The 121,896-nt window shown below is 44.1% G+C and overlaps 2 protein-coding genes and 1 pseudogene across 5 annotated transcripts; all 3 read left to right on the top strand.

Annotated features, from left to right (window-relative positions):
- Window positions 1-3,639: 3,639 nt before the first annotated feature.
- Stox1 (storkhead box 1) lies at window positions 3,640-71,781 on the top strand. Its single transcript, XM_029482191.2, has 4 exons — window positions 3,640-3,940; window positions 63,691-63,843; window positions 65,363-65,562; window positions 71,629-71,781. The coding sequence occupies exons 1-4, from the start codon at window positions 3,640-3,642 to the stop codon at window positions 71,650-71,652; spliced, it is 678 nt and encodes a 225-aa protein (XP_029338051.1). The 3' UTR covers window positions 71,653-71,781.
- Window positions 71,782-72,798: 1,017 nt separating this feature from the next.
- Window positions 72,799-72,923, top strand: LOC115032195 (small nucleolar RNA SNORA70; annotated as a pseudogene).
- Window positions 72,924-79,742: 6,819 nt separating this feature from the next.
- Window positions 79,743-111,462, top strand: Ddx50 (DExD-box helicase 50). 4 transcript variants are annotated; one of them, XM_021174808.3, is made up of 16 exons: window positions 79,872-80,089; window positions 83,447-83,556; window positions 83,891-84,178; window positions 87,768-87,843; window positions 88,180-88,358; window positions 90,232-90,349; window positions 90,464-90,649; window positions 91,098-91,243; window positions 95,447-95,596; window positions 99,600-99,761; window positions 101,189-101,308; window positions 102,263-102,336; window positions 102,559-102,718; window positions 105,910-106,044; window positions 107,854-107,898; window positions 110,956-111,462. In XM_021174808.3, exons 3-16 carry the CDS (start codon window positions 83,999-84,001, stop codon window positions 111,232-111,234), a joined length of 2,010 nt encoding a protein of 669 aa, XP_021030467.1. In that variant the 5' UTR covers window positions 79,872-80,089; window positions 83,447-83,556; window positions 83,891-83,998; the 3' UTR covers window positions 111,235-111,462. The 4 variants fall into 4 exon arrangements, with proteins under 4 accessions (XP_021030466.1, XP_029338505.1, XP_021030467.1 ...); XM_029482643.2 differs by lacking the exon at window positions 79,872-80,089 and adding an exon at window positions 82,983-83,106; XM_021174807.3 differs by lacking the exon at window positions 83,447-83,556 and having other exon boundaries at window positions 79,743-80,089.
- Window positions 111,463-121,896: the final 10,434 nt, after the last annotated feature.

Genomic DNA, 121,896 nt, shown 5'->3' with positions numbered 1-121,896 from the left:
GAGATTGCCCACAGGGTTTGTGGACAGGAGGCAGGCACACTACCATTTGAGCTGGATCTCCCCCCCCCCACACACACTTATCTCTTTTAGATTTGCTTTTATTATTTTAATTATGTGTACGAATGCTTCTCTGTGTGTAGGTTGCATGAGCACAGGTAAATAGCAGGTGTTGGGATCACTTCATCACCGTCTATAATCTCTGTCCTCAGAGACAATCTGCCTAAACTTGTTGAGACTTTGTTTATCTGTGAGAGAGATGGTTGAATAATACTACTCCTATCAGAGGGTTAATTTTACAGATAAAATTACATCACTGGTTTTAAAGAAAAAATAACATGGTTCTAAGCACAAAGGAAACTGAACTAGAATTGGTCACCATCCTGATTACAGGGAAGAAACCTTAGGTGAGGCTGGGGTGTGGAGATTTCAAGCCCAAGAGAATCTTGGGCTGGGCATGGTGGCCTTTATTCTCAGCACTTAGGAGCAGGGACAGAGAGAGGAAGCCAGATCTCTATGAATTCCAAGCTAGCCTGGTCTATGTAGTGGCTTGCAGGCCAACCAAGGCTACATGGTGAAGACCTCTCCACACACACACTGAAAAGAAAATTCTTGTTTTCCAAGAATCAGTCACACAGGAGTGAGACTTGGGTCCAGGGGGCAAATGGCTTGATAGAGTCAGAGGAGAAATTGTTCTATGTGAGACAGCTCAGACTGGGAACTGGCATTTTTTCTCTCTGCAGGATCTATCCATCCACCTCAGAATTCAGATGGGGAACACTTATGTCAACTTCAAATGTTTATTTGAATCGAAGGTTGAGTCATTTACCTACAGAAGCCTGACTCAGTAGTTGTTTGGCTCCATTTCATACCCCCCACGTGACTGAGACATTCTCCCTCCTCCTCCTCTCCCTCTTTCTCTTCTTCCTCCTCCCTCTGTTCCTCCTCCTCCTGTTGCTCCTCCCCCTCCCCCTGCTCCTCCTCTACAAAACACATGCCTTTGTTTTCACTCCTTCCATTGCAAGTGAGAAATGGCAGTGACCTTGACAATAGGCTCTGTGCCTTTGTCCCTTTGAGAAGTCAGAATTTCAATGTACCTATGAGTCTTTCAATGTACCTATGAGTCTTTTCCCAGCGTGAAGGAGAAGGTGGCGAGCCACAGTGCCTTGGCCTAGAGGATGTCAGGGGCAGCACCAGACAAGGTTGCCTGACCCTTGGTCTGGAGCTAAACTCTCTGTTGGCCTGAGTAAAGGTGGGATACTTTTTAACCTAACTAATTATAGTTTTTGTCATTTGGGGAAAAAAAAAACCCAAAGTTTAAAATACCGGATTATGGATGGGCTGGAGAGATGGCTCAGTTGGTAAAAGCAAAAGGGCCCGAGTTTAAATCTTCAAAACCCATATAAATTGAGGCAGGATAGTACATAAGATATAGTATGTGTATAATCTGTAATGTCTGTTATCCCAGTGGTGCTATGGTGAGGCAGGAGGTGGGGGCAGGAGACTTCCTGGAAGCTCTTAGGTCGGTACCATGGTATACACACACACACACACACACACACACACCAATACTTAGGCATGGCCATTCACAGGCAGGCAGGGTGGCACACATGCATGTCACTGATACAATTGTCTCCAAGATGCTTGGGGACAGATAGCCCATTTTTTTCAGATGCTGGCACACTTGGATCTACTTGAGGAGCCATGTTGGAGATGGGTCCCACACAATTCACTTGACTCATAGCCACCCCTTTTATGCACATCCTGAAGTCAAGTGTGGTGTTTTTTGCATGTGAAACCACAGTAGTACTTAAAAAAAAATTCACACCATTGCATACACTAGCAAGCTTTTGCTGAAAGGACCCTGATATAGCTGTCTCTTGTGAGACTAGGCTGGGGCCTAGCAAACACATAAGTGGATGCTCACAGTCAGCTATTGGATGGATCACAGGTCCCCCAATGGAGGAGCTAGAGAAAGTATCCAAGGAGCTAAAGAGATCTGCAACCCTATAGGTGGAACAACATGATGAACTAACCAGTACCACGGAACTCTTGACTCTAGCTGCATATGTATCAAAAGATGTCCTAGTCGGCCATCACTGGAATGCCCATTGGACATGCAAACTTTATATGCCCCAGTACAGTGGAACGCCAGGGCCAAAAAAATGGGAATGGGTGGGTAGGGAAGTAGGGGGGAGGGTATGGGGGACTTTTGGGATAGCATTGGAAATGTTAATTGAGGAAAATACGTAATAAAAAATATTTTTAAAAAATTCAGGTCTTAGAGCCTCTGGGATTTGGGGATTAGAGATATCAATCTACAATAGTTAACAGAGAGTTGTGAAACTGGGGTATTGTTATTTTTTTTTTGATTTTTAATATTTTTATTACATATTTTCCTCAATTACATTTCCAATGCTATCCCAAAAGTCCCCCATAGCGCCCCCCACTTCCCTACCCACCCATTCCCATTCTTTTGGCCCTGGCATTCCCCTATATTGGGGCATATAAAGTTTGCAAGTCCAATGGGCCTCTCTTTCCATTGATGGCCGACTAGGCCATCTTTCCATACATATGCAGCTAGAGACAAGAGCTCCGGGGTTCTGGTTAGTACATCATGTTGTTCCAACAATAGGGTTGCAGATCCCTTTAGCTCCTTGGGTACTTTCTCTAGCTTCTCCATTGGGAGCCCTGTGATACATCCAATAGCTGACTGTGAACATCCACTCCTGTGTTTGCTAGGTGGGGTATTGTTATTAATAACATGTGTGATTGATGCACAGGGGTATGGATTATCTCATTATGGTAGTTATAAAGGTGGTGTAGTTAAAAATAAAAACGGTCGCACAAGCAAAAGGAACATGAGTTTGAGACCAGCCTGGGGGACATATGGCGACTCTGTCTCTCTCTGTGCCCACCCCTGATTATTATATCGACATTATGGATGGTAAGTCTGAAATGACCCTCAGGTCTTGCCGAAGCACCTTGCTCTTTATAGTATTGAGTTCATAGTTAAGTCTAATGTCTGTCCTGCCCGTTTCCTTATTCCAATAGATCTTTATCCTCAGGGACCCAGGGCCTCAATTCCAGCCCAGCCTGTTTGTCCTTATCGCTCTGCGATGCCGGCCATAGTCTGCAGGGCCAGATCTCGTCCTTTCCTTTGGAGTTCTTGGGGCATGATCGAGTGCAACGTCAGAATCCCCAGACCCTAACCAGGGTGGCGCCCCAGGCTTTTGCTACCGCCTCTCTCTCGCTAACCCTGCTTTCCTCAAAATTCTCAAAAGAAGGGGATACACTAGGGGAGGAGACAGACCCTGGAACTTCAGAAAACCATGGATGAGAGGGTCCTCAGAGTCCTCTGCTGTGAGATGAGGAACCTGGCCAGGTCCAAACCCAGAGACGCCAGAGAACTAGCCTGAGAGGTCAGGAGCGGAGCAAAGGCTCAAACCTGGGTCACCTCCCACGCGCGACCTGGGTCCTCCGGGCCCTGCGGGTGGGCGATGCCACCTGCTCTTCTGGTTGCTGTGGGAACCGGGAGTGACAGCGACGCCCTGGAAAGCCCCGCCCCACCCCGCCCCCCTCAGTGGGCTCCCGGGGCAGCCGAGGTGGGCTCAGTGATCGCGAGTCCCGCGAGCCGGCGGTATGGCGCGGCCCGTGCAGCTGGCGCCGGGTTCGCTGGCGTTGGTGCTGAGCCCGCGGGAGGCCGGGCAGGCGGCGGGGGAGCCGGGCGGCCGCGCGCTCTTCCGCGCCTTCCGCCGCGCCAACGCGCGCTGCTTCTGGAACGCACGGCTGGCGCGCGCCGCCTCGCGGCTGGCCTTTCTCGGCTGGCTGCGGCGCGGGGTGCTGCTGGTGCGCGCGCCCCAGCCCTGTGTGCAGGTGCTGCGGGATGCGTGGCGTCGCCGAGCCCTGCGGCCGCCCCGAGGCTTCCGCATCACCGCGGTGGGTGAGTGCGGGGCGGAGGTCGCCAGCGGCCCGGGTCATAGCAACAGGTTCCGGGAGCGCGTGGGTTCCTGGTGGTAGGGGAGGGGGCCCTTTAGGAAAAGTGAGGCTCGGGTCCGAAAGAGAATCCGATTGCTCCTTCCTTCCTTCCTTCCTTCCTTCCTTCCTTCCTTCCTTCCTTCCTTCCTTCCTTCCTTCCTAGCTTCCTTTTCTTTTTCCTTCTTTCTTTTCCTTTCTCCTTTCTTTTCCTTCCCTTTCCTTTTTCCTTCCGTCTTTCCTTCCCTTTTCTTTCTCTATTCCTTTCCCTTCCCCCTTCCTTAACTTTGCCTTCCTTTCCTTTTTCCTTTCCCTTCCTTTTTCCTTTCCTTTTTTTCTTTTCTTTCCCTTCCCTTCCCTTCCAGTCCCTTCCCAGTACCTGGTGTTCCTGTCCTGGGTGGAGGAGTGGTCTTAGGTCACTCAACTTTCAGAAGTTTGAGGTGGTGGTGGGGGGGTCATCCTTAACTGGTGGGGAAAAGAAACAGATGGTGCTGTGGACACATCACACATCATTCACCAAATAGAGAAAGTTCCACCTCCCAATCTTTTCAGACTAACCCATTTGTTTCTCGGTTGAGAAACTGAACCGCTGCACTGGTTACTGACACAGGCCACTAACCTCTGGCAACTGTGTCAGCTCCCAGTAACAGCTGGTTCTGTCCTCATTCTGTTTGTGGGGGCTGTGGGACCATTTGATGGTTTGGTGGTGACAAGCCCGTTGTTTCAAGGAACCTCTCCATCTTAGTCTTAGTCACTGGTTCTCCTCTTCCTACTCCTCCATCCCCAGAGAAGCAGCAGCAAAAAAACATTTGTTTTACACCTAATGCTGTGTGTGGTCTTGTCCAGGAATAGTGACCTCCTCTGGCCTGAACCTGGGAAGGTCTCTAACCTTCATGGCATCTGCAGACCACCCCCCCCCCCCAGCCTGTCCCCACATTTCTTTGATTAAGAAGAGAGATGGAGCCGGGCGTGGTGGTGCACGCCTTTAATCCCAGTACTCGGGAGGCAGAGGCAGGCAGATTTCTGAGTTCGAGGCCAGCCTAGTCTACAAAGTGAGTTCCAGGACAGCCAGGGCTATACAGAGAAACCCTGTCTCAAACAAACAAACAACAACAAAAACAAACAAACAAACAAACACAAGAAGAGAGATGGTTGCTAGACTACATAGATAGGGTCTCATCTGTCAAAAGAATGGTTTCCCGGTTCTGAAACAGGGAGCCAGGTACCCAAAGTTGGAATCTTCTGCAGACAGGCTGTATTTTGAAAAAAGGGGCTTTCAGTTGCGTCCTGGGCTTCTCTGGTTTGAATTAGCGGTTACATTCTCCTGTCTCCTGACTCCTTTCAAAGGGTGAGCGTACTGTGTACTGCAGAGAGGGAATTGGATGCAGTGTGTGTGGGGGGTGGGGGTGGGGGGGTGTCTAGACCCCAGGGCTGAAGTAAGAGAGGCTTTATGTAACATCTGAGGCAGCCATTGTGGCCCAGGGAGCCATGGTGTATGCTGGTTGTAGGCATAGAAAGGGGAGCTGGCTATTAGTCCTTTCTATCATTGCTACACCTGAGCAGTGCCCATTGACACAAAAAGATTCGCCAAAAATCCTCTATGTTTATTTATATCTGGGTGTACGTGCCTTGATACATATTGAGTGGTTGACTGACAGCTCTTGGGAGTTAGTTCTCTCCTTCCACCATGTAGAGCTCAGGGATTGAACTCAGGTTTTATTAACAAGGTTTATTTTAAAAATTTAAATATAATTTAAAGTTTTTTTTTAAAGAATAAATGTTTATGTGGTGTGGGAGGGGCACACATGTGCTCTGACGTGTGTATGAGAGTCCAGGGGACAGCTTAGAGGGGGTCAGGTTTCTCCTTTCTCTATGTGGGTCCTGGGGATTGAACTCAGGAAGCTTGGTAGCAGGCATCTCTATCCACCTAGCTGTCTCACCAGCTCTCTTTATGTGATTTGGGAACCTTTGGAAATGATCCAAAGGCTCAGAAGAAATTGCCTGTTTCTATGTCCATCTTTGATAAAGGATGGATGGCCAAGAAGAAATTGAAAAAGATAGACCCACTGACCACATTCTTCTTTTGTCTCTGTGTAGCGTCTTCCTTCTGTGCTGAGGCGGAGTCTCTCTGCAATGGGGATGTTTCTTTAGCGTGTGTGTGTGTGTTTTTTTTAAGATTTATTATTTTATATGTGTGTGAGCCTGAGTGTGTGCAAACGCATCTTGTGCATGCAGATACCCACCGAGGCCAGAAGAGGCGTCAGATGCCCCGGAACTGGAGTTACAGCTGGTAGTGGGCCACCATGTGGGTGTGAGGATTGAAACCTGGATCCTCTGAAAGAGTAGCTGGTGCTCTTAGTCACTGAGACATACATTTATTTATTTATTTATTTATTTATTTATTTATTTATTTATTTATTTGAGGTAGGGTCTAATGCCGCCCACGCTGGCCTCAGGTTGCCTGTGTAGCCAAGGTTGCCTTGAACAGGTCTTCCTTCATCTACCTCCTATGCCTTGTTTCTGGGAGTTGAACCCAGGGCTTTATGCATGCCAGTCAGTCACCCTGCCAAAGCAGCCACAGTGTCTGCCTGGGGAAGAGCTGTCTGAGCTAGGGAAGGATGCCAGATGCCCATGGGGTGGTTAGGGATGCTTTTGTTTTGATTAGGATCGCTAATTACCATCTAGCTTGATGATGTCAGAGTCACAGGAACAAAGAGTCTGAGTCCGCAGGCAAAGGCTCCTGGACTGCCTTGAGTCTCAGAAGGTGATGACAGTAGGAGATGAAGTCTCAGTCTGTGCTCCCATCTCTGGCAGCAGCGGGCTTCCAGAAGCCAAAAACAGGCTCCTGGGGACCCAAAGGAAGAGCTGCTGGGGCCAGGCACCCGTCTTGACTCTCTTCTTAGAGTAAAAATACTAAAAAGGAACACAGAGGCCAGTTTGGTCTCTGCTGTTGTTTGGATCTTTTGGAAGGCTCGTACATTTTTGCATAAAAGGCATGTGGGCAAAAGAGTGTGGAAAGCCATCCTCAACTCGGCTGTGCTCCCAGGGCCCTTTTTAGGCTATTGGAGCTTGCAGGGATCTCTCAAACCCTGAGGGAAAAACTGGTATGGAGGGAGTTATCCTCTACTACCTGGTGAGAGTTCATCTCCAGCCTGGGCTGGGTAGGACTTTGTCTGGAAAACCAAGTGCCACTGAGGTGGTTCAGCAGGGCATGGCATTTGCTCGGCAAGCCTGGGGACTTGAATTTGATCCCTGAAACCTTTGTAAAGGGGGAGGGGGAGAACAGGTTTTGGGGTGCGCGCCTCTGACCTCCACACATGCCCTGTGGCATGGGCACCCACCTCAACACAGCAATCATTAAACCGGCAATCAAGACAAACAGGAAGACAGAGCACTCATTGTAGTAAGAAGGGATTGGGGTCCAGGGCGCAGCTGAACTGGGGAGAACAGAGGCTGTGTTCCCTCCGAGGCTGGTGCACTTTGCATGGAGATCATTTCTCTCACTCAAAGGAAGCTAAGGTGGGGACAGCAGAGTATTTCCCTGAGAATGGGGCACTGAAACTTCAGCCAGAGGGCCGCAGGTGGCTGCTCTTTCAGTGCCTAGGGTCTCAAGTGCTTTGTTAGGGGCGGGGTCGTTTTTCTTTTAGTAGCAAATTGCATTAACTCACGAAAAGGGGAATCCTAGAAGCTGTTTGGAGACAGCTGGTTTGCTTTCCCAGCCGAGCTACCAGAGGTGGGGGGCAGGGGCATGGCCTTTTGTTTGAACAGCTCCAAACAAAAGGCTATATAGGTAAGCCTGGCAACAGTGGGATGTCGCCAGTCCACATCTGCTCTCACGCTTAGCAGGTCTTGGAAGCTTTGTTCTCTCTCTTCTCTCTCCCCTCTCTGTGATCTCTCACTGAACCTGGAGTTTACCAAGAGCTAGACTGGCTTACCAGTGGACCCCAGGATCCTTGCTCCACCCACACCCAAAGCTGAAGGTCCAGGAATACATCCTCACAGCCCTCACATGCCCATGTGTTCTTGACAGAACCATCTCAGCCCCAGCATCTTCTCACATTGAGTGAAGATGTCCTGAATGGCTATTCTTCTTCTTCTTTTTTTTTTTTCTATTAATTCATGTGTATGGGTTCCTCCCCCGAAATGTGTGCATGTGTATCATGTGCGTTCGAAGTACCTCTGGACATCAAATGACAGCAACAGGTCCCCTGAAACTGAGTTAGGATGGTGGTAAGCTACGCTGGGAATCCAACTCTAGTCCTCTTCAAGAACAACAAGTGCTCTAGGCCACTCTCCAGCCCCTGGTGGCTTTTTAAAAATGTGTGTGTGTGTGTGTGTGTGTGTGTGTATTTTTGAGACAGGATCTCACTATGTAGTCCTGGCTATCCAGGAACTTGCTACCTAGATCCGACGGGCCGACATAAATGCTTCTGGTTCACCTTCTGGAATCTGGGACCGAAGGCGTGTGTCAGCACCCCGTGGCTATTTTTAAGTACAACCTTCGTGAAACTGAGGACATGGCTCACTGAGTAAAGTACTTGTTGCACAAACCCAAGGACCTGAATTTGGATCCCCGTCATCCATATAAAAAGCTAGAAGCGTTGGTGTGGACCTGTGATCCCAGCACTGAGGATAGGGAGAGGTAGGCAGGTCCCTTGGTTTGTTGGTCAGCCAGCAGTGAGAGACCCTGTGTCGATAAATAAATAAATAAATAAATAAATAAATAAATAAATAACCTAGGCCAGGTGGGGTGGCGCACGCCTTTAATCCCAGCACTTGGGAGGCAGAGGCAGGCGGATTTCTGAGTTCGAGGCCAGCCTAGTCTACAGAGTTCCAGGACAGCCAGGGCTATACAGAGAAACCATGTCTCAAAAAACAAAACAACAACAAAAACCCAACGAATTAAACTAATTCTAGCACTCAAAAGGCAGAAACAGAAGGCTCAGGAGGACCAGGAGTTCCAAGACCACTCAGCCACATAGGGAGATGGAAGCCAGTCTGGGCTATGGAAGGCCTTGTTTCAGAATAGAAAGAAAGGGGGGGGGGAGGAAGGAAGGAAAGAGATTGGTTTAATTCCTGTCTTTTCTCTTTTTATTGGAGTTGATTAAACAGCTAACGTTTTGAGTTTGGGAACTGAATTTGCTGGGCAAGCTCTAAGTCACACAGTTAGGTTCTTCCTGCAGTAATAACAAAATGTTCCTGGGGGCGGGGTGGGGTGGGGCCGTGTAGCTTAGGAGGTGAAGTGTTTGTGTCACATGCAGGCAGCTCCGGTTTGATCCTCCTTACTGTGTAAACTGCCTGTGGTAGCACAGGCTCCATTATAACCCCAGCCCTAGGGAGGTCAGGAGGTGGAGACTGGAGGGTCTCTGATGCAGCTAGAGCTGCAGAGTGAGACCATATCAGAGAAATTTTGAAGTAGTTGTGTAAGTCACACATAGTGAGTTCAAGGCCTGGGCTACATGAGACCCTCTCAGAAATCCATAGATAGATAGATAGATAGATAGATAGATAGATAGATAGATAGATAGATAGATAGATAGAAAGATAGATGAATGGATAAATGGAAGGATGGATGGATAGATTGATCGATGGATGGATGATGGATAGATAGATAAGTAGATAAATAGATAATAAAATAAACATGTCGTGGCTGGCGAGGTGGCTCAGCAGTTAAGAGCACTGACTGCTGCTCTTCCAAAGGTCTTGAGTTCAAATCCCAACAACCACGTGGTAGCTCACAACCATCCCTAATGAGATCTGACACCCTCTTCTGGTGGCATCTGAGGACAGCTACAGTGTACTTACATATAATAAATAAACAAATTTTTAAAAATCCCAAACAAAATAAAATAAACATGTTATTCTGTTGGTGAGAAGTGTCTAGCTATGGCTAGAGAGACTGATGTCTGACCACCACTGTGGTAGCTAGCCCTCTTTCTGGATGGATGTCATTGTCAGCTTGGTTATTTTTCTAGCCTGGTGAATGCTTGGGTCTCTCACCTCATCCTCAGCCCTCCTCTGGGGTCAAGACCTTTCCCTCCCTGGGAGGTTGTCAGACTCACGCTGGCCTTTGGGACTTTTTCCTCCTGGGGCATTAAACAAAACCAGCTGCTCTCAGCTCCCAACTCCCCAGCCCTGTCTTAGGCCATGTTGTTTTTTTTTTTTTTTTTTTCCCTAAGTTCATTTACTGGGTGTTTGTTTGCCTGTGTGTTCTGCTTCGTTGTTTATTCTGCTCAGAGGCACCTGCAGGCTTCCCAGTGGGGTGTCACCTGCACGTGGTCATCAGACTACACGGGCTGGATAAAACATCTCATACTGAACAGTGTCCAGCAAAACCCCATGCTAGCGAAGAACACGAGACTCAGTGTTCCCCACCATGGTGACTAGAACAGCCAGCGTTCTCAGAGAGGGAGAAGGAAGCTGCTTGCCAAAGAGCATTTGCAATATTCAGATCATTTGATGATAGCCTTAAAAGAAAAGATTATTATTTCACGTGTATGGGTGCTTTGTCTGCTTGTATGTCTGTGCACCTCCACCTGTGCACCTGCTGTCTGCAGAGGCCAGAAGAAGGCCTTAGATCTTTTGAAACTTTAGTTACAGACCATTGTGAGCCCTTGGGAAGAGCAAGCAGCCAGTGCTCTTAACTGCTGAGCCACCGCTCAAGCCCTGATAATTACTCTTTTTTGAAACTGTTTGCCGGGTGTGGTGGTGCATGCCTTTAATCCCAGCACTTGGGAGGCAGAGGCAGGTGGATTTCTGAGTTCCAGGCCAGTCTGGTCTACAGAGTGAGTTCCAGGACAACCAGGGCTACACAGAGAAACCCTGCCTCAAAACAAAACAAGAAAATGTTTTCATTTGGGGGAGAATGTATGCAAAGGGGGAACTTTTTTGTGTGTCTTTTTTTTTTTTTTTTGGTTTTGGTTTTTTTCCAGACAGGGTTTCTCTTTGTAGCCCTGGCTGTCCTGGAACTCACTCTGTAAACCAGGCTGGCCTCAAACTCAGAAATCTGCCTGCCTCTGCCTCCCAAGTGCTGGGATTAAAGGTGTGTGCCACCACTGCCCAGCTTTTTTGTGTATCTTGAGGCAGGGTCTCATATTGAGTAGGCTGGCCCAGTACTGTGAACTGTATCTGAAGCAACCTTCCCTGATCCTCTTGCCTCTGCCTCCGGAGAGCTGGGGCTATAGATGTTTGCCCATAGGTGGTATAAGATCCTTTGTGTGATCAAAGTCACCCATTCATGGCTCATAGCATTTGCTTAGCAGTTCATTAAGCATCAGGGGAGGCTGGGCATGGTGGCACACTCCTTCAATCCCATTACTGGGGAGGCAGAAGCATGCAGATCTCTGAGAGTTTGAGGTCAACTCCGTTTATATAGCAAGTTCCATGGCAACCAGGGTGTCACGAGCGAGAAGGTAGATACACAACTTGGTATAACGAAAGTTATATTTTATGATGCTGAGGGTCAGCACACCATATTTACACTCCCAAGTTCCTAACTGAGTGAGGTCCTAAGCCTGTTTCCCCAAGGCTGCTGACCTGTGTGATGTATCTTAGCTGGTGGTCAGGTCCAGTCTCTAACAGAAGTCTCTGATTCAAGGGTCAGGATCCTGGGGGAGATTCCAGCTGCAGGGCAGAACAAGATGGTGTCTCTCCAGATGTGCAGAGTAGAGCATTGCTCTTGGTCTCACCTCTTGGGCTGGAGAGCTGGCTCAGCAGTTAAGAGCACTGACTGCTCTCCCAGAGGTCCTGAGTTCAATTCCCAGCAGCCAGGTGGTGGCTCACAACCATCTGTAATGGGATCTGATGCCCTCTTCTGGTGTGTCTGAGACAGTGTACTCATATACATAAAATGAATAGATAATTCTTTTTAAAAAGAGAATTGTTAACAGTTTCATAGCAACTTGTAAATCCAGGCCATACTAGGAAAAGGAGAAAATAACTGTTGGGGTACATACAGGAGTCGCCTCACAAACCACACGTTCACTGATCTCAGTCAGACGGGGATAGTTTATTGAGCATACACTCCAGGGCTGATTGATCAGGACCACGGTTCAGATTCCGGAGCTGAACTATGACTTTGACGTAAGATCTTACAGGGTTTTTAAGCCTGAGATCTACAAACATCTGTGCCAAGTTATTCCACCAATCAGGATTTAGGGCTAGGGAACTCCTTTAGGAACATGTTTGTGTTGTACAGTTATCCTGTTCCTGTTGGCTGGGCTATTCAACTGTGTTGGGGGACTTGCCTTGTTTAACATTCATGCCTTTTTACCCACTTTCATGCCCTTTCTGCCAAATAGGATGTCAATTCCCAGGGAGGTCTTGGGAACGTAAACACCTACTTAAAATGGAAGCCTTATTCTAAATAGATGTAGGTGTCTCTCTTATGTTGGGGTCCATCCCAGGGACAGCTTCTAAAGCCAAATACCATAAAAGCTCATACACAGGTGCAGGAAGTGCTGCTGGGTGGTTGGTTTGGTTTAAGCATGTTGTGGCTAACTATACAAAGCAGTTCTGACTCCTGTTGTGATTGGTGTCCAAGGGCACAGAACATGAAATACACAATCAACTTAGGCTTGAGAAAGTTTCCCGTGGTGACGTCATAAATGTCAACTGTGGGTTGAAATCCTTCATGGAACATGCAATGAAAACTCCATTGCCAGGGTCTGTGGGTTTGGTTTGCAAAGACAGAAGGGGTCAGTTCTGCTATTTTGGAGCTCATTGGACAGAGGGTGGGTGCCACAAGGGTGTTGGCCCCAAGTGAGATGGTGTGTTCCTTTGGGTAGTAGACATCCTCTGTATTAGTCCAACTAGTCCATAGGAAAGAATCAGGGAGTATAACAGCTCCACCCACAAGTCTCCTAGGCAACAGGTGTGTATGAGAAGCTGGGACTGCATTGCATGTATAGACTAAGAATTTTTAAATGCATTTTGCAGAATCTGTGCTCACACCAAGAGGTTTGCCTTGGACCCAGTAGAGTATTGTAGACTGCTGTTTCCATTCCAAATCCTTTAGGGAAGAGCCAGGCAGGCTGGTCTCTACTCTTTGAAAAGTGAATCGTGCTTGGATACATTTTTCTCTTTGTCTTTTCCTCTGAATGAGTTGTAGCAGATAATTTTGAGAGATCTGGCTGGCTACGGCTAGTCTCTTCAAGTTTTCAGCTCTTTGTTAGTGTCTACCAGTGATTGCTTTAATAACTTTAGTCCCAGACAAAGGCCCATAATCAGTTTGTGGGTAGTAGCTAGCCCATCCAGACAAGGTGTCTAATAGCCGGTTTGTTGTACAGTAAGATTTCTGACGTCTGCCATATCTGCCTTGATGTCCGAAAGAACAGAAGAGGCCATGCCAGCTCCAAGTAAGGAGGAGACCAACGTGGCTCCCTCAATCACCAGTGGCAAAGATTTTCTTGCCCCAAATCTATTTCCTGAAGTGTAAGAGAAGACTTATAGTCTCCTAAATTCAGACTCAGGCAGAGGTATAGAGGTGGGAGCTGTGGCTTGAGGTTGAAGGTGAGTGAGATTGTCAGGATCCTCAGTATAATTGTGAGGCTTGCAGGTAGGCTAAGGTCAGGCGCCATCATGGACACTCATGGCGGGTTGACAAATGCTGCTTTGTAGTGGGCTGTGAAAAATTTGTTGTTCCTTGTCCCATTCTCTTCTGTCAGTGATGCATGGTGACAGGCTGCCTTCTTTGATTCCACGGGATTCCCATGTTATGGGACAGACATATATCCCATCCAATTGGAGTGCCTCATGCAGAGTTCCTGCATGCAATGGATTGAGTATGGGATTGTGGGTCACAAAGTCTCCAGTGCCCCATTCCATGAGCTGTTGTAGTGGAAGAATCATGGAGTAGAAATAATAGGGAAGTCCTGGGTGTATGTTTCTAAGGTTCCAGTTTGGAGCGATCCACACATGAAGCTTTCCACCAGTGGAAGTATCTGTGGTCTGCCTTGTGTTTGTGGTTGGTACCTTGGCACAGAGGAATCAGAGGATCTAGGGCAGCCTCTGGTTGCAAATTGTATCATGTCCACTCTGGGGCTGATGTAATCAGTTTGGTAGCCAGTGTGAGTCCAGGCTGGAATGTCGACAGACAGGAAACCAATGTCCCATATTCTGGGAGGAAACAAGTGTGTGATGTTCCTGGTGTCTATATATCCAGAGGAATTGGGAAGCCTATCATTTCATTGTCCTGGAGCGGATGCGTGTTGGTGTTGCAGCTCCAAAAACTCTCCCTCATTTGGCAAGCAGATGTTGTTGTTGTTGTTGTTGTTATTGTTGTTGTTTTAAAGATGGGTTCCAGGGGCTGGAGAGATGGCTCAGAGGTTAAGAGCACTGGCTGCTCTTCCGAAGGTCCTAAGTTCAATTAGTTTAATTCTCAGTGAAGATATGGTGGCTCACAACTATCTGTAGTGAGATCTGGTGCCGTCTTCTGGCCTGCAGGCATACATGCAATATAGAACACTGTATACATAATCCATAATTAAATAAGATAATTAGTAGAATTCATTGTTGCTTTGGTTTCCTAATTTTCCTTAAAGATGTGTCAGGAAATGTAGTTGTCAAGTTGTTAAGTCTTCTGGGGGTGGTGTATGACAGAGGCTGGTAGGTCAGTTAGGGCGGTCCATTGTCTTTCCCACAGTTTAGACTTGGTTTGCTGGTGGTGTGTTAAACCTTGCACAGTGGCAAAGTACATAGTGGTGAATTGCATCGTGGTGAGGTTGGAGCCACTGGCAGACTGCGAGGCAGTCTGAATGGATTTGCTCTTTGTGTGGAGAAGACTGTTATGGCAGTCGAGGCCTTGTGCAACAAGCATTGCAATGGTTATGTTTGTATATGGTGCATGGGTCGTGTTTGTATAAAATTCTGTGATATTTCTCTTTGGTGTAATCTGAGCTCTGGAATGCCATGCAGGCACAGAGCATCCAGGGGTCTGCATGGGTTCTCCTCACTGGTGGATGGAAAGGGTGGTGGCAGCTGGTCAGTCAAGCTCCATGGAAATCTGTAACGTTGTGTCCAGCCATGACAGGTGGAAGTGAATCATTTTCTGCTTTCCATATCACATGGTTATTTCATATGTACTCGTTACCATGGTACGGTAGCTTAGGAAATTTGGCTACACACAAAACAGTCACCTGGCCGGGCGTGGTGGCGCACGCCTTTAATCCCAGCACTCGGGAGGCAGAGGCAGGTGGATTTCTGAGTTTGAGGCCAGCCTGGTCTACAAAGTGAGCTCCAGGACAGCCAGGGCTATACAGAGAAACCCTGTCTCGAAAAACAAAGAAAAACCAAACAAACAAAACAGTCACCTTTGGCCTGTTTAGTTGTGGGAATAGCCCAGAAAGTGTATTTAGGCATTTGATTCTGTATGTGATGGGATATTTCTCTCTTGTATTCCAAGAGAGAAAGTGCTTGCATGGAGTTCTTCTTGACAGTGTCTGGGTCAAATCACGGCTTCACGTGGGTTGGTCATGCTTGTGGCTGATGTCGCCACAGTCAAGAAACCTGGCTCCTCATTCTGGCCCCGATCCGGGTAATCGTATGCATTGTCATATGCCATCCCTGGAGTTTTATTGCACTGGTAGGCAAACATAATCTGATATGGCAGATGGTCATCTGCCACATATATGGGGCAAGGAATGCTGCGAGGGACTTTGTGTCTGCTGCTCTTTCACATTTAAATATGGAGTCTTCCAGGGCTGGCATCTCGCATCTTCATTGTAAGGTGGAAGAATAACCTAGGGATATTTCTCTCCAGTGCAAGTTGTAGATGACGGATGCTTCTGTGATATTTCTCTAGATCTGTGTCAAATGGCATTTCAGTGGGGTTCTTTCCTAAAATTGGTGTTTTCAGCTTCCCCTTGGTCATCGGTGACCATAACTCTCAAAATTGGTGCAAAATGGGCATCAGCCTTTTTCCATTAGCCCTAAATGCTGTTACCAAATAATATTCCCAATAGTTTTGCAGAGGGCTTATTAAACATAGACCAAGTTCCTGGCATATGTGAGGCTTAGGATGACTTGTTCATGGTCAGAATTCTGGTAGGAATCCATTTAAGGTGTTGTAGCGTGAGTCACCAATATCATACTTTACTCTTGCTTTATTTGTTGCTGTAGCTGTTGGTTCTATGGTTGTTTCATTCACTGGTGCTGTTGCTATGGATACATTTGTTAATGAAGGTGATGATGCTCCTGCTGCTGTGGATACGGTTGTCAATGAAGGTGACGATGTCTCCGATTGTGACAAGCTCAGTGGTGTTGGTGACAGTGAATTGAACAATGGTGCTGTCAAGGAGCCTGAGCTTGACTTTCTGGGTCATGTTAAATTTACAGAATTCAACAGAGTCCCAGGAAAAATGCTCAAGCTACTTTGGGCCAGCGGATCAATACCGTGATGTTGTTCCATCTTGTGTTCTTCTTAATTGGCTTGTTAACATTTCTATGAGGCATGGGGTGTAATTTGTTGTGGCCCTGCCTTGTCATTTACTAGTTTCCTCTCTGTCTGCTCAGTTAGCACTGGTACTGGGTAAATTAATTCTAGGACTATTATTACAATCCTTATGAAAGTGCAAACCCAATGTATAGGGCCAGGTCCTAGGCACATTATGTTTCTTTTTTTTTTTAAAGATTTATGTAATTATTTATTTATTACATGTAAGTACACTGTAGCTGTCTTCAGACACTCCAGAAGAGGGCATCAGATCTTGTTACAGATGGTTGTGAGCCACCATATGGTTGCTGGGATTTGAACTCAGGACCTTCGGAAGAGCAGTCAGTGCTTGTCCCGCGCTAATTTTCCCGCCAGCAAGAAACAACGCGGCACACAAACAGGATCCTTCTGTGGCAAGCTTTAATGCGTCTTGAGAGGGAGAGCATCAGCTTCTCAAGGTGGAGACCCCAAGCCCGAAAACCGCCTCCCTTAAATAGGAGATTTCTCTCGCCTCGGACGTGGCGATTCCCTATAGGCCAAATTCTTGTCACCCGAGGTGACGTTGTCAGGCGGGCACCTGGCACCATGAACGGTTAATGCCAGCACATGCGCGGATCACTTGTTCATCTCCAGAGGCAGGCGATGTCGGCGCCATCTTATAATGGCGACGATGTGGGGTGGCGCCCCACATCTCCCCCTTTTCTATACAAAAGCAAGCCAGCCACCCATTCAAGGAGGGCGGAAGTAGAGGCCGAATCCCCAAAGATAATTTAAAAACAAAAGATATGTGCAGGGGTCTTGTCTAGGCTCTAGGTGGGACCCGACATACTCCTGACCGATCTCTCTGTCGTTTTTCTTGAGGAAGGGACACTAGGACAGGCAACCCTTTTCAAGACGGCATGCTTCCCAGAGAGAGCGGGGGTATCTCTCTGTGCGATGCTTAGCTCAACAACCCTCATGGGCTGCTCAAACCGGGCACTCATCCTCGTGCGACGCATAGAGATGCTGAGGGTGCAAGAGCTGCCTGGCCGGCGACCGGCTGCTAACATCTACTGCCGTTTTAGTGCCGCAAGCCAGACTTCCGCTGACCTTCCATGCTCTAAGGCCATGAGTGCCTGAGTTATCATAATTTTTTCTCTCTTGTTTTTACTATAAATTTTGCAAATTAGCCAAAGCATAAAGCCCAGTCCGAGGCAGAAAAATGCTCCAAACATTCCCACCCCCACCCACTCTTTAAAATAAGAAAATGCTGAAGAAATCCAGGAGGCGAGGCCTTTGGTGAGGGACAGGTCTAGGCGGGTGGAGTTGATTTGTAATATCGCTGTTCGGAGTTCCCGCAGGGTCTGGTCAAATTAAACTGTCCAATTCTGTAACAAATGCTGGGATAAAGCTTTAGAAAGATTAGCAGCCCGTGTGAAATTGTCATACTGTACAGAGGTCACACAAAGACCTGGCAATCTTCTTTCGCACCCTAATTGGGCAACTTGCCACAAAACATCTAATTGCTCTTGGACTAAATCTATGCGTTGATTCACTAGCAATAACCTGCCTTGAATCTGGGTATAAGCTAGATGTCCAGCCTCCATGGCCGTGGTCACCGTAGAGGACAATTTATTTATGGTGGCAGCCGACTGCACCGTGCCCGAAAGGGTCAGGGCCGAAGCAGTAACCGATGCTGTTACAGCGGTGGCTGCGATGATGCCCACAATTACGGCAGAAATTCCAAAATCTCTCCTTTCTCTGAATAATGCCATTGAACTTGGGGCCTCCACAGGAACAGGCACAAATCGGGGCAGGCGTGCTACCAGGGCCAAGGGGAACTCAGAAGCATTCCAGCACAGAACATAATAACATGGCTGCATCATACAATCAAGCTTATCGGAATTACTTGGCAAGGAAGCATTACTAACAATCTAAAGAAAAGGGGGCCATACGCATATTGGTGCGGGGGAATAGGATATAATAGGTTTGCGGATTATTGTGCTCTGAATGCCATGCTTATTGGATTTATTTAAGGGGAAGCTCAGACTTCCCTTCTCTACCTTCCCTCCCAGAAGCATGGATACAGGAGACAAGTCTGTGCAACTACCATTAATGCCACACAAGATCCAAAGGTCAAAAGGGCTCCCCGAAGAACCCAAGTTTTCTTCTTCATTGATGCTTACAACATTTCCTGTGTTATCTAATAAGGGTGGGGAAATGGAAAAATAATTTCTAATTTTTCCCACCATACGAGATTGGCATCCTGACCAAGGCAAAGGGGAATGCGAGTCCTCCTTTGCATGGCAGAACGGGGCCAACTTTGGTTGTCTGAGACCTTCAGAATAATTAGCCCGGGGCCAGGTTCCAAATAATTCTGTAAAATTCCCGCCCCAATGTGTAGCATTTGTCCATCCATTAATAATATTTGACATAGATTGAGTATGTAACCCAATATAACTGGGCACCGTCCCATTGATGCTAAAGCATAGGCTACCCAGAAGGTAGTGAGTTCTATTATCCACTACTCGTTCTATTTGAGAATCCCAGGGCAAAAACGGAAGGCCTAATTCTTTATCAGTAGTAAACAAGCGAGGGAAAACTTGGGCGTTATACATCACCGGCATTGGAAGTGGGAAGGTTGACATGATTCCCCATCGAAACTCATGTGTCCTTATCGTTGGCGCTAGGGTTATCCACAGAAAGGTCAGGAGAATGATCATCTTCTTGGTTTATACTTCGTGTTAGCCGCTCCGGGATCCAAAAAGGATTTTGTTCACTCTGTGGAAAGACACAAACAGCTCCCCTGGATCTTATTAGGATAGGATCCGGGCCTTTCCATTGATTTGTTAACACATCCTTCCATTTTACCAATTCTTTTGGTCTCTTTGGTTCCGAGCAGTGGCGCTCTGCAGCGCTCCTTCCTGCATCGTCCAGGTTTAAGAAATTTAGAGTAAAGAGTGCCATGGATAGTGCCACTCTTGGGCCAGGGGGCAACTCTGTTATTGCTCCCCCTTTCTGTTTAAATAAATAGGATTTGAGCGTTCGATGAGCTCTTTCAATGATGCCTTGTCCTTGAGGGTTATAAGGAAGTCCAGTGATATGGGTCACCTGCATTTGTGCACAGAATTGTTTGAATTTATTTGAGGTATAAGCAGGTCCATTGTCTGTCTTAAGACATTTTGGTCTACCCCAGGCACTCCAGGCCTCGAGGCAATGTTGAATTACATGAGATGTCCTTTCTCCTGAAAGTGGAGTTGCAAATAACACACCAGAACAAGTGTCAATAGACACATGAACGTATTGCGTCTTACCAAAAGATGCAATATGAGTGACATCCATCTGCCAAACTTGTAGGGGGGAGAGTCCCCTCGGATTGACACCATAATGAGGTGTGGGCAGAAACTGACAACAGTTTTGGCACTGTGTGACTATCTCGCGGGCTTCTTTCCTTGTTAAAGAGAAGCGCCGGCGAAGTGTTTCAGAGGTAACATGAAACTTACTATGAAAATTTTTGGCGGCCTCTAGTGGTGAGGATAGTGCTGTGGCCACAAGTCGCGTAGCCTGATCTGCCAGCTCATTACCCTCTGTCATGGGGCCAGGGAGTCCAGAATGGGCTCTCATATGTACGATATAAAAGGGATGTTTTCTTTGTAATAGAAGGTTTCTAATCTGTTCAAAGGTTTGTGCTACCCTACTAGAAGGTTTTATTAGGCCCGCAGTTTCTAGCAGGCGAACTGCATTAACCACATACAAGGAATCAGAAATAATATTGAGCGGGCAATCAAATTGCTGTAAAACTTCTAATACTATCAAACACTCAACAATTTGAGGGGAAACCTCCGAATATTGTCTGATATGGGTAATGTTATTAACTACATAGGCCCCTTGCCCGGTTTTGGAGCCACCTGTATAAATTACAAGACCATTTTTAAGTGGGGAATGACTTGTTACTTTGGGAAAAACTAATGGATGGGTCAGGGCAAAGTGTAACAATGGGTGCTTTGGATAATGATTATCAAATTTTCCACTAAATGTGACACATAGAATGGACCAATCATTAGAAGCAGCAGCTAACACCTGTATTTGATTAGGGGTATAGGGAATGACAATGATATTAGGTTCAAGGCCGAAGTATTTGATTGTCATTTTTAATCCCTTTAATGCTAATTGTGCTACTGCGGCCGGATACCAATCGATAATCTTTGCAGGGGAGGCTTGTGGATGAACCCAGCATAGGGGCCCCTCTTGCCAAATGACAGCAGTTGGTAAGCCTCGAGTGTCCAAGATACATAACAAAACCGGCTTGGAATAATCTATTCTAACAAGCTGCGCTTGACTTATTGCTTTTTCTACTTTATTAAGTGCCTCCACTGCCAAAGGATTCAATTTTCTAGGAGAGGTGATATGAGAATCCCCTTCCAAGATATCAAACAGGGGTTTCAATTCTGTTGAAGGGATTTTTAAAAAAGGTCTAAGCCAATTGATATCTCCCAACAATTTTTGAAAGTCATTTAAAGTATGTAAATTATCCATCCTGATTTCTATTTTTTGTGGCTTAATAATGTTGGGCTGTATAAAAGAACCTAGAAACTGTCCAGAGTCTGCCAATTGCACCTTTTCAGTGGCTATATGTAGCCCCCATTGCTCTAATGTTTTCTGTAACACAGGAAAAACCTGTTGCAGTACAGATGGATTCTTATGGCAAAGCAGGACGTCATCCATGTAATGGATAGACACTATTTGTGGAAATTGTCTCTTTATCGGGGCGAGTGCTTGGTCTACATACAGTTGGCAGATAGTAGGGCTATTGGCCATCCCTTGGGGCAAGACTCTCCATTGATACCTCTTATCTGGCTCTGTATGATTGATAGAGGGGACACTAAAGGCAAAGCGAGGTCTATCCGCAGGGTGTAACGGTATGGAAAAAAAGCAATCTCTGATGTCTATAATGAGGATGTTCCAGCCCTTAGGAAGGGCGGACAGCATAGGTAATCCTCTCTGTACAGGCCCTAACAGGGACATCTGTCCATTTATAGCTCTTAAATCATGTAACAGACGCCATTTGCCAGACTTTTTCTTCATTACAAATATGGGGGTGTTCCAGGGGGAAGTAGAGGGTTCAATATGGCCGAGTTTTAGTTGTTCTGCAATAATTTGTGTTACAACGCTCAATTTCTCGGAGGTTAGCGGCCACTGAGGAACCCACACAGGATCCTCCGTTTTCCATGGTATAGGTCGTACTGCCTCAGTGGCGCCTAGGAAAAACCCAGGCCTGCTCTGTCCTTATTGGCCTTGTGTGAGATTGGGCGCGGTTCGCCTTGTTCATGGCGTCCCAAACCCTGGCCTTCTTGATAACCCATTTTCTCCATCATTTCTCTAAGACATAATGAATAATCATTGGTCAGAGTCAGTCCTAAATCTGTCATGACATCTCTCCCCCAGAGATTTACAGGTAGGGGTAGAACGTAGGGGGAAAAGCATCCTTTTAAACCCTCTGGTGACGTCCAGACCAGCCGGTTGGTACTAATGTCTGGACTGGATTGATACCCCAGGCCTTGTAAAGAATGAGAAGATTTTGTCACTGGCCAAGCTTTAGGCCACCAATGTGTGGAAATAATACTCTTATCAGCTCCGGTGTCAAGAATGCCCTCAAAATTTTTACCATTTATGTTAAGGATTAATTTCGGGCGCGAATCAAGTGACAATGTCAAATAGGCCGAATCCATTTCTGAAGATCCCATAAGTTTTTTATCTTGATTGGGTAATTCTCCCAGCAGCGGGAGGAGGAGGAGCTGAGCAATCCTGTCCCCTTTTTTAATAGAAAATACACCATGAGGGCTGGAGCATAGAATCTGCATATTTGGGATGTGTTGATTATCTGTTATGCCTGGATGGACTATTAGTCCGCATGCGGTAAGGGCACCACGGCCAATGATAAGTCCCACCGCGTTGTCCGGTATGGGAGGCCCTAAGGGCATGGCAGGGACAGGTTGAACCCCCATCTGAGGTGTTAATAAGATTGAGGTGGTGGCGCACAAGTCCATTCTTGTGCCTTGGCTTGATCTGCCTCCTCGCTCAGGGAACTGGTCCCAGCGAATTGGGTCCCGTATTTTTGAGGGCCCCGGGGCCGGGGGCCCGCAGGCCCGTTTTTTGGCTCCTGTCTAACAGGGATAGCAGGCGGGAGGAGGTTGCCTTTAATGTCTCTAGTTGATCTGCATTGACTGACTGGATGGTAACCCTTTCCACATCGGGAACATAGGGTAAGAGTTCTCTGGTTTTGCTTAGGTGCCCGGCAATCTTTTGCGAGATGCCCTGATTTCCCACAGTTGAAGCAGGTGCGACTGCTGCCCCCCGTAGGGGGAGGTCGCCTTTGTGCCTGTAAAATGGCTGCGGCGAGCCCAGAGTTACTCAACGGTCCACCAATCTCTCTACATATTCTAAGCCATTCTGACAATCCCTTGTTTTTCCTCGGCGCTATTGCACTTCTGCACTCCTGAGTGGCTTGTTCAAAGATTAATTGCTCTATAAAGGGACCGGCACAATCAGGATCCCCGAAAATCTTTCCTGCTACCTCCATCATCCTGGCCACATAGTCTGAGAATGGTTCCTGAGGTCCCTGTATAATCTTGGTGAGCTGATTACTAGTTTCTCCTTTACGGTTGAGTGATTTCCATGCTCGTATAGCAGTACTGGATATTTGGGCATAAGCTCCCCAATGATAATTGACCTGATCTGCTGCATAAGGACCCTGTCCTGTAAGGAGTTCAAAGGTCCAGTCTCTTTGCTCTGGGGTCAGGGCTGCGGCATTAGTCCTAGCCTGGGCCTGTGCCGCCTCATGCCATAGGGCCTTCCATTCCATGTATTGTCCCATGCTTGGTAGCACAGCTTTCGCCACTGTTTGCCAGTCACTGGGCGTCAGGGCGGCTAATGCCAGTCGATCTAACTGCATTAGAGTAAAACTGGCATTTGCTCCAAACTTTCTAACTGATTCTGCAAGCTCCTTTATTTGGTTATAATCAACAGGAGCATATACTCTCCCACCATCTTGCTCATAGACAGGGTAAGCGAGCCTGAGCTTGCGATGCACCTTTTCAGGTAACAATGAGAAAGCTTTAGGGCGTATCTCATAAGGTGGTGGGGCAGAGGGAACTGTCTGTACGGGATTCCTGGGTAAAGCATTAGGTTTTGTTGAAATGGCAGGTTTAGAGGTCCGTTTATTTAACGGCCTCTCATCAGGATAATACCTCTCTCTCTCATATCTGGTTGCTTCCTCATCAAGTTCTTCCTCTTCCTCTGTATCTAGTCTCCCACTCTCTGCTCCGGATGACTCTTCAGAGCTTTGAATATTGAGTGCTTCAAGCTCTTGGGTTGGGTACAACCCAGGCTTAGATATAGGTTGAAAAATCGGTACTCCCTCGGAGTCCGATTCCTCATGTGGGGAGGCAGGTATACTGCTTGTTCCCCTCTCTCCCGCCCTCTTAGGCTTCCTGGGAGGTCCTTTTTCACTTTTATTCTTTGGGATCCTCTTCCTAGTTTGTGCACGTGCACCCATCCTCTCACTACGCTCAGATTCTGACATGCCATCCTGAACGGTCTCCAACGCTATTTGTCCCTTTTTTCTGACTTCCTCACATGTTTCATCCTCAAGGCAGTTTTTGATCATCTTCCAAACTGCTTTGGTGCCCATACGTAAGTCGGGGCACAAATCAAGATCCTTCCCCAATTTTTTCCATGAGGCCAAGGTCAAGGAGCCAGAAACGGCATACCAAGGGGCAACTCTATCTACCTCCTCAACAAAGTGCTTAAGAACCTTGTCCCCTAGCTTTAGGTCTCTTTTCTTAAGGAGATTTTCAAGTGATGTTTGGATTGACTGTGACGACCCCATAACGGGTCAAAAGTAACCGCAGCTTATCTACGTCCGCCTTAAGTCACTTTTAGAATCAAAAAGATGTCTTGGCGCGGCCCACGGCTTATCTATGTCCGACTTACGGCAACAGCGAGAAACCGAAAGTACGGCTCGGCTCGCCTTTCTGCTCTTTTATTTACCAGAGACTAATTTGGCGCCGCGATGGAGTGCAACGCCGCTTATCTACAACGGACTGATATGCTGTTGGAAACTTGTTAACACCACCGCCTATGTTCACAGATATAACTGGCCAGGAGGAAGAGTAGAAGAGCTAAAATAACGATGATAATGGCCTCTGGAAATCCAAACCACAATCCGGACAAACCCAATGCCTGGGAAAGAGTTAAAGAAAAGAGTTCATGTTCAGGCATACCTTTCCGATGCGTAGTCTAGCCACAGTTCTGAACCCTCCCCGTTGCCGAGGGGTCTCCGAAGGTGCTGACGATGGTCTGGTCACAATTCCCGGGTTTTTCGGCACCAAATGTCCCGCGCTAATTTTCCCGCCAGCAAGAAACAACGCGGCACACAAACAGGATCCTTCTGTGGCAAGCTTTAATGCGTCTTGAGAGGGAGAGCATCAGCTTCTCAAGGCGGAGACCCCAAGCCCGAAAACCGCCTCCCTTAAATAGGAGATTTCTCTCGCCTCGGACGTGGCGATTCCCTATAGGCCAAATTCTTGTCACCCGAGGTGACGTTGTCAGGCGGGCACCTGGCACCATGAACGGTTAATGCCAGCACATGCGCGGATCACTTGTTCATCTCCAGAGGCAGGCGGTGTCGGCGCCATCTTATAATGGCGACGATGTGGGGTGGCGCCCCACAAGTGCTCTTAACCACTGAGCCATCTCTCCAGCCCCACGTTTCTTATAGATCAGCTGATTTTCTAAGGTTTAGATACTTCTTGTCTGTGGTCCAGATTGTATTCTGGGTGCCACGATTTCTGTCTCCTTTAAGTCTTGAGCATTTCTGTCCCTGTAAACACATTTAGAGGGACTTCTTCTGAATGGCCCAGAAATATCTTGTGGTTGATCTAGCTCTAAGTCTGATTTAATAGCTTCTTTTAAAGGAGAAGCTCTATTTAATTGTGGTCTGGTATTTAACTCATAGTGTGTGATTTCAATAGCCTTTTCCAAGAGGCTACCTTTCAGTTGTAATAGCTTAATTTTAAGCAGTGCATTCCATCTCTACATATTGCCAGTGTCTTGGGGTTTCCATTGCTATGAAGAGACTCCATGACCAAGGCAACTCTTACAAAGGCAGACATTTAATTGGGACTGACTTACAGGTTTAGAGATTTAGTCCATTATCGTCATAGTAGGAAGCATGACAGCATGCAGGCAGTCATGGTGTTGGAGGAGCTGAGAGTTCTACATCTTGATTCGAAGGCAATCAGCAGAGCCTAGCATCCTCAGGCAGCTAGGAGGAAGCTCTCTGCTGCAATGGGTGGAGCCTGAGCATAGGAGGAGGCCTCTTAAGCACACCCCTCAGTGACATACTTCCTCCAACAAGGCCACGCCTCCTAATACTACCGATCCATATGGGCCAAGCATATTCAAACCACCACACCAGCAGTAGTTGTATTATAGCTTGGGACCACCTCTGGACTTTAGATCCTGCAAACTATGTTTCTTCATTTGACTCAGTAATTATTGGGTAGCCATATCTGGCTATCCAATTCCAGAGTGTGTATATTGTTGCCAGCTGTTCTGGTCCATGGCTTTCTTTAGCTAATCCAAGCATCTATAAGGCTGCAGACATGTAGACCCCTGTGAGTATTCAGTGGTCCAATAAAATCTATCTGTAGTTTATAATCAAATTGCTTAGGAGACCTTGTTAACAGCTGGTACTCCATGTCTGAATCTAGTCTTAAGTGCTGGACAAAGGTCGTAATCTCTAATGGCCTGATTCCAGGCCTGCCAGGATACTTTGAGGTTCCTTTTACCAAGCCATTGGAGCAAAGCATGTGTGCCTGTATGTCCCAGTGTTCGTGTAGTCCTAGCTTTCATTCCTTACTAATTATGCTAACATTCTCAGGCTCCTTAGTTTTCCAGCTTTAATTTTCCTTAAATTTCCTTGTTAATAATTATTCACAGGGTTGCCCTGACTTAATTTGGTTTTCCATTTCCTCTTGTATTTTAGTGTTACAGGTAAACTTTCAAGTGTAGCAACTGTGTGATCAATTATCCTTGCTAATTTATTCAGAATTAGCAAGTTTTAATATTCTAGTCTTGATTGCACATGATGCCAATTTGTTCGGCATTTCATTATTTTTGGATGTTTTTGTCTGTCTTGCCTGTGTGGATGTCTACATGGGCCACATACATTTTGATATCTTTGCTCAGTTTTACCATTTCCATCCGTGCTTCCCCTGACCAAATATTGCCATTTACCTGCCAGTTAGTGGTTTTCCAATTTGATGACCATGTAGCTATTCTGTTGCACAGGCACCATGAATCAAAGACTTCCCTTTTGTCTTCCTTAGCTGTTGTGCAGATTAGGCAGTTCCTTCCTTGGTGACAGCCATTCTGTCCCCCAGTCTACAGGCTGCAGCTCTCCATTTAGTTTTGGTTCCATCAGTGGCTGATGAGCCATCAGTGGACCGAGCATTAGCCAAATGTACCCTTCCGTTGGTCCCCACAGTCCAGTAGGTGCCTCTTTTTGGGGGACGGGGAGCGATTTAGGGATGGGGATTACAGGCAACTGAGCTATTTCCCCAGTTTGGGAAGGCACAGAGGAATTCACAGGTACCATGGGATGCCAGTAGCACAGGTACCACAGTAGCATAGGCTACTGCATCCTGGTCACAGAGGAATTCAGAGAGGTACCATTTCCACTGCAATACCTTTCCGTCCATGGCTAAGCCTGTGAAGGACTCTGCCTTCGAGCAGATCCAGTCCATCATTGGACTTGGTGCCCTTGTGACCATAGGGTGGCTGGCAATGACTGAGTGTAGGGTTCTGCATGTCTCATAAAATGTGCAGATCTGTTTCTCAAAGAGAGAATATTTATTCTCCGCATATAGGAAAAGCTTGCCGTAGAATCCTGTAGGGAAAAGTTTGTGGTCCTTTTGCCTTATGAAGAGTTCTGGTTCCGTATTGGTCAGGGTTGCATGCTCAGAGGTGACCTTACAGGCTGTCACTAAAGCTTCTGTGTTCTTGTCGCTATTGGAAATCAGCTGCCAACCCAATAACCTTATAGAGGGGTTTCATATGATCTGCCAGTGCTCTTAACCACTGAGCCATTTCTCCAGCCCCATATATTATGTTTTTAATGTGAAGTATTTGGGCCTCATTTTTTTTTTTTTTTTTTAGAAATTTATTGAAGTATAATTTACATGCACTTCTGGGTTTACAGCTCTGAGTTTTCTTTTCAAATTTTAAAATTACATTTATTGTGTATGCATGAGGAGCAGGAATGTGCCACACAGGTGTGCGGATGTCAGAGGGCACCTTGGGGGAGCTGGTTCTCTCCATCCACGGCTGGCACCTTAGCTACCTGCTGAGCCATCTCATTGGCCCCATCTGAGGTAACTAAGCAGCCGACCTAGAATTACTAGGAGTTGTGAGATCTGCATTGTGGGAGCTGAGAACCCAACCTGGATCTTCAGCAAGAACAAGTGCTGTAACCACTGAGCCATCTCACCAGACCCCAGTTCTGAGTTTTGAATAAACAAGACATGTAACTACCACTATAATTAAAGTGCAGAACCTGGCTTTGTAGTGACACTTCACAACCAGTCATCACCACGCCAGCCCCACCCTTAAAGCTCCGTCTTTTCAGTAACATCCTACAGCCTTCGTGTATGGCTTCCTTCGCTTAAGATGATGTTTCTGAGCCTTGTCATCGTGTTTACTGGTATTTATGTGATGGTCAATCTCCAGCGTCCGCTGTATTCCTAGCAGGACAGAAGTAGAGTCGAGGTTCAAGAGTTCAAGACCATCCTTGGCTACACAGAGTGTTTAAGGGCAGCCTGGACTATCTGTAAAGAAATACAAGCAAAAACAAACATAGTTGGTAGCATGCTTGCCTGTTCTCCATGCTTCAGGTTCCATTCCCAACACCGCATAAACCAGGGGTGGTGGCTGGCACACGCCTGTAACCCCTGAAGCGGTGGAGATCGGAGGATTAGAAATTCAAGGACAGCCTCAAATACATAAGAGTTCAAGGGCAGCCAGGTCTCCATGAGATCCCACCCATCCCCAAGAAAAGACAGCTGGAACTCAATGAGAAAGTGACAAGCCGAAGTCAATTGAGACTTAAAACTTGGGCAGGGAATTCTGCTTAGAATGAAACAGGGCCAGGCCCACTGTAAGCAGATACCCGACGTACTAAGCTATACATCAGCCTTTGTCCTGTGTTTTTTAAAAAGTTTACACTTTGTTTTATCAACTGAAACAGAGTCTTGCCCGGCATTGCGCCACACACCTTAAAGCCTGGTACTTGGGAGACTCATCTCTACGTGAGTTCTAGGACAGCCAGGGCTACACAGCAAGAAGAGATGCTGTCTCTACATGGTAGGATGTGGGAGAGGTGTGTCCTGCTGTGTAGCTCCGTGTGGCCTCAGGCTTGAGATTCTTCTCTCTGCCTCCTGTGTGCTGGAGAGTGTTTCCTTGGACTTGACAGTTTACCAGTTATTCATGTATATGTGCATTTTGGCTGAATGTGTGTACACTGTGCATGCAGTACCAGTGGAGGCCGGGGGGGGGGGCACTGGGGTTCCTGGAACCGGACTTGCTGATGGTTGTGAGGCACTCTGTCCCTGCTGGGGATTGAACCTGGGTCTTCTGAAAGAGCATCCGATGCTCTTAACCTCTGTTTATTTCTTGAGACAACGTCTTACCATTAAGCAAGCCCTGGGTGACTTGCAGAGCCAAGTCCTACAGGTTGTCCTCTAACCTCCGTAGTCACTCACTGGTACAGCACTCCCATACATGTAGAAATAAAATTAATTTAAAAACATTAAAAATTCAACTTATGGGAGCCGGGCGTGGTGGCGCACGCCTTTAATCCCAGCACTCGGGAGGCAGAGGCAGGCGGATTTCTGAGTTCGAGGCCAGCCTGGTCTACAAAGTGAGTTCCAGGACAGCCAGGGCTACACAGAGAAACCCTGTCTCGGAAAACCAAAAAAAAAAAAAAATTCAACTTATGGGGGTGTGTGTGAGATGGCTCAGCAGTTAAGAGCAATGTCAGTTCCCAGCACCCACATGGTGGCTCACAACCTCCTATTCCTCTTGGAATCAGATGCCCTGTTCTGACTTCTGTGGGTATCAGGCATGCACTGGTGCATAAACATACATGCAGGCAAAACACTCATACATATGAAAAATAAAAATCTGTTATGAAACACTAAAAAGGTCTGTTAGTGGTCATCCCTCAGCAAGATCTAACATGCACATAAACTGTATTGTGCAGTGCTAAATGATAGTTTTAATTCCCCTTCAATAGAGTTCTTAGTGCTCTAACACCTCTTTGTTAGCCTGGAGCTTAGCTCTGTCTGCCACCCAGTCAGCTGGAATGTGAACACTTGGGGTTGATATCAACACTGAACCACCCGGGGTCGGGGGGAATGTTTAAGAGATTGATAACAGCTAAGCCAGGCCAGCAAATATTCTTCAAACAAGCAAGCTCCTTGGTTCATTTGTCCTCTTGAGTATTTATTCTACAGTAAACCCATACCAACCCAAATGGCTGTCGTCCTGACTTCCAGACAGGGCATGAGTCACCCTGCACCAGCTGGAGCCGCACAGTAGCTCAAGAGAAGTCCCAAGGGCTGTTGAAGTTTCAGACACAGAGACAGGTACTTTCTTCTCAGGCTTTCTTTGGAAACCATAGGCTCTTTTTTTTTTTTCCCCTTTTCATGTTTTTTTTTAATTTTTAATATTTTTATTACATATTTTCCTCAATTACATTTCCAATGTTATCCCAAAAGTCCCCCATAGCACACCCCACTTCCCTACCCACCCATTCCCATTCTTTTGGCCCTGGCATTCCCCTATATTGGGGCATATAAAGTTTGCAAGTCCAATGGGCCTCTCTTTCCATTGATGGCCGACTAGACCATCTTTCGATACATATGCAGCTAGAGACAAGAGCTCCGGGGTTCTGGTTAGTACATCATGTTGTTCCAACAATAGGGTTGCAGATCCCTTTAGCTCCTTGGCTCTTAAGCCAACCCAAAACCCGCTGGGCGATGGTGGCCCATTCCTTTAATCCTAGCATACAGGCGTCAGAGGCCATCAGATCTGTGAGTTTGAGGGCAGCCTGGTCTACAAAGTGAGTTCCAGGACAACCAGGGCTACACAGAGAAACCCCATTTTGGTGTAAAAAACAAAAGAAAAACAAACAAACAAACAAACAAACAACAACACCCCCATTCAAAACCTAGAGACAAACGCCAAACAATGTTAAAGATATACTTCAGACCAAAGGAACAATCATCAAACAGCTCGAGACCCAAGGCAAAGATTATGACCTCTCTTGTCACCAGTGAGATGTGTCTTATGGCTGGCTGAACCCATGAGTAGGGAGGAGGGACATGTCAGGGTGTGTGGGTTGGCAGCTGCTGGATGTGCCCATGCCTCCTCTATGACACGGACTCCTCTAGTACAGTTCTCCCCTAGGATCACGGTTCCTCGGCGGCAGCTACATCATTTGGAGCCTGGGAGCTCTCCCCTGGCCACCCTTGCCAGGGTTAGAGCCAGAGCAGGGAAATTTTCCTGCTCTCCGTTGTATAGAAAAACCTGGGAAGAGAAATTGGTGGGAGACAGGATTATCCAAATCTGTGTTTGAGGAAAATGAGGTAGACGATGTCAAAACTGCCATTTTATTTTGAAGATGATGGATTTTCAGGGCCCCCAAAGCCTGCAATTCTATGTTAAGATATGGTCATAGTATTTCAACAGGATAGAGGAAGAGGTTACAAAACTTCTCAAGGCTGGATCCTAGAATTTATATAGTGTAAATTCCTGCCACATTCTTCATCATATTTTGTAATTTTTTGAGATTGTTTTATTTTTTTCACATTTTCACCTTAGCATTTACTTCTATCCCATATTCTTGGAACTGTCTTCATCAAAGCTCAGGAGGAGATGGCAATGATGGCAGAGATGCAGGCTCCACCTCCAACAGCAGCTGCTGGAGCTGCCTGGGAAGACTCACACAGCAAGAAATAGGGGAGATGCTGTTAGAGTGGGCTGCCGCCTGCAGCCAGCCAGATCTCTTAGAATGGGGCTGGGTGCAGCCCAAGACTCTCACAGAGGTGTAGGCAGTGCCTGCACCTCCTCCAGGCACTTGTCGTGGGCCTCCTAATATCCTTCATGGGGCTTCACCATGGTCACACAAGTGGGACCCTTGGAGCCTGTGGCTGCACCCACGTCTGTCTTAGAGGGAATATAGACATAGGGCAAGTTCTGGTCCTCACACAGAATTGGAAGATGGCAGTACACTTCAATCCACAGTGTATCTCCTGCCAAAACCATGATCCCTTTCAGGCCCTTGTTGACAAATTTCTGAACCCCCTTCCCTCCACGACGAATCTGCTTCTGCTTCTGCTTCACAGCCTTCTTGACAGACTTGTAGAGCTTGCGTGTCAGGCGGCGGGAAGCCAGGGGCTGTGCGATGGGGTTGACCAGCAGCTCCTGGGGGCAGCCCTCCTCCTAATAATTTAGTTTTGTTTTATGTGCATGATTGTTTTGCCTGAGTGTATGTACGTGTGACGATGACGTGTTCCGATTCCCTGAAACGAGTTACAGTTGTGAGCTGTCATGTGAGTACTGGGGATTGAACCCAGGTCCCTTTGGAAGGATAGCTAGTGCTCTTAACCGTGGAGCCATCTCTCCAGCCCCAATATGATCTTTTCAAGCCCCATCCATTTACCTGCAAAGTTTTTGGTTGACGTCTTCTTTACCGCTGAACAGTATTCTGCCGTGTGCTATGTGCCCGTGATCCATCCTTCAGTCGTAGGACATTTCTGTTGTTTCCGTTCCCTAGCTCTTGTGAAAAGAACATCACCGACCATGGCTGTGTTCACACATGGGCATATATCAGGGAGCAGCAGAGCTGGGTCATACATAGATTTATTTTTAGCTCTTTGAGGACCTCCACACTGATTTCCATAGTGGATGCACCAGTTTGGAATCCATCAATGGTGAATGAGTGTTATTTTTTCCCACATCCCCTCTAGCATTATCCTCGGATGTTCCAATGATCTTTGCCTTTCTGACACGGGTAGGATGGAATCCCAAAGTTGCTTTGATTTCTCTTTCCCTAATTGCTCGGGGTGATGAGATGGTTTTAAAGACATTTCTTAGTTTGTTGTTGTTGTTTCTTTTTCTTTTGAGATTTGGGTCCCAGGCCCCCTTTTTTTTGAATGGGTCATAATTGTTTTTTGACTTTTATTTTTGAATTCTGTATATATTCTGGATACTGACCCTCTGTCAGAGTACAGCTGTACGATTCTCACATTCTGTGAGCTTCCTCTTCACCCAGTTGCTTGTTTCTTTGGCTGTGTAGAAGCTGTTTAGTTTCATGACGTTCCACCTGTCAGTTGCTGGCCTCAGTTATTGGGTGGGTGGAGTCCTGCGCAGGCTGTCCTCTCCTTCTCCTGCAGCCGCGTGGTGCCGGGTACCACCTATGCTCTCATCTAGCAGCTTTGGTGTTTACTGACTAGGCCTTTGGTCCATTTGGACTTAGTTTCTGGACAAGGTCATATTTGGTCAGATATTGGGATAGTGACAGCTACTCGCTTCCTGATCTCATTTGATCAGAGTCCTTTAGTCTGTCCCTCTCTCTAAGATGGCACCTATCTTTAAAACTACCTTGTGTTTCTCGTAGGTTGGCAGATGGATTCTGTTTCTTTTCTTTTTTAAAGACTTATTGATTTATTTTATGTATATGAGTACACCAGACACACCAGAAGAGGGCATCAGATCCCTTTACAGATGGTTGTGAGCCTCCATGTGGTTGCTAGGATTTGAACTCAGGACCTCTGGAAGAACAGTCACTGCTCTTAACCCCTGAGCCATCTCTCCAGCCCGGATTCTGTTTCTTGACTCAGGTACTCCATGTCTTTTGATTCAAGACCTGAGGATGTTGACGTGGAAAGCTAGTGTTGAAATGTGTATGCCATGGTCACTGTGCTCTTGAGTTGTGCTGTTACTGTGTCGTCAGTGGTGTTTGGTGTTTTGATAATGGCTTTTTGCATTTATTTGCAGTCTCTCTGGTATGTTTATCTCTTTAGCCCCAAATAATGCTGTCTGTATTTTGCTTAGGTTTGACTGTTGGATATAGTCTTTCTGGTCTCTTTAATGATGACTCTGCAGGCAGGACAAACTGCAGGACAAAGCTTTTGTGGCTGGGTTGGTGTCCCAATCCCTCTACGTGAGCCCTTGCCTGGTTACAGAAGATGGCCAGTTCAGGCTCCCTGTCCCCATTATTAGGAGACTTTATTAGGGTCAATAGTAGATTCTATGGAGTTCCATTGTTCTAGGTTTCTGCCTTGCCCCTGAAATGCTCCCCAGTTCAAGTTGTTCCAGTATTCCCTGCCCCCACATCCCTCCTGTTCCCAACCACACCTGCCCCCATCCCACCCTGGAAATCTAGTTCTCCTTCCCAGGGAGACCCTTGTGCGCCCCGCCCCTCAGCCCTCCTGTTTCTCAGCCTCTCTGGGCCTGTGGACTGTAGCATGATTGTCTTTTACTTTACAGCTGATATCCACTTAGTGAGTACATAACATAGGTGTCTTTCTGGGTCTGGATTGTCTCATTCAAGGTGATTTTTTTCACATCGATTCCTGCAAATTTCATGATGTCATTGTTTTTAACAGCTGAGTAGTACTCCATTGTATAATTGTACCACATTTTCTGTATTCATTCTTTGGTAGAGGGACATATAGGTTGTTTTCAGTTTCTGGCTATTATGCTGCTGTGAACATAGTTGAGCAAGTGTCCTTGTGGTAGAACGGACCATCCTTTAAGTATATGCACATGAGTGGTATAGCTGGGTCTTGAGGTAGATCAATTTTCAATTTTCCGAGAAACCACCATATTGACTTCCAAAGTGATTGTACAAGTTTGCATTCCCACCAGCAATGGAGAAGTGTTCCCCTTGCTCAGCATCCTCATTAGCACAGGCTGTTTTGATCTTAGCCATTCTGACAGGTAGAAGATGGAATCTCAAAGTCCTCTGGATTTGTATTTTCCTGATGGCTAAGGATGTTGAATATTTCTTTAAGTGCTTCTCAATCATTAGAAAGTCCTCTGTTGAGAATTTTCTCTTTAGACCTGTACCCCAAGTTTTAAATTGGATTATTTAGCTTGTTGTCTAGTTTCCTGAGTTCTTCATATATTTTGGATATTGGCCTTCTGTCAGATGTGGAATTGCTGAAAATCTTTTCTAATTCCGTGGGATGCCATTTTGTTCTATTGTGGTGTCTTTTGCCTTACAGGTCATTTCAGGTTCATGAGGTCCCATTTATCATTTTTTTTATTTAAGTACCGGAACGGATGGTGCTCTGTTCAGGAAGTTGTCTCCTGTGCCAATGTATCCAAGCTATTCTCCACTTTATCTTCTATCAGGTTCAGTGTATCTGGTTCTTATATTGAGGTCTTTGATCTATTTGAACTTGAATTTTGTGCAGGGTGATAGATAAGGATCTATTTGTATTCTTCTACATACAGACATCCAGTTAGAACAGCACCCTTTGTTGAAGATGCTATCTTTTTTTTCTGGTGTATGTTTCTCACTTCTTCATCAAAAGCCAGGTGTCCATAGGTGTGTGGATTTATGTCTGGGTGTTCCATTCAGTTCCACTAATCAACATGTCTGTTATGCCAAGACCACGTGGTTATATTGCTATTGCTCTATATACAGCTTGAGAACAGGGACGATGACATCTCTGCAAGTTCTGTTTTTCTATGTAAAGTTGAGAATTGCTCTTTCTATCTCTAACGAATTGAGTTGGAATTTTGATGGGTATTGCATTGAATCTGTAGATGGCTTTAGGTAAGATGCCCATTTTCACTATGTTAATCCTACCCATCCATGAGCCTGGGAAATCTTTCCATCTTCTGATATCTTCTTCAATTTCCTCCTTCAAAGACTTTTCCCATACAGGTCTCTTTTATCGTATGTCTTTCACTTGCTTAACCCACGATATTTTCTGCTATTTGGGGCTATTTTGAAGGGTGTTGTTTCTGATTTCTTTCTCAGCCCAGTTGTCGTTTGTATAAAGGAGGAAGGCTGGTTGAGTTAATTTTGTATCCAGCCTCTTGGTTGAAGGTGTTTATCAGCTGTAGGAGTTCCCCTGGTAGAACTTTATACATCTTGCTTATGTATACTATCATATCATCCGCAATACTTTCGACTTCTTCCTTCCCAATTTGTACCTCTTTTAGTATTTTTACTACTTTAGATAGAACATCAAGTACTGCATTGGACGGTTATGAGAGTGGCAGACTTCTCTTGTCCCTGATTTTTAGTGGCTTTGCTTTGCCTTTCTTACCATTTATTGTGGTGTTGGCTATGGGCTTGCTGAACACTGCCTTTCTTATGTTTAGGTATGGGCCTTGTATCCCTGATCTCTCCAAGACTTTTATCATGTTGAATTTTGTCAGACTTTTTCAGCATCTAACGAGATGATTGTGTGGGGTTTTTTTTCTTTCTTTGTTTATATGATGAATTACATTGACAGATTTTTTTTAATGTCCTTATTTATTTATTATATGTAAGTACACTGTGGCTGTACACAGAGGGCACCACTGCGAATGGTTGTGAGCCACCACGTGGATGCTGGGATTTGAACTTGGGACCTTCGGAAGAGCAGTCAGTGCTCTTAACTGCTGAGCCATCTCTCCAGCCCCAGACAGATCTTTTTTCTATGTTGAACCATCCCTGTGTCTCTGGGGTGATAATGGTGGATTATCTTTTTCATGTGTTCTTGGATTCGATTCATGGATATAAGTTTTTAAAGGCTATTAATGTTGTGGAAATTTTTCCTTTCTCCATCAATCATGGCAGATAATTTTGCTGGGTATATTATTATAGGTTGGTTGTCATAATCTTTTAGGTGTTGGAATGCATTGCTCCAGGGTCTTCTGACTTTCACAGTTTCCATTGAGAAATCCACTGTTACTCTGAGGGTTTTCCTTTTTTCTCTTTGTTATGTATTCTTGGTGTTTTACTGTGATATGCCAAGGGAAGTTTCTTTTCTGGTCCTATCTGCTTGATGTTCCGTGTACTTTTTTGTTTTGCTTTGCTTTTTTGTTTGTTTTGTTTTGTTGTTCTTTTTTTTTTTTTTTTTTTTTTTTTTTTTTTTTTTTTTTGAGACAGGGTTTCTCTGCATAGCCCTGGCTGTCCTGGAACTCACTTTGAAGACCAGGCTGGCCTCGAACTCAGAAATCTACCTGCCTCTGGCTCCCAAGTGCTGGGATTAAAGGCGTGCACCACCACTGCCCGGCTTTGCTTTGTTTTTTGAGACAGGATCTCTTTACATAACACTGGCTGTCCTGAAACTCACTATGTAGACCAGGCTAGCCTCAGATTCACAGAGATCCACCTGCCTCTGCCTCCTGAGTGTTGGTATTATAGGCATGCACCACCACCCTCAGCTTTCACATGCCTCTTACATCTGTATGGATGTGTCTGTCTTTAGTTTGGTGAGTCCTCTTCTCTAAACTTGACCATGTGGTCAGTGCCATTGCCTTTGGATTCTTCTCCCTCCTCTATCCCTAGCATTTGTTTGCCTTTCTCATTGTGTCTTACATTTTCTGTGTAGTCCTTTCCTGTTCACTTGTTTAGTTTGTTCTTTTCTCATGTCCCTTGCTATTTTGGTCTAGAGAATCTGTTTTATCTTTGAGACTTAATATTCTGCCTTCTGCTTGATTCACTACTTGTAAGACTTTCCTATGTGTTTTCTAGTTGGGCTCTTGGGTTTTTCAATTCCATCTTCATTTCAGCCCAAGTCCCCTTCAGCGTCTATCTCTGTCCTGAGGAAGATTTTCAGGTCCTGGCTGGGCTTTGATGTTCTCACCTAGCCTTGGTGTCACTCCTCACTCTTTAAGGTCTTTTCCCTTGATTTCATTGAGCTGCTTCTCGAGTCTTCTTTAACTGTCTTGAAGTCTTTGAGGAGGTTCATGATTGTTCTTCTAATGTCTGTATTCTGGAGTCCATCTCGGTCATTCTGATTGGCAAACATTTCTATAGGACTGGTAGCTTTGGGAGAGATATACTGGCTTGATCTTTTGTATTGTTAGTGTTCCTGCAAAGAGATCTATCGGGGCATGTGGAGTTTTGTTAGTTTTAAGTTTGTAAGGAGCAGGGTGGGTCTAGGGGTTGAAGTGGCTTAGGTAGAATGCAGTCGGGTTGACAGAGGGGACTGGGCTGGCATACAGGATGTGCTTCCTCTTCCAAGCTGGGAGGGTGGGGGTAGAAAGGTGTGTATGAGTGGGAAGTTTAGATATGATGCTGTAGGTGTCCTGTAGTATGGTTGGTAGGTACGGAGGATCCCCACACAAATCTTTACTCTTCTGGAGTCAAGGCTGAGAAGGCCAGGCTATATTGGAGAACTGAGGTACCCAGGCTAAATCTTGTAGATTGTGGGAAAGGCTTAGATGAAGAGGTCAGGAGTACTGGACGGGTTAGACCCTGGAGGAGAACTCAGAAGTCTGGGTGTGGAGTACTTTGGTGGAGGTGGCACAGAGTCCTGTGGGTGGATATAAATTTGGATTTTCATCAGCTCTGTCCCCAGCCAATGGCGGTGAAACTCTGACCTGAAATGAATCCCTCTCTTTAAGTACTTATGGTCTTACTCAGCTACAGCAAAGAGGCAAAGAGACATACATATAGGTAGGGTTGGATAGAGGAAGCAAGCCTGGTCAGGCAGAGTGGAGCAGGGTGTGTGCAACACACACTTAAAACTTTTTTTTTTGGTTTTTCGAGACAGGGTTTCTTTGTGTAGCCTTGGCTGTCCTGGAACTCACTCTGTAGACCAGGCTGGCCTCGAACTCAGAAATCCGCCTGCCTCTGCCTCCCAAGTGCTGGGATTAAAGGCGTGCACCACCACCACCGCCCGGCACACTTAAACTTCTTACCAAGGTTTTTGTTTGTTGGTTTATTTTGTTTTTTTCAAGACAGAGACAGAGTTTCTCTGTAGCCTTGACTGTCCTGGAACTCAATCTGTAGACCAGGCTACCCTGCCTCTGTCTCCCGAGTGCTGGGATTAAAAGCACCCCATGCTCCATCATGAAAGTTACCTGGCTCCTAAACTTCCTCCAATATGCTTTCATTTTGGCATGTACCTATAGAACAGTTTCCCGATATTTACATTGTTCAAATTATGTTTATTTACTTTGAAGGGAGGAGAGTGTGCCTGCCAAGGCATTTGAACATGTGGAGGTCAGAGGACAAGACAACTTGTGGTAGTTCGTTCTTTCTACCATGTGGGTTCTGTGGTGGCAAGCATCTTGAGTCACCTGCCAAGCCATCTAATGCCCCCAGCTTATTGGTGATTTGTTTAAATGGTTGTGTGCGGTTTTAATGGGTTTCCACCAGACTTCCTTTACTAGCTTTCTCATACTGACTGACTCTCTGAAAGTGGAACCAAGTTAGTTATTGTACAAATACCCCAGGGTAATGTGAGGAATGGGTGAAAGGGCTCTTCAGTGGGAGGCTGGAGGCGGCTCCACAAAAACCTTCTCAGCTTATACGCAGGACAATGGCCGCTGCTTCTTCCCTTCCCAACAGGGGTGGGCAAGACACTAGATGAGAAGGCTCCGGAGTCTTTCTTTCTCCACCTGTTTTGAAATGTAAATACATCTCTCTAGAGGTCAGAGAGGCACTGGTGCCTCCATCTTTTTGACTTAAGACATGGGTCTGAGCCTCCTGCTCCTTGGCAGCGTAAACACACGCCTTTAAGGTTCAGAGAGTCGAATGGAATTCTCTCTCTCTCTATGGCTGAGTTTTCCAAGCCTCTAGGAACTCAGGTTTCTGATGATGCATTCAGAGTGGTCTAACCTTGAAGAAACACAAAATTCTTTTTTGTCTGTAGCACACAGTCGTATCCCTTGGACTCTCCACAGTTGACTGCTGTTTAGATTCCCACAATACGCCACTCTCTGGGCTTTTCTTTTTTCTTTCTTTTTTGTACCAGGGTCTCATGATGTAGCCCTGAATTCCCTATTATAGACCAGACTAGCTTTGAATTTACAGAGATCTGTCTGTCTCCCCCACGTGGGCTGCTTTGTTCCAATCTGATGAGCAGATATTAGGACCAAATCCGCTGTGGGTTTGTCTTAAATGGCATCCACCCAGCTAGTGCCTGCAAAACTCCAGAGGCAGGAGGAAAATGTTAATTTTAATTCTACTGTCATGATATCAGTGTCACTCTCCAAGACTTCCAATTCTGGTCATTTGAGCAAAGCTCAATTGCTATATAGATGTACTTTAAATGCCTGTAGTAGAGCTGGAGGGATGGCTCAGTGGTTAAGAGCACTGACTGCTCTTCCAAAGGTACTAAGTTCAATTCCCAGCCACCACATGGAGGCTCACAACCATCTGTAATGGGATCCAATGCCCTCTTCTGGTGTGTCTGAAGACAGCTACAGTGTACTCACATAAAATAAGTCTTTTGTTTGTTTGCTTGTTTCAAGACAGGGTTTCTCTGTATAGCCCTGGCTGTTCTGGAACTCACTCTGTAGACCAGGCTGGCCTCGAACTCAGAAATCCGCCTGCCTCTGCCTCCAAAGTGCTGGGATTAAAGGTGTGGGCCACCAACGCCCGGCTAAATAAATCTTAAAAGAAAAATAAAAGCCAGTAGTAGAACTGTTCTGGATAGTTCTATGTCAACTTGACAGAAGCTAAAGCCATTTGAGAGGAGGAGGGCAGATCCATAGGGTGCAGTGATTGTACTTTGGAAATTAAGGCATTTTCTTAGTGATCGATGGGGGAGGGCTCAGCTCATTGGCGGTGGGTGCCATCCCTGGGCGGGTGGTCCTGGGCTGAGCAAGCCATGAGGAGCAAGCCAGCAAGCTGCACCCCTCCATGGCCTCTGCTTCAGCTCCTGCCTCCAGGATCCTGCCCTGTTCCTGTTCTGGCTCCCTTCAGTGACAGACTGCAATGCGGAAGTATAAGCCAAATAAACCCTTTCCTCCCCAACTTGCTTTTTGATCGCAATGTTCTGTCGCAGCAATAGAAACCCTAACTAAGACAGGCAGCAAATTAGTTATTATGCAAATAATGTGTTGGTACATGCCTTTAATCTCAGCACTTGAGAGGCACAGGCAGAGGCAGAGGCAGGGAGATCTCTGTGCGGTCTAGGGCAGCCTGGGCTACACAGTGAACTCCAGAGCAGCTAAGGCTGCGCAGAGCCTGCCTCAAAACAAATGCCTGTCGCTTCCCCAAGTTACTGGGTTAACCTAGTTCAAGACATACTCTCCAGTAGGGTGGCATGTTAATAACGTGAGCAGATTCTGCTGCGGCTTCTCAAGAGAAAATATGCAGCAAATTCTTCCACGTGAGTTAAGTCAACCTTAATGCCTTCCAGGCTCAGCAGTCGTGAATGGCAGAGATGAGGAACCTTTTTTTTTTCTTTCTTTTAAATCTTTCTAAGCAGAATATTGTTTACCGTGGGAAACTGACCATAGAGCTCACCCCAAGCTGCTTAATCTTTTGCAGTTTTCATAAGTGCGTCCGTGTTTCTGACTACTGTTGAGGTATTCCGGAGGTCCTTTAGTTCCCTTTGGCCCGAGCCTGCGCTCTAACCAGGATGTTTCTGCGGAGGGTATCTGTAGCAGGGTTGGGGTGGGGCAAGAACTTCAGCGTCAGAGGGGCGGTGCAGCCCCTTGGATTCGGAGGAGCATCCCTTACCCCCATAATCTCGCCCCCTCAATTTGACTTTGCCTCAAAAAGGACTTCAAGATTAGTGAATCAAAGTTGGCTTTATTAAGCAGAGACAGACGTGAGATTCAAGTGTATGGTAAGAACTAAATGCAGGATTTCAAGGCCTTTGACGTTGCCTTACTCAAACGACTTACAATCGGATTAAGCAAAGTGTTTTTTTGTTGTTGTTTTTTGTTGTTTTGTTTTTTTGTCTTTAAATAAGTAAAAAAAAAAATACATGTGAGTTGTCTCAGGGCTTGGTTGGAAGAGCACTTGCTTAGCATGAATGAAGCCCTGACTTCATAAAGCAGGTGAGGTGGTGGACATTTGTAATCCCAGCACTGGGGAGGTAAAGTCAGCGGGACTGGGGAGTTCAAGGTCATCCTTGACTACATATTGAATTCAGGAGCAGCCTGGGCTGGCTACATGAGACCCTATCTCAAGCCACAACAAACCTGAGAAATTCTAAACAACAAATTTGCTGCTGTTATAGCAGAAAGTCTTCCCAAAGTATGACTCATGGGAAGTTCCCCTGCCTCAGCCTCCCAAGGACCAACATTACACTACGTCTAGCTATTTTTTTCCCTAAGGAGTTTCCTTTTGTAAGCGATGTTGCCGGGTGGTTTAGGAATGAGAGAGGGCTAGACTGCCAATACCAGTTCAACTCAAGGGGTCACATGGGTTCTAGCTTCAAGCAAGCATGTGCCCTGTTGGCTCGTGGCATTGTGAGTCATCTTCGGAAACCAGAACTCTGTATGGGTAATCGACATGTGGTCTTCAACCATGTTGAAGCTATTTGACTCTCCACTAGTAGGAAAAAGATCCAAGCTGAAGGGCTTCTTTCCTTTCCCACAATTCCTTAATTTCCTGTGTCTTTGCTACTGCCTAGGGAAGAGGGGCACTTGTGGTGGGCTGCAGAGGCATGGTCCTGTGTACTCTGTTGGGGAGGGGCTCCGGGAGCAGACTCTGACAGACAGACCAGTGACCCCCTACACACCTGGAGAGAAACCCAGTTTCTTCTGTCAGGCCTGGCTCTTTGCATTGCCTCCAGATCAGTGTGTGACATCATTACAGCCTGTCCTTTCCCGTGTCACTCTCCTGACCCTAGAAGGGTTGCTTATGAGCTGTGGGCTCTCAGAACATTTTCACACAGTTTTAATTTTTTATTTTGCATTCATTTTGTGATGAGCTTATCCCCATACTTGAAGTTTTTGAACCCTCTTCTGGCTTTTCTGTGGCGGGGGAGGGGAGACGAGTGGGGGGGGGTGAGTCTGTTTTGCTCATTATAATATAGTTCAAAACAGGACTGCTTTCAAAGCTTTTGGGGTTTTTTTTTTTGTTTGTTTGTTTTTTGTTTTTTGAGACAGGGTTACCATAGGTTTGACTATTCTCGAACTCACTATGTAGACCTGAGTGGCCTCAAAATCAGAGATCTGCTTGCCTCTGCCTACCAAGTGCTAGGATTAAAGGCCTTCAAAGCCTTAAGCTCAGCATGACTCTTGTGTTTTTTATTTTTAAATTTTATGTGCGCTGACATCTTGCCTGCACATATGTTTTGTAAAGTGTTTGAGTTTCCTCCTGGACTTGGAGTTACAGACTCCAATAAGCCACCATGTGGGTGCTGGGAATTGAACCCAGGTTCCCTGGAAGAACAGACAGTGGGTTTTTGTTTGGTTGGGTTTTTTTTGTTTTGCTTTTGGTTTTTGCCTTTTGATTTTTGAGTTTTTGGTTTTTCCAAGACAGGGTTTCTGTGTGTAGCCCTGGCTGTCCTGGAACTCACTCTGTAAGACCAGGCTGGCTTTAAACTCAGAGATCTGCCTGTCTCAGTCTCCCCAGTGCTAAGATTAAAGGCATGGGCCACCACTATACTACGAAGCCAGCAAGCCATCACTCCAGCCCGTACTTTGTATTTTTAATTGAATTTTTTTTCTCTGTGTTCATATTTTGCCTGTGTGTATGTTTGTACACAATACTGGCATTCCTGGTGTCTATAGAGGCCAGAAAAGAGTGCTGGACCCCCTGGATTTAAACTACCCCTTGGATGCTGGGAACTGAACCCAGGGCCTCTAGAAGCACAGCCAGTGCCCTTGACCACAGACCCGTCTCTCCTGTCCCACTCTGTGCTTTAAACTGTGCAGGAGAATGCCACTCTTTTGGGGGTGGGGCACTGACAAGGACCAGTGACACAGATGCCTTTGGACACATCTGCCAACCCTATCCCCGCTGCATCCAAATGACCCACGGTGCTCTGTAAAGTGGCAGCTCTCAAATACTCGGTAGCTTTTTGGATATGCATAGCCCCACTAATACAGGCTGTTTCCTTAGTGCTAATAAAAAGAACACAAGGATTTGAGCCTCTTCATATGCATGCTTTTGTGGATCAAATGATTCTCACAGGTAACATTTTCTCAGCAAGAAACTGCTGGCTCTTCAGGGCAGAATTCTCCGTTTCAGACGACTCTTGGCCCGCCCACAATCGTCAACCCCCAGCTATGCTCCAGTGATAGTGATGCTGATGAGAATAAAAACATTTTGGGGGCACGCCGACTGAGGGAGAAAGCAACTGCACAGAGTCCTCACAAATGGCCTCTGACTGTTGAGTGGCCTCTGCCAGAACCAGCCAAAGCACAAATTACCAAACCGCACACGTTAGAGTCCAAACCCAGAAAGCTAATAGCCATGACATATCCCTCAGAGGAGACCCCAGTCCCATCTTAGTCTGCCCAAAGGACAGAGGAGCCACACTCCTGCCCATTCTGCCTTCCTTGCCTGGCAGCTTCTGCTAAAATTCCCACCAGGCTCCATTCTCTAGGGTCTTTTGGGAGGACAGCCCTTTCAGTGAGCAGCTGGGTGCCACCCAGACAGGGCCCCAGTGTTCACTAGCTCCCACAGTGAGCAGCTCCTCAGTGGAGTGTCCCTCACCAGACTCAAGAGTCTAAGTCCTGGTGAGTGAACAGGAATCCTTCCCTATTTTAGCTTTGTAGAGCTAAAACCCACACAGGGTCCCAGATGCTCAGACCAGCAATTGAGGGAAACCTTGTAAACCTAACTAACACACACACACATATTGTGCTCCCCCCCCCCCCCAGAGATTTCTTCTTGCAACATAGGGGACAGCCTCGTCTTAGGCAAAGCCACAGAATGGGACCTCTGGGAGTTCCATTCAAGTCAGTCACAGAATAATTGAGTTGCCCCTGGCACAGACACTTGAGCTGAGCTCATTAGCAAACATAAAGGCGGCTTTTCAGGAAAGTCAGTGTCCCAGAAGTATAGCAGGGACCTGGAAGTCGCCCTCCCCGGCCCTCCCCAGCCCCGCCCCCCTCCCTCAGGCCCTCCCCAGCCCCGCCCCCCTCCCTCACTTTCATGCTCTCTTGCATATTGCATTTCCTGGGCCAGAAATAAACTCTAAGCCAAATACGTTCTGGAATCTGGAGTCCTAGATTCCAGGCCACATCTCCACGAATAAGAAACTAGTAGTTTGCTGGGGGGTGGTGGCGCACGCCTTTAATCCCAGCATTCGGGAGGCAGGTGGATTTCTGAGTTCAAGGCCAGCCTGATCTACAGAGTGAGTTCCAGGACAGCCAGGACTACACAGAGAAACCCTGTCTCAAAAAAAACAAAAAGAAAAAAATGAAAGAAACCAGTAGTTTTCTTTCTGCTGGAAGCTCCAGCCTTAGGAAGCGTCTGTGCCATCCCAGACCCACAAAAGCAAGAGCATCTCACAGAGTCTTGCAACCTCTGAGGTTGTCCTCCTGCCTTTCCTGGGTCAAAAGCTGTCTTCTGGCCCTTACGGCAAAACACCAGCAAGACACCCACATCCAAGCCCTTTCCCATCGTTACAGTGCAGACACAGAGACAGCAGAGGAAAATACAAAGCGGTTGTAAAGAACTTTGACAGAGGGGTATAGTGGTGCACCCCTTTAATTGCAGTGCCCCCAAGTCAAGAGTATGAATTCTAGGCCAGCATGGTTGAGACGTGTGAGAGAGAGAGAGAGAGAGAGAGAGAGAGAGAGAGAGAGAGAGAGAGAGAAAGAGAGGTGAACTTCACTTTGCCATTGTGAAGTTTTGTACAAACTCTAGCAGTTAAGTTCAGCATTTAGAGGGATCAGTCACAGCTGGAGGTCGGGGGACTTTCCTCCCTGCTAAGGAATACAGACGTGGTCCTCGTGCCCACCTCTTAGAGTGGCTCTTTTAAAACCCACCCCGTCCCATTCTGGTGCCCGCGGGGGCTTCTCTATACACCCCCACCCCAGCATCTTCAAGAGGCCCTGTGACCTCTTGTCCCCTTTTAGCATCCACAGAGCCTCCACACTCCTGGTTCCCCTTTGAGAGGGACTAGAAAGTTTCTCTTCACACGGGGTAAATTGGGGGATGGTAATCAGCCAGCGCAGAAAGAAAATGGAGGAGGGGAGAGGATGGAGGTGAGCCAGAGGTGCTTGGCATCCATCTTGGCTATGCAATCTTGTCCTTACTCTAGCTGTGGCTACTCATTAACCTTAGTTCCCTCTGGACTGTGAGAGAGGGCCACGCTCTCATCTGAACACTCTTGTCCCACCTGCAGCTAGCCTTAAAGGGCTTCTGGGCATCTTGGCCTCCCACTGGAAGGAAAGTGCCATGTTGAGAGGTGCAGGGGCCTGGCCAGCAGCTTTCCCCAGACCTCCCACAGGGTTGAACCAGTTTCACGAGTGTTGCCCAGGGCACCCTGAGCTGCCATGGGGCTTGGTCTCCTTTCCCATAAACCCAAGAACTTATTCCTCCTCCATTCATTTGCATCTGAATACCCACGAATTATGCAGGGTCAGAGGCAGGTTTCTTATGGTTTATGTCATGAGATTATAATAGTATATAAGTAATCAGGTTTGAGTAGGTGGCCCTTGCTCTAGGGCTTACTCAAGGGGCAACTGGATAAAACCCAGATAGAAAACTCTCCAGTTTGGGAAGTCAGGCCTACTTTGAGGGATGGAAAAAAAGGTTTTCTCTGACCTCACGTAGGAGAAAAGAGGCCACTGCTTTCAGTTTTAACAGGAGGGGATTAGGAAAAAAACCTTTGCTTTTTGGAGACAGGATGGAAAAGTCCTGCCTTCTCTCTCTAACCTTTTAGAATATAAAGGTCTCTCTCCAGGAGCCACATCTGCTTTGGTGACCCTAAAAGACTCTGAGACTCACTTTCCCATGACATGTGAAGACATATTTTTGAGTTCGGACATCACACCAGAGAGTATCAATTGATGTTGTAAAAACAAGCTGAGCAGTCTGTGCCTTCTGGAACATTCTAGAAAGTGCAACTCTTCAAAGATCAGGCTCTGTGCCATGGGGCCACGTGGGAAGCAGGACCAAGACAAGAGTTGTGACCCTGCTTCGTACTGCTCTAGCTTGGCTCCGAGGACTAGGTCCCCTCCGAGGGCACTGTTGTGCCTAAGGAAAAGGTGGAGGGATCCAGACACGGTGTAAGAGAGGATCTGTCTATGTGTGGAGCCCTGGGGAAGGGGCTGGTTCTTTAGTAAGCACAGGGTGTGGGTGCCACGACAGGGGGAAGAGGGGACTAAGAGAATGAATGAGGTCTGAAGCAAGGGGACTTTTAAAGATGTCCAACTCCTCCTCTGGGCCAGAACTCAGCAAGAAAGGCAGGAAGAAAGAATTTATTCTGGTTGGCGGTTAGGGAACCAGGTCTGAGCAAGGCCAAGAAAGAGGTCGTGTAAACTGTTGATGGACCTTAGAGGTACTGCCAGGACACAGACACACACTGAGGAACCTGTGGTGATTTAGGGGGCTTAGTAAGCCTGCTCTTAGGAGCGGCCATCAGAGTCACTGTGTTCCCTTTCCAACACTGCTCATCCAACCTGATACTTCTGAAGTGATGCTATTGAGGGAACAAATGGGCTAATGTGTGTTGAAGTGGCAGTGTGAATGGGTGTGACTTTCCTCCCAGAGGGACAGGTTCCAGAACAGCAGGTGTTCTCGGTGTATCTGCTTACATGAAAGTGGAACACAAAATACTCTTACCCCGTGTCCCAGGGAACCCTCCACAGAGGGGATCCACCCCACAACACAGTGGCTAGCTTTCCACAGCCATTGGGCCAATGGGCCAATGGAAGAGTGCTCATCAGCCAGTCCACTTGCCGTGTGTGCTGAGGGAATGCCTCACGTAGGCCCTTCATCACGGATGGATTATTGAGAACAGCCATGCTGCCTGGAGTTGGAGGGGATGCACGAAAGGCATCTCGGATCAGACTCCTCCATCTTCCCCACTCAGTCTTGTAAAGGGCCAGGGGGCCCGCTGTTCCTGACAATGTGCCAAACTTAAAGTAGCTAATTTTGAGAAAGAGGAAGATGGATAGATAGCACCTTTAAAGATACTAGGGCTAACAAGGAATCACTCTCTGACAAGGAGACAGGGAGACTTGGCAACAACCACCATTGAAGAAGAAAGGAATGTGAGGACAAGATTCTGATGGACCCAGAGATATTCAGTCTGGCTGACCAGAACCTCCAGGCTGTTCTAGACATGACATCCCCGGAAGTAGGTTGCCCTTCAACTCTGGTGTGCTAAAGGCACAATACTAATTTATATAATTTAATAAAAATTTAAATAAAAAGTTTATAATTTTATGTGTATGGCTGTTTTGCCTGCATGTATGTCTGTGTACCACGTGTGCATAGTGCTAGCTGAGGGCAGACATGAGCATCAGATCCCTTGGAACTGACTGACGGAGTTGTGAGCTGACATGTGCTAGGAGGCAAGCCTGGGTCCTCTGCAAGAGCAGCCAGTGCTTTCAGCCACTGACCTATCTCCCAGAGGCAGGGTTTCTCTGTACAGCCCTGGCTGTCCTGGAACTCAGTCTGTAGACCAGGCTAGCCTTGAACTTACAGAGATCTGCCTGCCTCCCAAATGCTGCACCACCATGCCCAATGTGGCTTCTATCTTTTAAAGCTCTCGGAAGCCAGAAGAGTCTGTAATCAGCTTGAAAGCAGCTGGAGTTGGGCGGACAGTCTGGACAATGTGTGACCACTGATATAAAACCCAATGGTGCTTTTCAGATTGAACCACCATGGTGCAGGGAACACCTTCTTTTAGGTGACCAGCAGGTGGAGCTGCCCCCCAGAAGGGAGAGGGGATATGGCACCTGTGAGCAGGGCCAGGACTCCCTGGATTCTTTATTGTCCTGGGTAACCACTTGGAGCAGGCAAGGTGCTCTCTGCAAGGCTTTTGGTAGACCTTGTGTGTGCACAGTCCGGAGGAGGAGGCAGGATTGTGTTTTCCTCATGAGACAAAGCGCAGTCTCCTCCAGCTCCTGGCACCATAGAGCCCAGGCCTCATTGCAGCAGATGTTCCTGGCCATCACCCACTTCCAGGCAAACCCATCCACAGAGACCTGGGGAGTCGGTGAGAATCAGGCTCCTTCAGGACCAAGGCAACTTCTTTTGACAAATGTCAAGGATGGCCTCAGTCCCAACACACAGGTGGAGGTAGCTCTATTTGCTTGTTTCCTGGGCTATTACATTGCCTCTCAGGGCTGTAATTCTAGACACCCATTTCTCATGATTTCCACATTCAGTAAGGAAATTTCCTTCCAGAGGAGTGTCTCCTGTAAGTTTTAGGATAGACTATATTATTCATCAATACTTAACAATATGCAATGCTAGTTGAAAGCATAGCTTTTCTGCCTCTCTTTAGACACCCCAGAAGAGGGCATCAGATCTCATTAAGGATGGTTGTGAGCTACCATGTGGTTGCTAGGATTTGAACTCAGGACCTCTGGAAGAGCAGTCGGTGCCCTTAACCGCTGAGCCATCTCTCCAGCCCCCGATTTTCTGCCTCTCAGAGCATTTGGAGCTCAGCTTGGACATAAAGAGCATAAGGCCTCTTCTGCAGATGGCCATCCGTGTAGCATTCTTGTGTGCCAGCGGTGAAGGGGTTAATGAAGTATCTTGTGATATCAAGCCCAGAGGTTGGAGTCTAGTCCTTGGGACACACACAGAGCTTACAGCAGAAACCATGAAGAGGCGACTCACGTCATTGGTCCTTGAGTGGGGAGATTTGGATTAAAGAAGAGTGTTCTGGTGGGATTTTAGAAAGCCTTTAAAAAAAAAAAGACTTGTATAAAGAAAGTGCAGATTTGCCTCCTATACCAGAAGGCTTAGAGATAGGTAAGCCGGCCCAAGCACAGCTCAGCATGGCTGTCCTAAACCTTGGCATTTTTGTCTGCTCTCTGCTTTGCCCTCTTGTGTACCCAGGTGGTTGTTTGACCTCCAATTTATTTTTTCCTGGTCATGAGATAGCCGCATCTACCTAAGATTCAAGCAGGGGTGTGTGGTAGCACACACCTGTAATCAGAGCACACTCAGGAGGCAGAGGCAGGGAAGATCAGGGGCTCAGAGTCACCCTGGGCTACATGAGACCCTGTCTGAAAACAAAACAAAATCCAAGCAGGAAGAAAGAATGAAGGAGGTAAGTCTTTTTAAATCTCCTTGGCGGAAATCACGTCACCTGGCTGCCAGTCTTACGAGAAGCTAAAGATGGAGTATCCATGTTTTCTGCCTCCACACGGCGGAACAACAGTATATCTCAAATGGATCAGTCATACAAAATACCAGACTTCAGAACGACATCTCTCAAAAATAGAGTGTGCCCCAGCCCTGAGGTCAGTCCTCTCAGGTGAGAAGACCACCTGTCAGGATTGGTGACTAGTCAAAAGGCTATGGAATCCGGGAAAAAGTCAGGACTGATCAAGAAACCTCATTTATGTACCAAACGAGTGTGCTAGAAGAAAAACAATCTGAGGGTGCTGGCGATGCTGGAGACATGGGCTCATCAGGCATGATGGCTTTGGTTTGGGAAGAAAAAAGATTCTAGTCAGCCTTATTCCAATACTGTCAAGTTCTGGCCCTGGGGCATGCCTTCAAGCACATTGCTCTCCTTTTGTTGAACAGTTGAGGTAACTAATCAATAAAGAGGGCGTTTTCCAAAAGTGCAGTGAAGGATGCTCCTTTACGTTCCAGGATGGCCCCTGCTTTCTCACCATGCCTTTGGGACCTAAGACCCCACAGGAATTTTTTTTCCCATTCATGATAGTCCGCTTTGGGCGTCTCCTGATGTCCTAAGAAGTGCTCGAGTGGAGTGCTGTAGTGTTTACTTTGGGTTATAATTGCCTCCACCCACGTCTCCTCATTCCAACCAGAGCCCCTTGAGGGCAAGTACTGTGTCCCATTTGCTGTAGTTCCTAGACAACTGGCATATAATAGATACTCAATAAATATCTGCTGGCTAAGGAGTGGTCTGGGTTTTCTGGTGCAGCACTGCAGTGGCTCCTCCCTGCATCACGAATACGTACATGAGGCATATTCCCAGCTCCTGGTTTCCAGGAGTGCTCAAATGGTTGAACAGCATTTAGGGTGGGCATAAATGACAGCGTGCAAAGGAACGAACATCCTTGTAGGAATGAGCAGAGGAAAACAGGGTCCAGGCTTTGGCAAAGAGTAACGGGATCGTAAAAAGAATGCAGTGTAGTGGAGGGAGCTTGCAGCTTGTCGTTTTGCTTTACAAAAAGAAAGGCACACCAAACCTGCCCACACTGGGTTATGATTAACTCAGACCACAGCTCCTGATCGTGGCCAGGAGCTATGGAGCTAACGCCAGCCAGGCCATTCATTCTTTACAGATAATCTTTAACCATGTTGTTGCAACTCCAAGAAGCACCTTTGCAAACATTTGGTCACAGGATGGACGCTATTTTCCTTTTCTTAATATTATTGGGAGGGAGGGGCACTTGGCATGGTGTACACACATGTGGAGGTCAGAGGACAGCTCTTTGGAGTCTGTTCTCCGCTTCCAGCTTTATGGGGAAGTTCCGGGCCTTGAACTCAACCCATCAAATACATTTGAGCAGCAAATGCTTTTATCCAATGAGCCATCTTTCTGAGCCAGGACTTTTTTTCTTTAAAAAGTTTTTTTTTTCTATTTTTTTGTTTTTTGTTTTTTTTTTTTTTCTGTTGTTTTTTAGCCTTGGTGGGATTGGTAGTACACACCTTTAATCCCAGCAGGAAGAACTCCGAGCCAGCTTAGTCTACATAGTGAGTTCCAAGACATCCAAGGCTACATAGAGACCTTGTCTCAAAAAAAAAAAAAAAAACCTTTTTAAAATTTTTATTTATTTTATTTGCATTGGTGTAAGGGTGTCAGGTCCCCTTGGAACTGGAGTTACAGACAGTTGTGAGCTGCCATGTGTTGTGAGCTGCCATGTGGGTACTGGGAATTGAACCCCAGTCCTCTAGAAGAACAGCCAGTGCCCTTAACCACTGAGCCATCTTTGCAGCCCCTTAACTTTTATTTTTATTTTATGGCTATGGGTCTTTTGCCTGCTGTGGATCTGTGCCACATGCATGCAGTGCATTAAATTGCCAGAAGAGGGCTGCAGATCCCTTGAAACTTTAGTTGCAAATGGTTGGTGGATGCTGGGAATCAAACTGGTCCTCTGTACTTCACCTTTGCCAATAAAACAAAACAAAACAAAACAAAACAAAAAACAAAAACCAGGTCTTCTGGGAGAACAATCAGAGTTCATAACTGCTGAGCTATCTCTTTCCAGCCCCAGGGACCTTTTTCTTACAGAGAGCTTCACGTATTGAGTGTTCTAAAAAACAGAGTTTGAAAAATGCTTATCTATCCAAGCCCCACACATACAAGCAGGGAAAGGGAACAGACCAGAGAAACGCTATGGTGACTTGGAGCCACACAGCAGATCCAGACTAGAACCCTGAAACCCTGGTTGGAATGTTTGTCACCCTGTCCCCAGTGAGAGCTGGGAAGATAGAAAAGACAGCATTTAGTAAGTGTTACATGGAACTATTATTCAGATAAAAGCTTTGCACGGGATTGTCTTCCACGGTTATGTAGTTTTGGAGACAGTATCCTGTTTTTAAAGGTACATGTGTTGCATGTGTGCGTATTTGTGTATACGCACACGTGTGAATGAGCCACACATCATGACTCTCAAGGGTCAGGGGACAAGGTGGTTCTCCTTTCCACCACGTGGCTCTGAGGGGTCCAACTCAGGTTTTCAGGCTTGGTGGCAGTTCCCTTTACCTGCTGAGCCATCTTGCCGACCCCAGTAATATTTTATATTGATTGTGATGATACATAACAATAAGAGCTGTCCCTGTGTGGCCTCCAGGATTTCTTGGGGGAAAGGTGTCACCTCAAGTCTGTCCCAGGTTTGCTTAGAAAGCCAGGAAGAAAAGTTGCACACACTTTTTTCTTTGCCAGGGAGCCAGGGGTGGTGGGTGGGAGGGGGGAATGTAGGAACCAGGCCAATTTATAATTTAAAGAGTTTTATTATTGTAATTGTTTAGAAATGTTTAAATGTGTATGCATGGTTTTGCCTGTATGTATGTCTGTGTACCACTTGCATGCCTGGTGCCCTCAAAAGCCAGAAGAGGGTGTCAGATCTTCTGGAAGTGGAGGGACAGACATGTGGGTGCTGGGGATTGAACCTACTGCCCAAAATATAGCTTCTCTCTCTCCCTCTCCTTAGCTATTGGTTGTCTATACCAGAGGTGCTGGGGAGAACGGTCCACCACACCTACATCCAACAACTCCCTGGAACCTGTCAACCGGTTACCTTACATGGCAGAGAGACTTTACAAATATCATGGACGCTCCTCTTGCCAGGGTCCTATGCATTGCAGAGACGAGTATGATCAATAAAAATTCTCAGAAACGAGAAACATATCTGACGAGCAGCAGAAGCAAACTGAAAGCAAATCAGAGGGTGGAGGTGTGAGGAAGAGTCACCATGAGGAAGATGACAGGCTCATCTTGGACCACTCTCCATGATATCAGGGACCTTAGTCATCAGCTTTATAATCACAAGGGAGTTCCGCCCCAAACCTAAACGTACCCAGCAACTGTCTAGGTGAGCGACCAGGCTGAAAGCTGTGCGTGGCAGCACATACCTAGAACCCTAGGACTTGAGAGGTGGAGACAGGAAGATCAGAGTTCTAGGCCAGCCTTGGTTATGTAGCAAGTTTGAGGGTAGTGTGGCCTATGTAAGGCCTTTTCTCAAGTTTAAAAAAAAAAAAAAATCTAGTCTCATCAACACTTTGAGTATGGCTTTGAGACCCAGAGCAAGTCAAATTAAAACACTTAGACTTTTGGTCTCTAGAATGTGTGATATGTACCGCCCCACCCTCATCCCCCTTACCCCCCCTACCTCTCTCCTTCCCCCTGACCCCCCTCCAGACAAGATTCTTCCTCTGTATGGCCTCAGTTGTCCTGGAACTCACTCGGTAGACCAGGCTGGGCTCGAACTCACAGAGATCCACCTACTTCTGCTTCCCAAGTGCTGGGATTAAAGGTGTGTGCCACCACTGCCTGGTGTTAAATTTATTATTAAGACCCCTAAGTTTGTGGGCTCTCTGGCCTGTGTTCGAGATCCTTAGGATACAACCCAGGACCTTGTGACTGTTCTGCAAATGCTCTGCCACTAAGTTATAGCCTGAACTCTTGGTTTTGTTTTGTTTTGTTTTGAGATACAGGCCTGACTATGTAATTCAGTCTGACCTTGATCTCTACAGTTCCTTGAATGCCTCTGCTCTTATACCAGACTTATTTGTAATAAATAGTTAAGGACCAGCTGGTGCTAGCCTTGATGGTACTGCAGTGAGCATGGCTACCTTCGGAGAGCCAGCTTGTTTGAGCCACTAGCTCTTTCCCTGCTAGCAGAGACCTCTCTGTGTCTCTATTGAAAACGAGGATGGCATGGGAAAAATGGGGGGAGGAGAGGCCTGCAAAAAATAAAGACAGGGTGGTGGTTATGGGATGCAGCTAGAGCTCAAAAGACAGTCCTGGGTAAGGCTGCCTGTCTTTCCTCTGCATTTATGTATTGTCTGACAACTAAACTGTGTAGTATTTGTCATTGGCCTAAGGCATCTGTTGTCAAGCACCACTCATCTGGCATTTGATATTAGCACATGTATCACTTGAAAAGGAGGCTGGTGACCCATGGCCCATACTCTGTGCTTGGAGCACCCCAGGCTGGTGTGTCCTGCTGTAGCTTATCCCCAGTCAGCTGCCAGGTTGGCCATGGACCAGTAGGCAGCTGGTACCCAGGTGCCGGGTGCCACAAGGTCACCTGGGGTATGGTTAGGGACAACATCAGCTGTAGTGACAGTTTTGATAATTCTGGAATTCTGGTGTCTTTAGAAAACACAGAAAATTATAAGAATGTGTTTTCATTTTAACCCTGGATGTGGGGATGTGGGGCTGCTTCTCCGGAGTTGACTATGATTTGTCTCGTGCTTTAGCAGAGGCACAGAAAATTTTGCCAGCTGCAGATAAGTTTCTGTGAATGTGTGATGTTTGGAATTCTGGGAACTTTCCGGAGGGTATATAAATGCTCGGGGGCTCTACCAGACAGGTCGGTTCAGGGGGTGTTTGTTGTGGTTTGTTAGTTGTCACGCTCAAAGAAGAAACAAGAAGAAATTAGAGGGGCTGGTGAGATGGCTCAGTGGTTAAGAGAGCCGACTGCTCTTCCAAAGGTCCCGAGTTCAAATCCCAGCAACCACATGGTGGCTCACAACCATCCATAACAAAATCTGATGCCCTCTTCTGGAGTGTCTGAAGACAGTTACAGTGTACTTACATATAATAAATAAATGATTCTTAAAAAAAAATAGATTCAAGGATATCTCTCTCTCTCTCCCCTCTCTCCTCTCTCCTCCTTTCTCTCCTATATAGTGATGGTGGGGGCATGGAACTGGGGGTGTGGATAAAGGGTGAGGAAAAGAACCACCACAAAGTATCAGTGTCCAGCTACAGTCAGCATCTGCAGAAATCCTCCACCAGCCTCTGTAAGACTGCCATTTTGGAGTCACTCTGGTCAAATCTATGGCCAGGGGACACTTGCTTAAGGGAGGCTCTGCTGTGGAGGAAGAAGAGAAGGCTGATGGGTCCCGGATGCCTGGAAGCTGTCAGGGGTGACAGACTGGGACTGGGGATGCTGTTCAGTTGGTAGAATGATTGCTTGGCAGGCATGAATTCTTGGGTGTGGTGGTGCTTGTCTGTGATCCCAGCATTTGGGAGGCAGAGGCAGAAGGATCAGAAATTCAGGGTCATCCTTGACCACATATAAAGATTGAAGCCAGCCTGGCATGCATGGAACCCCATCTCCCTCTCCCTTCAGGGCTTCTCTCAAACTCTCGAGTACTGGGATTAAAGGCATGCGCTACCACTGCCAGGCTATCCTTTCTTTCTTGGGTATACTACATCGCTTATTATTCTGCAATTTCAAGGCACCCCTCAAAGCTGGCAATGAGGGAAATTAACCCTGCAGGAGCAGATTTGATACTTGGTTGAGTTTGATGTTGAGTCAGTTCATACAGGACCATTGACATACTTTTACTTTATGAGATGGACTAAGTATGGGCTAGAAACAATCAAGGAGGTGTCCACTGTAGATCCATCATGGAGCAGATCCGTTGAGCTCAGACCTCCTGGGTCCTAGCGCATTATTAACTCTGGGTTTGAAGTCCTTGAAAAGAAACTTGCTAGACCCACACCTCCTGCAGGATGTACCCACAAAGAGGCGCTGACGAAGGCCCAGTGAACTGAACCCATCGGACTCTGAAAACCCATTGTTCGGTACAGAAGTTAACTTGAGCTTCACAGACAAGCCCTCATGAACATCAGAAGCTAATTCTTTCTGTGATCTACTACGACAATTCAGCCCATAGAGCGGACCCCAAACAACTCTGTTACAGCTTAAAATATCTTCTCCTGTCACTGGGACATGGAGGGTTATAGCAAGAGAAGACCATGGAGTGTGTTGTCAAGGCTCCAGAACTGCTGCAGTAAGCACGCACTGCCATGGCCGGAAAGCATGATAAATTGTTGTCCGACATCATGAACTTGACCCTCCGTGATTCAGTGCTGTCCCGATTTCTTTTCAGTTAAAGCCCTTGCCAAATGGTTCAAACGCTAGCCTCAGGCTCTCTCTTTTTGTGACTCGGTTTCTTGTATGCCAAGCTTTCCTCGAACTTGCCATGCAGGAGAGGGTGACCTTGAACCCCTGATGCCGCCGATATTATAGGTATGAATCATCTCAGCCTGTTCTCTGTGGTGCTGGGGGCCTGACCCAAGGAGGACTTCCTGCATGCCAGGCAAGGTTCACCCCCTAACCTTGTTCTTTCTGAAGCCACAAAGGCAGAGCACCCGCATAGGCAGGATCTTCTGTGCTTAGCAATTTCCCCTCTGTGGCAGATGTCCAGCTGCCACAGCTCCACAGCTTGCCGGCTCTGACTCCCGGTGTTATTTGGTCTGGAGATGTAAAGTATTTCTATTCTCTTTTCTTTCTCACTCAGCTGAAAGGGAGACAGAGAGAGGGCTTGGCTCTGAGGTACTGAAATGTTTCTTGGTCTTTTTTTCCATTCTGATTGATTTTTTTCCTCCCTGAACCTATTTGAAGTTGTAACACAGACGACCTAATCATTTAAAGCCACTGGGCTTTGTGCATAACCCGTTATCTCCGACCAATGAGGAGCAGGTCGTTGAAGAAAGGCTGGTTTGGCTTTCTTTCTTTCCTTTTAAAACCGGGTCAGGATTAATTTTGAGGTTCAAAAAAAAAAGTTGCCAGATAAAAGAGCAGCTTGAAATCAAGGGCTCTGCTTGGGTTACTCTGGACCAGCATCCTCTTTTATTAAAGCCCAAGTGCTTCTGCAGGTTCCTTTGTCTGCCCTTGGAAGATGCCTTTCCCACCGTGGGATTCTGTACCAGGGCCCAGAGAAATGGTCTCAGATTTCCTGAATCCCCATAATGAGCCGAGGTCCAGTGGCTCAGCTAAACCATCTGAAGGTCAATAATGCATGGATTCCTGGCCCATTGCCTGGCACAGCGTCCTCTACAAGCATACATGCATCGGGCCCGAATGCTCTGGAGGGAGGTTTGTGTTTTAAACATGAAATGTTAGAATTAGTGTTCAGTAGAGTATAATGACGTGGCAAGTTCTTTCTCTTTCTCTTCTTCTTCTTCTTCTTCTTCTTCTTCTTCTTCTTCTTCTTCTTCTTCTTCTTCTTCTTCTTCTTCTTTTTCCCCCTCCTCCTCTCCTCCTTCCCCCTTCCCCTCCACCCCTCCCCTCCTTCTCCTCCTCCTCCTCCTTCTCCTCCTCCTCTCCTTCCTCCTCCTCTTTCTTTTAAAGATTTATTTTATGTATATGAGCACACTGTCTCTGTCCTCAGACACACCAGAAGGGGGCATTGGATCCCATTACAGATGGTTGTGAGCCACCGCGTGGTTGCCAGGAATTGAACTCAGGACCTCTGGAAAAGCAGTCAGTGCTCTTAACTGCGGAGCCATCTTTCCAACCCAATGTGACAAGGTCTTACATGTATGACACAGAAAAACTTGTATGCATGTATGAATGCTCTCAAAATTCTCGAGAGCCCTTTCTTCTGTTTGTATTATTTGCTAGCACAGTCTCTTATGAACCATAAAAATCAAGTTGAAATACCGCAGATTAAAACATGACAGGTCGGGAATTGGTGGCTCATTTGTGTAGTCCCAGGGCTCCAGAGGCAGGAGAAATAGTTTGGGTTTTCTTTTAAGGTCTTTGGTTCATTTTAAGTTTACTAGAATATTTTTTTTAGATTTACTTATTTCATATGTATGGATTTTTGCTTGCATGTAAGGTACACCATGTATATGCCAGAAGGCTGTGTCATAACCTCTGAGGACTAGAATAATGGGTGCTTGTGAGCCACCATGTGGCTGCTGGGAATTGAACTTGTGTCCTCTGGAAGAGCAGCCAATGCTCTAAATTGCTAAGCCATCTTTCTAGGCCCTTGAGTTAATTTTTAAAAATGATTTTATTTTAAATTATGCATACATGTGTGCCTTTTGTGTGTAGATTATGAGCCCTTGACTACAGATGCCCTAGGAGGCTAAAAGGGGGTAATGTTGGAGGACTTAGAGCTGGAGTTACAGAAAGTTGGGAGCAAGCCGGGCGGTGGTGGCGCACGCCTTTAAACCCAGCACTCCAAAGGTAGAGGCAGGTGGATTTCTGTGTTCGAGGCCAGCCTGGTCTACAGAGTGAGTTCCAGGACAGCCAGGACTGCACAGAGAAACCCTGTTTTGAAAAACAAACAAAAAAAAACAAAACAATAACAACAAAAGAAAGTTGGGAGCCACCATGTGTGTGCTGGGAATTGAACCTAGGCACTCTGGAAGAGCAGCCAGTGCTCTCAACTGAAGACCCAGGTCTTCAGCACCCAGGGTTTGTTTTGTTTGTTTGTTTGGTTGGTTTTTTGGTTTTTCGAGACAGGGTTTCTCTGTATAGCCCTGGCTGTCCTGGAACTCACTTTGTAGACCAGGTTGGCCTCGAACTCAGAAATTCGCCTGCCTCTGCCTCCCAAGTGCTTGGATTAAAGGCATGCGCCACCAGGCCCGGCTCAGGTTTTATTTTTTAATTAGCTTATGTATTAGAATTCTTTATGGAATTTTCATACATAGTTTTGGTTGACCATCCCCATATCTCTTCCTCGTCCCCATCTCTCTCCTCATCCCTACTTACCCTCCTCCCACCTCAGATACCCCCTCTCCACCCCCACCAATTTTACTTTCCTATCTACTTTCACCAGGGATTATTGGTTTGGTTTGGTTTGGTTTGGTTTTAAGAGAGAGCACCAAAGCTGACCTGGAAATTGTTTTGGAGCCTAGCCTAGACTCAAACTGGTGATCCTCCTGCCTCAGCCTCCCAAGTAGAATACAGGGAGCCCATTCATTAGGAAACCTGACTTGGTGTTGCTCTCTGCTTAGGGTTGCTTGGCTACTTGCTAGTTTTGTGCTTTCAGATGAAGTAAGGATTTTTTTTTTTTTTTTTTTTAATTTTAGTTTTCTGCACATGAAGTATTTTGCCTGTACCTCATCAGTGACTCCTGCCTACAGAGGCCAGAAGAGGGAGTCCTCACCCCTGGAGCTGGAGTCACACCTTTGTGAGCCTCCACAGGGTGCCAGGAGTTGCACCTCTGGAAGTACAGTCAGTCAGTACTCTCAAGCACTCACTCACCTTTCCAGCACCCCCACCCCCCCCAACTTTAGGATTTTTAAACAGGTTTTTGTTGTTGTTGTTGTTGTTGTTGTTTTTTTTTTTTTTTTTTTTGATGAGGACATGGGGATTTTGACGAGGGTTGCATTGATTCTCGCCTGGGTATTTTTCGTGATGGACTGCACGTGAGGTTGACGGGGGCGGGGCTTTATGCCCTCACACAAGAGAGCTCAGTTTTTCCTCCACGACGAGCTCTTATCCTTCATTAGATTGTTTCTTGAGACTTGTTTTAGGTGCCTGAATACGTATGTGCACGGCGTGAGTGCCTGGTGCCCACGGAAGCCAGAAGACACCGGATCTCCCGGAACTGGAGTTGGTACCGGTGCTTGCGAGTATGAGTGCTGGTCTTTTGCCAGAGTAACAATTGCCACCACCCCAGCCAGTTGTTAAGCCCTTGTCACCCACTCCAAGAGCAAGTCACACTTTCTCAACCTCTGCCCTCCACCAGTTGGGGCTTTCTAGGGCGTTAGGCACCAGGAGGCAAGGACTGATTGCCTCAGTCTAAAGCAGCAGTTCTCGCTTCCTAATGCTGCTGACTCTTCAATACAGTTCCTCATGCTGTGCTGACCTCCAATGATAAAATTGTTTTCGTTGCTAATTCGTAATGGCGATTTTGCCTCTGTTATGAATTGTAATGTAAATATCTGATATTCAACCCCTGTTTGACCCCCACCCCACCCCAAGAGGTAGAGACCCACAGGTTGAAAACTACTGGTCTAAAGCCAGGCTGTTTCTAGTCAATATTTTTTGATGCTTGTGTTTTGAGATAGGGTTTCTCTGTGTAGCCCTGGTTGTCCTAGAATTTACTCTGTAGACCTTGCTGGCCTCGAACTTTTCTCTGCTTTCTGAGTGCTGGGAATAAAGGCGTGAGCCACCACTGCCTGGTGTTTAGTCAGCATTTGAAGGTTGCCAGCTCCAGGGATCTATCTGCCTTACTCAAAGCTTCCTTGGCGAGTGAAGAGCTAGCTCCTGTCTCTTGCTTGTTGGCATCCATCTCTGTGCATGTGGAAGGCATTTACTCTGCCTTACAATGGTCTTTTTTCATTTTCCCTCAAAGTGAACTTTCAAGTTTATTTTAAAACGTGTTCGTTTATTTTAAAACGTGTTCTTTGCTTTCATTATGACTAAAAACTTAAGAGTAAATAAATAAATCAACTCCTGGAATGCAACGAGAGGTTTAGAAAGGGAGTCGTGATGTACACCATTAATCCTAGCACTTCCGAGGTGAGGCAGGTGGATTTCTTTGAATTCTAGACCAGCCTGGTCTACATAGTGAGTTCCAGGCTATCCTGTGAAACTTAGTTGAGGCCCTGTCTTTAAAAAAATCTTTGCCGGGCGGTGGTGGCGCACGCCTTTAATCCCAGCACTCGGAGGCAGAGGCAGGTGGATTTCTGAGTTCGAGGCCAGCCTGGCCTACAAAGTGAGTTCCAGGGCAGCCAGGGCTACACAGAGAAACCCTGTCTCGAAAAAACAAAAAACAAAACAAAACAAAATCTTTAAAAATCCTTTCTATTCTATTCTGTCTGTCTATCTCTTAACTGATCGATTGTAGAAAATATATCAGCCATGGATCATGATATCTATTTTGCTCTATTTTGATGGTATTTATCTTTCAGCCTAACTACTTTTTCTGATTTTTTCTATTTATTTATTCATTTTGCATCCAGATCAAAGTTTCTCTCTCATCCCAATCCCCCCCTCACACAGTCGCTCTTCCCTCCCCTTCACCTCTGAGAAGCAGGAGGTCCTCCCTAAGGAATTAACTGACCCTGGCACCTCAGGTCACTGCAGGACTAGGCAAATCCTTTCCCAGAGGCCAGACAAGGTAATCCAATTAGGAAACAGGGCAGGCAACAGAGTCAGGGTAAGCCCCTGCCCCAGTTGTTGGAGGACCTGCATGATGACCAACCTGCACATCTGCTACATATGGGGTGGGGTGGGGTAGGGCTAGGTCCAGCCCTTGTTTGCTCTGTGGTTGGTGGTTCAGTCTCTGGGAGCCTCCCAGGGGCCAGGTTGGTTGACTCAGTTGGATAGGAACCCTATCCCCCCTTGGGTTCCTCAATCCTCCCTTCGCCCCAACTCTTCCACAAGACTTCCCAAGCTCTGTGGATCTCTGCCTCTGTTAACTGTCAGCTGCTGGCGGGGAGCCTCTCAGAGGACAGTCAGGCTAGGCTCCTGTCTGTGAATCCAGGCCGACAGACACAAACATAGCCTGAGGATCCAAGGAAGTTGAAAGAGAAAGGGAGGCCAGCTTTGTGTCCGTATAGATCTGTCTCACACAGGGCACCTGTGTCTCCAGACCAGCAGTGACAAACATGGCTGTCAACAGTGCCATCACATGTTGTATCATCGTGGCAAAGCTTTGACCAACAAAGAGGCATCAAGGTCTCACAGTGTGTCCCTGTGAATCCACTCCCCATGCAGACACGGTGGTTGTTGCTTCCTGCCATCCACACATCGACCTCCATGCAGACGTGGCTGACCGGTACAGTCATCAAGGTTGAGCTCACAGTGGTCTCCAAGGAATCCAGGTGTACAGTCCCAGAAGGGAGCCCCAAGAGCATCTCGACATGTCGAGACACGGCTGAGATTGGAAGCACCGGGGAGTAACTGTGTAAATGGAAGGAATACTGCAGGGTCTGCTCTCTGGCCTGCAGTTTCTCTTTAACCCAATGCTAAGACAAGCTCTTCTGGATTAAAAGTGTGGAACACACACCCATCCTTAAGGGTGCCATTTTTAGTTCGTGCACAGTAGGGAGTTTTTCTGGAATTGTGAAATCTGATTGGGTCAGCACGTGGGATCTTCTGCACAGGAAGTTCACCTTATGTCCCAGAAGCCCAGAGCGCAGCAGTAAGGGAAGCCGGCATCGCCATAGCTCCGAAGCCCTCCCGGCAGTCGTCACAAAGTTCCCGGGGTTAGGGTTCGCCTCACTTCTCTGGACACAGAGCTTAGTTTATGCACGGGCAGTACCTAGCTTAGCAACGGCTGCGAGGGACTGGGCTGGGGAAGTCTTCCTATTGTCCAGTGGACTGTCAGCAGCCTGGTGCGGCTGTCAATGTTTCCACCCTGATGTCGAAAACACACCAAAAATGATCAGTTTTTGTTGTTGTTGTAACTCACTTGTTGGGGTGCGGTCTTAAGCATGAGAAACTTAGAGATGACAACTTTGAGTTGTAGTTTCAAAGGGTTGGACACTCACAGTGAAAGGGGCTTCTTAGAGAAATTAAAGAAATTCCAAGTGTTCTCTGGGGTGTCTCTCATGAGAGAGAGTAGCATCTCTCATGTAAATTCATATAAAACCATACATGGATTTTTTTTTTTTAAAAAAGAATCGATCTCATTTACATGAGTACATTGCTGCTGTCCTCAGAACCCCTAGAAGAGGTCATCAGATCCCATTACAGATGGTTGTGAGCCACCATGTGGTTGCTGGGATTTGAACTCAGGACCTCTGGAAGAGCAGTCAGTGCTCTTAACCTCTGAGCCATCTCTCCAGCCCCCTTATATGTGGATTTTAAAGAGGAAATTACTTGTAGCTAGTGGTAGGGTGTTTTGTTTTGTTTTGCTGTTTTCATTATGTTAGAAAAGGTTTCATGTAGCCCATGCTGGTCTCAAGCTTACTATGTAGCAGATGACCACCTTGAATTTATGACCCTCCTGCCTCCACTCCTGACTTCTGGGATTATAGGGTGGTAGTAGATTAGTGATTAGTTTATTACTGTGTGTGAGGTACCTTAAGTTGAACCTAAGGCCTCACGTAAGAGGATGAACATACTAGGTAAGTGCCCTACCACTGAGCTGTATCTATTTTTTCATCTTTCAGACTGAGTCTCAAGTAGCCCAGGCTGACTTCAAACTCACTATGTAGTCAAGGGTGACCTTGAACTTCTGATTCTCCACTGTCTGTCTCAAGTGCTAGGGTTACAGGTGTGTGCCACCATGTTCCCAAATACCCTGTTGGTGTCTTGTGAATGCTAAGCAAGCCCTTTTACAAACTTTTACAACGTTCTGTTTACAAGCCCACCTCTGACTTTTATCATCAATTGCACTCTTCCAAGCACCAAACTCCATATCCACCAATAGCTCATTCCCCTGCCTGAGAAATTGTCTGTAGACTGTGGCAAGCCTGGCTTATCTGCACCCGTGCTGCAAATGGTGCTGTACTCTGAACCAGGGCTTCCCAGCTGATAGGGAAGTCTGCTTTTAAAGGTGAACTGCAGGATAGCAATGTCTGACCTCCGACAGCAGCACATCACGGGGAGACTAGGATGTAAACCTTTTGTCTTCTCACAGTTTCTTCCATCGAGCCTGCTAGGTTAGTGGAGTCTGAGCAGACCCTGTCAGTCCTTTAAGCTGTTCTCAGTTCACTAATCCTGAACGGTTGATGCTAAGGCAAATTCATCACCTACTCTCTATTTGACCTCCAATTCAGGTGATGTCTTCCCAGTGCAAATGAGTCCCATAGCCCAGTGTCGGTTTGTGCCCTTGGCTGAAGTTCTCTGCTGTGCTATAGCTGATATGAATGCAGTTCAGATGGCCGTAACACAACAGTCCCTCTTGGAGCACTTGATCAAGCATTACCCAGGTAAGCAATTTCCGGAACCGTTTGTGTTCATCCCAATGTGTTTGGTTTCTCTTTATAAACAGTCTTAAGCATAGAAAGAGCATGGTGTCTTTTTTTCTCACTATAGAATCTTCTGTTATAATACCATGAGTTACCCAGCTCAGTGGCACAGGTATGCAGTCTCAAGCTACTTGCTGGGCTGAGCAGGACTGAAAGTTCAAGGCCAGCCTTGGCAGCTTGACCCTGTCTCAAAGCGTAATAGTGGGGTTAGGGATATCGCTGTGATAGAATGTTTGCCTACCATACACAAAGCCTTGGCCTCCACCACCAGTACAGGGAAAAAAAATTAAAAAGAATATAATTAGGAAAAGCCCTACCTCAACACTTTAAAAGCTATGTGTTGTGTGTCTGTGTGTGTGTGTGTGTGTGAGATGGCTTATGCATGCTGTGGAGGTACACCTGTGGAGGGTCAGAGGACAATTCGCAGCAAGAGTCTCTCACCATGTAGATCTCAGGAATTGAACTCAGGTCCTCAGGCTTAGCAGTAGGTACCTTGCTTGGTCTACTGAGCCATCTTAGCAGCCCAGCACTGGTACTTCCTAAAGGTATTTCTCCTACTTTCTGGATGGTTCTTTTCATATGTAAATACATGTTATAATCAGACTCTGTAGTGTTTGCAGCTCTTAGCTCTGCCCTCACAAACCGAATTTCAATGTGGGGGGTTATTTTACCCTTTAGGCTGTAAGGGGTCATTCTGTATATTATTTCTATGGCTCTCACTGACTTTTATCTCCCTGTTTGTTCATCAGGAATGCTTCCTCCAGGGGTAGGTCTTTGTTGTTTTTTGTTTTTGTCCTGTTTTGTTTTTTGTTTTTAAGTGTTGAGGCTTCCACTAGGCTCTGCTTTCCTGCTGTGTCTTCAAATTTTTTAAGTTGCTTTCTATCCAGTGATACTCAGGCTTCTGTTTCTGTACTTAGCCATTAGCCTAACATGTGTCTTTATGGGGACCAACTTATATATAGTATGTAGTTAATTACACATATTATTCCTTTGCTTGTTTGGTTTTGCTTAAGAGAGCTCACTGTAGCTCAGGCTGGCCCAGTTCTCAAGAATACAGCACAGGGTGGCCTTGAAATGTTGACAACTCTCCTGTGTCCACCTCTCCAGAGCTGGCATTACAGATATGAGTCACTATACTCAACTCTTTCTAACTAAAATAGAAGTGTGTGTGTGTGTGTGTGTGTGTGTGTGTGTGTTCAGGCATGTACGTGTCGCAGCAGCTCGCATGCAGAGGTCAGGGGACAACTCTTGGGAGTTGTGATCTCCTGACACTTTGTAAGACTGAGCATCCGACTCAGGTTGTCAGGCCTGCATACATGACCTGTTAGTCAGCACCATTACCTTATGAGCCGTCTGACCAGCCAGCATTTTAATTGCTGCTTTTGCATAAATCGGCTCCAAGTTTGTTAATCAAATATGTGCTCGTTCTGAATTCTTGATTTTCCTTTTTTTTTTTTTTTTTTTTTTTTTTTTTTTTAAGGTATCGCTGTTCCCTCCCCAGACATTCTCTACAGCACACTGGGAGCTCTCATTCAAGAGAGGAAGATTTACCACACCGGAGAGGGCTACTTCATAGTTACCCCAAGCACGTACTTCATCACAAATACGCCAATGCAGGGAAAGAAAAGCGCCCTCCTGTCAAACGAAGGGTGCTCAGGGCCCATTTCTGGAACCTATCTGGTAAGTGTGGATTGCTGTGCAGAGCTGACCCAGGAGAACCAGGCTCTCGTTTCCCACTGTCCTTCATGCCAGTGCTACCCTGATACAAGCATGTGCGACTCTAAGGACCTCCTGACTGCTGCAGAAGTGACTAGAAAAAGCCAGGAAGGTCTTGAGGAGACCACAGCTTTGACCGAGAATCAGCCAGTTTCAGCATCTGAAGACGCCCACATCTGTGTGAACCCCAAACCATTACCACACACCAAAGACAAAGGCAAAAGATTTGGTTTTGGTTTCTTGTGGCGCAGCTTATCTAGAAAAGAGAAGCCCAAAGCCGAGTACCACAGTTTCTCCGCACAGTTCCCACCCGAAGAGTGGCCTGTCCGAGATGAGGACAGTTCCACCAACATCCCCCGAGATGTGGAACATGCGCTAATCAAAAGAATTAACCCTGTACTGACTGTTGACAACTTAACCAAGCACACTGCCCTAATGCAAAAATATGAAGAACAGAAAAAATATAACAGCCAGGGCACGTCAATGGATATACTGACAACCAGGCATAAAGATTCCTCTAAAGAGGTAATTGGGAAAAGGCAGGGCCAGTTCGCCAAGCCCCGCAGGCGGGGCTGTTCTCATAGGGGTAGACACAAAGCACGGAGCCAGGGGAGTGAGCTTGAGCCAGGAAACCCTGGACAGGAAAAGGAAAAGCAGCCCAAGGTCCCTGCAGCCCAGCCCGCGCCCCGCACGAAAAGCCCCAGTGAGCAAGTTCATCAGTTGCATGGCAGGAATCCAGCTGAGCTAGGCTCCCACTTGATGTATAAAAAGCAGATCAATAATCCGTTCCAGGGCATGCATCTCCGAAAGCACTCAGTATCCAAAGGGCACGCCGTTCAGAAGACCCATGGTCTGAAACCTACTTGCGTCGGGCCAGAGGAAAAGCCTTTCTGGAGCGCAGGCTCTTCAGATCCGTCCGGAGTCTTTGATGGTGAAGCCCAACCGCAGTATCCGGAACAATGCCGTGATAAACTAGAAGCAGAAAGCGCGCATGTGGCGGAGGCTCCTGTCCACCCAGTCAGCGACGATTTCAGAGGTGGCCCAGGAAATTATCCTCCATGTAGAGTTTTGCCAGGCCCCTCTCGGTGCTGTTCCTTTAGGGAAAGTATGCTGCGACCTAGTGTGTATCACGAGGAAAACAAGGACCTCCCTGAAGTCTTGCGGAAAAGTTGGTCCACCTGTGACATGTTCTTGGGGACCAAAGAAAAGAAGCAGGTCCTGCCCACACAACGTTGCTCTTTAGATCCAGACTCCTCCTCTGTGCATGCAGAGGATAATAAGACAGTGGATAAGATACTACACCACTTCCAAAACCTCGGCCTCTTAGATTGCCCAGCTGGTGCAAATCGGTTGAGGACTCATGAGAGACAAGATGGCGACTCAGAAGAACTAAGTAGGAAGGCATTTCGAATCCCTGAGGCAGAGATTGTGAATATGGAGAACGAAGGGCTTTCTGACAGTGAGCAGGACCAGGTGGCTTTGAGTCACAGTGACCCTGGGGCTGGGGATGACGGGGGCTGCAGTTCTCTGTGTTTAGAGGACGATGACTTCTCAGAGACAGATGATTTCTGTCACTCGTTGCCCGGACGCACTCAGCCCTCCTTTGCAGGTGGAGGCACGTGGAATCATTTGGGAACACCAGCCATGACAGGGAAGTCTCTGACCGATTGTAATAGCAAAGCCGATAGGCTTGAGCGTCTGGCCATTGAAAGGAACCGTTGGTACAAGGCCACGGGGTTGTTTTCAAACGCAGGGGAAAGCCCAAACCCTGATCTCGCTGACAACCCTGGTCTGCATTCAAGGATCCCATGGGGTTTCAACTACGAAGGAGAGCCCACTGTTGCCCATGTTCAGACCCCAGCAGCTGCTGCTGGCAGAAGTTTATTTGCGTGTTCTACTGTAAGGAAAACCAGTTTCCCAGTTGAGATCCTGCAAGAGTCTCCTGGTGATAGGGGAAAGAATCCAATTGTCTGGAGACAGAGCCTTCCAAGTCAGGAAATGAAAGAGCATTTCACAGACAAGTTACAACTTGTCAAGACCTCACATGGGCCAGTGTCAGCTCAGGAGCCACAGCGAGAACACCTTGAAGGGGCAGAGAATTACAGCACGACGGGAGACAGTGGGATCCATTCCCCCAGGTAAGGATGCGACAAAGTGCTGCGACTCTATACCAACCCATCCGGAAGGACTGGCTGTCTTCCTTCCCAAGGCACAGATCATTCCAGCATGGGAGGAAGGCCCTCCCTCCCTCCCTTCCAACCTGTTTTTACTCTTCCACCGTACACTCAATAAAATAAATGAAAAAAAAAAATAAAGGCATGGGCCACCATGGCTCAGCATAAATACAAGTATTCTAACAAGAATACTTGGGGGCAGGGGAGCTGGAGACACGGCTTAGTAGATAATACTGGCTGCTCTTCCAGAGGCCCCAGGTTCAATTCCCACCACCTACCTGATAGCTTCCAACTATCTATAATTGTTACCCCCCCTCCCCCAGGCTCTCATGCCCTCCTTTGGAGTGCAAATGTACATGCAGACAGAACACCCACCCCACTGACAGAAGTCAATCTTTTAACCAGAAGTCATTCACAGCCCTGTGTCCTCTTTCCACCCAATTTATCATGGCTTATCCTGCAGCCGCTATCACAGCTATTTTTGAAGTTTGGTTTTTGTTGTCAGATTTTTAATTTTTTAAAAATTATTTATTATATGTAAGTACACTGTAGCTGTCTTCAGACACTCCAGAAGAGGGCGCCAGATTTTGTTATGGATGGTTGTGAGCCACCATGTGGTTGCTGGGATTTGAACTCAGGACCTCTGGAAGAGCAGTCAGTGCTCTTAACCGCTGAGCCATCTCTCCAGCCCCCAGATTTTTAATTTTTAGTTAATTAATTTATTGCTTATGTGTACAAGACATATATATGTGCATGACCTTTGGAGGTCAAAAGGGGCTTTGGGTCTCCTGGGTCTGATGATACAGGCGATAGAGCCACTCAGTTGAGTGTGTTTGGAAAAGAGCTCTCACCTGTACCAGAGGAGCCTGAGCTCTGAGCTGCTGAGCCCACTCTGCAGATTCTGCTGTTTGTTTTTGAGACAAGGTCTTACTATGTAGATCAGGCTAGCCTCCAACTTGTGACTTTGTTGCTTTCCTCTTCCAAGGTTTTTTTGGGGGCAGTCAGGTGGGGTGCTGTCTAGGTTTTTTAAGAGACTCTTCTTTGTACTCCAACTGCCTTGAACTCCAGATCCTTCTACGCAGCTCAGAGTGTGATGGCTAACATTATCCCCAGGGAGACATTAGCTAGGGGAGGTGAACTGAGATAGGAAAGCCCATCCCAACTGTGTGGGCATCAGGGCAGAGAGAAGGTTAGCTGAGCACTGTACTTCCTGACTGTTACCCGGTACAGTGTCAGTGGCCGCCTCAAGCTCTTGCTTCAGTTCAGGGATGCCCTCCTCCACTTGATGTCTGTGCCTTTGACCTCTGATCCAGTCCCCTAAGTTGTTTTCATTTTTTGTTTGTTTTTTGTTGTTATTTTGTTACACTCACATGAGTGACTATCACGTCCCCCTCAGTAACTACCACGCCCCTCCCCCATAACTACCTCAGCGCTGAGAGTTTTAGCTTGAACCAGAGCAGCACCTGGCTATCTCGAAGCTTTTCATTTTATTTGCTTGCTTGCTTGCTTGCTTGCTTGCTTATTTATTTATTTATTTATTTATTTATTTATTTATTTATTTGAGACAGGGTTTCACTCTGCAGCTCAGTCTGTCCTGGAACTCACTCTGTAGACCAGGCTGGCCTCAAACTCAGAGATTCTCCTTCCTCTGCCTCCAGTGTGTTGGGATTAAAGATGTGAGCCACCACACCAAGCTACTTTTATTTTTTAAAAAAGAGTTTTTCTCTTTGTTTCTTCTTTTTTAATTAAGGAGAAAATTATGCATATGGATGCTTCGTTGCATATATGTCTGTGTACCACAATGTGTGCCTGGTGCCCAAAGAGGCCACAAGGGGCTATCATCAGATCCCCTTAAGTTTAAAACACTTGCAAGCTGTGCTGTCGATGCTGGAACCAAAATCGGGTCCTCTACAAGAGGAGCTAGTGCTTGTTTGTCTGTTTATGTTTTTGGTTTTTTTCAAGACAGGGTTTCTCTGTGCATCCCTGGATGCCCTGGAGCTCACACTGTAGACCACGCTGCCTTTGAACTTGGAGATCTGCCTGCCTAAGCCAGCACCACCCAGATGGAGCTAGTGTTCTTAGCAGCTGATCCATCTATCATTGGTTCTCAATGTGTGGGTCGAGACTCCTTTGGACGCAGGGGTTGTCAAACAACCCTTTCGAAGAGGTTGCCTAAGACTGCCGGAAAGCACAGATATTTACATTGTGATTCCTAACAGTAGCAAAGTTACAGTTATGAAGAAGCAGCAAAAATAATCGTATGGTTGGGGGTCAACACAAACATGAGGAACTGTATCAGAGGGTCACAGCATTAGGAAGGTTGAGTGCCGCTGCTCTATCTGATTCCATAGAGAAGATTGTGAGTGTGTGTGTCGACAAGTGTGTGTCCAGTGTCCATGTGGAAATAAGAGAACTACTTTTGGGGAGTCACATTCTCTCCTTCCACTATGAGGTAGGGTCCCCTTCTCTGAGTTCCCAAGCTTCTGGCCACTTCTCCTGTCCCTATCTCCCATCTTACCCCAGGACTGTTGCTGCACACACAGCCTCTGGAGAGCCTCGGGCTTTTTTATGTGGGTTCTGGATATCAAACTCAGATCCTTATTGCATAGCACACGCTTTTAAATGCTTTGCTCTCTTGTTGGCCCAGCTTCTTGTTTAAGGTTTCTATATTTTAAAAAATTTAAATTATGTATATTATGTGTGTGTCTGTGGGTATATGGGCACATGAGTGCAGGTGTTCTCAGAGACCAGAGGCCGCAGATCCACTGGAGAGGAAGTGACAGGTATTTGTGAGCTGCCTGACAGGGGTACTTGGAATTGAACTCAGGTCCTCTTGAAAGAGAAGAGAGCTATTTCTTCAGACCCAAGTTTGATACTTTTTTTTTAAAGGATTGAGAGGCTTATAGTTATTACAGATGTTTAGGCGAAGGGAAACAGCATTTGAACTTCAACTCTATCCTGTGGTTCTGATGGTTAGCATCCGGGCCAGATGAGCGGGACGTGGTGGGTACCTCATTTGAAGATAACTTCAGACAAAATGAACACAGTCGAGCTGACCTGAAGAACATACGATTCTACATTCTTCACAACTGTCAAAGATGTGGGGGATTCAGAGTGAGGGGTGAGCTAGGGAGGTACTGGAGGGCAGAGTGCTTGCCTAGGGCTTGCATGAGGCCCTGAGTTCAATCCCTAGAACCACAAAAGCAAACCTCAAACCCCAAACCAGCCATCAAAATACCGGTGCAGCTGACAGTGTAGCTTACCGGTCCGGTATAGGCTTAAGAAATGCACTGGAGCAAGACAAATGTGCTTAGGGTGTAGCTCAGAGTTCCCAGGACAAGGCCGTTATCAGTATAAAAAGTAAGAAAAATTGACTTTCCCATCCAGTGACTTCAAAAAGGAAGTTATACAACATATAAATACTGGAGGCTGGAGAGATGGCTCAGCGATTAAGAGCACTGACTGCTCTTCCAAGGGTCTTGAGTTCAGTGCCCAACAACCACATGGTGGCTCACAGCCATCTGTAATGGGATCTGATGCCCTCTTCCGGTGTGTCTGAAGACACCTACATTGTTCTTTCTCATAAATATGAAATAAATCAATAATTAAAAAAAAAGGTTTGGATACTGATTCCTTAGGGAGCTGGCCGCTTCTGGCTGGATGTACTGAACACTAACATCCTAATGGTACCGTGAGGCTTTTTACATGCGAACGTGGGCTCCTTTCCGAAAGGCTGCTTTAGGTTTGTTAAGGTCTTAGTTCTAGTATAGCAAATGAAAACACAGCACCCTGAGTGGCATTCAGGGCCCCCCCCCCTTTTGAAGACAATAATCCTGTCCTTTTCATTATCTTTAAGGACGCAGAGCCTGGTATCTACTAATTCTGACATTTTGGATGGATTTAAAAGAAGACAGCATTTTCTGCCCAACCGTGAAGGTGTTCAGAAGAGCCAAAACCTTGCATCGAATTCCTTGTTTCAACTAACCCCAGCTATAAATGTCTAACTTCATTTTTTAAAAAATTTTTTGATGTGTGTCTTACACTGTAGTTCAGGCTGGCCCGTGACTCAACAACAATCCCCTGCCTTTGCCTCTGGAGTGCTAGGATTACAGGCCACAAAGCCACGATGGCAGGATTCAGATGTTAACTGACTTTGGAGAACTCTTTTAGAAACTGGATAAGTGAGAGTCCTTGGAAGCTGTACATATATGCTATTATTAACCTCGTCATATTGTATTCTAATTACTCTTTCCCCCCTTTTACCATTTTAAAGCCATTTCTAGTGCCTTTTACTAGAAACTTGTAGTTTCCAATAAAAACCATGAGGGCTGGAGAGATGACTCAGTGGTTAAGAGCACTGCCTGCACTTCCAAAGGTCCTGAGTTCAATTCCACGCAACCTGATACCCTCTTCTGGGCAGATAGAACACTCATATACATAAAATAAATAAATCTTAAAACACACACACAAGAAACATGAAATTGTTGCTCCTTTTCTAATTGTCACTAACCTCAAATTCCCTTCATCAGTTTCTCCAATGCATATAATGCTGATTTCCTACCCACTAGCTATTCTCATTATCCACAGGAATATCAAGTTCGCGGGTTAAGGATTCCACACAAGACCCAGAAAACAAGCATGTGTTTTGTTTTTTGTTTGTTTGTTTGTTTGTTTGTTTTTTGGAGACAGGATTTCTCTGTGTAGTCCTGGCTGTCCTGGAACTCACTCTGTAGACCAGGCTGGCCTCGAACTCAGAGATCCGCTTGCCTCTGCCTCCCAAGTGCTGGGATTAAAGGCGTGCGCCACCACTGACCAGCCCAAGCATGTGTTTTAAGGGCTTGGAAATTAAAGTATTATCAGAAAGAATTCCTAGGCTGTCTTGCCTACTTTCCAGAAGAACCCCCTTCCCCTGATTGGTTAGAGTCCAGCATCTTTTTCAACCAACCCCAGGCGTAAACAAAGGGCCCCATGTGGGATTGACTAAGGATGTCCCAAAGTCTTGTGTCCATAGACTTGTGGTTCCTCCTTGCATCCAAGTTCTCTACAGTAGCTCCAGGACCTTGTGTGCAGTGACTACAAACAGCTGCCATCGTGGAAATGTATGGAGCTCGTTGCTTGTATGTGTCCCTTTTAGAAACATTCAAGACAATTTTCTGTAAAGGGCTCCCGGCCAGCCCTCCTCCCAGTTTCCAGCCCAGCCCCTTTAAAGGTTTCCTTTCAACCCTTCCTCCCTCAGTTCCCCAACTGTCTGCTTCAACAGTCCCTTCTCCCAGTTTCCCCAGTACTCCAAACTGTAACAACTGTTCTAGCCTGTCCACTCTCTCAGCTCAGCTTCGCCTAAGTCAAACCCAGATTCTGTTGTGAAAGGTGGTTGTACAGTAGCATCTTCTGCACCAACTGCCTTCTCCTCTCGCTCTGCTAACCCACACTTCACCTTTTCCACCTCTGCTGGCTCTTTTTCAATAACCTATCCTGTTCCCAGAAATCCAAGAGTCAACCAACACTGAAGGCCATAAGGCCAAACAGTTCTAACAGCTAAACATTCTTAAAGGGCCAGCTGACTAGCAACTGGGGACCTTTTTTATTTTTAATTTTTATTTTTTTAAAAAGGACCAAGCACACACAGACACACACAAAATCACACTACAATTTTCTGGTGACTCATGATACTTCTGATTTCATGTTGTCCCAAGACTTAAGGTCTAGTCAGGTATGCTGTGGGCTATGTACCCTTGGGAAGCCACAGGACAATGACCAGCACATCGTGTGCATTCTAATCAAGCTGCAGACTAAGGAACGGGTGGCTGAGCCCGTGGCCCCGCCCCTTGGCCACCGCATCTCAGATGGATTTGAAGACATGGTGGTTGAGAAGCCGCTCATCTCTGATGGTCTCCCCGTCATGGCCCCTCGACAAGCAGCCAGCCGAAGCTGTGCTTTATCTCCTACTCTGTCCATCTTTTCCAGCCATATTTACTAATAATCTCACATCCAAAATGGAAAAAAAAACAAAACTCCCGCAAGTGAAAAGTTGGCAGATGTCTACTGTTTTTTTTTTTCTCTTCTGTCTGTAGTAGTAAGGCATTCTGTTTAATTTGTAGAGAACTTGTTACATTTTCAAAGATTCTAGTTTATAAAGACATTTTATATATGACGTATGAGTATATATATATACACACACATATATATATATATCACAAATGTGCTGCCAAATTGGGTGTGTGTCAGAGATTATGCTGAAGGGAAAACACAGTACAAATGAATTTTTTTTAAAAAAATTACTATTTCCTCAGAAAACATTTTTTAAAAGTCAAATCCTGATTCTGTTGTGAAAGGTATAGTAATGTATTTAATAGCAACAAGACCCTTTACTAATGGGGAGTTTGTTGAACCATGATAGAGGATGTAGCAGATATAATATTCCCAGAGGGGGTGCAGGGGAGGGAACAGGATATTTTAAAAATCAGTTTTTCTTGCCGAACTACAGTGAATTGAAGAAACTGAGAAATGGAAAGAAATCTGGGGGAGGTAAAGGTGTCGCTCAAAAGGATGAGGGCTTGCCTGGCGTATGTTGAGGACCTGGGTTCAGTTCTAGGCACTGGATGAAATGAGTGTGGAGCACAGGCCTTGTGGTCTTACCCCTTGGGAGGTGGAGACAGGAAGCCTAGAAGTTCAAGGTCATCCTTGGCTGTGCCAAGTTTGAGGCTGACTTGGGTTACATGAGGTTCTGTCTCAACAGGGAGGAAGGAGGGGACTTTTATCAAAGTGTCCAGGGTTCCTTTAAGCTTTGGCTGTGGGCTTTGGCCCTGGTGCTGCAATTATCTCTCGACTCTCCATTTTTCTTGGTGTCGATGACAAATGTCTCTCTGTAAAAAGAAATGGCATCTTTAATGCCATTGAGACACACTAAATAGATCTGTAGCAAGTAATACATGTGTTAAAACAATTTCCTTTTCCCATTGCCAATTTATCTGTGATGGTAGGTGAGAGAAACTTGAAAAATATCATGTGATTACCACTCAAACTCACACCTACTGAGCTATCATCGCATATCACATCAAGAAAATTCATTTTGAAAAATTCTTAAATGCATCAGGTCTGTCGCCAAGACTGAATTTCCAAAGTCCAAATGGAGTCACCCCCGATTTTTTTTTTAAGTGTTGATGTTGGCTTCATTGACATCATTTGCTTTTGGGAGGTAAGATGGCTAATTTGAGGCCAGATGTGGAAAGGGTTTCATGATTTTTTTGACATTAAGTGGTTTTTGTAGTATCAAAAATAAGGAGCCAGTGAAATGACTCAGTGGCTAAAGGCACTTGCTGACAAGCCTGGCGGACCTGTGTTCGATCCCTGGGATCTACACAGGAAAGAACCAACTCCCTAATACTGACCACACAAACAGCACTAAACACAGTGTCAAATGCCTCATTTGTTTCTGACTGTCTTTTTATTTTTATAGTAACAGATCTTTTATAATAATCAGTGGGTTAAGTAAGGCCTCTCTAAGCCTGATGACTTGAGTTCAATCCCCAGGACTCATGGTAGACTAAGGAAAGAATTTATGAGTATTGTCCTCTGATCTCTACACATAATGCTAACCGCAATAAAGATAATTTTTTAAAGAAAAATCAGTTTTATTTTCCTTATGTATTTATTAGTGTTTTTGTTATTTATTATCTTTATTGGTGATTGTATTCAGACCCGTTGGATGTTTTTAAGACTCTGAATGGGTCACTGGGTTCTCTATCGAGTTGGCCTTTCTTCATTTACACACTATGGCAGGTGCACAGAGATTTTCAGCACACATACGCATTTGTAAAAAAAAATTTTGTAGATTTGAAATGTCAGTGTTTTGCCACACATGGCCACACTTAATTGTGTGCCATGTGCCTGCCTGGCATCCTCAGAGGTCAGGAGAGGCCATCAGATCTGGGACTGGATGGCGCTAAAGATCATTGTGAGTTCACATTCGAGTGCTGGGAATTGAACTGTGATCCTCCTGGAGAACAGGTACCCTTAACAGCCAAGCCATCTCTCCAGCACAATCAAGTTTATTGATAATAATTGACATCACACCAGCTCGGTAATAAGAGTCCTATGTAGGTGTGCTGTTAAACTACATATGTTCTTAGACCACGAACCTATTGCTGCATATACTTTAGGCAAACGTGATATTGAAAATGTCAGCTCTGGTTTGGAAAACAATGGGAAGAGCCTGTTGCTGTGTTTTTGAGAACTCGTCTGAAGCTACAGGAAACAGGAGAGTGTTGCCTTCCCGGGTTGAGGAAGGTATAAAGTAAGAATGGGGGCACCAGGGACAGACTCCAGCCTGTCCTGTGGCCTCTCTTGAAGCCTTACCATCTTAGCTGTTTTCCCTGCATAGTACTGGGTGATGGTGCCCCCTTCTGGGGTAGCTCATGTTGACCCTCATTTCCACATCCCAATTCAAAACACAAGCAAAAAGCAGCGCTGGGGAAAAAAACCTCAATGATTAAAAACTTTTACTGCACTTGCTGAGGACCACAGTGTGATTTCCCTGGGAGGAGGGGGGCGTGGAGGGGGAGATCTGATGGCCTCTTCTTGCTGCCACAGTGCCCCCACCCACACACGTATACACATGATTAAAAACATTTCATTTTTAAAAACACACAACTATTTACTGAGACATGGTGGAGCCAGGCATGGTGGCACACAGATTTAATTCCAACAGAGAAGGCAGAGGCAGGCAGGTGGGGTTTTTAACGCAAGTGTCAGCTACATAGTGGCCAGCCATGTCTGGAAAAGCCAAGAACCCCAGCAGCACTCCAGATCTTGAGATCAGTGTGAGTGCCACTGGACCTCACTGCTCTAGTGATGTATTCGCTAATCCAGTTTCCTGCTTATTGCTCCTGCTTGGCTAACAACAGTTCTGAAAAGTAAAGTGGCTATGGTCACATGGTCTCTTGTTCTGTTTGCCTCGGCACCCTCCAACCCACAATCTCTGCCCGCCCCCGTCTCCATCAATTTATAACTGCCTCTATTTTTCCTATATTATCTGAAATCCTTCGTGTTCTTTTGTCATAAAAGTTTCACATTTGCCTTTCAAAGTGCTAGATGCATCTTGACGGCTCTTTGCCTTCTACTTTCTAATTACGGGCTGTGAAAATGAAAAATGAACGATTTTGGATTTTTGTTTTGTTTTGTTTTTGTTTTTCAAGACAGGGTTTCTCTGTGTAGCCCTAGCTGTCCTGGAATAAACTTTGTAGACCACTTTGTGGCCTCGAACTCAGAAATCTGCCTGCCTCTGCCTCCCAAGTGCTGGGATTAAAGGCAAGCGCCACCACTGCCCGGCTGGCAAGGGGGATTTTTAACATAGAACCTTTGATAAGAGAATATCAGGAAAAAGAATACAACACCTAACTTTTCAGGGTATTATCAGGAACTCGTTTAAGATATTTGGAAAATAGGATCAGTAAGATAGCTACACTGGTAAAGGCTTCTACCACTGAGCCTAAAAATGACTTTGATCCCCAGGAAACACATTGTGGGAAGAGAACTTCTACTAACAAAATAATGTAAAACAAACATAAAACTAGATGTTGTGGCACTTCCCTTACTTCTATCCTAGCACCAGGGTGGCAGACACACAGCTCTGTAAGTTGGAAGCCAGTTTGCTTCTACATAGCAAGTTTCAGGTCAGCTAGGGCTAAGATGGTAAAACTCTAACTAAACTAAGTAAATATTTGGGAAAGAAAGATGTTCTGATTGTTGTATTTGAAATTAGGCACCATGGTCTGTGCCTGTAGTTACAGGTACTAGGGAGAGGCTAGAGCAGGGTGATCACTTGATCCCATGAATTGGTGATTAGATTTTGAATCAATGTCCGTGATGATGGCCAACTGGACATGATCTAGAATCATCTGAGAGGAAAACCTCTGGATCTGGTTAATTCAAGTGGGAAGACCAACCCCAACTGCCAGACTAAATAAGAGAGGGTAGGTGAGCACCATTGTTCATTTATCTTTTTCTAGCAGATGAAATATGGCCAACTGCCTTATACACCTATTGCCATGTCTAGCCTACCCCGATGGACTCTAGCCTCCAGCTATGAGCCAAAATGACCCAAAATAAAACGCTTAAGTCTCTTCTCAGGTATTTTGTCCCAGCGATGAGAAAAATAAACGATATGTTGTTTTAATTCCCCTTGGTTCCAAATCTCACGATCAGACATAAATCTTTTGAGTTTTATATTAAAATTATAATTCCTGTTCCCATGTTTCCTAATCAATTAAGCTAATATCGACCAAGTCCTTCACTCTTGGGCAAGTTACTCATGTGTAGGTCTCCAATCTCCTTCTCCACCTGATAAGAGAATTAGTTCAGGCCATTGGGACTTAGAAAGGCCACATTTGTTGACACCGAAGGTCATTTGGGAAGCAGTCACTTGAATGACTAATAAGAGTCTAGTCCTTTTCAGGTTTGCTGTGAGGTTTGGTATGAGAAAAAAAAAAAAAAAAAAAAGGATCCTAAGAAGGTAAAAGTGGACTTCATTTGAGTGACTTTCAGGCACAAGACAGCATCTGTTCCCTTTATACCCATGTGTGTGGCATTCTTCACCTTATCAACTGTTTCTATGCATAGCATATTCCGTTGTAGGGGCATAGTGTATCGCTGCAGAACTGGGTGTAGCTAAGAGGAAACAGAATTTAGAAAAGCTCTTGAGATTTAGATTTGTAAAGATTGAGATGGAGAGACCCATAACTATTCCTCCAACCTGTGGGAAAAGCCTTTTTCACCATCATTCCTTGAACACACCTGGTGTTATAAAACTGAATCCATAAAACCACATTCAGACAAAGTCATTGATGTTAAGCCAGTCCTTATTTTCATAGAATTCCGGAAGCTATCGCAAATTTAAAATATCATGATTCCGGTTATTTAAGTCTAATCATAGAACTCAGGACGTGTAGCCTAATTTTTTTAAGGCCTGTGTTTTGAGGCTCAGATTACAAGGCTGCTACACTAGACATTATGTAGGTTGCAAGAATGCCCTGTACCTACATCTAGGTTTGGTGTCATCTTCCCTCAGGAATGAAATAGCTGATTGACTGAATAAAGAGAACATGATAAACAAGGTTTGAGGACTGGGATTGTTGTTCAATTGGTAGTAGGCTTGCCTGGTCTGTGAGGTACAGGGGATCGAACCCAGTCTTTGTGAATATACATAAAGACCAAGAAGTCAATTCGCTGACACTGATATCTTTCGTATAAATCTGTAGCTCAGAGGCAGTTAATCCTGAACCTTAAGATTAAATGTACTTATTACAAGCAGGTCATCTGTCAGACACATTGGACTTGCTTTTCTTATCCTTTAGATTTTTCCCTATTCTGTTTCATAGGAGCGAGCATTCGCCTTGCAACTCTGGGAAATTACAGCTGTGAGAGTGCTGTGCCCATCGCGGATTCCGATCACTTTTCAAGTCTTGCAAGTGCTACTGAGTTTGGACAAATAAATTCCCTTCTCGGATGGGTTTGGTTTCTTCTGGCATACGGGAGAACTAAAAATGCAGCCATAACTTAACGCCTGCTTAAGGAGCTAACATCCCTGAGGCGGACCCTCGGCTTCAGACCCCTGCAGACTCTGCTGACCCCGGGAAGCCTCGACGTCAGTGCCGGGGCACCGTTAAAGGCTAACGCTCCACCCACTGCGGGGGGCGGGGCGGAGGGCGGGGGCGGGGCGGGGGGCTGCAGTTTCCGGCGGCGAATGGCTGGACGGCGCGTGGCGCTCCCGCCGGCCTCAGCTCGTGCTTGCCCACGAGCCGCTGCGTCGCGCGTCAGCCCCTCGCTCCCCGCCGCCTGCGAGGGGGCTGCGCGAGCGCTGCAGGGCATGCTGGGAAGGGAGGCGTTCCGAGCGGGGGGAGGGGAACACTTGGAATTCTGCGTGCCGCGCCGGGGGAGGTGAGCGTCCTTCCTGGAGATTGGCCCGTGCTCTGGAGAAGCCTGCCACTTCAGAGCGTGGGCGGGCCCATCGGGGCCACTCAGGTTTTCATTGGCCGAGGGAGGCTGCGATTCTCTAGGAGAGTTTCCTCCGGGAGAGTTCCGGCTTGCTTTGCTCTCGCCGCGAGGTGCGTGGCCCGGAAGTGACGCACGGTCCTGGCCGGCTGGGCTGCCCAGCCCCCGCTTCCTTTCACGCTCTCGGTGGCCGTAGGTGGTCGCGGCCACCGCAGCCGGGCGGGAGGTGGCGACGGCCAGTGATGCCCGGGAAACTCCTCTGGGGAGACATCATGGAGCTCGAGGCACCCTTGGAAGAGTCCGAGAGCCAGAGGAAGGAGCGGCAAAAGGTGTGCTGCGGCTGGGCCGCGCCTCCCTCGGGCTGCGCTGGCCTGGGCGGGGAGGGGAGCTGTCTAGGAAGGGGGACGACCTGTCAGGATCAGGGGCAAGCTTCCGAGGGACAGCTTCTCCTCGCCGTGCTCGGCCCTCCGAGGTCCCAGGGATCATTCCCCATCGCCGCACTCCGGGACCTGGAGAAGAACAGCCCGGCTTCCGTGGCACTTCAGCCCCACGTCGGCCTCTGCGCCCGGATCTCTCCCGAGAGATGGGCAGACTTGAACTCCCATCGCAGTGGAATCTGCTCGTGTTCCCTTTCTTAGGCGGCGAGTCCCTTCATTTGGTTTTCCGGGGCCTTCGAAGAGTTGAGACAGAGATGATGATGGCTTTGCCTATGTGTTGCCTCCCCGTCGCGGTGTCGTGTCTGCAGCAGTCTCGGGAAAGGCTATCCTAGGGGGTTACAATCCTCCATGATTGGGTAATAGAGGCTTAAGAAATAGTGTCAAAGCCAGGCTTGCCAGGGGTTGGCTGTGATGGAGTTCGTGGGGGTTGTATTACGAATAGCCCTTACTGTCAGTATTTTCAATCCACTGGTTTTTATTGAGGCTAATCGTGCCAGACTCTTAGCTGAGGACCGAGGAGGTAAACTAATTAAGTATGCAAAATAGTCCCTGCCCACCAGGAGCCTGTAGAGGTTCTATCCCCACCTCCGTCCAAGACATACATACATATATACATACATAAATGAAGAAAGGAAGAAAAAAAACCCAAAATAGATGATCTTAAGGTGTTAAGAAAAAATGCAGAGGTAAAATTTTTACTGGAGACATTTGACCTGGAGAAAGAAAGCTGAATGAGGATGAAAATGACTGTGGGAAAGATGACACTTGATAAAATATTTACTCTGTAGAGTGCTAGAGATGAGGAAACACCCCCTAGGACCTACCACCAAGGTAAATTTTAAATTCTAGCCACCCTTTTATGCCACCTTCCCATTGGGCATTGAAGTGAGGCCACCACTATGCCCGACAAATGCCCAGCGTTGAGCTCTATTCCCAACTCTCGTTTTTCTGTTTTTGTAGAACGTACTAAATTTGGAGTTTACATTTTGAGAGTTCTATTTTTCAGTGCTGGGGTTTAAATTCGACCATGGCTCAAGGTTTATTTTTTTTATACCATTTTAAGTGTGTAACTTGATGTCATTATAATAGAATTGTGCTGTCATGACCACCGTGATCTCTAGAACCTTTTCATCTTCTCAAGCCAAAGCTCTTTGCCCCCTTGAATTTTACTACTGTAGGCTTCTAGGGTAGATTATAAATGTAATCTCAAGTCGTTATTTTAGTTTTATATTTAATTTAGTTTGTCTTGAATAACCTTTCATACCTAAATCCTGCTTCTGACAAAGTCTGGGTAATGTTTTTTTCTAACCATACTTGTACAGTATGAGGTAAAAACATTACCTCATTTGCCTTCAAAGGCTTGTTCTACTGTTATCATGTGATTGGCATTTTTATGTGCTCCTTGTAAAGTTAGCTTATTTATATATCTTGAAATAGTTTCCAAAGATTCTTGAGGAAAGTGATCATATCTTTGTGCATCCTTACATTTCACTATGTTCTTATATATTGGTAGCTTTCATATTGTAAATTCTCCAGAAATAATATACTTGTTGATTGCCCTTCATGAAAAAGAAGTAGACATTTGGAAATGGAATGGAATACCAAATAGCAGAAATAGAATATTAGGCTAAGTCTGGCATTCAATGAAAATAATTCTAGTTTGGATATATTGAGATAGGGCATTTGTGTTCTTACAAAAGGAATAAAAGTAGCCAAGAGAGTCTGGAAGTGTGTGTTGACACAGACTTGAGCTTCCACAGAAGGGTAAGGAGAAGGAAACACTAAAGAAGGTTGAGAGCTAAGAGAGAAGGAGATGAACAGAGCTCAGGAAACAGGAGGCTGTTGGGCTTGAGCTCCAGAAGGGAGTGATGTTAGTACTTAGCACTCTAGGATGCTACAGGGTTTGGACATAGACGTGTTACATTGACATGCTTGCTCTATCTTCTCCCTAAAGTGCAGGGCCCTGAAGCAATCCAAACTGCATGCCTGACTGTGAGCTTGTTTTTCTATAGGACTTACTACTTTAGAGAGCTGTGGGCTGGTGCAGTTAAGATCAAATGATGTAGAACATTTTAAAAGGCATTTTTACATATTACTCAGCTTTTTCAACTATTTATGAATGAAAATTTATGCTAAAGCACTTCAAAAATTATATTAGCATTGAAAGTTTGGTGCTTAGCAATATGCATGTGAGAAATAAAAAAAAAGTTTGGTGCTTGTAGTTTTTAGTGAAATGAAGTACTGCTATACAATTTACTAGATTCCACTGAGACAAATGACTTATTTATTTCACCAAGTAATTCTAAAGGACCAAGTTTTCAAATCATTTCTTGTGGTCAATAAATAAATAAAAAAAAGAACTTGCCTTCAGTTTGGTATTTTAAAAACTAAAAAAAAATTTTTTTTTGGTGTGTATGGGTTTTATGCCTGTGTGTATGTCTGTGTACTATGTGTAGACCTGTCCTGAGGCCACAGAAAGCTGTCATATCCCCTGGAGCTACTATGTGGGTGCTGGATTTGAACCTGAGTATTTTGGAAGAGGAACCAGTGCTCTTAACCACTGGGCCATCTTTACAGTCTTAGTTTTGCATTTTAAAATTGAAGTTACAGAAGAGTGCCTTGGTGTTTGACTTTTTATTGTTCTGTTAAACACAGTCTTAGTTTTCAGTGTTATAGTCCTTCATGGAAGTGTAACAGTTGGTTTATATAAATGACATTTGATTTTCTTTATCATTTGTTCTCAAGGAGAGTTACATCTACTAACTAGTACATGCCTGTAATCCATGCACTTGGAGGTGGAGGCAGGCAGGTCAGGTGTTCCAGGCCACTCTGTGCTACACGAGCCCATCTCGAAACAGAACAAATAATTGAAGGAGGACATGTGCTGTGAGAAGAACATAGACTTTGAGGTCAGACAGGGCTGCATTCCATCCCTTCCACTTCCACCTGCAGAATAGCCTTCAGGACCAGTTCTCTTTCTGCATCTTAGAGTGGCAAAGATTACAGGTTCACCATCCCTTATCCAAAATCATTGGAGCTAGATGGTTTTAAAATTCTCATAAGCTGGAAATCGTTAGAAGGGTTGGGGACCTGCAGCTTTATTGTTAAATATGGATGGTAATACTAAATGGGATAAATACAGACAGTAAGTTGCTTCACATTCGTTGTAGTTAAATTTTGCCATCAAGTGAATTCAGATCAGATAAGTTCTGTCTCCATATAAGTTACAAAAACACTTTCGGTTTTCAGAGCTTTATGGATTTCGGAATTTCGGATAAGGGATTATGGACCTGTACTTCCCTGATAGGGTTGTTATGAAGATTAAAACAAGATAAGACGAAAACATTACACAATAATGGGTAGGTACTCAATACATTTTTTTTCCCTTTTGGAGATGTTAGAAGTTTTTATTTGTATTTTAATTTATAATTTCGAGGCTTTGTTCTTTTCCTGAGGAGGAACTATTTAACTGTCCTAAAAATCTCAGGATGGGATTAGAGATGTTTTAGAGACTGAATCTTGAAACATAGAAGCAGGTAAGATGCAAACTTCATCATTACTAACCAGCCTGGATTTCTTGCAGGTAGAGTGTTGAGTATAATTGTAGGTTGAGCTTAGCTGGTTGGGGAGTCATATTTGAGCTTCTTTGGGATCTTAGAAGGAGAGCTTGTCACTGTTTCTTTTTGTCTACAGAGTGATAGAAGGAAGTCAAGGCACCATTCTGAATCAGAGGAGAGAACAGAAACAAGAGAAAATGGTGTTACAGATGACCTGGATGCTCCCAAGCCCAAAAAAGCTAAAATGAGAGAAAAGCTAAATGGAGACTCCAAAGAAGGACTTAGATTTTCAGATGAATTCTCCCCATCTCATAAGTCAAGAAGGAAAGACCTGCCAAACGGAGATGTGGATGAGTATGAGAAAAGGTCAAAGCACGTGTCATCCTCAGAAAGCTCTCACAAGTCAAGTGATAAAGCAGAGGAGGTACACAGCAGACTGTTGCATGTGTTCTCTTTGAAGTGTAGGCCCGCTTGACCTGTGGGGTTCATTAGGATTGATTCTGTGCTGATCTCTGCTTCGTGGCTAGTGTTGCTATTTGAACCATAGAACCAGTATGGCTGAAACCCCAGCCTTTGGCTCTTGTTTCTCTCATTGTGCTGTCCTTAAAGTAAACATTTATTTTGTGTAGAGGTCAGAATATAGCTTGCGGGAGTCATTTTTCCTTCTGCTGTGTAGGTCCCAGGAATCAAACTCATGTTAAGTTTGGCAGCAGCTATCTTTCACTGAACCAACTTGCTGCTACCCCACCTCTTTATCTTTCTTGGGATAGAATTTCTCTGGATATTAAATTTTGGGAAGTATAGTAGACTCTACTTCAAGACCTACTTTAGTTGTGATTATTCATTTGTTTGAGATGGGGGTCTCATAGTAGCCCAGACTAGTCTCAGACTTCCCAGGTAGCTGAGGGTCTTTACCCTCTTAACGCTGCCTTCCAAGTGCTGAGATTACAGGTTTCTATCACCATGGTGAGTTTTTATTTTTTATTTTTGTTTTATTTCTGGAGATAGTGCCACCATGCCCAGTTGTGCTGGGTTTATATCTGCTGTATCTTTTAGAATAGTTACTTTCTTAAGTATATGAGTGTTTTGTTTGCATGCATTGTGTGCATTTTTGATGTCTATTGAGGCCAAATGAGGGTGTAAGAACTCCTGGAACTGGAGTTACAGATGGTTCTTAAATGCTCAAAGAAAGGATTCACCTGCCTCTGCCTCCTGGTGCCACACCTGGCTAGCTCCTTATTTGTTTTATTCTTTTTTGATTTTATTTATTTATTTTTTATATGCTGGGAACTCAACTTACGCTTCTTGAGAGCTAGTATTAAAAACATGTACTATTGTTATTGTGCCTGGTTTCTTTCCTTGATAAAAACATATAATCTTCAAATCTGATAATAGCTAGTAATTTAAGCCCTCATTAGGGATCAGACCTGGGATAGTCAGTGAGATCCGTGGATGATTGTAGGCAGAGACTCTATGTATTGATACTTGTAAATTTATTTGCCAAGATGCACAAATGTTAGTTGAGTTTAGTAAGGGCCTACAAATAAGTTTGCTAGTAGAATGTATACGTTTCTTGAAATTTGCCTAAGGTGGTGTATTATTATTGTGAGAGAGAGAGAGAGAGAGAGAGAGACAGAGAGAGACACAGAGAGAGAGACAGAGAGAGAGACAGAGAGAAAGAAAGAAAGAAAGAAAGAAAGAAAACAAACTTGAGCGTGAGAGCATGCCACATGGGTGTGGGTGTCCAGGGAAGCCAGAAGAGGGTCTTGGATCCTTCGGAGCAATACCTGTAGTTACAGGTATTGGTGAGCACCTAACATGGGAATTTCAAATTAAACTCAGGTCCTCTGCCAGAGCAGAATTTGTTCTTAAACGCTGAGCTGTATTTCAAGCCTTGGTTATTTCGTTCTGATATATTAGATTTCAGGAATTTTGCTTTTAGTAATTTATGCTAAGGCTATGATTATACTGTATACAAAGCTATATAAATTAAGTATAATATTGATCATTGCAAAAAGTCTAAATAGCCTGTCTAATAATGAGAAGTTAGATAAATATGCTGTCTATGCAGTAGAACACAGCTATTCTGAGAGTGTATAAGAATGTTAGAAAGTGTATTTCACTAAGTGAAATTATTAAACAATTTATGTAATATTTTTCCAATTTTTAAAAAGACCTTTTTAAAAATTTTTAAATTTTAATTTTTAGGGACAGGGTTTCTCAGTGGCACAGTCCTGGCACTCATTTTGCAGACTGGATTAGCCTCAAACTCACAGAGATCCACCTGCCTCTGCCTCCCAAGTGCTGAGATTAAAGGTGTGTGCCACTATGGTTGTCAGAAGACTTACTTTTAAAGATTTTCATGTGTGTGCCTTGCCTACCTGTATGTATATATGTATGTATGTATACTGTATGTATGTATGTATGTATGTATGCATGCCTTGTGCCTGAGGAGTCCAGAAGAGGGTCTTGGTTTTATTACTTAGAGCATACTTTATTAGTTTCTATTGTCACAATCATGTAGATGGTATTTTTTTTTGTTGTTGTGGTTATTTTCAGAATGAAACTTGAGGACAATTTTATTTTAGGAGCTTATGTATTTAATTTAGCTTAGTCCATTACCCCTGTACAAATGGAGAACAGCTAAAGATTCCAAAAATTCACATTATAGCCAGATGTGGCAACATATGCCTTGAATCTCAGCACTAGAGAGGCAGAGGCAGATGGATCTCTGAGTTTGAAGCCAACTTGGCCCTCTAGTGAGTTCCACACCAGCCAGGGCTATGTAGAGAAATCCTATCTCAAAGAACAAAAACAAGACAGAATTAAAATTATACAGGGGCTGGTGAGATGGCTCAGTGGGTAAGAGCACCCGACTGCTCCTCTAAAGGTCCAGAGTTCAAATCCCAGCAACCACATAGTGGCTCACAACCATCCGCAATGAGACCTGGCGCCCTCTTCTGGAGTGTCTGAAGACAGCTACAGTGTACTTACATATAATAAATAAATCTTTAAAAAAAATAAAATAAAATAAAATTATACATACCATGTGTCTATGTATGTATATGTGTATATATGCGTGTGTGTGTGTGTGTATATATATATATATATATATATATATATATATATATATATATATATATGTATGTATATATATATATGCCAGTAATAGTATGTTACACATCAATGTAGAAATAGCTTTTCCTTGTTCTGCAAAATCATCTGAATAAGATTGTAGAGACATCTAGCATATTCTGTCAAAAAATCAAAAAAGAAAAAAAAAAAAAGCTAGCCAGTAGTGGTGATGTAATCCCAGCACCTAGGAGGCAGAAGCAGGTGAATCCTCAGTTTGAGGTCTGCCTGGTGTATAGAGTGAGTTCCAGGACAGCCAAGACTACACAGGGAAATCTTGTGGGGTTTGGATGAGTTTGGGAGAGTAGAAAAATGGCTTTGTAGTTAAGAGTACATGCTGCTCCTAGAGGACCCAGGTTCAGTTTTCAGCACCCACACTGATGAGCTCACAACTGCCTAGTACTCAAATTCTGTAAGTCTAGGGGACCTGATGCTCTTTCTGGCCACAAAGACACTAAAGGATGAATTTCTATTTTGAAGATATTTTATGGGACTGGGCATGGTAGTGTATGTCTTTAATTTTAACACTTGGAAGGCAGAGACAAGTGATCTCTAGAGTTTGAGGCCACCCTGGCAAATTCCAGAACAGCTAGGGCTACGTAGCGATTTTGTGTGTGTGTGTGTGTGTGTGTGTACATGAAAAAAATAAGTAAGTTTGCTACTTATATTTGCTACTACTATATTTAGTCATGTACAGATGTGATCACAGTACTCCAGAGGTGGAGGCAATCAGAATTAAGGACCATCCTTTGCTGCATAGCATATTTGAGAGTAGCCCAGGCTATGTGAGACACTATCTGAGAAGCCTCCTCTTTGCCCCTCAAAATGATTAAAAGGTAATGTAAACTCTATTATTTAGAATTTTGGTTTCATTTTGACAGACTCTAACACGTGAACAAAAGGAAGGAGCCTTCTCTAATTTCTCCATTTCTGAGGAGACCATAAAGCTTCTGAAAGGTACTGAGTTTCCTGTCTTGAAAATCTGCTGCTGACTTTATACAACTTTGGTGCCTTTTCTGACAAAAAGACTATAAGGATAAACATGACCCTCTTTTTAATTGCAGTTATTTCTACATCATCCTTTTCTTTATTCTGACTTGTTTCACTAAGAGTTACATGTGTTTATCAAATTAGACAGTTTCACTCTGATTCCTGCCTGGGGTAGGAATAACTGTAAATGGTACCAAGTAGTATGGCCATAGGCAGTCATGGAGGAATAAGGATTGTCATTTTCAAATGAATTTTTTTTTTCCTAATGCTAGTCACAAATTTTAATGAAATCTCATTTTACAGGTCGAGGGGTAACATATCTCTTTCCTATTCAAGTTAAAACCTTTGGTCCTGTATATGAAGGAAAAGATTTAATTGCTCAAGCCCGGACAGGAACAGGAAAGACATTCTCTTTTGCCATACCCTTGATTGAAAGGCTCCAAAGAAATCAAGAAACAATTAAAAAAAGCCGCTCACCAAAGGTAACGGTTATTAAGGGAGTAAAAGCTCTTAATATTAATGAAAAGGGATAGGAACGATAGTAGTCTTTGGGTTTGGTTTTTTTGTTTTTGTTTTTTGTTGTTTTTTTTTTTTCCTTGGTGCTGGGATCAAACCCAGGGCCTTGTGCATGCTAAGCTCATGCTCTCCCACTGAGCTGGACCCTGGACCCTGAAAGAATAACACTAGACTCAAAGTCAGGTATATCCCGCCCCTTATGGAGTCAGTGCCCCTTTTTCATAAAGTTAAATTTTGATTCCTAAAGTAAGAGATTGTTTTTCAGGCAGGGAAATTTTAATCAAAGTCAAAGATTAGTTAATGAGCACAAATTTAATATCTCTGGATGTTTAGATGTCTTCCAAAACTTTGTATTATAAAGTCAGTTTACTTTATAGGTATATTTAGTATACTTAGTGACTTTTCTCTTCATCCTTGACCTTTCCTTTTAAATAATGAATTTTCTAATAAGGTATTCCCCTTGCAATTCAGTAAATATTTAGTATTATTTCACAGGTTGACTTTTTATGAAGATTATTATATCAGTGATATGCTATTATTGGATACTAGAAATATGTCTTAACTTACAAATAGTAAAAATCAACAGAGGGAATTAGTAAAATTCTAGTCTAAAATTTGACATTTTTAGAACCTGTGTGCACTTTTAAGGTTTGTAACAGTGAAGAAGAAAAGTCATCATATTGATTTGAACAGGTATGTTTGTGCTTTTAAATATTCCTAATGTTACACTATAAAAGCAGATTCACATGTATATGAGTAGAATGACGACATAATGACTTAGGATCAACTATCTCTTATGTTGGTTGTATTGGTTTACAGGATAAATCATTTTTCTTCGTTGAAATTTCCAGGTAATGCAGTAGTAATCTTTACACAGTTGCAAGTAATGCAGATAGGAAAGAGTTGCCCCTGCCTTAGTCTGTCGGAAGCTGCTTCTGAGATAATGGCCATTGATCAGTTCCAGCTATTGGTTCTTGGGCAAGGCTTACAACCTCACTGTGACTCAAGTTCCATGTCTGTGATGACATTGCGATACTAATGCAACCTCATCACTAATTCACTGATCAAATGACTACTTCATACAGAGCAAAAGCACTCAGTGCGTGAGCCATCTGTACCTTAACAAATATGTTTTCAGTATTTGTTCTGTACCAGCTACTTCTTAAAGTCCAAAGAATACAGTGACTCGCCTCTCAGAAACTTAGGTATTCATTGACTCTACATTTGGGTAGAGGAGCTAGACAACAGATAATGTACCTTGTTTGTCTTTCTGTCTGTAGATACATAACTATTTTAGGGGAGTAATATAAATATGAACGGGAGGAATAGAGAGAGAGGCTTGGGGACCTCATTAACTGCTCTTTTATTTATTTTTCGTTTGTTTGTTTCTTGAGATAGGGTCTCATGTAGCCCAGGCAGGCCTTGAGGTTACTATATAATTGAAGACAATCCTTTTACCTCCACCTCCCAAATGCTAAAAATGTAAGGGTACATTACCATGCATGCTAAGCAAACACTTTGCCAACTGAACTATCCCCAACCCAGGAAAGTGACTTTTGAAGTCTGATAAAATACGTAAATCTAATAAAATATAAGCCGTTCTTATTTATATTTGTTTTCTCTGCCCCCACTCCCTAGGGCTAGGGATGAAACCCAGTTTATGCATGCTAGGTGAATGTTTTGTCATTAACAGTACACCCCGCTGTGTCGTTAAGTGCTTATGAAATTAATGTTGAGATTCTTACTCTTAATGCATCTTTACAGAAATGTCCTTTCGGGGGAGTTTATATCAGTCTTTAGAAAAGGTGTATTTTTTTCTTTTTTAAACTTCTTGCTCAGGTACTCGTTTTGGCTCCAACAAGGGAATTGGCAAATCAAGTAGCCAAAGATTTCAAAGATATAACTAGAAAACTCAGTGTGGCGTGTTTTTATGGTGGAACATCATATCAAAGCCAGAGTGAGTAAATACAGACAATAGTCCAAAGTTGGATTGACTAATCTTAAATCTAAAGAAATAGTATAAAGGCATACATTTGTTTTTAACATATTTCTGGTGTTTCTTTCCTTGCAGTTAATCAAATTCGGAATGGTATTGACATCCTTGTTGGGACCCCAGGGCGTATCAAAGACCATCTGCAAAGTGGCCGTTTGGATCTTTCAAAGCTACGCCATGTTGTGCTTGATGAAGTAGATCAAATGTTAGATTTAGGTTTTGCTGAACAAGTCGAAGATATTATTCATGAATCCTACAAAACTGGTACGTCCTAGTTGAAAGGAATATATAGCAAAAAAAATAGTTTGTTTGTTTTTTTTAATAAAAGCTTGAGAATTCATTTCATAATTTTTATTGCTTTGTCTCCTGGTATTCTAACACAATTAAAGTTATTTGGTCTCCTTTAAAAGAGAAAGGACAAAGCAGACTGTGCGTCTTCTTCTGATTATCCTGTAATCTTCCATGTAGGTTTACTAACTCACTTTATCCATTTCTTGGGTTACTGTTCTTTCTTAAGTTCTTACTTTTCTTCCTAGTTCAGTTTTATTTTGTTTCATTTGAAAGTTTAATAGTTGCATTGATGTTTGTATGTTAAAAATTTGCCCCAAGTTTATAATTTTTCTTTTTGTTTTGAACCTTGGGGTGATTTTTAAAAGCTGGCCTACATCGTGGGACATTAAGAAAACATTTTAATTCTTTTTGTTTGTTTAAGATTCAGAAGACAATCCTCAGACCTTACTTTTTTCTGCAACTTGCCCACAGTGGGTATACAAAGTTGCAAAAAAATACATGAAATCCAGATATGAACAGGTTGACCTTGTTGGAAAAATGACTCAAAAAGCTGCAACCACTGTGGAAGTAAGTAGCTTTGTCAGCATGTAGATTTTAGCTTTTTAGTTGGTGTTTACTTTTGATGAAGCTAAATTCAAGTTTAAGGTGCCTCTGCCAGCCTTACCTCTTTTCCTGCCCTTAGAAAGATACATATGGAGTGCTGCGGACCATACCTTAATGTTAGAGCACTTGGTTAGCATTTATGAGGCCATAAGTTAAATTCCCAACTCTCAAAGGGGAAAAAAAAAGGTTTTTGAGCCGGGCGTGGTGGCGCATGCCTTTAATCCCAGCACTCGGGAGGCAGAGGCAGGCGGATTTCTGAGTTCGAGGCCAGCCTGGTCTACAAAGTGAGTGCCAGGACAGCCAGGGCTACACAGAGAAACCCTGTCTCAAAAAACCAAAAAAAAAAAAAAAAAAAAAAAAAAGGTTTTTGAAACTGAGGAACAGCTAGAATAAATAGGAGTGTCATGAATGTGTGAACAAGGGAAGCCGAATGTAAAGACCACTGTTCAGACAAGCCAGGAGTGTTTGTTGTTCCAGAGGCCAGGTATGCTGGTGCATGCGCAGGAGACGGAGCCAGGAGGATCCCATTAAGTTGAAGTCAGCAGAGGCTACACAGTGAGGTACAAGTTAGCCTGAATTACAGTGTGACAGTCTGAAGAGTTGTCTCAAAAGCAGTAATACATCCAAAATGGGAGAGAAGAACAAAATGCAACAGAAGGCAGTTCTTATTAATGGGGAAAGTATTTATTACTGGGACCTGTGAGATGGCTCAGTGGGTAAAGGGCTGATGACCTGAGTCAAGACCTATATAGCGAAAAGACAGAACTGACTTTTGTAAATTGTCCTGACTCACACATACATTGTGGTATGCAGACGCACGTGCATGCTCACGATAAGAATGATTAAAACAAATCTTTAAGTAGTTTTGAGATTGTTAGCTAAAATGTAGCAGGAGAAGGAAAGAAGAAAGTAGGACATACTGGAGGATGGGTGTAGGCTTTCCTGAGAGAGTTGCCAGAGAAGACTTTTCTAAACATAGATAATGTGATGTCATGAGATGAATATTGAGAATGTTTATAATAAGAAAGAATTAGAGGTGCTATGTGCAGTATTTGTGACTGTAAGGTATATACTGCATATATATCACTTTGTCCATTTGCTAGGCAAAACAGATGGCTAGAATAGTAGATAACCCAGAGTGCAGTACAGTAATTGATTTAAATGATAAAAACCAAGTCAGATGGGTTCTTTTCTAGCACCACAAATGATTGAAAATTACAGAATGCTACACATAGAATCCTGCTATTTAAAAAAAAAAGTAATTCTTATTAGCACCTCAAAATATCAAAAACATGCAATGTTAAATGAATTTATTTGGTATATAAAGTGTAAGTTCAAAAAAATGAATGCCAATATGATTATTTCTTGAAAAGGGGACATTGTAGTGCTAGATAGTCAGTGGAAGGTTTGTGTAGTTTGTAATTTTAGTGGTTTTACAATAAGAAGGTAAAATGTACCAGTGAAGAACAATTTAAGACATTTGCAGACATCCAGAGATTGAATGGCATAACAGATAAACACTATTTTCTAGGCTTTAACCATTTTCATCCTCCTCGTATTTTTCACTCCTGCATTTCAAATATTACCAACCATCTTTCCATTATCATGTATCTAGGACTGGCTTCAGACTCATTTGTTAGCAGAAGGTGACCTTTAACTTCTGATCCTGCTGCCTTTATCTCCCAAGTTTTGGGATTATAGGCCAGTGCTGCTACCCTAGGTGCCTATGGCACTGGGGATTGAACTCAGGGAGGGCTTCATGCACACCAGATAAGCACCCTGAGTTCCCCTCCCATGTTTTGAGATTACAGGCATGCTTGCAACACTGAGATTGACCTTTTATTTTGTATGAGGTTTTGCCTGCAGCTGTGGCATTAAATCTTCTAGACATGGTGATAGATGGTTGTGTGGGTGCTGGGAACTAAACCAAGGGTCTTCTGGTAGAACAAAATGCTTTTTAACTACTGAGATATCTCCCCAGCCCTGCTTTGTTTTTGAGAAAGCATCTCACCTGTAGATGGAACTACAGGTCTGGTCTGGAACCTCCTTTGTAGACAAGGCTGGCTTTGAATCTGGTTACCTGCGTCTGCCTCACTAGTGCTGGTTTTTTCAAGACTGTTTCTCTGTGTAGCCCTGGCCGTTCTGGAACTTGGTCTGTAGACCAGGTAGAGGTGTGTGCCACCGCTGCCTAGGCCCCAGCTGTTTGTTTTTAGGTCAGTGTCTTGGTGTGTCGGCCAGGCTGGTCCATGTCTTGTCATCCTACCCTACTTGTTGGTTTTGAACTGCTGCTGTGCTTTCCTGTCTGCTTCCCCTTCCCACTTCGTACTTTTTTGTTCAAAAACAACAACAAAAGTTGTGATTTATAGTAAAATCTTAAGTGTGTCCCTGCCACGTTACTTCACATGTTGGTTAAATTGTGGGTTTGGTCTGATTTAGGTTGTCTTTTTTCTTTTCTTTTTATTTCTTTCTTTCTTTTTTTTGAGGTAGAGGAAGAACAAGATTTTGTTATAGGTGGTACAAACATATCTTAGTCTTTGTCCTTTTTTAATTTTCTTGTAGGTAGTCTATAATTGCCATATCATATTTTTTAAAGAATATATATATATATAATATATATATGTATATATTATATATATATATTTTCTAATATATATATCTGTACTAAGCCTGGCTTGGTGGTGTATGCTTTTAATTTGATTATTGGTGATGGGAAGCAGGTGGGGGGTGGGGGTGGGGAGGGGCATAGGCAGGCAGATTTGAGTAGCCAGTTCCAGGTCATTCTGGGCTACTTAGTAAGAAACAGGGAGAGAGGACTGGAGAGATAACTCAGAGTTCTCTTATACTGTATTCACTTTGTATACAGACAGACAAAGCATCCACATGCATAAAATAAAAATAGGTAAATCTTACAAATAAGTAAAATTTAGATAGATAGATAGATAGATAGATAGATAGATAGATAGATAGAGATATCTACATGTGATAGGACCAGTGAGCTGATCCAGTGGGTAATGGTGCTTGCAGCCAACCTGATGATGATCTGGATTTGATTCCTGGCACCTGCATGGTAGAAAGAGAACTGACTTCAAAAAGTTGTCTCTCTTGTTCTCTCCATATACACTGTGGTTTGTGCTCATGTGCAAACATATATGCAAAATCAATGAAAGATAAGCTGAATGACAAAGAATGCAGCTTAACCTTTCCCTACTTTTTATTGTGTGAGATTTGTAAGCATTCAGACTGGTTGAAAGAATTTTATAGTGAATATACTTCCATGTAGATGTATCCAGCATGTAGATCCTATTAATACTTTATTTACATTTTTATTTTTTTTGTTTTGAAACAGGGACTTGGAACTTATATGTAGCTAAAGATTGCCTTGAATTGATTTTTCTGCACCCACTTGAATTACGCCCCCCTTATCTTCTTTTTAAGGTTGAACCCTGGCATGAGCTCAACAATCTCAATCTCTTAAATGCCCAGACAGCAGATAGGGAGGTTGGACTGCATCTGGCTTAATGCTATATTTATTTTATTACATATATGTCTATCTTGGCTTTTACTTTATTTTATTTTTTGGTTTTGGTGCTGAGATTAATTCCAGAGCCTGGTCACATGTATAATTCAGTATCATTTAGTATTGTATTTTGGATCCATAACCACACTTCTGTCTTCCTTATCCCAGAAGGCAGCTCTGGAACTTAGTGAATCGGTCCCCATTCTGTCCTTCCCTAGTCTACCCTGGCAACAGTGAATCTTCCTCTGTGGATATATCTGTTATGGATAGTTCATATAATTGCAGTTTCATGCAATATGATACTTTGTGTCTGGCTTTTTTCTTAGGTAAATTCAAGTAATACATATTTTCATTTTCTCCAGCCACTAGGGATTGGCCCCAGAGCTTACACATGTTAGTGAAATGGTCTATCATTCATTTACATCCCTAACCCTTCTGTCTGTTTGGGACTGGGTTTCACTCTTAGACTAGGCTAGCCTTGAGATTATTGGCCAGCTATGTGTCACCAGTCCCGGGTTTGCAGTGTTGGGGATCTAACCCAGAACTAAATTTATGCCAGGCACACACTCTGCCAGCTAAGCTTGTATCCTCAGTTTCTTTAAAAGATAACTTTTGATAAAATAGATATTTTTCCTTTCCTTTTCTTGAAGCATTTGGCTATCCAGTGCCATTGGTCTCAGAGACCAGCAGTTATTGGAGATGTCCTTCAGGTCTACAGTGGATCTGAAGGGAGAGCTATTATCTTCTGTGAGACTAAGAAGAATGTTACTGAAATGGCCATGAATCCACACATAAAGCAGGTAAGCTTTCTTTATGCTTTTCCTAGATAATAAAGACGTACGTATCTCGAGACAAAAATGCACATTACTCTTTATAGACCAAAATTGATAGTCTCTTCAAAATAGAATAATACAGAGAGGCATTGTAGCAAATTTTTTCTCATAAAGTCATAATAGGTATTTTTTGTTTGTTTTTTCCCTTCTGCTAACAATCAAGCCAGGGCTTTCTGCATGTTAGGCAAGAAGTATACCACTGAGCCAGCCCCAAGAAATTTAATGTCATAATATGGGACTGGAGAGATCCCTCCACCCTTAAAAGTACAAACCACTCTTCCAGAGGACCCAAGTTCAACTCCCTTCCAAAACCCAAATAAGTAACTCCAGTTCCAAGGGAATCCTCTTTGGGCACCTGTACTGCTCATTTTTACAAGCCAAACACAGACATGCACATACACATAATTGAAAGTAAAATAAAGCTTTAAAACAATCACAATAAAATTTATGTTTTTGAAGTTTATACTATGATGTTAGAAGGGAATTCTGTTATTTTTCGGTAGCAAAATTTTAAGATGCTATTTTTGTATGTGTGTGCATATAAGCATGTATGCACAGGCCCACAGAGGCCAGAGGAGGAGGACATGAAGTATCCTGTTCTATCATTTCCTGCCTCACTCACTTGAGGCAGGTGTCTTTTTTTTTTTTTTTTTTTAAGATTTATTTATTTATTATATGTAAGTACACTGTAGCTGTCTTCAGACACTCCAGAAGAGGGCATTAGATTTCTTTATGGATGGTTGTGAGCCACCATGTGGTTGCTGGGATTTGAACTCCGGACCTTTAGAAGAGCAGTCAGCGCTCTAAACCACTGAGCCATCTCGCCAGCCCGAGGCAGGTGTCTTACCTGCTAAGCCAGTTAGTGGCATACCCTCAGTGATCCCTGTCACTTGTCCTTACCATACTCCCCCAACACTGGTGTTACAGGATGAGCACCTGGTTTTTCACATTGGCTCTGGGGATTTGAACTTAATTCTCAGGCTGATGCAGTGAGCCATCCTTTTTACAAGACATTTAAAATATGATCTAAAAAATATGAAAGTACAGAATCAATTTTAGTTGGTAAGAATCAGTAAAATTTAAGCTTGTATTACAAGAGTGAATTATAAGGTGAATGTGGTTAACTTGCCAAATCTCTGAATTAAAGGCCATCAAGTTGAATTCTGATCTCCACAGGGATGCCATGGCCTGTACATTCCCTTATATATAGAATAAGTAAATAACTATTGAAAATGATTGAGAAAACAAAAAATCAAGCAATCAACAAACACACAGAAGTGGTGTTGCCTAAATATTTTTTTTTATACACTCACAAATTAAACTTCCAAGTAGTTATTCTATATACCAACTAAAAGTAATTTCTGACTTAGTACTGACTAGAAAATTTCCCTAACATTTTGGAGGACATATACATGATATGATACTTTTTTATGAGATAAGAAACAACTACAGGAAGTAGTAATTTGTTTCATGTAACCAGTGCTTTTGATGGAACAAAAAATAAGAAATCCCAACCTGTCCATATTTAACATACTTTTCATTACCATATAGTTTTTTCTATATTAGTAATTTACTGATCAAGAGCCAATATATGTATAGATGGAAATAATTACTGAGTCTCATCTTCTGAACAAGAATGGACAGTTTTTTTGTTTGTTTGTTTGTTTTTGTTTTGTTTTTTTGAGACAGGGTTTCTCTGTGTAGCCCTGGCTGTTCTGGAACTCACTCTGTAGACCAGGCTGGCCTTGAACTCAGAAATCCACCTGCCTCTGCCTCCCGAGTGCTGGGATTAAAGGCGTGCGCCACCACGCCTGGCTTCAGTTTTGTTTTTTAAAAAGCAATTTTAAATTGAGGATATTTCACATTTGCCTCTTTGTCAGGACCAAGTCTGTCTTTTCTGATTCTAGAACATAAGGAATATCCACTTTCCTCTGCTCTCTAGCATCAACTCTTAGCACCTACAAAGCTGCTTGCTTGTCAGCATCATCTCTTCAGTTTTCTGTAACGAATAACTGTCAGATAAGGATTTTGTTTTGTTGGGGCTGGAGAGATACCTTAGTGGTTAAGGTCATTTGCTGATTCTTCAGAAGACATGAGCTTTGTTCTGAACACTCATAGTGGGCCACAACTGTCTGTAACTCCAGTGTCAGATAATCCAACCCCCTGGCTTCCAAAGGCATCCGGCATGCACTTAGAGTACACACATACATGCAGGCACTTAGATGTACACATAAAATAAGCACTTTTAAAAAAAGATGTGTGAATGAGTAAGCCAGGCATGATGGCACATTTAGGAGGCAGAGATAGGCAGATCTCTGAGTTTGATGCCAGCCTGGTCTACAGAGTGAGTTCCAGAACAACCAGGCCTTACACAGAGAAACTCTTGGAAAAACAAACAGATAAATAAGGTAGGGGTATGTACACCATGCTGGCCTTAGGCTCCTGAGTGTTTGGATTTCAGCTCTGTACTACCACACTGGCTCCAGGGTCTTTCTCCTCAATGTAAATTTGTTCATGATACTGTTCTCCTTACACTCAGTTGGTTGTTCCCTATTGTTCCAGGATGACGTTCTTTTGTTTGTTTGTTTGTTTGTTTGTTTGTTTTTCAAGTCAGGGTTTTTTTTTTGGGGGGGGGTTATTTGGTTTTTCAGGACGATGTTCTTTAATTCTATTCTATCTCAAATCTCTTAACTAACTATATATTTTGTAGTTTATTACCCAGGTAGCATTTATGTATAAGATTTTTTGCCCAAACTTCTTAGTCAAGTTTCTTTTATGTCAGTCGATTTCTTAACAGCTGTTAAGAAGTTGTTCTGCTGTTCTTAACAGCAGTCCATTTCCAGGGACTCTGATACCCTATTCTGGCCATTAGGCACTGCATGTGCCATCCCTGCATGCAAAATACCTGTGTGTATGTGTATGTGTATACACAAACTTAGGAAAAGTATTTCTGGCACAGTATAGCATAAGTAGGTTTAGCCTAGTAAAAATTACAGAAAATACAGAGATGGAGAGATGGCTTAGTAGTTACGAGCACCCTGACTGTTCTTTCAGAAGACCTGTTTCCATTCTTACTCATGTGGCAGTTCACACCCATCTATAACTCTAGTTCCAGGGAATCTGTTGCCTTCTTCAACACCATTTATATTATGCAGTATATTTTCTGGGGTGTTTTGGGTTTTGAATATTTTTACATTTACTTATGTATTTAGTGTACATGTACCTGGACACATGCCACAGTGTGAGTGTGGGAGATAGAGGACAAGTTTACAAGATTCTGGTTTTTCCCTTCTACCACATGGGTCCTAGGGATTTAACTCAGGTTGGCAGTCTTGGTGGCAAGTGTCTTTCCCTACTGAACATTTCTCCGGCCCTGTTTTGTTTTGTTTTTGTTTTTGTTTTTGTTTTGTTTTGTTTTTGTTTTTGTTTTGTTTGTTTTAAAGACCTCATACTTTGGAGCTGGAGAGATGGTTCAACAGTTAAGGGCACTGACTGCTCTTCCAGAGGACCCTGATTCAAATCCCAGCACCCACATGGCAGCTCACAACTGTCCCCTTAACTAGATCTGATACTCTCATGTAGTGATGCATGCAGGCACAATACCAATGCACATAAAATAAAGGTAAATACATCTTTTTGAAAAAGGTTTTAAAAAAACATTGTTCTGGGCAGGAGAGATGACTCAGCGGTTAAGAGCACTGACTGCTTTTCCAGAGGTCCTGAGTTCAATTCCCAGCAACCATATGGTGGCTCACAACCATCTGTAGTGGCATCTGATGCCTTCTTCTAGTGTGTCTCAAGACAACTATAGAGTATTCATAAACATAAAATAAATAATTCTTTTAAAAAATACATTGTAATTAAAGATAAAATTGTAAAAGCACCCACAAGAGTTTAGACTGAATGGTGTTGGGATACTCAGTTTCAGGTATGATCCATACACTTAATTTTTTTTCTTTTTTTCTAATAGAATGCCCAGTGTTTGCATGGAGACATTGCACAGTCACAAAGAGAAATTACCTTGAAAGGCTTCAGAGAAGGTAGTTTTAAAGTTTTGGTGGCAACCAATGTGGCTGCTCGTGGCTTGGACATTCCTGAGGTTGACCTTGTGATTCAGAGTTCTCCTCCACAGGTAGGACATGGACATGGGATGTGGTTTTAGAACAAGTTTTATAAGTGTTGCCTTATTTATAGAGTATTGCTTAAGATGCGGAACCTCCGTCTTTCATGTTTTGTTGATCGTTTCTTGTTAGGATGGTATTGCATGGGCTCAGATGGCCTTCCCTTGTCAATAAGTAGCTGCCTTGTTTGCATGGTAGCACATACAACTCTAGCACTCTAGAGGCACAGCCTGAAGGACACTGTATAGCCCAGGCTGTGTATCGATACATACGGAATCCCAAGCCAAAGAGTGATGGTGACAACATGCAGAGCTCAGTAAGAAGGCCCAAAGTTTCATATACTGAACTCTAGTGTATATGAATAAGTAGTCTTTTAAATTAAAATGAAACTATGTAATTTTCTGCTTCTCTTCCCTTCCTCTAACCTTTTCTAGATACCCTGCTTGCTTTCTCAAATTCATAACCTCTTCTTTTTGTGTACACACACACTTCTAAATACATAAATATAACTGCTCAGTCCTTATGCTACTCTCGTGTATGATTTTAGGATTGACCTCTTTTTTTTTTTGGTTTTTTTTCGAGACAGGGTTTCTCTGTGTAGCCTTGGCTGTCCTGGAACTCACTTTGTAGACCAGGCTGGCCTCGAACTCAGAAATCCACCTGCCTCTGCCTCCCAAGTGCTGGGATTAAAGGCGTGCGCCACCACGCCCGGCTGGATTGACCTCTTGGTACTAGATAACCAACTGGAGGCCTCTTCCCTGAGAAAGACTATTTCTCTTGCTCTTAGCATTCCTTCATTGTCTGTAGTTTCTTGTTTAGGGCTCTGTAAGATTTCCTTCTTCCCTTTTTGGTATGGCTGTTGTCCTTGTTCATGTCTTGGATAATATCTTTTCTTTATTTAATAGAATTGTAGCATATAAATTACTTGTTATGTTGTTAAAGTATAGAAGGATTGAATTTATGTTTGCTTTTTTTGAGAAATGGTCTTAGACCAGGCAGCCCCAAAAGTCTTTTTAACACAGGCTGGCCTCAACAGCCTCCCAAGTACTGGAATTAAAGACCTGTACTGCCAGACCTAATTTGTTGTTGTTGTTGTTTGGGTTTTTTTTTTTTTTTTCTTTCTTTCTTTTGTGCCTTTGATTGATTGTTTTGTTTTTGAGATAGGATTTCTCTGTGTAGCCCTGACTGTCCTGGAACTCATTCTGTAGAATAGACTGGCCTTGAACTCAAGAGATCTGCATGCCTCTGCCTTCTGAGTGCTGGGATTAAAGGCACTACCACCACTTGGCTTTTTTGGTGTTTTTGAGACAAGGTCTCAGCCTTAGATGGCCATAGTCTTGGATTAATCCTCTTGCTTCAGCCTCCTTAGTACTGATTACAATTATGGCTTGATTTGCTTGTCAAGTTTATAAAATGAAGTTTCTTTTTGTTTTAATAGGATGTTGAATCCTATATCCATCGCTCTGGACGCACAGGTAGAGCTGGCCGGACAGGAATTTGTGTATGTTTTTATCAACCAAGGGAAAGAGGTCAACTGAGATATGTGGAGCAGAAAGCTGTAAGTAAATTGAAATTGTTTCAGGCTTGTTATCTAAATACTCCCTTAGAAGAGAGTTTTTATATTTGTTCTCACAAATAAACCATCCCATCATTCCTCAGCTTCAGCTGCATCTCGCTGTCAAGCATCTGGACAGCTTCATTTATATTGGCTGCAAGACTTTGCTTTACACAGCTTCTAATGTGAAGCCAGAAGATCTGACATGCTCCTTTTTTCTTTTTTTATTAGAAATTTTCTTTATTTACATTTCAAATGTTATCCCCTTTCCTGGTTTCCCATCCAAAAACCCCCTATCCACTCTTCGTCTCCCTTACTCACCAACCCACCCACTCCTGCTCCTTGGTCCTGGCATTCCCCTACACCCCCGGCATTGAGCCCTCACAGAACCAAGCTCCAGGTTTTTTTGTTTGTTTGTTTATTTGTTTGATTTTTAATTTCTCCCTTGATACGAAAGTTGAAAGTGTGTTAATGGTTTCAGTATCATCTAAACATTATAAATGGGTAACTGATTTAATTAGCATTGCTATTTTAGATAGGTTGATAATACAATAGCCAGTTTTATTAAAAAATACATTTTTTATGGTCTGCACTTTGTTGTAGTTTTTCATATTTTATCAATTTTGTTAATTTTTTATATACTATTATATTTTATGAAATGAAAGTAGTAAGAAACAATGTTGACAGATTGAAATGACTTTCTTTTCTCTTTTTGAATCAGCTTTGTTTTGCAAGTGAAGTTCCATGATTTAATAACTAAGGGACAATTTTTAAGTTTTTTTTATTTTGTCTTTTTGGAATTGATTATAGATGGTTTGTTAGAAAAAGCATTTCTTTTCCTCTGCTAGGGCTTGGTAATCTTTTAAGTCCAAAAACTGGAAATTCAACAAACTATATTAATTTAGAAATTAACAATGACGACTTCCTTTTTCTTTAATATAATTCTTTCATTTTCAGGGAATTACTTTTAAACGTGTAGGTGTTCCATCTACAATGGATTTAGTTAAATCTAAAAGCATGGATGCCATCAGGTATGCTTTCTAACCTTGCTGAGTAACTCCTCTTTTGTAGTAGGCTTTCATCTGTAAGCTCTCCTAGTCCAAATTTGAGAAAATGTTAGTCAAGGGTTTTACCAGAGACATTTAGTTACATTATTCTATGAAATATTACTCTTTCTTTTCCCATTCCTGATTTTGTCTTTACCTTTTCCCCTGTATCCTGACCAATAACATTTACTTTTTTTTAAACCACAGGTCTCTGGCTTCTGTTTCTTATGCTGCTGTTGATTTTTTCCGACCATCAGCTCAAAGACTGATAGAAGAGAAGGGGGCAGTGGATGCATTGGCTGCAGCATTAGCTCACATTTCTGGTGCATCAAGTTTTGAACCACGATCTTTGATCACCTCTGATAAGGTAGAAAAGTGTGAAGTGGTATTTGGCTAGATATGGTTAAAACTTAGCTGTAGCAGGTTATAGCACATCACTGAAATGCTTCATTGATTTCTTCAGCATATTGGGGTGTTGCTGCTGTTGTTTCCCTTTTTCTGTCTAGAAAAATCTTCCTCTTCTCATCTGATATACAAGCCTGCAATCCAAGCAGTAGGGAGAAATACTAGTAAGATAAACACCATCCACATTAATTCACCAGCTGTTAGTATTCTTTAACCTATGTTTTACATTCATCCTTCTGTAAACTATTTGAAAGTTGAAACATGAAGGCATTATTCTTAAATATTTTCATTTGTATCTTCTAAAAATAATGACATTCTACTTAATTACAATATCACAGTCTAACCTGCTAACAAAGATAGTTCCATGTTAATCATATCTGTAGATTTGCTTCTGTCCATACAAAGCATAGCTCTCACTCCAAAGGGAATATGAAGTAGTTTAATTTTGAGCTGTATGTCAGTTACCATGATTTGGCTTTAGTTTGACATGAAGGATATGTATCACCACAGAAGTAGTCTCATTTACTTTCATCGTCACAGAAGAAAGTCATGTCAGAAAATTTGCTACATACACTCTTAGGGACATCAGGTAGGCGGGTTACAGCCAGGTGAGGAAATCATTTGATGATACAGCTATCAGATTCATAGAAGCTATGGTCTGCTGAGATTGTAGAGTTTGTTGGTTTTTTTGTTTTACTGGACTGATGAAAGACTGTTAGGTCAAATACAGAGGTAGGTGTTGAATGGCTAGTAGGAAGTTGAAGTGGGGAGATAAAAAAATTCCAAATATAATTTTTGCTCTGGATTTGCAATATACCAACTTACTTAAGTTTTTATCTGTCAGCCACCCTGGTAGAATCTTAAGCACAGGCATGGCTTGTGGCTTCCTTGCCTCCTGGGAATTTAGTTTATTTCATCTTCACAAAAGTGTCTGAAGGATTTCTAGATAAAGAAAAGAAAGTCCTTATTTTGTACCGTGTGGTACCAACTGAAGCTGGAGTTTTCATTTTGTTAGTTGCCATGGATCTGCAAAGTGAGGCAAAGTAAGGATATGCAGGCGTGTTGACGCGCCTGAGTGAGTATATGCGTGGCACTCATATGGCCTGCCTCCAGGTTAGTGTCAGATAGCAGATATACCACACCACAGCCATTGGTTGCAAATGGGTCAGAGATTTGTTACTTAACTGGGATATAAGTGGGGTTGGGGTAGGGGGTATGAGTCTTGAAAGGGGACAAGGGAGGTAGGAATATCAATTGCCTTATAAAACTAATTTTAAAACTATTTTACTCTCTGAATAGTAATCTATATGGTCATCCTTTAGCACTGAGTAGATAGACCATCCCTAAAATTTCATCAAATACTTTATAAAACCAGGAGAAAAGCCAGAAAAGGTAGCTCATATTTGTAATCTCAGTACTCAGGAAACAGAGACAGTGGACTTCCAAATTTGAGACCAGCCTGTTAAACAAAAGTTTTAGGCCATCTGGGGCTACATACCGAAAACTTGTGCCAAAAAAGAAATATCAACCCCATTGGTACCCCTGGCTGGCCTGTTATTTACTGTGCAGGCTGGGTTGGCCTAGAACTCACAGGTTCCCGTTGCTCAGGCATGCACCACTGTGTACCATCTGGTGCATTTTATTTTATTCTTTTAGAGATAAAGTCAGGTTGGACTTGAAGTCACAACAATTCTCCTGCTTCAGCCTCTCAAATAAAAAAACAATTTTTAGGGCAGATGGTGGTAGTGCCTCTCCCAGGAGACAGAGTCAGGGGATCTCTGAGTTCAAGGATAGCCAAAGCTGTACAGAGAAATCCTGTCAAACTAAACAACCCAAAAACCAAAACAATTTTTAAACTGTACTTTTAAAGACAATCTTAAGGTACTTTAGAGGTCACTTATAGCTAATCCCTGTCCCGTGAAAATTCTTTGATTGGCCACAGAAATGCTTATCTGCAGTCACAGTACTTGGCAAGCAGAGGTAGGAGAACTGCAAGTCTGAGGCCAGCCTGACCAAGAACCACTTATTAGATAGGTCATTTGACCTCTAATTAAGTATTTTGGGAACAAGGTATTAATGGCTTGAAATGTTTTCCCTTTCCTCCGTTCCCTCCCTTCCCTCCCTCCCTTTCACCCATGTCTAAGTTTTTGCCTGAACCTTATGCATGCAATGCCTTAGGAAGCCAGTGGAGAGTATCAGGTCCCCTGGGACTGCTACCTTATAGCGGCTAGGAATTGAACCAAGGTCCTATGGAAGAGCAGCCAGTGCTCTATACCACTGAGTTGTCGCTCTAGCCCTGACGTTTACAATGAATGACCTATAATGCATGTCCTGCAGGGTATTCTGCTTGCTACTGGTGTGACTTCATTTTTTATCACTCTCTTGACTTCTCCAGTTATCTGAATCTATTTGACCTACCTTCTTCATTTACCAACTCCTGCAAAAAGACCTTCATGCTTACCCATTTTCTCGGCCCCCTTCCTCTTATTTTGGCTTCCTCCTTTATTTTGGTCTCTGTTCAGATATCACCATATGAGAGAAATCTTTCCTGATTACCCTGGTCCCCTTCTCCCTTTTTTTTTCTATTTCCCAGCCCTTTTGGGTTACTCTTCCTGCCGCTTATCGCCGGTGTTGTATAAACTTTCTTACTATCTCTACCTCAACTCCCCACAGGAAAGCTATGTCCAGGAGAGGAAGGTCTATTTGTCATAAAATCTTTATTCCCAACATGGTTTCTGGTACATTGTAGGAACTCGTCACTATTTTTATGTAGTAGTCCTCCAAAAGTTTAAAGATATTGATGTCTTTTTTTCACTGCTAAGTAACTGCTTTTTTAACATTTCCTGATTTCTTTACTACTTTTCCTCCCAACTCTTCTGTGATGTTCTGATCTAATTCTGTCTTGTAATGTGTAGGACATAGTCTCTGTGTGCTCTATAATCTAAGAGCAGTGTACAGAACATGTAAATAGTAGTCTTCTAGTATAGTTTCAGCGAAGTTAGTTTTCAATAGCCATGTTGTGCTGTTGGCACTCAGATACCACACAGATATTGCATGGGACCTGTGTAGTGACTCGGGAAGCACCATAGAGTCAAACTTCATTGCCCTGCTGCTGATTTTCTCCCAAATCTAATAGGACTTTTATTTCTAAAGGGGTTTGTGACCATGGCTCTGGAAAGCCCAGAAGAAATACAGGATGTCAGCTGTGCTTGGAAGGAACTTAACAGAAAGCTCAGTAGTAATGCTGTGTCTCACGTAACCAGAATGTGCCTCCTGAAAGGAAATATGGTAGGATTATGTTCATAAGACTTCCATGATCAGCCCGTCGTGGTGGCGCACGCCTTTAGTCCCAGCACTCGGGAGGCAAGAGGCAGGCGGATTTCTGAGTTTGAGGCCAGCCTGGTCTACAGAGTGAGTTCCAGGACAGCCAGGGCTATACAGAGGAACCCTGTCTCAAAAAAAAAAAAACCAAAACAAACAAAAAAGACTTGAATGATCTGTCTCCTCCTCTTTTTATGGATGATTAATACTATTTGGATGATTAATACTATTTTATCGCAGTGTTGGATTGTTTCCACTTACAAATTTAGGGGTTTATATAAATGATATATTCCTTCAGAGCTTCATGTCATTCTGTTTTGACTAATACTTAAGTTTTTGTTGCTTTTATTACTTTAAGACAGGGTATTCCTCTGTAGCCCAGGCTGGCCTTGAACCCAGGATCATTTAATGAATGTTAGGATTGCAAGTAGATTAACCCTAAGACTTAAGTGATCTAAATTCCTGCTATGGCATACTTACTGTGTGTGGTTGTGTGTGTTTATTTTTTAAGACTAATTTATGTGTGTAACGTTTAAACAGCTCTTGGAAATACAGATTACTTATTGTACTCTGCTATTGGTTTTTAACAAGATTAATGATAATCTTTTTCTGTGAGGCAATATTTCATTATTGCCCAGGCTAGCCTTGAGCTCTTGCTTATTTTCATTCTACTTCTAAGGTAACAAACATGTTCCTGAGTAACTTACGTAAAATGAACTTGTAAAGTGAAAACGTACAGTAAAATGAAAAGCTTTTTTGTTTGTTTGTTTTTCCTTTTTTGGCACTGGGTCTCTTTACATAGTCATGGCTGCCCTGGAACTCACTCTGTAGACCAGGCTGGCACACACAGATACATCTGCCTCTGCTTTCTGAGTTTTGGGACTAAAGGTGTGACTACCTATCCATCTTAAAGCTTAATCTTAGTGATTAAGTGTTCTTTTAATGTTTTGAGAACTGTTATTTGTCTGAAATTACTATAGACTTGTTGTATCTTAAAAGCTGTTAACCAGATTGTTTATTAGAAATTATTATTATTATCTCTCAACTCTGTGAGAGAAAAACTTTCTTATCCCAGTTTTAACTTTTGGAATCTTAGTCTTCTGCAGTGCTAGGGTCTGAGCCTTTGACTTGTATATCATAAGCAAGTACCATTCCACAGACCTGTGTTCCCAGTTCTCACCAATATTTTAAAGAAATCAGAAGGACCATTTTCATGTGGATTATTTGTTTTTGTATTCTTTGCAAGACAGGAAAGGGTTTCTCTTTGCATCCCTGGCTGTCCTGAAACCCATAGATCACCTGCCTCTGAATGCTGGGATTAAAGGTGTTTTTCACCTCCACCCGGCTAGAAGAACCATTTTCTTTCTGTTTTTTGGAGGGGAGAGGTGGGGGAACATTTAAGACAGAGTTTCTCTGGGTAGTTTTGGCTGTTCTGGAGCTCACTGTGTAGACCAGGCTGTCTTCAAAACTCCCATGTGCTGGGATTAAAGGCATGGGCTACCACTACCCAGCTAGAAGGACTAATTTTTAAGAGAAATGGAACAACTATAGTGTCTACGGTAAGTCTTCTGGAGAGTATTCTAGGTATTTAAAGAGTCTGACTAGTTATATTTAGTTTTATCTCAGATTGGAAACTACATTATGTACTCTAAATCATCTATGCTTATTTGTTACCTATAGTTATGGAATACATATTTTTTAAGAACAAAATTCAAGAAATATTAATTAGAAAAATTAACTCGTATCTAAATAAAAATCTTTTTATTTTCCTTTTAGGGTGTTTGCTTTGATGTTCCTACAAGTGAGTCAGAAAGATTACAGGTATTTAAATTTTTTTTTACCTATTAAATAGCTGAGAATGTTTTTTTAAAAGTTTTGGAAAACAGACACAGTGTCATTAGTCATCCTTAAATCAATTAAGGATGTCCTTAATATGCAATATTGCCTGACCCATAATTAAAAATGTATTAAAGATAATTTCAAATGTAACAGTTCATTGGGGGCTGGAGAAACGGCTCAGTGGTTAAGACTACATGCTACTCTTACAGAGGACCTGGGTTCCATTGCCAGCACACACATGAAGATTCACAAAACCAGAGATCTGATACCTTCTAACCACCTCTGATACTCTACTACCCATGTATAGACATACATGTAGGCAAATCACTTTCACAGATAAAGAAACTCGTTTTTTAAAAAATTGTGTAATTGAGTTCCCATACATACATAACCAGCTTCACCAATTTGATAATTGTGTGGACAGTTCTGTTTCATCTCCTTACTATCCATTGCCAGTGTTTACAGACAAACTCCAGGCATTATTTCAGTCTTAAGTATTCCTTCATATTTAAATGTTAGGGACTTAAACAATCATAATGCCATAATTCCTTCTATACAACTGTCTTAGTCAGGGTTACTATTCCTGCACAAACATCATGACCAAGAAGCAAGTTGGGGAGAAAAGGGTTTATTCAGCTTACACTTCCACATTGCTGTTCATCAACTAAAGGAAGTCAGGACTGGAACTCAAGCAGGTCAGGGAGCAGGAACTGAAGCAGAGGCCATGGAGGTAAGTTCATTACTGGCTTGCTTCCCCTGGCTTGCTCAGCCTACTCTCTTATAGAACCAAGACTACCAGCCCAGAGATGGCATCATCCACAATGGGCCCTCCCCCCTTGATCACTAATTGAGAAAATGCCTTACAGCTGGATCTCATGGAGGCATTTCCTCAACTGAAGCTTCTTTCTCTGTGATAACTCCAGCTGTGTCAAGTTCACACCAAACTAGCCAGTACAACAACCAATTTTTTTTTTATTTTTAAGTTTTGTTTTAAGATGTTTTATATGAGTACACTGTCGCTGTCTTCAGACACACCAGAAGAGAGCATCAGATCCCACACATGATTGTGAGCCATCATGTGGTTGCTAGGAATTGAACTCAGGACCTCTGGTAAAACAGTCAGTGCTCTTAACTGTTGAGCCATTTCTTCAGCTCACAACCAATTTTTTTTTTTATAATATTTTGTATTTAAAACTGGGCAGTGGTGGTGCACACCTTTAATCCCAGAACTTGGGAGGCAGAGGCAGGTGGATTTTTGAGTTTGAAGCCAGCCTGGTCTACAGAGTGAGTTCCAGGACAGCCAGGGATACACAGAGAAACCCTATCTCGAAAGAACCAAAAAAAAAAACAAACAAACAAACAAAAAAAAACCATATTTATATTTTGTATTTAAATTTTTCCCTGTTGTCTCTTGATTATTACTTTTTGCTGTTCTCAGGTTGGAAGCTAAGACTTTACACATGATAGCTAGGTTAATGGTGAGCCTCTTTCCCCGCCTTTACTGAATTATTTGCAGGGGTTGGGAGGTGTTTCTGTGTAGCCCTCTCTATCTTGGAACTTGCTCTGTAGACTAGGCTGGATTTGAACCCAGAGATCTGTTTGCTTTGCCTCCTGAGTGCTTATTGAGTATTTTTAAAATAAGTCCATAAAGTTCAGACATTGTAATTTGATGCAATTTGTAACTTTCTCTAAAATGTTTTATTAGATTTATTGAACAGAGAAGTCCACTAAATTCTTATAATCCAATTTTTTTTTTTATGTCTTTGCTTTTATGTACATTTTGGGGAGGTAGTATTGAGACAGAGTCCTGGTATATAGCCTAAGCTGGCTTGGAGCTCACTCTATAGCTCAAACTTGATCTTTACATGTGCCCAATATCTAGCTTATTTATATACCTGTTTTTAAATTATTGGCATTGCATCATTTATTACATTATCTATGCATGGGGTAGGACATATGCACACTGTGTCCATACATATGAGTTCAAAGACAACTTAACAACATGGTCTCTCCTGCCATGTTGGTCCCAGGCATAGAATGAAGTCCTCAGAGTTGCTAACATGCACACCTATCCACAGAGCCATCTCTGTACTTATTTTATGGAGTCATTAAAATATTGTGGATATGCCGGGCGGTGTTGGCGCACGCCTTTAATCCCAGCACTCGGGAGGCAGAGGCAGGCGGATTTCTGAGTTCGACGCCAGCCTGGTCTACAGAGCTATACAGAGAAACCCTGTCTCGAAAAACCAAAAAAAAAAACCATGTGGATACAAGTGGCCAGTGAAATGGCCTAGTGGTTAAAGGTGAAAGCTGCTTGATGTGAATTTGTTCCCTGGTATTCATTTAAAGGTGGAAGAAGAGAACAAACTCCTCAAAGGTTGTCCTTTGACCACCATGTATGTGCCTATACAAGTATGTGCAGACAAAACATCTACATACTTAAAAGTTAAAAAAATAAGTTTAAAGAAATATTGTGGATCCTTTTTTAAAAACAAAAATTGGGAATTGAACTCAAAGCCCTTATGAATGCTATGCAGATGCTGTGGTCCTCTTCTTACTTTATATTTGGTGACAAGGTCTCACTAGCTTGCCCATACTGGCCTTGAAGTAACTCTGTAATAGCTTAAGCTACGTCAGTGTTTCTGCATCAATCTGCCTCATGTCTGATTTTGCTTCTAGTTCTGTTGATGTGATTGCTCAAAATATTTGACTGCTCATTAGAGGTCTGTTTCACACGTTGCTTTGTCCTGAGAAAGGGAACGCTGCCTTGTAGAAAACACCTGGGTAGACATTTAGAATCTTGGAATGGATCAGAGGGTTTCTCTATACTTGATCTTAGCCTGATGACTGAGAATCGAAAGAAACTTTCTTTTAAGGATTAAAATTTGAGCATGTTGCAGTTTTGCCTATTTTATGGTTTTCATTGTTCTAGACACTGAGCTAGTAGCTGAAGGAGGTGAAAAGAGCATCTTCTTGGCTCGCTTGCTGGTGTGTGGGCTTACTGTACATGTCTTTTAATCTGGCATATTGTTTTAACAGGCAGAGTGGCATGATTCAGACTGGATACTCTCAGTGCCAGCCAAATTACCTGAAATTGAAGAATATTATGATGGAAACACATCATCTAATCCCAGACAGAGGAGCGGCTGGTCTGGCGGCAGGTCAGGCCGTTCAGGCCGGTCTGGTGGTCGATCTGGTGGCCGATCAGGTAGACAGAGTCGACAGGGAAGTCGGTCAGGAAGTCGGCAAGATGGTAGAAGACGAAGTGGGAACAGAAATCGATCAAGAAGTGGGGGCCATAAACGGAATTTTGACTGAGTGTTTGATAGTTAATCTTCCAGTGTGAGCTTGCCTATTTCTGTCTAATCATGTATATTATTCACCAAAAATTAGATCATCATAGTTGAGGTATTTGTCTGTAATTTGCAAAGAAGTTGGTCGTATTTTTTTAAAAAGTATTTCACAAGAATGGTTCTAAACAAATCTACTTATCTGGCTATACCTTTGAATTAAAAAAAAGCCCTTTTATTGTCTGTTTTTATTCTGTGTTAAGAGTTTTCTCAATGTAATTTTTAAAAATTTCTAAGATGTGACAGTCAAGTTAACCTTACGGTTTCCTGTTATATATAAAATGTGGCATATTACGCCATTCTTTCATGTGATGAAGGACAAAGCCTTTCCACATTAAGGGCTGGTAGCTGGCGACTTGTTTGGTGAAGGTTCCTGGTTTAACTTAATAGACATATTCAGGTAGATTGGTGTGCAGCAGTGTACACTCCTTTATCAATCATTTATTGAATGTCTGTATATCTACTCGCTGGTAATCACTAGAGCACACATTTATAAACAGGGCACAGGCACTAATTTTATACAACTCACTGTCTAGAATCAACCAGAAACAATAGACACGAGAGAATAAAGACTGAGCCAAAAGCAGGTGTGGAATGCAGAGGACTGGGATGTGCCTATAGTAGGAAGAAGAATTCAGTTTTGTGATTGGTTTATTTTTTAGTTTTTTGGTTTTAAGGCTTTTATGTAGCCTAGACTGGCCTCAAACTTGGACTTGTTAACCACTGGCTACATGACTTTGGAAGGGTGAGGAACTTGCAGGCAGAGAGAACAACATATTCAGGAAGTCAAAGAGTATGTCCAAAGACTCTCAGTCTGGTTTGCCTGTAGTAGGTTAAGGGCAAGAGCAAGATTGAATCCAATCTTGAGTGTTCAAAGCATTATCTTTATTGTTATGGAGTTCCTTTTTTTTTTTAAACACTCTATATTTTATTTCCCCTCTCCCCGACTCTTCCACATCCCATATCTCCTCCCCACCCCCTGTCTCCATGTGGATGTCCCCATCCCCCCACCCCACCTGACCTCTAAATTCCCTGGGACCTCCAGTCTCTTGACTTAGTTAGGTGCATCATCTCTGAATGGTCCTCATATCAGCTGGTGTATGCTGTCTGTTTGGTGGTCCAGTCTTTGAGAGATCTCAGGGGTTCAGATTAATTGAGGCTGCTGGTCCTCCTATAGGATCACCCCGCTCTTCTGCTTCTTTCAGCCTTCCCTAATTCAACAACAGGGGTCAGCTGCTTCTGTCCATTGGTTGGGTGCAAATATCTGCATCTGACTCTTTCAGCTGCTTGTTAAGTCTTTCCGAGGGCAGTCATGATAGGTCCCTTTTTGTGAGCATTCCATAGCCTCAGTAATAGTGTCAGGCCTTGGGACCTCCCCTTGAGCTGGATCCCACTTTGGGCCTGTCGCTGGACTTTCTTTTCCTCAGGCTCCTCTCCATTTCCTTCCACCCTTGTAATTCTTTCAGACAGAAACAACTTTGGGTCAGAGATGTGACTGTGGTAGGGTAGCCCTATGTTCCACTTGATGTCCTGTCTTCCTGCTGGAGGTGGGCTCTATAAGTTCCCTTTCCTTATTGTCAGGCATTTCATATAAGATCCCTTCCTTTGAGTCCTGAGAGTCTCTCACCTCCCTGGTCTCTGGTGCATTCTGGAGGGTCCCCCTAACCTCCTGTTTCCCAAAGTTGCCTATTTCCATTCTTTCTGCTGGCCCTCAGGGCCTCAGTCCTTTTCCCTTACCCAATACCAGATCAAATTCCCCTCTACACTACCCTCTGCCCTGCCCCAGTCCACTTTCCCTCCCAGGTTCCTCTCTCGAGACCTCCCCACTTGTGATTGCTTTCTGCTCTCTTCTGAGTGGGATGAAGGCGTCCTCAATTGAGCACTTTAGCTTGTGGACCTTTTTGAGTTCTGTGGGCTGTATCTTGGGTATTGTGTACTTTTTTTTTTTTTTTTGGCTAATATCCACTTGTTAGTGAGTACATAACCATGCATGTCCTTTTGGGTCTGAGTCACCTCACTCAGGATGATACTTTCTAGTTCCATCCATTTGCCTGCAAAACTCAGGATGTCTTCGTTCTTAATAGCTGAGTAGATTCCATTGTGTAAATGAACCACATTTTCTGTATCCATTCTTCTGTCATGGGACATCTAGGTTGTTTCCAGATTCTAGCTATCGAAAATAAGGCTACTTTAAACATAGTAGAACTCATGCCCCTGTGGCATGGTGGTGCATCTTTTGAGTATATTCCCTAGAGAGGTATAGCTGGGTCTTCACATAGATCTATTTCCCGTTTTCTGAGGAACTTCCAGATTGTTTTCCAGAGTGGTTGTACCAGTTTGCAGTCCCACCAGCAGTGGAAGAATGTTCCTCTTTCTCTGTATCCTCTCCAACATGTGTTGTCACCTGAGGTTTTGATCTTAGCCATTCTGATTGGTGTAAGGTGGAATCTCGGGTTGTTTTGATTTGCATTTCTCTGATCACTAAGGACTTTGAACATTTCTTTAGGTGCTTCTCAGCCATTCGAGATTCCTCAGTTGTGAATTCTCGGTTTGGTTCTATACCTCATTTTTTGATTGGGTTGTTTGGTTTTTTGGTGATTAACTTCTTGAGTTCTTTATATATTTTAGATATTAGCCCTCTATTTGATGTGAGGTTAGTGAAGTTTTTTTTCCCAATTTGTAGGTTGCCAATTTGTCTTATTGACTATGTCCTTGCCTTACAGAAGCTTTCAAGTTTCATAAGGTCCCACTTATCAATTCTTGATCTTAGAACATGAGCCATTGGAGTTCTGTTTAGGAAATTTCCCCCTGTGCCAATGAGTTCAAGGCTCTTTCCCACTTTCTCTTCTATTAGATTCAGTGTATCTGGTTTTATGTTGAGGTCCTTGATCCACTTGGACTTGAGCTTGTACAAGGTGACAAATATGGGTCTATTTTTATTCTTCTACATATAGACAGCCAGTTAGGCCAGCACCATTTATTGAAGATGGTTTCTTTTTTCCATTCTATATTTTTGGCATCTTTGTCAAAGATCAAGTGACCTTAAGTGTGTGGTTTTATTTCTGGTTCTTCAATTCTATTCCATTGATCAACGTCTCTGTCTCTGTACCAATACCATGCAGTTTTTTATCTCTATCGCTCTGTAGTAAAGCTTGAGGTCAGGGATGGTGATTCCCCCAGCTAAAAGAAATAACAATTCTTTTATTGTTAAGAATTGTTTTCGCTATTCTAGGCTTTTTGCCTTTCCAGATTAATTTGAGAATTGTTCTTTCGATGTTTTTGAAGAATTGTGTTGGGATTTTGATGGGGATTGCATTGAATCTATAGATTGCCTTTGGTAAGATGGCCATTTTTGTTGTTTTTGTTTTTGTTTTTTTCCCGAGACAGGGTTTTTCTGTATAGCCCTGGCTGTGCTGGAACTCACTCTGTAGACCAGACTGGCCTCGAATTCTGAAATCTGGCTGCTTCTGCCTCCCAAGTGCTGGGATTAAAGGAGGGGATCACCACTGCCCAGCCAGGATGGCTGTTTTTACTATCTTAATTCTGCCAGTCCATGAGCATGGGAGAGATCTCCATTTTCTGAGATCTTCTTAAATTTCTTTCTTGAGAGACTTGAAGTTATTGTCATACAGGCTTTTCACTTGTTTGGTTAGAGTTACCCCAAGATATTTTATATTACTTGTGGCTATTATGAAGGGAGTTTTTCCCCTAATTTCTTTCTCAGCCTGTTAACCTTTGTATAAAGGAAGGGTACTGATTTATTTGAGTTAATTTTATATCCAGCTACTTTGCTGAAGTTGTTTGTCAGCTGTAGAAGTTCTCTGGTAGAATTTTTGGTGTCGGTTATGTATACTATCATATCTGCAAATAGTGATACCTTTATTTCTTCTTTACCAATTTGTATCACCTTGATCTCTATTTGTTGTCTTATTGATCTAGCTAACTTTTCCAGTACTGTAGATATGCAGAGAGTGGGCATCCTTGTCTTGTCCCCGATTTCAGTGGGGTTCCTTCATGTATGTCTCCATTTAATTTGATGTTGGCTGTTGGTTTGCAGTAAAGTGCTTTTATTATGTTTAGGTATGGGCCTTGAATTCCTGATCTCTCTAACACTTTTAACATGAAGGGGTGTTGTATTTTGTCAAATGCTTTTTCTGCATCTAAGGAGATAATTATGTGATTTATTTTTCCTTTGAGTTTGTTTATATAGTGGATTATGTTCATGGATTTTAGTTGAAAGTCTATTTTATTGGATATTAGAATGGCAACTCCTCCTTGTTTCCTGGGACCATTTGCTTGGAAGACCTTTTTCCATCCTTTTACTCAGAGTTAGTGTCAGTCTTTGTTATCGAGGTGTGTTTTTTTTTTTTTAATTATTTATTTATTTATTATATGTAAGTACACTGTAGCTCTCTTCAGACACTCCAGAAGAGGGCATCAGATTTCGTTATGGATGGTTGTAAGCCACCATGTGGTTGCTGGGATTTGAACTCTGGACCTTCGGAAGAGCAGTCGGCGCTCTTAACCACTGAGCCATCTCACCAGCCCCGAGGTGTGTTTCTTATATGCAGCAAAATCCTGGATCTTGTTTAATATCTAGTCTGTTAGTTTATGTCTTTTTATAGGTGAGTTAAGTCCATTAATAAGAGATATTAGAGAGAGATGACTGTTGGTTCCTGATACGTTTGTTCTTCTAGGTGGCTTTATGTGCTTGTGGCTCCCTGCTTTTGACCTTATTGTGAGATGATTAATATCTTGTTCTTCCTTTGGTGCAGGTATCTTCCTTGTGTTGGAGTTTTCCTTCCAGGATCCTCTGTAGGGCTGGGTTGGTAGATAGATACTCTTTGAATTTGGTTTTGTCCTGGAATATTTTGGTTTCTCCATTTATGTGGATTGAGAGTTTTGCTGGGTATAGTAGCCTGGGTTGGCATTTGTGTTCTCTGGTCTACGTGACCTCTGACCATGCTCTTCTGGCTTTCATAGTCTCTGTTTAGAAGTCTGTTGTAATTCTGATAGATCTGTCTTTGTATGTTACATGGCCTTTTTCCCTTGCAGCTTTTTTTTTTTTTTTTTTTTTTTTTTTTTTGGTTTTTTGAGACAGGGTTTCTCTGTGTAGCCCTGGCTGTCCTGGAACTCACTTTGTAGACCAGGCTGGCCTCGAACTCAGAAATCTGCCTGCCTCTGCCTCCCGAGTGCTGGGATTAAAGGCGTGCGCCACCACGCCCGGCTCCCTTGCAGCTTTTAATAATCTTTCTTTGCTCTGTGCATTTAGTGTTTTGATAGTTTTGTGACGAGATTTTCTTTTCTGGTCCCATTTATTTGCTGTTCTATAGGCTTCTTGTACCTTTATGGCCATCTCTTTCTTTAGGTTGGGAAAGTCTTCTTCTATGATTTTGTTGAAGATATTTTCTAGTCCTTACAGCTGGGAATCTTCGTTCTCTTCTATTTTGATTATTCTTAGATTTGGTCTTCTCATTGTGTCCAGAATTTCCTGGATGCTTTGGGTTAGGAGGTTTGATGTTTTGAATTTTCTTTGACAGTTGTGTCAATCTCTTCTACCGTATCTTCTACAGCTGAGATTCTCTTTTCTGTCTCTTGTATTCTGTTGGTGATACTTACATCTGTAATTGCTGACCTCTTTCCTAGGTTTTACATTTTCAAGTTTGCCTCCATTTGTGTTTTCTTTATTGTTTCTATTTCCACTTTTAGGTCTTGGATCGCTTTATTCAATTCCTTCACCTGTTAACCTGTGTTTTCCTGTATTTCTTTCAGTGAGTTATTGATATCCTCCTTAAAGGACTATTGTCTTCATGAGATAGGATTTTAGGACAGATTCCACATTTTCAGGTGTGTTGTATTCAGGGCTTGCTGTGGATGATTGCCTCGTATTTTGGCTTCTGTTGCTATGGTCTTGTGCTTGTCTTTTGCTATATGGATATCTCTGGTGTTTGTTAGTCTGGGTGACTGTGTGGAGTCTGCCTCTTCTGTCCCTGGGTTGCTTCAGGTCTCCGGGTAGGCCTGCGGCCCTGGCTGTATCAGACCACCTGTGGGGCCTTCCAACTCGGGGCTCTTCACAGGGGCAGAGAAGCTGCTGATCTGTTGCCTTGGCTGCTGAAGATCTCCTGGGAGGTCTTCAGACTGTTGGGTCTTAACTGGAGTAGTCAAGCTGTTGTCCAGGTGCCCTGAGTACAGCAGGTCCTCTAGGATGAATCAGGACATGGAGTCTTCACAGGAATAGACCAGCAGCAGCAAGGGCCAGGTGGAAGGGTGGAAGGGACAGAAGGGGAGTGGTATTCATGGAGTTCCGTTTTTACTGAGGACATTGGGAACTTTACATACAGGTCAGAAATCGTACGATTAGGGCCTTTTTTTTTTTTTTTCGAGACAGGGTTTCTCTGTGTAGCCTTGGCTGTCCTGGAACTCACACTGTAGACCAGGCTGGCCTCAAACTCAGAGATCCGCCTGCCTCTGCCTCCCAAGTGCTGGGTTTAAAGGCGTGCGCCACTACTACTCCCGGCTAGGGCCTTTTTTTAAATGTATGTATGTGTGTTTTGTATGTCTGTGTACCATGTTTATGCTGGTACTACTAAAGATGTTGGATCCCCTGCAACTAGAATTATAGATGTTTGTGGAGCTGTTGTATAGGTCCTCTGAAAGAGCAGCCAGTGCTCTTACCTGCTGAGCCAGCTTTCCAGGCCTGAGAAGTAACGTGATTAGGTTTGTATTTCAAAAAGATTGCTGACTTCTTACGTTGGAGGAGGGCTAGACTGAAAGTCAGGAGCCCTCTGAAGAGGGTGCAGGATGGCTTGGCATATAGCGGAGTGACAGAGTGCTTGCTTAGCTTATAAAGGAAAGGACTTAATTCTTAACATTGAAAGAAAAAAACAAGCTGTAGAAACAACTCAGTGTATAGAGAAGCTGGTGAGCCAAACTGATTAGTCATATTTTATGTGATGAGATCTACTACACTTTGAGAGCTCTAAAATCATAGCTTGATATATAGTGGAATGGAGGAGATTTAAGTCCACAGAAGCCTAGTTTCTTTTTTTTTTTTTCAAGACAGTGTTTCTCTATGTAGCCTTGGCTGTCCTGGAACTCACTCTGTAGACCAGGCTGGCCTTGAACTCAGAAATCCGCCTGCCTCTGCCTCCCAAGTGCTGGGTTTAAAGGCGTGCGCCACCACCGCCTGTCTAGAAGCCTAGTTTCTTAACTACAACACAAAATTGCAGGTGGTAGATATTAGAAATATGGGTAAGCTGGCATGGTGGTCCATGGTTTTTATCCTGGTACTCAGGAAGCAGAGGCAAGTGGATTTCTCTGAGTTTAAAGTCAGCCAGATCTGCATAGTGAGTTCCAAGCTAGTCAAAATTACATAGTGAGACTCTGTCTCAAGAAACAAGGAACGTGCCGGGCGTGGTGGCGCACGCCTTTGATCCCAGCACTCGGGAGGCAGAGGCAGGTGGATTTCTGAGTTCGAGGCCAGCCTGGTCTACAAAGTGAGTTCCAGGACAGCCAGGGCTATCAGAGAAACCCTGTCTCAAAAAACCAAAAAAAAAAAAAAAAGAAACAAGGAACGTGGTATATTACAGAGGGGTTTAGGAGATAGAATTGGTAGGACTCAAATGTTGTTTGTACTGGATGATGAAAGGCTGGAGGATGCCAAGATTTTGTCAGTAGGATACTGACACTCATGAGGCAGAGGTAGGTGATCTATGGGTTTGAGAATAGCCTGGGTTATTCACTGAAGCCCTATCTCGAAAACCAGAAAAACAGCAACAAAAGAGATACTGAGACAAGGAAGTAAAGTTTTATAGGAAGGAGAAGGGACATGATTAATTCAGGGATATATCTGTACGTGTGTATATTTGTGTCTGTATTTTCTTTTTTAAAGATTGTCTCTACATAGCTCTGAGTGTCCTTACTATGCAGACCAGATTGGCACTGAACTCTAGAGATCTGTCTATCTCTGCCTCCCAGTGCTGGGATTAAAGGTGTCACCTGAGTGTTGGGTATATTTTAATATTGAGCAAACCCCATAAGAGTCTAAGAAGAGATAAACAGTGGACAGTTGGAAGCATAGATCTGAAGCCTGAGATTTCTTGCAGAGATACAGATTTGGGAATCCTTTGCTTTTAATTAAATGGAAATATGTTAAAGAAACCTAAAATTAGACTTTATGCACAAATAAAAGTCAGTTTATGCCAGGTAGTGGTTGCGAATGCCTTTAATCCCAGCACTTGGGAGGCAGAGGCAAGCGGATTTCTGAGTTCGAGGCCAACCTGGTCTACAAAGTGAGTTCCAGGACAGCCAGGGCTATACAGAAAAACCCTGTCTCGAAAAAAACCAAACCAAAACAAACCAAACCAAAACAAAAAAGTCATTTTATTCTAAAAAATAAATAAAATTGTATTGAACATAAATATAGTTATGCAAGGACAGCATTTTAAGAATTGAAATTATATATTTCATATATTAAGTGAAGGCGATCCCATTGAGAGAAACATTGAGAACAGAAAGCTAGGAATAGCAGCTTTTCATAGGGAATAAGGAAACAAGTCTGAGCTTGTCACTAGATTCGACAAGGAGATTTTCTTACGTAAAGAACAACCAGTGGGGGGCTGGTGAGATGGCTCAGTGGGTAAGAGCACCCGACTGCTCTTCCAAAGGTCCAGAGTTCAAATCCCAGCAACTACATGGTGGCTCACAACCATCCGTAACGAGATCTGGCGCCCTCTTCTGGAGTGTCTGAAGATAGCTACAGTGAACTTACATATAATAAATAAATAAATCTTTAAAAAAAAAAAAAAAAAGAACAACCAGTGGAGTATTAGAAGCCATTTAGTACTAAGCAGGAATAGTAGATTAAAATAGTGGGCATGGTGGCAAATACCTTTATTCCAGCATCTTCTAGAGTTTACGAAGCTGGATGGTGCTGGGCAGTGGTGGCACACACCTTTAATCCCAGCACTTGGGAGGCAGAGTCAGGCGGATTTCTGAGTTTGAGGCCAGCCTGGTCTACAGAGTGAGTTCTAGGACAGGCGGGGCTACACAGAGAAACCCTGTTTCGAAAAACAAAACAAACAAACAATAAAAGCTGGATGATGAGATTGAGGCCAACTTGGGATACATTATAAGACTCAAGTTACACATGTAGCAAACATGAATAGCTCTTTTTAGAGATTTGTCTGTGGATAAGGGAGAAGAAACTAAAGTTATGAATAGAAGATGAGGTGGTGGTTAGGACTTTTGTACATGAGGATGATGCAAGAGGGGTATCCCATCCATGTTGAAATAATAGGAAGAGCAAAAAGGAGTGTACTATGGAAAGTATAAATGGACCTATCAAAACACAAGTGTGAGGTGAAGCCCAAAACTAGAGAGTTTAGCTTTAGCTAGGTGAGAGCAGTGCCTTACTGTATTTTGTCAGGAAAAAAAATAACAAACAAAAAAACCCATGTATTTGAGTGTGGTTGTTGAGGTAAAAAGTAGAGGTTAGCTGGGCTGTGGTGGCACCCGGGAGGCAGAGGCAGGTGCATCTCTGAGTTGGAGGCCAGCCTGGTCTGCAAAATGAGTTCCAGGACAGCCAGGGCGACACAGAGAAACCCTGTCTTGAGAAATTAAAAAAGAGGCCGAGGTTAGATTTGCAGTAGTTACAATGTGGAGAATGAAGTGATGAGTCCCCGCAGCCAGAGCAGAGATGGATGCAGGCGGCTGGCCACTGGTGGGTTCCTCTCTGAGCAGGGAGAAGATGGACAGAACACACACACTGAGCAGCTTTGGCAGCGTAATTAATGTCTGTGGCATGTAGGCTGAGGAGAGAAGGAGTACAGTGTAATGGGGCAGAGAACTGAAGGCCTGCCAGAGCCTCAGAGATCGGAGGTCTAAAGAGGAAGGGAAGGGAAAATGAGTGGGATGAGCAGCCTAACCAGGTGGGCCCAGCCTGGAAGTGGAATTTAAGCTAAAATCCTAGAGGAGAGCCTCAAACTGAAGAACGGAACTCAAGTGAGCTGCAGCCAAGATAGAAGTAACTGAGACGGAGACAACTCCGAGTCTGTACTGCATGGATAGCAACTCTGGGGTCGTCTGTGAGCAGTTCAGGAACTTAAAAACAAAAATACTTCAAGACAGACCCCAACCCTAGCAAGGAGATTCTGGAGGTCTTGGCTAACACTCAAACTGACAAAAGGAGACATTAGGATTTGATTCCTTTTGGAAGGCATGAGGTGGAGCCTAAGCAGTTGTCCGAGGCCCACACATCTGCGCTGCAGTCAAAGGAGGAACATACCTCTGGGCCTCAGCTTTTTCGAAGCTATGGATCATAGTGTGACCTAAGACTTAGTTTAATGTGCCTCTGGCACAGGATTGGGGAAGGTACTCCATACCCGTAGGTTCTAACAAGCAGAACCCCGAGGAGTCCTCCCAAAGTGACCTTGTACTCCCCTAAGCTTTGAAGAGTCTCACTCTCTTCTGGGTGCCAAAGCAGAGATGGCAGGTCACAGGATTTCTGACTCCCTAGCATCATAGGCTCTTTTTGTTAATGTTTTTTCAACTTCCTTCTTGGGGCAGGGGACAGTTGGGTTTTATGTCTGTCAGTGGTACATTAATAATAAACCTAGCTATTCTGGCGGGT

Source organism: Mus caroli, unplaced genomic scaffold, assembly GCF_978045245.1.
Source record: "Mus caroli unplaced genomic scaffold, Mus_caroli_1 scaffold_9, whole genome shotgun sequence".
NCBI classification, from domain to species: Eukaryota; Metazoa; Chordata; class Mammalia; order Rodentia; family Muridae; genus Mus; species Mus caroli.
Note: the sequence above shows the minus strand (reverse complement) of the source record. Positions and strands in the feature narration are given on the sequence as shown.

Excerpts from the sequence above, each read along its gene's own strand:
- Stox1 (XM_029482191.2), top strand. The coding sequence starts at position 3,640 with ATGGCGCGGCCCGTGCAGCTGGCGCCGGGTTCGCTGGCGTTGGTGCTG. Across the intron at positions 63,844-65,362 it reads CTTGATCAAGCATTACCCAG|GTATCGCTGTTCCCTCCCCA; the intron begins GTAAGCAATTTC and ends TTTTTTTTTAAG. Across the intron at positions 65,563-71,628 it reads CCATTTCTGGAACCTATCTG|GACGCAGAGCCTGGTATCTA; the intron begins GTAAGTGTGGAT and ends ATTATCTTTAAG.
- Ddx50 (XM_021174807.3), top strand. The coding sequence starts at position 80,003 with ATGCCCGGGAAACTCCTCTGGGGAGACATCATGGAGCTCGAGGCACCC. Across the intron at positions 80,090-83,890 it reads AGAGGAAGGAGCGGCAAAAG|AGTGATAGAAGGAAGTCAAG; the intron begins GTGTGCTGCGGC and ends TTTTGTCTACAG. Across the intron at positions 106,045-107,853 it reads GCCTCCTGAAAGGAAATATG|GGTGTTTGCTTTGATGTTCC; the intron begins GTAGGATTATGT and ends TTTTCCTTTTAG.